At 44.1% G+C, this 114,262-nt stretch overlaps 3 protein-coding genes across 3 annotated transcripts; 1 reads left to right on the top strand and 2 right to left on the bottom strand.

Moving 5' to 3' along the window:
• Positions 1 to 14,590: 14,590 nt before the first annotated feature.
• TRPV5 (transient receptor potential cation channel subfamily V member 5) lies at positions 14,591 to 41,161 on the bottom strand. Its single transcript, XM_046021100.1, has 15 exons — positions 41,034 to 41,161; positions 38,735 to 38,832; positions 38,446 to 38,568; positions 37,834 to 37,971; positions 37,446 to 37,544; positions 37,126 to 37,301; positions 36,593 to 36,739; positions 34,241 to 34,453; positions 21,645 to 21,731; positions 21,470 to 21,546; positions 21,048 to 21,213; positions 20,779 to 20,845; positions 18,665 to 18,933; positions 15,596 to 15,702; positions 14,591 to 14,894 (listed from the first exon to the last, which is right to left on the bottom strand). Exons 1-15 carry the CDS (start codon positions 41,159 to 41,161, stop codon positions 14,591 to 14,593), a joined length of 2,199 nt encoding a protein of 732 aa, XP_045877056.1.
• A 4,221-nt stretch (positions 41,162 to 45,382) lies between these two features.
• Positions 45,383 to 46,296, top strand: LLCFC1 (LLLL and CFNLAS motif containing 1). The gene is made up of 2 exons (XM_046020138.1): positions 45,383 to 45,536; positions 46,118 to 46,296. The coding sequence occupies exons 1-2, from the start codon at positions 45,383 to 45,385 to the stop codon at positions 46,294 to 46,296; spliced, it is 333 nt and encodes a 110-aa protein (XP_045876094.1).
• Positions 46,297 to 47,012: 716 nt separating this feature from the next.
• Positions 47,013 to 65,512, bottom strand: KEL (Kell metallo-endopeptidase (Kell blood group)). The gene is made up of 18 exons (XM_046020987.1): positions 65,434 to 65,512; positions 64,985 to 65,132; positions 64,516 to 64,692; positions 62,889 to 63,013; positions 62,417 to 62,563; positions 59,459 to 59,521; positions 59,171 to 59,359; positions 58,793 to 58,941; positions 57,634 to 57,763; positions 51,245 to 51,355; positions 50,004 to 50,102; positions 49,686 to 49,763; positions 49,149 to 49,249; positions 48,862 to 48,972; positions 48,652 to 48,719; positions 48,271 to 48,440; positions 47,864 to 47,959; positions 47,013 to 47,181 (listed from the first exon to the last, which is right to left on the bottom strand). The coding sequence occupies exons 1-18, from the start codon at positions 65,476 to 65,478 to the stop codon at positions 47,020 to 47,022; spliced, it is 2,169 nt and encodes a 722-aa protein (XP_045876943.1). The 5' UTR covers positions 65,479 to 65,512; the 3' UTR covers positions 47,013 to 47,019.
• Between the last annotated feature and the right edge of the window lie 48,750 nt (positions 65,513 to 114,262).

Raw genomic sequence — 114,262 nt, 5'->3', positions numbered from 1 at the left:
TGCCTTCTAGATTCCCTGGAACCTAGAGGGAAAGCCGCACTCCCATCCCTGCCGTTGGGCCCGAGGCCAGGCCATAGAGCCCTGAACAAACACTGCAGTTCCATTAGCTGCCTTCCCCACCCACCCAAGGGTCAGCGGGTTCGGGGGGTGGGGGGAAGGCGCTGGGACCCAAACCAGGACCTTTGCGCCCATTAAACCAGTGTGTGTCTGCCTGCTGACCCGCCTACCTTCTCTTTACAGCTGGGCTCCAGGAAAAGACCCCAGTTCAGTCCCAGGTGGGAAAGGGAATGAAGCAGGGTGGTATTTGTCCTGTGGAGGATGGAGGCTGCCGGAGGACAGTTATTCCCAACTTTCTTTTCCTTCCACCACTTCCTCCAGCTGGTGCTGCCTTTGCATGGGGCACCCCGACATATGGGAAATTGAGAACAGATTCAACAGGCATGGAGGGCTGGGAGGGGTCGGGGCAAATGGTTGGATTCAAGTTTCTGCCAACAGTGTCCTCCCCGTTCTTGGACCCAATATCGCGTGCTTGGACAATGGGGAAGGCGGGCTTCGGGTTGGGTGATGCTGCCCACACGGGTCCTCTCACACCTGAAAGCCACATTCCTTGTTCCTCTCGGGGCTGGCTGACTCTGAGGAGGCAGGAGGATGCCCCGGTGCTCCTCTTGTCTTGAGGAGCCTTGCATGGCTCCCCAGCTCCCTCCCAGTCCATGCTGCACAGCACCTCCTCACATGGGAGGTCTCAGTTGCAATCCATGATGAATCTGCAAATACAGGAGGCTACAGGCATTGGGGCTGCGGGGGCAAGAGGAAGACTGGAACTCAGGGGGGTCTGGGCACAGCTGCTGAGGTCCTCAGGAGTCAGCAGAGGGGCAATGGTCAACCAGGGTCTGACTGGCCCCCGGTGAGGGTCATGCTGGTGGGGCTGGAGGTGACCGGCGAGATGATGTGGGTATCAGTTCGTGCAGGACGGGAGGAAAGCCCCGTGGGGCCACAGATCCCGTGTGTGGCTGACTTCTGCATTTCAGGCATGGTTTTCCAGCCTGGGCCTTACTGTGGTTTTGAAACAAGTAAACCTTCCTTGTGTGTGGCTTCATGCCATGTATTGCAGGATGGTTAGCTGCCACTCACTGGGGGACAGTAACATCCCCTTTCTCCAGTTGTGATGACCAAAAATGTCTTCAGACATTGCCAGATGTTCCCTGGGGGACAAAATCACCCTCCACTGAGAACCACTGATCTAGGGCAAAAAGTGTGTACATTTCTTTTTTTCTGGTTTTGTCCCTCTTTGTCTGTTCTATGTCTATATTTCCCTCTGTTTTCCCTCTCTCACTGGTTCTCTTTGCAATTGTATCTGCTCCCTTGGTCTTAGACTGTGTGCTAGCATGTGTGGGGTTTGTGCATGCGTGTGTATGCATGTGTGTGTGGTGCAGGACGTGTGTGTGTTTGCGTGTGTAGTATGTGTACATGATACGGGGGGTGTGTGTGGTTATGGTGTATGATGTGCTGGGTGAGATGTGCGTGTGCACGTGTGGTGTGTGTGTGTGTGTGTGTGTGTGTGTGTGGTAGTCTGTAATGCACGATACGTGTGTATCTGCGTCCATGACTCTGAGCGATCTCTCTGGAACCCTGGGTTTCTTTCCCTTATTTTGATCTCTGCTCTTTGTTTCCTTGTCCAGCTGACTGCGTCACCTCATTCCCTGCTCCCCACGCCCTTCGGGAGGGCGTTTCCTTTCCTCTGCTGGTGTGGTGTGCGGTGTGCGCAGGGCTGCCTACAAAGGAAAAACAGGTGAGAGGCTGGGAGGATGGAGCCAGCACAGGGCAGGGAGGTCAAAACCGCTGCTCACTCAGCTTGGAGTTTGTTCCAGTCACTGGGTTCACGAGCCCTGTATGCCAGCTCATAAAGCCTGCAGGGGAGCGGGTGGTGGGTCAGCAGGTGAACATGGGTGCGCATGTGCGTACACACACACACACACACACACAGGCATGCACTGAGCACTGCCCAGGGACGCTGTGAAGGGTGGACTGCCGAGCCACCTGACAGGGAGCCAGGCGCGCTGGGCTCTCTCCGGTGCCAGATCAGGGGCTACCTGGGGGGGCAGTTTGTGCTTGGAAAGCCTCCAAGGTCCTTTTCAGCTCAAACATCCTGTGATTCCAAACAAAGAGGAGTCACCTGAGTTCCTTCAGCTTTCATAGGTCAGGAGGTCTACATTGTGCAGAATGGTCACATACTTTCACCCAAAATGTGACCTTCATCCCCAGCCCCCTTTCCTGTCCTTGTTGCTAACTGTGGCCCTATCCCTTTGCCCTCATTTCCTGCACCCTCCAGTCTGTGCCGGCGTACGTGGGCACACCATGGAGGACGCTGTGCAGGAGCTCCGGCTTCTCTCTGCTTGCTCGAAGACATCTGGTCAAGGCCCAGAGGGACACGATTGGGGCACTGAGCTGATGGTAGAAATGGGGCCTGGGAGGAAGGGCAGAGGCTGCGGCAAACAGCACGTTGCCTCTGGTCCCACCTCCTCGGATAGGCACATACACGGTATTCGACATGTGTTTATGCATGGAATATTTATGTCCGATGGACCAATATGTCATAGCAGGATTTTAAGCAGCTGTGCTGTGTGTGTGTCTGTGCATATGAGTCTGTGTTACTAGTCTATAGATTTTCAAATTCACAGGCATTGGTTCTCCTGGACCCTGACCCCTTTGCAGAATCTGCCTGAAGAGCATAGATGTGGGATGTAGGGGAGCATCCTTCTTGACCCATGCCCATGTCCCTCCACTGTCAGCCATTCTCCCGTCCCCTCCCATGCCCCTCCAAATGGAAGACTTTTTGAGTCAGCCTTGAGAGGTCTCCCTGGGCTGGCAGCCCCTCCTTCACCTCCTCAGAGTATCTTGTCTCCTATACCCCCCATCTGGAAGGTGGAAGCTCTCCCTCTGCTCAGCCACCTGCCCTACCCTCTTTCGCCCCACCTTACCTGGAACCTAGAGGTTCCTCTCCAGCAGGTGCTACAGCCAACCACGCAAGAAGCTGAAGGGTATGCAGCCCCCAAAGACCTTTCCAAATGTGTCCAATGTGCCATGAGGCTGGTTTCTGGAAGAGGTGAAAGAGAGCAAGATGTGTAACCAGGATGGCTGCATTCCAACCCTAGTTGGACCAGAAATTACTATGGGACCCTGGCCAAGTCACTTACCTTTGAGTTTCCCAATCTGCAAAAATAAGGACTCTTCAGTTCTCAAGTTTTCCTGTTCCCTTCCACACTCCACTCCCCCAGACAGCCCTCCTTGGCTTTGAGGTGCAGATAGGATGGAGCTCAGAGCAACCGCCTACCCTTCAGGTGGAATGTGTCTGTCCTTGTCTCTGCATCACTGAGGCAGATGCTCTGCCAAGCAGAGGAGAGAGAGAGAAGGTTGGCAGGCAGGACTTGGGGCCACACAGCTTCTGATCACCCTCTAGCCTTATAAAGGGCAGGGTCCCGTGACCTCCAAAGTTCTAAGTGGGGAGAGGTGAAAGCTCTCCGACCAGGACAATTCCTAGAGGGCTGACAGCTAGAGATGAGGCTGCGGTCATCTGTCAAGGCAGGAGAGGGCTGGGTCTCCACTCCACTCCACTGCACTGTGGGCAGTGTTCCTCACGCTGGGCTCAGGGTGTGTGCAGAGGGAGCTGTGGGTCCTCTAGGCCTGGAGTAAAGAGCACTGGTTTGGGGCTCAGGAGAAAGGGTCTAGCCATTATCCCAAATTCGACCAGAGTGAATATCATTCTCAATGGGGAAAAGCTGACGGCCTTCCCTTTGAGATCAGGAACAGGACAAGGAAGCCCACTCTCACCACTCTTGTTCAACATAGTACTGAAAGTCCTAGCAACAGCAATCAGACAACAAAAAGAAATAAAAGATATTCAAATTGGCAAAGAAGAAGTCAAACTCTCTTCGCAGATGACATGATACTTTATATGGAAAACCCAAAAGACTCCACCCCCAAACTACTAGAACTCATTCAGCAATTCAGTAATGTGGCAGGATACAAAGTCAATGTACAGAAATCAGTTGCTTTCTTATACACTAACAATGAAAATATAGAAAGGGAAATTAGAGAATCAATTCCATTTACTATAGCACCAAGAACCATAAGATACCGGGGAATAAACCTAACCAAAGAGGTAAAGGATCTGTCCTCGAAGAACTACAGAACACTCATGAAAGAAATTGAAGAAGACACAAAAAGATGGAAAAGCATTCCATGCTCATGGATTGGAAGAATACACATTGTTAAAATATCTATACTGCCTAGAGCAATCTATACTTTCAATGCCATTCTGATCAAAATTCCATTGGCATTTTTCAAAGAGCTGGAACAAATAATCCTAAAATTTGTATGGAACCAGAAGAGACCCCGAATTGCTAAGGAAATGTTGAAAAACAAAAATAAAACTGGTGGTATCACGTTGCCTGATTTCAAGCTTTACTACAAAGCTATGATCACCAAGTCAGCATGGTACTGGCATAAAAACAGACACATAGACCAGTGGAACAGAGTGGAGAGCCCAGATATGGACCCTCAACTCTATGGTCAAATAATCTTCGACAAAGCAGGAAAAAATATCCAGTGGGAAAAAGACAGTCTTTTCAATAAATGGTGCTGGGAAAATTGGGCAGTCATATATAGAAGAATGGAACTCGACCATTCTCTTACACCACACACAATGATAAACTCAAAATGGACAAAAGACCTCAACATGAGGCAGCAATCTATCAGAATCCTAGAGGAGAACATAGGCAGTAACCTCTTCGACATCAGCCACAGCAACTTCTTTCAAGACATGTCTCCAAAGGCCAAGGAAACAAAAGTGAAAATGAACTTTTGGGACTACATCAAGATCAAAAGCTTCTGCACGGCAAAGGAAACAGTCCACAAAACGAGGCAAACCACGGAATGGGAGAAGATGTTTGCAAAGGACAGTACAGACAAAGGGCTGATATCCAAGATCTATAAAGAACTCCTCAAACTCAACACACACAAAACAGATAATCACATCCAAAAAAAAACAGGTGGATCATTGTTATTTAAAACCCAAACCAAAAGCCTGTGCTCAGGCTGGAAGCCATAGCCTTGCCCACGGCAGCGCTCGGTGGCTGCCCTTTATCAGCGATATGCCCCTGGATTTGTCCCCATCTGCATTTCTTACTCTTCCTCTGTCCCACCCCAACAACCTCAGTGAAAGGGCAACAGGCCATGATAAGAACTCTTTCAAATTCTATTGATTTAGCTCAAGCACTCACGCAGGCACCCAGCGCCTTGGTCATAAAAAAACAAGCAAAATGCCAGCTTGTTCTCCATCAGGGCAATTGTTCAGTGTATACATACAGGCACGTGCCCACCGGGAGGGGAAGGTGGGAGCAAGCAGTCTGCTTGCTCCGGAGAGCCCTGGGAGAGGACTCAAGGAGCCGCTGGGAAGGAGCAGAACAAGGGAGGCAGAAATGGGCTGGGGTTCGGGGGCAGGACACTGGGAGGCAGACCTGGGCATGAGCTGGGGCCTCTCGTCCCAGCGTTGGGTTTGGACGGACTGCAGCGAGGAGAAGGGGAGGCCTCCCCACGTGGCAAGGCATGTTCTGGGGCAGATACCTGAGCAGGGTGTGGTGGGAGGCTGAGAGCTACGTGGAAAGGCAGGGGCTAGGGAGCCAGCAGGTACAAGGAAGGGGGTGAAGCCAAACAGAGCATTCTCAGAAGGCTGTTGGGCAATTCTGGACCTACCTAGCTAGGCACCAAGGACCTGAGGTCATTGGTCAGGCACTACAACAAGAGACGCTAAGAAATTAGGAAATACAAAGATCTTCACTGCGGTGCCCCTCCCCCACCACCTGTGCCCACAGGGCATGGGCTTCCCACCCCACCCCCAATGGTGCCTGCAGTGTGTGGGACCCTGTGCCCCCGGCAGTATGGCTGGTACTGGTACGTGCATGGGAGCCCTTGGCGAACACTCCTGAGAAGCATCTGCTTGCTCACAGGCCCTGGGAAATCAGCACCGCCATTCACATGCTGTGCCCTGGGGAAAGTTCACAGGCTTCCCGATCCCCTCCCTCATCCCTCCCCCTTCTCCTGGCCTTGCTGAGGGTCCAACTCCAAGAGCTGACTTTGATGTGTCCCCAGTCTACAGGGAAGTCCAGGACCCATGACGCAGTCAGGGCTGGGCCTAAATCCTGACACACAGACCAGAGTACAGGAGGCGTCAGAGCACGGGGCTGCTTGTGGGAGTCTACGTGGACAGTGTTAGCGTGTGATTCGAGGGTGTCAAGGGGAGCTGATGCATGTATGAAAATGCTTACTGACATAGGTTGCAAGTGCCACGAGCTGGCTTCACACCTGGGTGCCTCTTTGTTCTACCCTCGGAGTCCGCCCTTGCTGCAGGCCAGGTGCAGTGTGGCTCCCCTTCTACCTGGGTTGGATTTGTCTGTCTGTCCACACAGGTGAGCAAGGAAGCCATGGCGGGGTCCAGAAGCCCGGATTATTGTTCTGCTCTGCGTTGGTGAAATCCGTGACCTCAGTCCTACAATCTCTCAAGAATCAGCTTCCTTATCTGTAAAATGAGGATAGAAATCGTGCCCTATTTACTCTACAGCATTGCTCTCCCGGTTAGAGAAGATAATGGGCGCAGATGACTCTATGTGCCCCACAGTGTCGCTTGAATGCAAGTCACTTGTTTTAACATCTTTGCTTGGGTGGGAGTATTTGAAATTGAAACATCCAGGAAGTAACTCTCCAGTAGAAACTTTAGACTCTCTTGTTTTAGGGGCCCTGAATCTTGTAGGGGAAGGAGCACGGGCCTTGAGACCAAATACATTTGGGTTCAAAGTCAGACTCTGCTAATTACTGGTTGAGCTTGGGCAAATTAGGCCACCCCTCTGAGCTTCAGTCTTCCGTCCACAAATGAGCACAATCATACTCTTGTGACTTTAGGCAAGGAGCTGCCCCTCTCTGGGCCCTAGCAGCCTGTCTGTAAGAGGCTGACAGCAGCTGGCGGACAGGCTCCTTGTGAGGAGGTAAGCCTGCTTGAGCTCCTGGTCCACAGCAAAGGCACAATAAGAGCCTCTGTTCCTGTCCTCCCTCCCTCTCTTCTGTTGCTGTTTTTGTGTCCTGAGTCCTTTCAGTAACCAGCTTACCCTCCCATGGCAAATCCCACTCCCCCCATGGGACCAGCTCAGCCCCAACCTCAGGCTGTTGCCCCCTGCACACTGGGTTTCTGTACCGTCCCTCCCATAGACCTCACCCCTTGTCCCTCCCAGAGACAGCTCCATTGAACTCCCTTGATGACTGCTGAACTGAGTAGGGATGAAGTAGGGTCTGTGCCATTTCCTTTATACCAGCCCTTGGAACCATGTCAACCCTGCCCCATTTCAGCAAGAGGCCTCACGTCATCTGGCTCAGACTCCAGCTCATCCCTTGATGCTTAACTCAAAATCACATGGTCTCTTGTCTTCCCTCTGCACCCCTCCTCCCTCTGCCAGGGCTGGTCCCGCCTCCTCGGTGCTCTAGCTCCCTTCTTCATGCCCTGTGTGAAGGATAGGACTGCATTAACATTGTCCCCTTACCTGCTTGTCTGCCCCATCGGCAGGTCCTCACAGGAAGAAGTTAAAGCCTATCATGTCTTCTTTCTCCCCAGCAGAACACCTGGTGTAGAGTATAGTTTGAATTGTGTTTATGAAGAATGATCTGTGCAGAAAAAACTGCAAGGAATTTAGTGGGTGCATTTTCTTTCCTAGGCCACAGAGGCAAAGGTGGGTCAGTGTGCAAGAAGTCCGGTGTCCAGAGGTGACAGGAGAACAAGGGGAGGTGGCAGAGGACACTTCGTGTGTGTGTGTGTGTGTGTGTGTGTGTGTGTGTGTGTGTGTGTCCTGGGAGGAGGGGGTTGTTTGTCAATCCCCAGCCCAGACACAGAGAAAATGACTTCCACCCTTGGAGGACCCATTAGCTGGGGAAAGAGGAGCCGCTGGGATGAAGGGGAGGGTGTGGTTGTGGTGTGTGAGCCAAGCACCTGGGGCTACAGCCACTCCCTCGAGCCCACCCTTCTATCCTGAGCAAGACCCCCCCGCCACCCCAGCTGTCCAGGACCCCGGGGAGGCCGTGACCCCTGACCTAAGACCTGGAGGCTGCTGGGACAGAGACCACGAAGCCCGGGAGATGTCTTCTTGTCCATCAAGTTCACAGGAGGAAGGAGAGAGAAGGCAAAGAGGCAGACACTTCCTCGAGCCTGGGCCAAGGAGGAACAATTTGCCACTGTCCTCTCTGGACCCGGTTTCTGTGGGGTGAGCGGGTGTCGGAGGCTGGGAGTTCTTGGGAGGAGAGACTAGCCCCCATGCATCTAGGAGAGATGCTCTCTGACCCAGGGTGGAGACGGTCTCTAAGGACTGGGGCAGGGGTCACCTGGAGGAGCCGCAGTCACTGATTTCTCTCTCTCTCCCCTACCTTCTTGTCTCTGAATCGGAAGGAGGCGCTCCGTTAGGGCTGAGGAACAGCAGAGGGAGCGAGAGCACCGGAGAAGCGGACTAGAGGAAGGCAGCGATACTGCCATGACAACTGGTGACATCAGTAAGATCTTGGTGACCCACGTGCTGTCCTGTGTGCTGCTATTACTGCCACAACCGTGGCAGGCGGACAAGGCAGAAGTCATCAGCCAACACATCAACCCAACACTGGGTTTTACCTGCACCTGTCATCCCTAAAGGGCTCCACAGCCTGGTCAGGAAGCAGTTAGGGAAGCACGTCCAGCAGCAGGAAGAGAATGGGCCAAAGCACGGCTGGAGGGAGAGCGGCCCTTTGAGAACCATCCCCGGGCATGCGCGCATGCGCAGATCCCCTGTGACGGGAGCCCTGCCCTGCCTGGGTGAGCGGGGACCCACGCTTGGTCCCTCCAGCTGCAGCCTGGCCTTGCACAAGCCTCGCCCCCTCGGGCCCCATGGCCATAACTGCCGCCTCCTCAGTGCCAGGTTAACAAAGAAGTGGCACAAACAAAGGCAGGTGTGTCCAGTCCTGCCCCAGGTGGCTCCTGCTTGGCTGCACCCCCCCGCCCCCACCCCAGCCGAGACAGGGGGTCAAGTTACCCAGCTTCTCCTGTTGGTGTGACACCCGTCAAGGTGTTTCTTTTCTTGCACATTTGTCATTTTTCCTTCACTAGCCTTTAAGAATGGGTTTGGCTGGGAGAAGTAAATGATTATTGACACCCCGTCAAGGCACTTTCTCAGCCGTCCATTGAGTGATCGCGGGTGCATAAGGGCCTGGTGGATGCCACAGTCCCCCCTTCCCCCAGCTCCATTTCTCGGCCTGTCTCTGCCTTGCCTTGTGCATAAGCTGGGAAGCAGGGTGGGCGTGAGGGGTGGACGTCCAGAGCCAGCACTTACTTCCCTCATCTACTCCCTTCTGTCCTCCCCACTTTCTCTGTCTCAGCGCCCCAGACTTTATCTCGCATTTCTCCAGCGCAGTGCTCAGTTCGAGGGAGGGACACTGACCTCTGCCCTTGCTTCCCAAGGCCGCAGGCAGGCCATTCCTCAAGGGCTACCGTACCATTCTTGCCAGAACCCAGAAACGTGCCAGGAAAATACTTCGTCGACAGCTAGGAGGGGACAGATTTTCCAAGTCCAGTGATGCCTGTGGGAGCAAAACCTCCTGTGCCTTCCTGCTGCTGGTCTATGAGGCCCCCAGGAGCAAGGGTTTTCTGCATTCTGTATTTTGAAGTAACCGGGGAGGGTGGAGACAGGAAGGGAGAATGGTATTCTTTGGGGTACCCAAAGAATTCTTGAGACAGGAACATCGGCATTTCTTTTGCCCCGTTTCCTGTCCCTGCCTGGAGTCCCATAAATAAGCCTGGCATCTGCCGGGGAGCACAAAACGTCTGCCAACTATTTTAACCCATTAGCACACGGTTCACATGCTGCAACCACTGTGCGCTGCAGCAATGACATCTGTACGTGCTGCTTCTCCTTCCTTACCTGGGCTCGGGGGGGGGGGGGGGGGGGGGGGCAGGTGCAGAATCTTGTATATTGCCCTGAATGCTGCTTTCAGAGGGTGCCGCATACCAGAGTTTCAGGAAGATCTGTTTCAGAGCTTTGCTGTTGGGGTTCTTCCCTCCTTTCCCTCTTCCTTATGATATTCCACACATCCTCCTCTTCCTCAGCCGCCTCCTCCTTCCCTCTCTCTTCTCTCTCTCTCTCTCTCTCTCACACACACACAGAAGTATATTTAACCTGAAAAAAATTCCCAATAATCACTAACATTTGCACTGGTTTTTATCCTTTCCAAAGTCTTTCTACCCATACTATGTGCTTATCTTTGATGGCTACTACTGCATTCAAAGGCAGGTATTTCTTTCTTTCTTTCTTTTTTTTTTTTTTTTTTTTTTTGGTACCACCTTTGACAGGTGGAAAAAAACTCAAGTATGGCCAGTGAGAGAGCTTAGAATAAAAACCGGTCAATCATTCATAGATCTAGTTAATGAATATTTATTGCACACTACATTGTACCAGGAATTATGCCAGACACTGGGAACACAGCAATGAATAAGATAGGTACTATCTCTGTCTTTCAGTCTACTAAAGAAGACAGACACTGAAACAAGTAAGTACAATAAGGTGCGGGATGTATGATAAAAAAGAAAATCTAGGTAGCCTGGGAACATAGTGCAGGTGGACTTGGACCTAGCCTATAGGTCAGCACCCCCACACATGCACACAACCACCAATGTGAGACCATGAGACTGAGACAAATAAAATGACTAGAAGTCACCAAAATGGAAGGGAGAATGGGTGCAGGGAGGTAGAAAGTTCCAGAAATTGTGAGGGCCAAGAAGAAGAAGAACCCAGCACCATCCAGGAACTATGAGAAATCAAGCTTGGTGAAATAGAGCTTGAAAGAAGAGAGGAGTAGGGAGGCTGGAGGGTTGCCTGGGGTCAGCTTGAGGAGGGCTTCTAGAAGACCACACTTGGGGGAAGGACTTGTGTGTTACAAAGACCCTTCTGGCCACAGTGTGAATGATGGATTGAAGACCAAGACTGCAGGCAAAGAGCAGTTAGGAACCTACTCCTGGAATGCAGTGGGTTCAGAGGCAGAGACAAATGGAAGATTTTATATTGGTATGGAAGGGTCTTCAAAATGTATAAAGTAAGGGGCGCCTGGGTGGCTCAGTGGGTTAAAGCCTCTGCCTTCAGCTCAGGTCATGATCCCAGGGTCCTGGGATTGAGCCCCACATTGGGCTCTCTGCTCAGCAGGGAGCCTGCTTCCTCCTCTCTTTCTCTGCCTGCCTCTCCGCCTACTTGTAATTTCTGTCTTGCAAATAAATAAATAAAATCTTTAAAAAAAATGTATAAAGTAAAAAAAGCAAAAACTTTTTCTAACAAGTTGTACCATTATAAACTTTCATACATATGCTTGGATATATACAGAGTATTTTTGGAAGGATTATTAAACTTTTATTAATGAATGTCCCTGGAGAGAACACCAGAAGTGGATTTTTTCCCCTGTATACCTTGTGTGCTTGTTGAATTCTGTGCTATGTCGTGTATGATCTAATCAAAATTAATTCTTTTCAAAGCAGATGTTTTAGGGAACACAATCTACAAGATTCGAGATTTACTGGCTTTGAGAGTTGACAGAAATATGTTTAAGATGGCGCCCAGTTTCTGGCTTAGGCAACTTTGCCCATTATTTGATAGGGAACTCTGGTGGAGGAGCAGGTTTGGTGAGGAAAAAAAGCTGTTCAGTTTGGGACATGTTGAGTTTGAGGTGTTTGTAAAATATCCAGGCTCAGCTGTCTAATAGATAGGCATCCAAGCTGTTCATGCCTGGAGCTTAGGAGACAGATCTGAACCAAGATAGGGAGTGGGGAGTCATGAACATGTGCGTGTTAATACAATCTACAGAAGCGGGTGAGACTGCCCAGGTGGTGAGAAAAACAGAGAGACTTGTGAAGTGCGGTAGGAGTGTGTGGTTCTAATGGGCTGCGAGGTGGTGAGTGGTCGACTATAGTCGGAAGGCTACCAAGAGTTCAAGCAAGATTGAGACTGTTCAGTGAGCTTACCCAGAGGTAGATAACATGAGAGATCTCGGTAGCCTGAAGAGGCAAGGTCAAATCACAATGGGTTGAGAACTCAGTGTGAGGTCAGTAGACAGTGGAGCCTTCTCTAAGAAGTCTGGCCCTGAATCCGGAATAGAAAAGATAGGGCAGTAGCTGGAAGGAGGGAGAAGGGTTGAGGGAGGGTGCTTGCCATTTCTTTGAAGATGGGAAAGAATAGAGCATGGTTATTTGCTGACCTCCAGAGCTAGTGGAGAGGGAGGGGGTGAGATACACAAATGAGAAGACACACAAAATAGGACAGTGACAGACACAGCAGTCTGAAGAGACAGAAAGAAAACTGAATCTGGAACTCAGATGGGAGTTTAGCTTTGCACAAGAGAGGAGGTGCTTCCATTGTAAGAAAAATAAGAGGCATCATAACGACTGAGCACTTTTGGGAACCCTGCCACCTGTGGCCCAGTGTGTAGGACTCTGTGCCTGGACATTCATGTGATCCCTCACTGTTCCACACTCACCTGGGCTTTGTATGAGTATCTCGATGAACCTGCCAGTGGTTTCACAAATCCCACTTACCTCTTTGCTCTTCCAGACCACAGTCCTCCTAAAAGATATTATGGCTTTTGGGTGAAGGTGGTGAGAGGACTTGGGTGAGGTGCAAAGGACTAGAGACAAGTGGGAGGCTCTCTTGAGCCTGGTACTGGGTGCACTGAACACTATCCCCCAGTTTCCTCCCTGGAGAGGGATGGCCCACCCTGCGTTGTTGTTCCCACACCACAACTCAGCACAGGGGCAGAGGGAGGTGGGGGTGGAGGATGGCTGCTACAAGAAACGTAGCCAGGAGCCTGCTACCTCCATGCACAAGGATGATTAGCTTCTAATGAACCACCTGACAGACAGACTGGGTACAGTCCCATAAAAGAAATGATTGAGCTGTTCAAGCACAGAAAGGCATAATTTACCACACTTACTTAAACATACACCTGCACACAAAGAAGATACAAACACTTTAAACTGGGAGCCTCAAAAAGCAAGGGTAAGACAATCAAAAACAACAAAAAAAGCAACACAATTCAAACACAGATGAAGGACTGGAATAGATATTTCTCAAAAAATAAATATAGAAAGGGCCAAAAAGCTTATGAAAAGATGTTCATTGTCTTTAGTCATTGGGGAAATACAAATCATAACCACAATGAGATACCAGTTCATAGCCACTAGGATAGCTACAAGAAGAAGGAGGAGGAGGAAAAGGAGGAGGAGGAGGAAAAGGAGGAGGAGGAGGGGGAGGGAAAGGGGAGGAGGAGGGGGAGGGAAAGGGGAGGAGGAGGGGGGGGAAGGGACAGAGAAGGAGGAGAAGGAGAAGAAGAAGAACGGTTTGGGGGGAGGAGGAGGAGGGAAAGAAGAAAAAAGAAAAACAACAAACAGTGTGGCAATTCCTCAAAAAATTAAATTATAATTACCATAAGATGCAGCAATTCCACATCTAGCAATATACCCAAAGGAACTGCAAGCAAGGACTTGAAGAGAATTATACACCAATGTTTGTAGCAGTATTACTCACAATAGCCAGAAGGTGGAAACAACCTGAATGTCCACCAGTGGATGAATGAATAAATAAAATGTGGTCTATCCATACAATGAAATATTATTTGGCCTTTAAAAGGAATAAAATTCTGATGCCTGCTACAACATGGATGAGTCTTGAAAATACTATGCTAAGTGAAATAAACCGGGCACAGTAGGACTAACCATGCATGATTCCACTTGCATGAGGTACCTAGAGTAGGCAAATTCATAGACACAAAGTAGAATATTGATTATCAGGGGCTGGGCAGAGGGGATGGTGGGGAGCTCATGTTTAAGGAATACAAGAATTCCAGTTCGGGGTGATGAAATCGTCCTGTGATGCAGAGCTGTAATGGTGAGGCAGCAATGTAAGTGGACTTAGTACCACTGAATTGTGTCCCTGAAAGTTGGTTAAAATAGTCAATTTTATGTTGTGTGTGTCTTCCCACAATAACATTATTAAAACTAAGACAAGAATAAAGGACATTTCTCCTTGCCATTTTCTAGTTGCGGTTTGGTTGCTGCCTAAGGAGAAAGTCCTACAGGGGATAAGAAAAAGGGAGGGGCCAGAACCTCAGTGCCAAGCCTGGTTCTCCCCATGGTAAGCTTGTGGAATCAGGCAGGCTTCACAGCTGACTACGTTCTAGGTCCTGCGTGAGGCAGAAAGAAAGATAATCCACATGTTAGTCTAGCATCCCTACCTCATATCTTTGACGGCCAAATCCAACTTTGCTTGAAGAGATACCATTTTTCCTCGAGACATGGAACTTCTAGAAACCCAGGAGGTATGTGGGGCAGCAGGTGCCCATTGCCTATCTCCAGAAATGCTGATGTGAAGGGTGAGATATGGACTTTAAGAATTATTCTGTTCACCTCCTCCCCATGATTAACAGGCATGAAAATTAGGCACTGCCCCCAATTAGGCCCACCCGTTTGTTGGACCAACAGTCACAAGGATCCTAATCATAAATGATAGATATTGTCCTCTCCATCCCCCTCACCAAGGTCCAGCCCAAGATTCACATGTCCCAGGGTGTTGCGACGAAGGATCTCCCAGCCCCGGTGGCTGCTGCTGTGAGATGTGGTCCGGGACAGGGAGGGGGTGGGCGGTGCCAGAGAGGCTCTGGCTAGGGTCCCACTTTCAGTTGCAGAAACAGAGGGTTGTTTCTCAGAAAGCTGCTCTTGTCCATCCTCCTTGTCTGAGCCCTTGAAAGCTTCCACGTAACGAAGCACTCGCAATGGATTTTGATCGTGGTGGTTCTCAACTCTGAGGAGGGCAAAGGGAAGGGACTCAGTTGAGGTGAAGAGAAAAGGACTGTGATGAGAAGAAGAGGTAGAAAGAATGCACGGAGGAAACAGGACCAAGAGGACAGGGAAGGAAAGGACCAGAGTCCCAGGATCAAATGAATGGAAGTGCAGTAGAATGGAGTGTAAAGTGGGATAGAGTGCAAAGAGGTAAGCAGTCAGGATTTGGAAAGTAGTGGGACGTGTGTGTGTGTGTGTGTGTGTGTGTGTGTGTGTGTGTGTGTGTTTAGTAGTGAACATGAAAGAGAAAAAGGAGAGCATGGGAAGAACCATGGTCAGGAGCTGAAGGTCAAATATGGAGAAGGTCAGCTTCAAGGCAAGAATATACTAGAAATGGGGGTCAGGTAGGAACAAAAATAGAATGAGTTGGATAGCCCATGCCCACATCTGAGCATGGACACATACACAGCCCCACACACTTTACTGCCCTGATGTACTCACAGCCTGGCATCAGCTATTAGCGGTCTTGTCACCCTCCTCATCAGCTCCACCCACTTCCCCCAAACAGACTAATGCAGTCTCACTTTATAGAGTGATGACATCTCCTTTTGGTCCGACTGGGGATCTCAGTAATGAAAAGATGTGGGACAAATGTGGAACTGGTCACCCTACTCCCACGGCCTCACACTTGTTGGCACTTTACATATATACACTGTCACTCACCGCAGGAACCAGCGGTCTCCCAGCCCATACTGGTACCCGCAGATCCCAGAGCGAGGCCACAGGAAGCGAGGCAGCTTCCTCTCCAGCATCACCGTGGTAGCCACCACCTGGGAGGAGTAAGAGGTAGAGGAAACTCAGAAAGAGTCATAAGGTTTCAGGGGACAGTGGAGGCCACTGACATAGGTACCAAAGAAGAACCTGTCAGATGAGGATACCAGAGATTAGAGAGATGGAAGTCATTTAGCCATGCCCTAGCCTGTGCCAGGCATCATGCTACCTGCTTTACTCATCATCCATCATAAAAGGAGAGAGAGAATATTTTATGAGCATTTTCAATAAAACCATGACCCCTACATTACTATTCACATTCATATAAAATGAGCCACTCCAAACTAATTTCATCTGCTTTTTCATAGGAAAGACATAGGCTAGCTATCTTGATCTAAATGAAATGATTAAATAGAATCTCTATGATGGTAGAGATGAAACAATGCTGCTAATGTTCAGGGAATTTACAGCAAATTGAATACCTATACCCATATCCTACAAAGAAAAAGAGTGGGTTAATGACTAAACTTGGCAGGGAAAATTCTAGTGGCATATCACATATTCTGTCCTTTGACCAGCCCTCATTAATTACTTAGATGACACATAGAAGACAAGCTTATCAAATATGCCCGTGACACAAAACTGGGAGGGATATATAATATGTGAGGTGATAGAAGCAATATAAAAATGATCTCATCAGACTGGAATGCTGGTCAAAAATCAAAAACACGAAATTTAAGAGAACCAAATATAAGGTCCTACACATTTATGTTTAAGACCAAAGTATCTGTATAAGTACAGGAAAACGGCAAAGGGGCTTCACTAATTAAGTTGCATAACAAAGATGCAAGAATTCTAGTTGATCATGATCTTGATAAGGGCAAATTGTATATTTGCTAAAACACCTGGCTCAATTTGAGGTTCCATTTATAGTGTCCAAAGCCAGGAAAGGCATGACCCTTTTTTATACTGCATTCCTCCAATCTTTTCAGGACCACTCTAGTTTTGAAAGGACCATGATTTTGGTTAGTTGAAGGCACCAGCAATCATTAAAGTAGCCCAATTCCCCATGTCATGTTCTTCACTTGGTTTTCTTAGTTGGCACCAAGTTTCCTACAACCTCAGGAATTTTAATCATTTTTTCCCTTTCCCTATAGCACTCTTCTCCTTCTTTATCTTGAAAAGGACATTTATGTGTCCTGTTGGGCCATAAGTCAGTCCCTTGTTCTGGTAACAGAACCCCTTTCTCTTAGAGCATGCCCCTTTACCACTCTGTCCATCAGTTGGGATAGACTGGACTACACACAGGCCTGGCTAATTAGTCTATTCTCCCCTAAACTCCAGCACCACCATCACCACTCGCCAGTCCTTGGCCTTAACCTTAAATTCAGGGATGTGCTTATGGAACTTAGACTGCAACTAAGTTGCAGTGAGATGGAGCTTACACTGGATTCCCATGGGAAAGATGCTCTCTGAGGGGTTACATATTGTGCAGCATCAGGAAGCACACAGATTACTGCAGGAAAGGGGCCCTTGGAATTGTGCAGTGCAGAACATCTACTCATTCCTTTGGGAGTTTAGAGCTTCTAGGAGACATCTCACCAACATGATGGAAGAAAGTGACTTAGGAGAGTCTGGATAGGAGAGCAGAACATAGAAACTAATGTCATGTGGGAAATGGAGATACAGCCCTGGCCAGATACGCCTAGAGCTGGTTTAGTACTTTAAACTTTCCAGTTATGAGGACCAACACAGCCTCCTCCCAGTGCCTTTTTTAAAAAATTCTATTTGAGTTTGGTTTTCTGTCCCTGTAGCCAAGAGTCCTGAATGATACAACCCCTAACCTTCATCTCTTTCTCTCATTCTTCTTAACTGGCTAATTCTTACCCAGGTTTAGGGGCTCATCTTAAATGCTACTCCATCAGGAAAGCATTTCCTAACTTTCCCATCAGACTGCTCTGTTGCATCCTGTTCTTAGCATGTTCTACTTCTCTGTGACACTTTTACTACTGTAATTGTACAGGCTTCCAGGAAACCCGTCATTTAATGGCCATCTTCCGAACCAGACTGTAGGCTCCATGAAGACAGATGACATCTGTTTTGCTCATGCTGGTGTCCCCAGCTCCTAGACACTTCCCAACACATAACAGGCTCTAAGTAATTATTATTAAGTGAATGGCAAGTCTGAGGGGATAAATGGTGGTTGTATTCAAATGTCTGAATGGTGTTCATACAGAAGAGTATGTTCTCTGTTTTATGAGAAGAAAAGGCTGGGCCCAAAGAATGGAATTGTAGAAAGATAGGTTTAAGCTCAATGCAACATGAACATTTCTAGTAACAAAGACTTTTGAAATAAGACTAAAGCTCTCCTCCTCCCAACCATTATCCAAAACCATATGATAACAAGGTCCTAATCAGCAGTAAAGAATATATGAAATGACCTTTTGACCAATGAATAATTTATCTCTGGTTAGGAGCTCAACCAGAGGATCACAAAAGATACTTCCAACTCTAAAATTGTATTATCCTCAATGATATAAAGAAAAAATCATAGAGAAACAGGGAGAAAAATAGAAGATAAGGTCCAAATTAAAAACTAGAATATATAGGATGCAACTCTTAATCTCAGCGTTGTGAGTTTAAGCCCCAAGTTGGGTATAGAGATTGCTAAAAACAAAACAAAACAAAACAAAAACCTTTAAAAAATAACTAAATTTTAAAAAATTAAAAACTAGAATATATAAGAATAAGACATTTTCTAGTTCTTACTAGACCCAAGGTTGACTATTAGACCTACTTTTCCCCTGTGACCAATACGTCAGCTCTTGGGTATTGAACCTACTCCTATCATACTATTTTACCCTCCTTTTGCCTCTTCCTCTACCAAATATGTCTTTGTTGAGGTGACAACCCCACTGGATTATTCTGTGACTCTCCTAAGAGTCAACTACCATAACATATCCCACTTTGATTTTTCTCTCCATACTCTTCCCCTAGTAAGAGTAACACTAATAAACTCACCTGGGCCCTCCAGAGCTCGTCCCGCTCATGGGCTACCCGCCAGTGTGTGTCACCCATCATGGCGATGAATAGGTTGAGCATAAGCAGCGTGGCGATGATGGTGAAGGCAAAGTAGACAATGCCAAACATGAAGGGCAAGTTCACTTCGTAGTTGGCAGGCCCATCAATGACGGTGAGGAAAAGCTCAAAGGTGCTGAACAGTGCCATGGGATAGTCATAGAATTGCCCCAGATTGGCTGGGTCTTCTGTCTGGAAAATGACATAGAACGCTGCTCCGCCCAGGAAGTGGGCATGGAGGTGGGGAAACAGGGGGTTATCACAATAAGTATGGGCCTAGTCATATCTCCACATATTTACACAGACACACAGATAAGCCCATAAATGTACATATGTGACTGTATACATGTAAGTCATATTCTACATGTGGATCTGGCAAACCCTGAGATGTCAGATGACCAAGTTCATCACTCTGGACAATGGTAATACTCAGTCATTTAGCAAAATGTGTATATAAAGTATGTGTGCATATTATAAATATATATATATATATATATAGATATAGATGTAGTGAAAAGCAGTTAGGTGACTTACTACACACACAAAGTAAGTCACTTAACTGCTTTTCACATCTTAGAAAATAGAATATTTAAAAGATGATTTGTTACAAGAATGCATGGAATCTCCAACAATTTCAAAGAATTGACATATGAAATGACTAAAAGAAAATTGCCTATAAAAAACTCAGTGACCTCTGGATAACCATCCATCACTCTGAGAGTCCCTGGGTGATCTTGGACACTCATGGAGAAGGTTTCCCTGCTCAGGGTGTAGCCTGCTGGATAATACTGCACATCCTGTACTACGGCATTAGAACCTTTAAAAGACTCCTGTCTGTATGGGGAACTGAAATAGAAACTAAGGGATCTCAAGAATGGAAATAGGGTCTACGACAAATCATCAAAAAGCAAGCACAACAACCAAGAAGAGATGGTCTAGGAGATTCTGGGTATAGGACATCTACAGAAAGCCATATGCATACTATGTAGCTACACACACATGTTGTGAGCAGTAATTTATGATGTGTGCAGATGGGGTGGAGAGTGGGGAGAAGGAATACAGAAGGAATACTCCAAACAGGCAGACTACCAGTTTTACCCATTCATAGATCATCAGATCTTGGGGTATTTTTTTAGTCTACTATTTGGTGGGAATCCCTGTTAAATGGGAATTCTTAGGATAAGAATAGTACCCTTTGTACTAAAAGCCAGGGTCTTTTAAAATTGTGTGTGGGAGGATGTCTTCAAACACTGCCTAGGACATCCTCTTGTCTCATGGATGTTTAGTTGTAGATATTAGAGACCGGATTTGAGTTGCCAATCTTACTGTTCTCCCATCCTCTTAGCACCTTTCCCTAAGAATTTTCTCCTACTTGTTCACCACGCTCACCCTCCCTCTGAAGCTGGCTGTTATTTTCTGACTATGCTCCTCTCTCTAACCTGATGCTGCCCCTCTCTCCCCACCAGTGGCTTGGGCTGAGACTGACACCCAGCTCCTTCTTTCCTCAAACTCTCTTTACAGCTTTTTTTCTTCTGCTGTCCTCCCTCATTCTCAAACTTTCTAGAATATCTTTTGGTACCTCCTCCTTGGATTCTTTCTTTTTCTCTCAACTTCAATCACACATAGGAAGAAAAAAGTATGTTTTGTGTTATTGAATTCTCTATTTCTTCTTCTGAAGTATAAACATAGAGGAGTTAAATATTGCACTGTCTCTGTTTGCCCACATAGTTTTCTGAGATCCACAACTGGCCAGTCTTTCCTGTTTAAGGGCCCTTTCTCTCCAAAGCCTTTTTTCTATTGTTTCTTTAAAGATCTTGCAGGGCAGTTAGTCAACATGAATGTTATTGGTCCATAAATTCAGAGCACATGGTTTCCCTTCTAAGCCAACCTGAGTGACCCTGATCCTATGGATATGAGTGTACTTTTTTAGTCAGTTTCTACCGGGGGGTGGGGAGCGGCAATCAAAACAGAGTACAAATGAGAACTGAGCAACAGTGAGCCAACTTTCTGAAGAACTGGACCCCATGACCTAGTAGAAGAGGGGAGAGTGCTCTTACCTGAGGCAAATCCCAGAATAACCACAGCCATTAGCCAGCAGAAACGCATGAGGTCTCCAAAAATCATCTACAGGAAAGGGAAGGAAAGGGAAGGTGGAGCGACCCTTCTCCACCTGTCTCTCTGCAGACATCCTCCTAGATTGGAGTCCCCCTAGCTCCACCAGAATCACTCAGAGCAGTATTTTGTTTTCCTGTTTGCTCTGACTTCCTCCCTCTGTCTAGAAATGTCCTACGGCTGAAGCCAGAGGAAGTTTTGGGAAAGCACTGACCTTCTGGATCATGATGCTGAAGGGACCAAGCATCTGGAATCCTCGAGCGAAGTACATAACACTGCACCAGCCCAGCACCAGGGCAATGGACATGGGCACCATCTCTCCATTCATGTTGGAGAGCCGCATCACCATGGTCACCAGTACCATGCAGGCATAGATGATGCTGGGGGGGGGGGGAGGCGGGGGGCAGAGAACAATGAGCGAGAGAGGAAAAATTCTTGGTCCCCTCTAGCATGGTGAAAACTTGGGGTAGTACCTCCGCAGGCTTAGTCCTTACACCCAAAACACACATACGAGCCCACTGGAGAGAAATCCCTGAAGGTGAGAGTCAACTGAGCTCTAGATCCCAGAGAGTAAATGGGAGACCTGGAACAATTCTGGCAAGGGAAGGCAGGAGACCAAAAGGAAAGGACACTTACATGATGACATGGAATGGTCCCCCAAGGATAGTCTGTCCAAAATATCGAGAAGCACCAACCCTAAAGATGTCTGGGATCTAGGAAGAGGCCAGTAAAACAAAAGGACAATGTGGACTGCAGCTCAGTCTGGGACCCCAGATGGATGGCCTCAGCTTGGACCTTGATGGTACCTCACCTCTAGGAGCAAGATGATCACAGCCCCCATGACGGTCACCAACTCCCCCACCAGACGGATTTTATCCTGCTGAGTCACATAGGCCTCCTGTGGGGGTAGTTCAGGGTAAGCACTTTTTGATGGATTAAGAGTCAAATCTTTTTCGGGCAAGTGGTCTAAAGCAACTGAAGTCCATCTCAGATAAAGAAAAGCTCCCATTACCACCATCACACCTCCCAGCCCCCACTATTGTATTTGTTATTGTGGCTAACTCTGTGATCAGGGCATTAGTTTATGTATCCAAGGCTTAATATGTGTTGTACATGCTAGTGAGCTATCCCCTAGTGAATCATTATAATATATATGATGAGCGGTAATTTATGATGTGTGTCCAAGGGGCTGAGATCACATTTCAGAGCATTGAGTCACGAAAGCTAAACCAACAGGAAGAAGTATTAGTGGTCTGGGATGGTTTCAACTATGCTGAAAGTCCAGCTTTTCCAATCTCATTGTGGTCCTTGGAAGATTGACTAGACTATAAACATATCACAGAATTCAGATTCCAGAATGGACCCAACACCAACTAATTTTAGCAAAACCTTGAATAAGCCACCAAATCTCTCTGTGTCTGAGGTTTATCATCTGTAAAATGGAAACTTGAATGCTTCACCTTCCAGTGTTATTGTGGAGATCATATTAGGTGATGTATCTGGCTGTAGTTTATAAACCAGAAAGCACCATAGATATATTAATTGTAGTTCCATTATGATTTGGCAACAGAAAAAATGTCAGAAAAAAGGGTTAGAGATACTGGATGGGTTTTAGTTTTGGAAGGGTCGAAAACTTAACTTTAGTTAAGTTTTATCCTTATCCCTATCCTTTATCCTAGCCTTATCCTAAGCAGTGGGTATAGAAGATAAAGCCCTAAGGTCAAGGTAAAAGAAGACCATCCTCCTATGTGCATGTGATTTCACGGTGAAAGTCTTACAACATTACACATATGCAGTGATAGAATTCTACAATAATGATCCTTCACTTTTTTTGGAGTTATGAGTCCATTGGAGAGTATCATTAAGACTGTGGACAATTTTACCACAAAAATGTGTTCGTATAGGGGCGCCTGGGTGGCTCAGTGGGTTAAAGCCTCTGCTTTCGGCTCAGGTCATGATCTCAGGGTTCTGGGATCGAGCCCCGCATTGGGTTCTCTGCTCTGCAGGGAGCCTGCTTCCTCCTCTCTCTCTCTCTGCCTGCCTCTCTGCCTACTTGTGATCTCTGTCTGTCAAATAAGTAAAAATAAAACCTTTAAAAAAATGTGTTCGTCTATATGTAATCCCCCCCATGAAATTGTACAAATAACTTCAACACATTCAGGTATGCTTTACACTTTGAGGAACTCCCTTCTCTAAGGTCACCTCTCTGAGTGGTGCACCCAAGAAGAGTTGAGAGTCCCTGGCTCCAGTGGGAAAGTTGATGACCTAAGCTAGGAAGGATGTGATCCCTCATTAGGTGTAAGGAATGCTAATCATCTCTGCTCTGCTGATAAACTGGAACCTCTAAGCATCCCTCAGCAGGGTGCTTGGAGAAGGTACTCACTGGTCCAGTGAGAGGCACAGCTTTGAAATAGGAAGTGATGCTATGTGGTAGGAGGTGATCAATGATATAAAAAAGGTACCCAAGGAGCCCCATGGTTGCTCCGAAAGTGACAGTTCCAAAGCAGCCAAGGATATAGCTTTCATGGAAGAGTAGGACCAGACTTACCAGCAGAGGGTGGAAATGTTTCAGGTAAATCCAAGGCACCAAGAGAAATCAGAAAAAGAGCTGGTGTATGTGTTCCTGGTAAACAATGGGATCTAACCACCTGTGGCTAGACTTCAGTGACTTTGTTGTTGTTGTTTAAAGGATTGATATTCTCTTGACAAACTGGTCAATTTTATGTTATCATCTAATGGACAATTTCCCTCTTGCCTTGCTTCCAAGGAGGCTCCGAGGTTGCTCGTTTGTTCTGTTCTGTTTTGGTTTTGTTTTTAAAACTCAGGTCTAACTGAATTCCTTCACCTCTGTCCTGAAATTCAATTCATAAGTCTTATTCTTTTTCTTCATTTTAATGTTCCTATAGCATCTCTCTTTAGTTGTAAAACATTCCAACTCCTTTTGAGGTCAGGTAGTGAGTAGGATAAGTAATAAGTACATTAACTATAAAAATAAAATAACAGCATCTGTGCCAAATATATGTCTGTACAAAAATTTTGAATTCTTTTTACAAGTTTGTATCTTGGTTAAATATGTCTGGAAAACTGCCACCAACCTTTCTTTCTTGGCTCAACTAAGTAAAGGAACTGCACAAGTTGGCTCCGCGCATTTTGGGGGAATCACAGCGCCCCTAGAGGACAGTGGGAGAGGGGCATCGACTAGTCCCTCAGGAGATGAAAAGGTGAAACTCCGAACCCACGGAGATGGTTGGGGACAGTTTTGGTCACCACGCTCTTCTTCTGGGGCTTCCCCTCACCTCCACACCTCTGCTTGGTTAACAGATTCCTTAACAAGTAGGAGTTCTGGGGCGCCTGACTTAGATGGCTAAGAGACAAACTTTTGGTTTTAGCTCAGGTCCTGATTTCAGGATGGGAAGATCAAACCCCACTATGGGGCTTCTGTGCTCAGCAGGGAATCTGTTTGAGATTCTCTCTTTCCCTCTCCCTCTGTCCCCCACCCCAACCCTGCATTCTCTCTCTCTCTCAAATAAAACAAAAACAAACCAAGTGGGAGTTCTGCACAAGTTCACCAGTGAGTAACAGGTGTCCCAAGCTTTGTCACAGCTCCAGCTGGGATCTGACTGCCCTAAAGTAGCTGCCTCACAACTCTGTCCCCAAAGTCCTCTCTCCTAAACCAGGCCAGACAGTGCCACAGTCTCCTGTGGGACCCCTTCCTCACCGCTGTCCAAGGCCACCACACAAGACCTTCACATAGGGGTTTTATTTGTCTTGAATTGCTCTCTCTAGAAAGTAAAAAGTAATATATATGTGTGAAAATTGCAATAAAAATAATGGCAATTCATATAACTCAAGAGCCCAAAATAACAAACAATCTAATTAAAAACTGGTCAGAGGAACTTAATAAATATTTTTCCAAAAGATATATAGAGTGGCTCGACATCACCAATGACCAGGGAAATGCTAATCAAAACCAAAATGATATTATCACCTCACATCTGATAGAATGTCATAAAAACAAAACAGGAGATAACAATTTGGTGAAGATGTAGAGAAAGGGAACTCTTACGCACTGTAGGAATGCAAATTGGTACAGCCACCATGGAAAACAGTATGGAGATTCCTCACAAAATTAAAAACATAACAGCTATGTGATCCAGAAATTCCACTTCAAGGCATACACCCAGAAAAAATAAAAACAGAATCTTGAAGAGATATCTGCACGCTCATATTCATTATAGCAGTATTCATAATAGCCAAGATATGGAAACAACCTAAGTGTCCATCAATGGATGAATGGATTAAAAAAACATGGTAAACATATACACAATAAAATATTATTCAGCCACAAGAAAAGAAGGAAATGCTGCCATTTGTGACAACATAATGGATCTTAAGGGCATTATCTTAAGTAAAATAAGCCCAACATAGAAAGACAAGTACTGCATGTGGTATCACTTATATGTGGAACCAAAAAAAAAAAAAAAGTCAAAATCCTAGAAACAGAGAATAGAAGAGGGGTTGGCAGGGACTGTGGAGTGTAAGAAATAAGGAGAAGTTGTAAAAACTTATATACTTTTAAAGCTATAAGATGAATAAGACTTAAGAACCTAACATACAACATGACTACAGTTGATTACTACACTGTATTATACACCTGAAATTGTGCCTGGGTGGCTCAGACAATTTAGAGTCTGACTTTTGGTTCTGGCTCAGGGTCATGAGATCAAGCCCTGCATGGGGCTCTGCCTTCAGCGGGGAGTTTGCATGAGGTTCTCTCTCTCCCTCTGCCCTCCTTCCTGCTTGCACTCTCTCTCTCTAAAATAAATAAATAAATCTTTAAACAAATTTGCTAAGAGAGTAGAATTTAATTGCTCTCATCAAAAACTAACAAAGAAAATAAATAAGTGAGGTGGTGAATGTGTTAATGAACTAGATGGTGGGAACCCTTTCACATTGTACACGTACTCCAAGTCACTGCAATGTATATCTAGGGATCATGCAATTTTCTTAGTCAGTCATACCTCAATAAAGATGAAAAAATGATGGAACCATTGGCTTTTAGAACACTTTGCTTTTCTTTTGGTTTTAAGGAGGAATTCTAGTGTTTCACACATATATATAAGGCCGGCTCTCAATTTGGAATAGATAACTTTTCGAAGTTGAGATTTACATGTTTAAAAAATGGACAGGAGCACTGAATTTTGATGAATGACTTATTGATGTCTATTGAACTGATAATAAGAATTCTCCCTTCATTAACCACCTCCATTAGTTAAGCCCTAAACTCAAGCTGGGAATGAGCTTTCCTTTGAATTTCTGAGAATTTTATTCTCTGGAGATTGAATTCAAAATTTTCTGTCTAACATGAAAAAGTGCTCAATAGCACTCAGCATCAGGGAAATACAAATCAAAACCACAGTGAGATACCACCTCACACCAGTCAGAATGGCTAAAATTAATAAGTCATGAAATGACAGATGTTGGCAAGGATGCAGAGAAAGGGGAACCCTCCTACATTTTTGGTGGGAATGCAAGCTGGTGCAGCCACTCCGGAAAACAGTATGGAGGTTCCTCAGAAAGTTGAAAAGAGGGCTACCCTATGACCCAGCAATCACACTACTGGGTATTTACCATAAAGATACAAATGTAGTGGGGCGCCTGGGTGGCTCAGTGAGTTAAGCCGCTGCCTTCTGCTCAGGTCATGATTGGGATTGAGTCCCGTATCAGGCTCCTTGCTCAGCAGGGAGCCTGCTTCTCTCTCTGCCTCTCCCTGCCACTCTGCCTGCTTGTGATCTCTCTCTCTCTGACAAATAAATAAATAAAATCTTTTTTTAAAAAGATATAAATGTAGTGATCCGAAGGGGCACATGCACCCGAATGTTTATAGCAGCAATGTCCACAATAGCCAAACTATGGAAAGAGCCTAAATGTTCATCAACAGATGAATGGATAAAGAAGAAGTGGTATATATACACAATGGAATACTATGCAGCCATAAAAAAGTTGGAATCTTGCCATTTGCAACACCATGGATGGAACTAGAGGGTATTATGTTAAGCGAAATAAGTCAATCAGAAAAAGACAATTATCATATGCTCTCTCTCATATAAGGAATTTCAGAGGCAGGGCAGGGGTTCATGGAGGGAAGGGAGAGAAAAATGAAACAAGGTGGGACCAGGGAGGGAGACAAGCCAAAAGAGACTCTTAATCTCAGGAAACAAGCTGAAGTTTCCTGGAGGGGAGGGCAGGGGGAGAGATAAGATGGCGGGTGATGGACCCTGCGGAGGGTATGTGCTATGGTGAGTGCTGTGAATTGTGTAAGACTGATGATTCACAGACCTGTACCCTGGAAACAAATAATACATTATGTGTTAATTTTTTAAAAAAAGATTTTCTGTCTATATTGAGAGGCTGATCCACAGCTTTCGAGATTTGTGGTCTTAATAAAATGGTTTTGGGATCAGGTCGTGTTTGACAAAGTAAAGTAGAAGACACACTCATTCTTGAGGCCCTGTTCATTCAGTTTCCCAGTTCTCTCTCAAACGCTACCCTTTCCCTCAATTCACAGCACTTCTCCCTTAATGCAAACCCGTGGCATCTGTCATCTGGTTTACCATGAAGCCATTTCCCTCATTTGGCCCACTCCCCACCACGTTTCCGGACTGGTCTTTCTAAAATGCACATGTCATGACACGGCATCCCTGTTCACTACATTTCCTTGTTGCCTTAAGTCTTCAGAACAGAAGTGAAAGGGAGAGGGGTACCGGGGTTACTCAGTCAGTGAAGCACCGACTTTTGGTGTGGGCTCAGATCATGATCTCGGGGCTGTGGGCTCAAGCCCCACGTTGGGCTCTGCACTGAACTGAAAGTCTGCGGGAGATTCTCTTTCCCTCTGCCCTTCCCCTTGCTTGTATGCTCTCTCTCTTTCTCTCTCTCAGATAGAGAGATAAATAATTAAATAAATAAATTCTTTTAAAAAAAGAAATAGAGGGAAGATGTGAATGGAGGGTGCTCTAAGGTCTTTATCATAGCAGAAATTCCATTGATAATATCTAAATTTAATTAATGAATAAAGACAGAAGCATATTATTCAGCAGGGTGGCGATAACAACAAGAATGAAAAGCTTAAAGAGGTAAAACCTGGTTGCCTTCAGGGAATAAGACATATGTCAGGAGGGGCCGGCCCCCACGCTCATCATTATGCCTTCCCTCTGATTTTTAAATCATGTGCCTATATTCTTTTAATTAGAAGTGTCACTGGGAGATGAGAATTTAAAAAAATAAGATCTGGACTACCATACGTTGTGATGTACAGAACCTTTGCTGGTCTGGTTCCTCCTCTGTGTCCCCATGCTCTGTGTGACGCTCCAGCCACACTGAACTATGGGGGTTCTTGGGTGTTAATCCAGAGCTTTTTGTGGACTATGCCCTCTTCTTCAAATGCCCTCCTTCATTATAGTTCCTGGCTCACCTTAATCCTTAAAAGTCAGGTGAAGCATTCCTCCTAGGGCTCCTCTCCTGCTACTCCACCCCAGCTCAGGGGTTCTCCCTAGAGGCACCTGGCACCACTCTGCTTACAGACCTTACCCAGCACACTATAATTATCAGGGTACTCCATGCCTCACCTGTAATCTCAGAGCTCCCTAAGAGCAGGAGCATCTCACTCCTTTTCAGCCACAATGCACAGCGCACGGTGTAGAGGATGCTCTATTCGTTTGAAAGAAGGAAGGAGGGAAAGGATGGGGTAAGCAGGCCGGTGCGAGCTGAGCATGATCTGAGAGTTGCAGAAGGGAGATATAGACGGAATCAGGAAGCGGGACTGGGGAAACCCATCTGGAAGCAAATGGGGAAAAGGTCACAAAGAATTGGGCTTTTCCAGGATTTTGAGATTTGTAGCTCAAGGTCACCTAAGAGGGCCTGGCTAATAATGCACTGAGAAAATACTCTACCCCGCTCCTCTAAAAATAAATGTCTTTCATTAATGACTGGAATTCTTTACATCATCATATGCTTGGAATTTCAGTTGTCAACAACCAAATCCCCTGAGGAGGCTGATCATTCATACTTCATGGAAGTGAGCCTAATGACCTTGCTCTCATTTACCAGCTGGCTGAGCTCACTGCCTTGAAGGAAATGTCCAGAGTGGGTGGGCATAGCAGAGTCAGAGTCACCTGCACCATGCGGAGAAGGGCAGAGAGCGTGAGCAATCCAGAAGAAGTGGGAAGACAGAGCAACAGTGCTCAATTTCCAGTCCTAGACCTTCTTTTCCTGCCCAAGACCCCAACTTGCAAAGGAGGTTCCCAGAAAAAGTCCTGCTGGGTCGTAATGAGGGGCTACTCTGACCCTCTAGAGTGTGCAGGGGTTCCTAACCAGAGCTGCCCTAACCCTCCCCCATCCAGACAGTGAGAGATGAGGTATAGCTAGACGAAGTGGCACATGTGGCAGGCCCCAGGGGGCCCTCAAGGCCTGGAGACATGAGTTTCTCACGCAATGGGACCACAGAGAAAGAACACCGGGACCCAGCACATCACTCCAGAGAGACAAATGGCTTAGCTCGGTGGTTAAAGGCGAAGTTCTTAAGTGAAGCAGACCAAAATCCTGATCCCAGGGCTGCCCTTACCAGCTGAGTGTCTTTGCCAAAGTACTTAACCTCTCTTGACCTCAGATTCATTGTCTTTTAAATGGTGATACTTTTCCTTAGTAATTAGGGTATCTATGTGGATTAAATGATACAAGGCTTTGTCATCCAAAATGTGGCCCACGGAATCACAACATCAGCATCCCCTGTAGCTAGTTGGAAATCTCGGGTCCCACTGGAGCTTTATTGTCAGAATCTGCATTTTAATCAGCTCCCACAAGCACTGGTAAATGCGTGTCAAGTGCACAAAGCAAGCACTTAGCACATGTTATTTTTACCTACCAGCCACCCTACTTCTGGTCGTCTCTTTTCCTCTTTAATTTGCTGTGCTTGTCCCCAATAAGGTGCTTAGGATTCCTGAACCATGTTGTGCAGAGCTGGCTATCAGTTGGGTTTTCAAACAGCTGCGGTGTTTTGGGTTGTTCAGAGCTTGTGAGGAATAATGATGTGTAGACAAATCAATCCCACTGACCATGACAGTGGGAGGACAACATTTTTTTTTTTTTTTTTGCCCAAAGCAAATATTTAATAAATGATTCCTGAATTATTCAGTTTGTTTGCTACATTCGTAATTATTCTTAGGACAGTGTTCTTTCTGTTCCTTTTTAAAATTTTAATTTTAAAAATTAAAAAATTAAAAAATAACTATAGTTAATATACGGTGTTAAGTTAGTTTCAGGAGTACAATACAGTGATTCGACAATTCCACACATCACCCAGTGTCCACTGAGATAAGTAAGGGTACTCTGTATCCCTCTCACGTACTTCACCCATCCTCTCTGATAATCGTGTTTGTTTTCCATTGTTAAGAGTGGGGTTTTGTTTGTTGTTGTTTGTCTCTTTTCTTTGCTTTGTTTGTTTTGTTTCTTAAATTCCACATGTAAGTGAAGTCCTATGGTATTTGTCTCTCTAACCGACTTATTTCACTTAGCATTATACTCTCTAGCTCCATCCATGTCCTTGCAAATGGCAAGATTTCATTCGTTTAAATGAATGGAAACCTATGAGTCATTCCCGCCACAGTCCCCTCACTTCCCTGCTGATCTAATCCATTGTGCTTAGTGATGCCAAACCCCTCCCCCAGCACATCCCTAGGCCAACCCACCATTATCTCTTGCTTGCTGAACCACAACAGCCTCTTAACTATTCTCCCCACATCCACCCATGTGTCCTCAAATCTGTTCTCCACCTTACAGAGACATTTTTCTAAATCAAAGGTCTTGTTAAGTCCCTCCCCTATTTAAAATCCTTCTGAGCTTCCCATTACCTTTGGCATAGAAAGTAAAATCTTCAAGATGGCCTGCAAGGCCCTTCATGGTTTGAGCAGGGTCTGCCTGGACAACCTCATTTGGCAGCTCCTGCCCTGCCCAGCTCCTGTGCTCTAGCTCTTTTTTTTGGTTCTCAGATATTGGCAGAGTTCTTCCTAAGGCAGGGTTTTTTTGGGTGCATGCTTACTGTCTAGGACTAACTCTGCACCTTTAACTGGTGTGCAGCTCTCGGCTTAGGTATATCCCTCAGGGAAGCTGCCTCTGGCTTTTCAGCATGTCTAGGCCTCTCTTTAAACTCTCATAATATCCTGTTCTTTTTCTTGTCATACAACACCATAATGTGAATTGTAACAATCACTGGTCGTGATGAAATTTCTATTCATTTACTTAACATCAACCAGTCTGTAGACTCCAAGAGGGCAGAGATCATGTGTGTTTTGCTCAGACCGTGATAAATTCCTAATGCCTACAACAATGTCCAGGCTCTCCATGATTATTTGCTTAATGAACAAATTAGTGAAATGCTTTTGGGAAAAGGGCAGGAGAGAGATCGAAGAAGTCTTCAGGAGCCAAAGAGGAATTTCAATGAGAGAGCAATGCCCTCTTGCTGAAGAGCACATCAGGAAACTAAAAGATCAGAAGGATTGACTTAAGACTGGAAAGTTGTAGATGAATAGGTCTCAGAAACAGAAGCCAGTAGTTCTCAGCCCCAGGTGAATATTAGGATCACTCAAAGAGTTCTTAAAAATACCATTGACGGGGGGCCACATCTTCACGTATCCTGATTTATTAGAAACCAATATTGTTACCATCTTCCCATCTTGGTTAAAAGCCACTGATCTAGTAAGAGGTAGGATCTATGCAAGGTCCAACAACTACTTCAGAGTTAAGACTGAAACCCAAGCCGCTCGACTCCCATACTTGGTGCTTCCGCTCGCCTGGAAACCCAATAGAACTAGCATTACAGTATATGACGTTCTGCCTAAACCAAGTAGACAATGAATGGAGGTAGGAAATCAACTCAATTAATAGAGTTCTTAGGAAACTCTGGAAATGCACAACTTTTATAGCTGAACAATGAGGCATCTTAGAGTGCAGTAACCCCCACAGATATCTCGAAAACTGGACAGAGACATTCACTCCGTCCTCATTTCTGTCTGCTTTTGTGTCATTTGCACCACCACATATAGGGAGATGAGTTTTTCCTCTCATTTCAACTGTCCTGAGAAGGTGATGCTGAGCTGCTCTCGTGGATCCCATGAGATCCACAGGGGAAATCCTTCAGTGACTGAGAGCCCTGCGTGCACAGATTTATTAGTATAATTGGATAGTAAAGTATTCATTTATCTAAGATAAAACTCCATGGACTAACCAACATGTCAACAATTACATTAATCAAATCAAGACACTATTGGTGCATTTTCATTTTTCTAAGACCCTTAAGTAATGGAAAGCAAAAAAAAAAAAAAAAAAAAAGAGAGAGAGAGAGGGAGGAAGGGAGAGAGTGAGAGAGAGAGAGAAAATTTTCTATTATTAATAAGCCTGGTACATTGAGAAAGCAGGATCTTTCAGACCATGATGATAAATTTAGGAGTCCCTGATATTATCCAGATGGGCTTACTAATGAGTAAGAGGACACACATAAACCAGAAACTCAGGACACCCATCAAGTAGGAACACGAAACAATAGGGACCTTCCATTGTTGGTCTTCACTACCTGAACCCCTTACAGAAGCATTCATAATCTCTGAGCCCCTCTCTCCCACCAAGAAAGGAACATTTGGAAGTTAAGAGTCTTCTATTTGGCCTAAAGAATCTATTATCTAGGTGGAAGACAAAAGGGTAAAGATGATAAGAATGGGGGAGGAAAGAAAAAAAGAGGGAATGGGAGGTGTTCTCAGCTATAATTATGCTCCACTTAGTCCTGCCACAAGGGGAGAGGGATCTTCTAACTAGAGACCATCTGGATCAAAGGAAGAGATTAATCCTGTGCCAAAGAGAAAGGGGGCACATAGAGAAGACTCCAAGTAATCAATTGTTCAGCATCACACAACTCTTAGGCCAGAATGCTATCTACATTCTAAACCCAGAAAAATCCCCAGGTAAGTTTGGGACTAAGGAGGACTAGGAAAAACAAGTCATCTGAGAAATAGGGTCTAGAATGTTGGGAAAGCCCAGCTGCCCTCAACTCATTCATGTATATACGTTTTCCCCACTTCCAGTCCCTCGCCTCCCCACTGGGCCATGTCTTCAACATCCTTATTTCCCCCTCTGTGGGTTCCATGTTGGGGCCAACCCTCATGCCCACTTTGAGATACATGGGACACAGCCTCCCCCAGCGCATGGGTGCCCACTCTAACAAGGCAGCCCCACCACACTCAGGATTGTCCTCTCCAGGTAGCACACTTGACTTGGTCAGAGACTGACTCTGGATCCATGAGCACACTGAATATATACTGAGAGGTGATTAAGAAGCAAGAGAGATGGAGTGTCTTGCCCAGTGAGGATTTACACTGCTGCTTCTCTGTGCCTCCCACTAACTTGACTCAGAGTTTTTTCTCGTTGACTGGGCTAATGGCTTATGTTCTCCTTCTGACCCAAATGACTCCTCTTCCTAGCTTAGACTGCATCATACCTGTGGCTGGCCCAGCCTGCGTACAACATAAACCTCTAGTCACCTAGCTCTTACTTACCCGGAAAAATTCTTTCTTCCTCTGTCTTTTGCTTTCTGCCCATATACGTGCACACACTTTTGGCTATTTCAGGTCAGCAGGACAATTCTGGTTACCCATGAACAGGAAACCAATCCAATGCAGCCATACTTGCTGACTGCATATGCTTGGGAGCACTCATTAGAGTCTACTCCTTCTGTCACCCATGAAGGAGAGTGTGCTCCCTACAACAGCCGACTCTCAGAGCTCCTCTAGAACTCTACTGAGCCATCCTCACCTCCCTGGGTCTCTGAAGGACACTACAGAATGGCAAGCCCACAGGTGTCAACAGAACCTCAAAAATTATTTACTGCAACCTGCTACTTAATCCAGCACCCTTCTTCAGCAGATCGGGCAGGTGGTCAGACAGAGAACACATTAGTGTCAACACCCTTATATTGACAGCATACAGAAGAGAACGTAGACCAGGGGGGATGTCTGTGTTGCCTTCGCACACCAGAAATCAACTCAGAAATATACCTGGAGCCCAGTTTTCCTCCTTTTAGAACAACAGGCTTTGCAAATTATAAGAAGTTGACAAATGTACGGTGTTTGCAATACCAAGTGTTCTTTCAGGGTTAGTGAGAAAAACTACGACTCCTTGGACAAGTGAGCTTTTGCTTATTAGGTCACTTTTTGGTCTCCTATCTCATGCCTAATTTGTGTCTGGGTGATCAGGAGCCTGCAGCTGCTGGAGCCCATGCCTAGTGCCTTTCCCAGGTTCCCCTCTGCTCTCCAGCACCAGCATCCCCTGCTACACTCCCTTCCATCCCCTTCCAAGAGGCGTCACCTGCAGTAGTTTCTGTTGGAGGACGGTATTATCCCGGGGGTCTGTGCGGTTGCCCATGCGGAACTTGAGGGGGCGGTAGATGCAGCAGGTGGTGAAGCAGATCATATACAGTGTGTACAAGGCACCCAGAATGTAGAAGTACCGCCGCCCGTATTTCTTCCACTTGAAGCTCACCAGCTGCTTCACCGGGGTCTGCTCCAGGATCTGGCGAGCCTGGCATGGAAGCAGAGTACAGATGGGGGTGGCCAGCCCAGTGAGGCAGGCAGGATTTCCCACCGGGTCCCAGAGGGCCGGGCACTAACGGCACTATCATCTTTCATTCGGTTAGCCAGCCATTTCATTTTCAGACAACTAGTGAATTTCCACTCTATGCTGAGCCTCATGTGAGTGCTGCAGGGAAACTATCATAGGAGTAAAACAAGGCACTCGAGCACCAGTGAGTTTTGAGGGATGAGCAGTACTTAGTGGAATGAAGATGGGGAGCTTGAGAAGATCCTTCCATGAAGTAGCAGCAGTTGCCAGGACAGGGAGGTGAGAGAGGTCATCTGCAAATGAAAGCCAGGGGTGTCTGAGGACATGAGAGCACCCGTGAGGTGTGGCGGGCAGAAGTTATAAGGGGCGATATAGATAAGAGGCAGACCATTGCACATTGGGAATGCCGTAGTCAGGAGTTTGAATGATCTTTCTGAATGCAATGGGGAGCATTCCAAACAAGGAAGCAGTCACATTTGCTCTGGAAGTGTTGTGGACCAGAGAGGCGCAATAGAGGCACAGGGGTTGGATGTGGCAATAATCTAAGCTCCCAGGGTGAGCTGGGACTCTGATGTTAGTCCATGGTAAGGGGTTAAGCACAAATGAGAGAGAGGGACAGAAGGGATAAGGCATCTGAGAAAGTCAGAAAAGTTGAATTCAAAGCAGAGCTGGAGGAATTAACCATTAGCAAAAAGAATATCTTTTCCACTGAACCCAGAGGGAAGGAGAGTAGGTGGGTATTTTCTGACAAGTTTGCCAGCTCAGGGCAGGAAGCGGAAGCAGCTCCAGAAAGAAAGTCTATTTTGCCATAATGTGGGCTTCTGGTGGAGCTAAAGGAGAGAGCTGGGAGGGATGTAAACGGGGCTCGGAATTTTGAGGAAAGGGAAAAGTAGTGATCAAGGCAAGAATAAAACTTGGAAAACACAGAGCTCACTGAAACTGGGGACCTGGGATTTCTGTTGGCACAGTTCACGCAGGGAGATTGGGGTTCTTTTTTTAAAATTTATTTTCTTACTTACTTATTTATTTGATGTAGTGAGAGACAGAGAGAGAGAGCAAGAACATAAGTAGAGGAGTGGCAGGCAGAGGCAGACGGAGGAACAGACTCCCCACTGAGCAGAGAGCCCAATGCGGGGCTCGATGCCAGGACCCTGGGATCATGACTTGAGCCAAAGCCAGATGCTTAACCGACTGAGCCACCCAGGCTCCACAGAGAGATTGGGGTTCTAATTCCCAAGAAATCCTGCTTCAAGTTTATTTGTTTCCAGGAATATTCTGCAAGCAAAATCACACAAACAGGCCTTTCAGGTTTTCTTCTATCTGTCACTACTAACAACTATCCAAGATTTACAGTCCTAGAGGGGTCTTAGGATTGTCATGTCACAGGTAAACAACAGAAATTATATCTTGTCACCATTTTCGAGGTTCCTGAGGGCTTGAAGCATCTTCTCCTCTCTACAAGAGTCTTCAACAAATTTTCCTTGCCCACCTATTAACTCAATTCAGTCCTATCTGAATGGTATCGGTATTTCCCCCTCTCTGGAAAGCTCTCTTTTTCTTCACCTTTCTGGTGATTTCAAATTCCCCCTTGAAGACTCAGCTCGAGCCCGTCCTCTGTGACATCTTCTGTGGCCCATCCAGGACAAGTTACTTGACATCCATTTTGCTACCACTGTGCATAATCCAGACCCCTCTAATGGCATAAGTGGTACCCACTGCAGTTACTGAGGACAGTGACCAGAATTTGAGGAGTACACTGACAGGAACTGTGATTTATTTCTGTAGTCTCAGTTCCTTCCACAGCAGCTGGGACTCAGAAGGTGCTCAGTGTAGAATGAATGAATGAATGAATGATAGGAAGTGACTTCCATTTGGAGAGGTCCTCAGTTAAAACAATAGTATGACAAATGTAAGCAGAAGGGCTGGAGATGGGCAGAGGGAAAATGCAGTCAGACTGGACTTTTCTCCCAAAGGCCCCATGGTTCTGTTCCCATGCCCAACTGTTAAAAGGCAGGAAAGTATCTGGAGCTCAGGGTCTAAGGAAATGGACCGGCTTTGTTTGGATATTTGACAGCCCCAGGTCCACTGTGGCATCCGTACCTCTCGCTTCTTAGAAGAAACCACGAGCTCAAGGAAGGACACATCCTCCCCCCAGGAGTCGATCTCCGTGAGGTCATAGAGAGTGGAGGTCAGCGGCCCGTACGTCCACTGGATGTGCTTGCGCTTCTGCATCAGGTGCTGGAACATCTGGGGGGACACGGCGGTGAGTCAGAGGGTCAGCGTGAGGAGCGGCCACGGGAACCACACCTCCCAGAGGGCTGCGGCGGGCTCCTGGGCACTAACGGGCAGTCAGTGAGCCCCATGCCTCTTCTGCATGAACCTCTTTCGGTTTCTGCTCCTCCCTCTTTCCCACCAACCCTCTCAAGATCGGAAAGAAGAGGACAGGCCAAGGGAACAGTATTTGGGGTCACCAGAGCAGATATTCCAGAGTGCCCTTCTCCAAGCTCCGGATCAGGGAAGCCTGGGGCCGAGCATTTAGCCACAGAGTTGGGGGTAAGGGACTGGGCCCTATGGGGAGCTTGGGAAGATGGGTCTTTAGAAGAAGGTCACAGGGCCCAGGAAGCGTCCCTCACCACAGTGTTGCCCTCCACGCCGGCCAGCTTGAAGGGGGTGAGGCCCTGGTGATTGGGCACGAGGTCCAGGGACTGCAGGTGGTCCCTGCGCCCATCGTAGGACAGCAGCAGGTTGTACATTTGGCAGGCAAAGGTCTTGTTGGGCTGGAGGATGAGGATGTGCAACACCGTGTTTCCTGCGGGGGACACAGGTGTCGCATGGCCAAGGCACCGAAGGCCCTCCTGTCCCTCCGCCCACCCCGAGACAGGCCTGGGGGCTGTCCAGGTCCCTGCCCTCACAGCCCTAGCATCCCAGCGCCCCTCCTCACCCCAGCTCTTACCCAGGGAGTCCTGGGCCCGGATGTCAGCTCCATGCTCAATGAGCAGCCGCACGATCTCCTCACTGCCCACACAGGCAGCAAAAGACAAAGGGTGCTCCCCTGTGGACACAGAGGGCTCCGTGGCATGAATGCCCGAAGGGATGGGCAGTGTCCCTAAGCGACTGCCTCCTTCCCCCCACATCTGAGCTCTGGGCTTGGTGACACTTGTCAGCAGAACCAGAGGCAGGGATGGAGCAAGCATCATGGGGAGAACTGGCTCTGGCCTTAAGCCCTGTAAGGCCTGACCCCTTCCAGCTTTCCCAGGGCTGGAGCCCTCCTCAGCCCCCCTCCCTTGGCTCTTGCCCACCTCCCCATGCCCCTTTCTTCCCAGCCCTGGCCCTGCTCCCACCAAAGTAGATGAGGTTGTGGGGGCTGCGGTGGAAAGCTGTGCCTGTCGCTCTTGCAGAGACGCTGGCCCCATGGGCAAGCAGGGTTCGCACCAAGTTCACGTTCTGGTTCACGATGGCTATGTGCAGTGCAGTCTGACCTGGCCAGAGAGAGCTCTCAGTCATGGGGTCTGTCCCCAGGATCAGACACAGCATCCCACCGGCAGACAGGAGGTCCCTGACAGGTGCCGGCATAGATTTCTGTCCTTGGCTCAGCATGGTGGCCTGGGACTGCAGGCGATTAGTCCCACAGGCTGTCTACCTCACTGTCCTCACCTCTTGACTATTGTGGGTAGGGTGTACATATGGCCACTCTAATGTTGCTATGAGAAAAAGAAACAGAGTTTTGTCCTTCAGGGAACGTGAGAGGCGTTGAAAGGAAATAAGGAATGGCTGAAGAAAGTCACGGATGCTAGAGGCCAAGGCCAGGACTTCTACATTCTTTCCAACTCAAGATCAACCTTCCTCGACCCTCTGGCTCTCCTTCCCTGCTCCTCCTTCAGAGGCCCAGGTTAAGAGGTGACATTGGTGCCTCCCATCCTGTCTCCAACTTGAATTACTATGCGGCTCCTCACCTACAAATGGCTCACACAAGGTGGGCTCCTTGACCAGCTCCGGGGCAGCCTCTACCAGCACCATGGCGGCTTCGAGATTGTCATAGAGTGCGGCTATATGCAGGGCTGTCTCCCCCAGGGCTCCTGCGGTGGAGTAAGATGGGGTGTCAGGGACTGCTGGGGCCTCTCAAGGAAGGGGCTCCAGCTGGAGGTACTTTCCACCACCCCCTGCAGACCTCCTCAGCATCTGGGGGGTGAGGTGGGCAGGCGCTCCTGGCCCTCCTCCTGTCACACCCAAGCCACGTCCCACCTCTCTGCCGGAAGTCACAGTTTCGGTCCAGCAGAAGCTTCTTCAGGACACATAGGTCATTTTCCTTGGCTGCCTGGAGCAGCGGAAACTCTTGGATCCTGGGAGCAGATGAACGTGGGTCAGGTGGAGGCAGAATCACAGAGAGGCCAAACAGCAGAGAGAGGATCAGAGATGTTTTCTACGTGGAACGGACAGGAGTCAAACAAGGTGTGCAGTGGCACACTGGAAAGAGTTATTTGCTGGAGTCTAGCTGAGGGTCAGACGGGGATGAGCCTGGCTCCGGGCTTCCGCTGTGGTTGCATCATTGCCAGCTTGTCCCCAGTAGGGGGTGGAGGGGGCGTGTTGCTCAAGCCTCAGGTGGGTGGGAAACTCTGTGGGGGGCAGAAGGCCTGAGCTGCTGAGCAGGAGACCGTGGTGACACAGACAGGAAGCCATCAGGCTGAATCCATCTAGGCTGAGTAAATATGTTCACCCCTGCTCCCAGGCCTGCTGAACCGGCTCTCCTTGGGCCAGGGGAACTTTGAGAGACCAGAGGGGCAGAGAGGCCAAGATGGGCCAGTTGTTGGGACTTGGGAAATTTACAAGCTGCCAAAATTCCAAATACCCCTCTGGGCTGCTGCCGGTGGGGAGGGAGAGATCTGGAGAGGTGTGCAGACTGTCTAGTCTTTCTGTGCTTTACCCCATTCCTGATGGAGGAGGAGCATAGCCTCAGGCTTCTCTGGGAACAGAAGCCTGTGGAGATGTCCAACCTAAGGTGCCTCTTGTCAATTAATCTTCGTTTCTCCCCCGCCTCTACGAACCAAACGAGAAATAAAACCGAAGCCCATCCTGCTGGGCAAGCACATGTGGGCTCCCAAGGTGAACACAAGGCAGGTGAGGGTCGTAAGGGAGAGATGAAAGGCAGACAAACAGACTGACCAGTGCTTGCCATGATGTCCCCAAGTCCCCAGATCCTTGCATCCCATTGCCCTGTGAGCCAGAGGAAGAACTTTTTTACTTAAAGAAGAAGCTTTTTATGTTAAGGTAGAGCTCAAGTCTGTCAGGTAGAAAAGTACTCTCAGGAGGGACCAGCAGAGTACTGGCCAGCCCCCCTCCCATCTCACCCAGTGGGAGTCCGCCCAGCTCAGGGCAACCAGGGCTAGGGTTCCAGAGTTCCCCTCTTCTTCTGGGGGCAGCGCACACAGCTCTAGCAGCCAGGCCTCTAGCCCACCACCATCTGCAGAGGGGAGGTCCAGAATGCAGCTCCCTCTCCAAGACTGCCCTACTCTCACCCAGAAGTTTGGAGGGAGGTGGGGAGGCCAAAGTTCCCTCACAGGGGCTGGGGTGGGGGTTGGTGAGCAAGCAGAGAGCCTTTCCCAAATGAGGGCTGAGACTGTCCCCAGGGCCAGCCGCACAATTTGTGAGGCCCAGGGCAAAATGAAAATGCAGGACTCCTATTTCCAAAATGAAGCATTTCGAGTTGACAACAGCAGCTCATTTAACCAAGGGGTCCTGCGTCACCGGCACTGGAGAGACCCCCCGCGCACGACGCCAGCCCTCGCGAGACCACAGACCTGCTACTGCCAGCTCACCGAACCCCTAGGCAGCTCTCTGATGGGCGACCAGTTCCCCAAATGCTCTGAGGCAGAGGCCCACCTGCAGGATGGGTCCCAGCCCTGGCCACTTTCCCATGAAATGATCTGTCCCAGGTGTACCAGCCCCACCTGACCTGAAGGCGTCCCAGGAGCAGGTACAGGCCTCATTCAATCTCTGTGTCCTCGGGATATGGCCTGGACACCATACTCTCTCAAAAGGTAGATAAGCTTGAGTTTCCCTTATCAGTTGGTCAGCTCCAGAAGTAATACAAAACAGAGCTCTCCTCCCCTCGCACACAGTCAACTTTCATTCATATTAATGGGAATTCCTCCCTCTTTCTCCAGGGGACAAGTCTTCCCCAACCTGTAGGATCTCGTGCCCCCCCACCCCCCCAGTAACTTGTTCCCTATCAGCCTGCACCTTCCTGTCTCCCCGGTGGGTCTTTTTTGGTCCGGTCCCTTTCTGTCCCCCGCACCCGTCCTCCACCACCAGGCGGGCAGGTTAGAACTGTGGTGTCATTTTGTCCCTGGCTTGGAATCTATGTTGAGTCTCCTCCCGCCCTGCCCACGAAAAGACGCAGCTGGGGTTTGTAACGAGTGGGCTGGGTACAGCCCAGTGCCTGGCCTTGAGTTCCAGGTTGCTCCAAGGGGTAGATACACCCGAGTGGATCAGAGGGCTCTGAGGTCGGGGAGGGGTGGGAGGCAGCATGACTAGGGCAGCCTACCTCTTCTGTTGCAGCATGTGGGCCTCGTCCACATGCTGATCCCAGTCCGGCTCTCTGACCAGCCAGGAGGCCAGAAGTTTCTGGAGTTGGACCCAGGGTCCCTCTGTCTTAGGTGGAGGAGCCCCCATATCTTCTCCTTTCAGGCACTGGCAGGTTAGGGAATGTGGTAAAAGGAGCCAGTCTGGGACTCCTTAACTGAGGAGGAGGCGGAGTCTGTTTGGGGTTGGGACTGAGAGAGAGTATCTCCAGTGTGACTTGTGTGCAGCGTGCAGCTTGTGGGTGGGGTGTGTGTGTGTGTGTGTGTGTGTGTGTGTGTGTGTGTGTACGCATGCGCACGCCTGCACACACTGAGGGTACTCAGGGGCCTTGTCAGGAGAAAGCAGCTTCACCTGGAGGAGGAGGAGCTCTTTCCCCAGAGCCCCTGGGGGCATGGAACCCAAGAGCTGGGAGGGGAGAAGGGAGGAAACTCCATTCCTGGCAGTGGGCTGAGGCTGAAGCTGAGACAGGGGCAAGTGAGGGAAGGTGAGGCAGTAGAAAATAGAGGGGAAGCAAGGATGGAGCCCAGAAGGTGGGCCCCACAAGCAAGGTGAGTGCTTAGTGGGCTACAGGACAGTAGGAAAGTGAAGCCCTCCAGCTCAGCAATCAGGCAGGTCCTGGTTTGAATTCAGATCAATTAGGCCAGCTTTCTGGGCCTCAGTCTTCCAGTCTGTAGAATTGGGCCAATTATTGTGCAGTCTCATGGAGTCCCTTAAAGTATGATAAGAAGAGCTCAGGGACTGTTGGTTCTCCTTCCCCAGATAGGCTCCAAGCCCCAAGGTGCTGCTTCTCTGTGTTGTGGTTGTCTCTGTCCTCAACCCTACAGCCAGCCTCCCAGGGACTTCTGGCTACCCTCCTTTGTCTTCGCTCACAGCTTCTACCTAGTCAGGGTAGAGCCCAGAGGTAGAGTCATAGGAGCTGAGCCACGGTGGTGGATGGAGAAATCTTGGGACTCTCTCCAGGAATGAGTAGGCAAGAGGATTGAAGGCAGATATCCTCTTTGTGTTGTTTTCTGATAGGATGGGTTCTATTTCTCTTCTGACTGTAAATGCATGTTATCAAATTGGAGTTATTCAAGAGGCCAAGGAGGTACGTGGGGATAGGTTGGGGGCTCTCTTTGTATTCTAATGAGGAGACAGAGCACAGAGAGGGAGGGTGATGGCCCATGGCTAGTAGCAAAACTAGAACTGGCTTTAAAGTTGGAAATTTAGCTCCAAATCACCTGCCACAACTTATTGTTTCTTGGAAACCTTCTGCCTGTACAGATATGGGAGATTTGGGCGGACATGGGCTGGGAACCTCCTCCTTGGGGGTCTTAGGAGCAGGGGACCCCCCCTTCTTTTAGTGTAAGATTGACAGATGGACAAAACAACCCTTAGAGGAGAGTTGAAAGGAAGACAAATAAGGAAAAGAAGAGATGCCGGAAACAGAAGGAAGCACACTCCTACCCAGGGAGTGGGGAGGGGCCAGTCAGGACCAGGGAGGCGGTCACCTTGTAGGGCAGTTTTCTGTTTTGCTGGGGGCTGGAGCAGTGTGGGATGGTAATGGCCTCTGAAGCCTTGAGACTTCCAGTCTAAGGAGATGGACGGCGCGATAAGGTTGAGGTGGGGGTTGTAGATGCGCTGATAAGCAGGGGGCTGGCAGAGAAAGGAGCACCTGCCTGCCGAGGCCACACTCAGCCCATAAAGCTAATCCTGGAGGCCGTGGGGGTGGGGAGGGGCTGGCCCGGCCAGAGCCGCACAGAGCAGGTGCAGGGGGGCTTGCCACCAAGTGCTCTGTCCTTGGGTCTGGGGTGGGGGAAGAGGGGGGAATGGGTCCCCACCTCTGGGTTTCCACCCTCTCACTTGCCCAGGCCCACTGCGTGGTGCCACTTCTATGGGAATAGTTTTTGATAAAGACACTACAATACTGTAAACATATTTTTTCTTCCATATGACTTTCTTAACAATTTTCTCTAGTGTACTTTACTATAAAAATGCAACATATAATATATATAGCATACAAAATATGTGTCAGTTGACAGTTCATGTTTCTGGTAAGGTTTGCAGTCAATATTAGGCTATTAGTAGTTAAGTTTGGGGAAATCCAAAATTGCCCTGGGATTTTTGACTGTGTGGGGGTCAAGTCTACTGCCTAATCTTCGGGGAGTTCCCTGCTTGTCTCTGGCTTCCTCCCTTCATTCCTCCACCCTTGTGATATCCCCCAGCACAGTCCTACTTCTCCCTCCTTCTTCCTCACGCTCCCTCAGCCATCTGTGGACACAAACACCTAGGGCCCCTCTCCCTCAGGTCACAGCTTCCCTGCAGTCTCGGGAGACTCAATGATGGCCCAAGAGCCCCTTGGCCCCAAAGCAGTCAGACCTCATATTCTGATGTGATGAGGAGGAGGAAAAGGAATCATACCTGGATTCTATTTTCTAGGAAATACTCTTCCACTCCACATCTGCTCAGCCATGTAAGGAAAGGACTTAAATCCTACACTTCAAAACACTAATAGTGATTTTCACTGAATGGTGAAGTTATTAGCCCTTTCTGCTTTTCCTGCTTTTTAAATACTTCTGTAATAAAAACAATTAAGTTTCTGCAGGATTTATCTCTTTCAGCCAGGGAATGGGGCTGGTGGGTATTGAGGAAATGCGAAGAGTGGTAGTCAGTACAGCCCAGTTCTTTCCACACCAGCCTACCCCACCCCCAGCTGCCCTCCCCATCAAAACGCACAGAGCCTGAATTGGTTTCTCTTTTTGCTGGGAACCAAGAGGCTCCTCCCCGCAAAGTAACCAGATTAGTGATTTTTTTTTCCACCCAAGCATTGTTTCCTGGACCTGAAGGTCAATGAGTGCAAGGTAGGGGTGAGCAGGGTCACTTGCTTCCTTCAATCTTTCTTCCCCCACCATCAAGTGACCTCCTGTACCACTCCCCAGGCACCATGTCGCCTGGCCTGGATCAGCAGGAAGGTGGGGTCCATCTGTGGAAAGGAGTCTCTACTCACACTCCCATGTCTGTAATTCTCTTTTCCAGAAAGGGCACACATTTCTGTGCATGGCCCAGCCCATGCCGTTGGTGGTTCACTCAGGTATGGGATGCATGGGCCTCAGGAGTGGCTGAGCTGGTTGTGATAGCTCAGGTGTGCCCACAATCTCCTCCCACCTGCCCCAGGACCCCTCCTGTAGCTCATGGCCTTCCCTGATTTCTGGTTGTCCAAGCAGGTCTTCATCCTAACTCCCAAGCTCACCCCACCCCACCCCACCCCATCCCAACCATCTCTGCTCCAGGAAGTGTTTAGCCACAACCCATTACTGCCAACATGTCTGTGCTCTCCAGGTTCATGGGCATGGTGGGCCTGGGGCACTGAGGCAGGTTCCTTGAGATCTGTTATTTGGGATCCTCACCTCTCTGCCACACTGGTTCTTCCCTAAAGACTCTACTTCCATCGAGCAAGGAGTTTAGGGAATGAGCCTCTAACAACTTTTTCTTTGTGTCTGAGAATTATATAAGAGGCTATTAAACTAGAGAAGGGGGGTTTAAGTCTACCAGTACAAGAGGGCAAAGACTCAGGGAGAGGAAAGTCTAGGGGAAATTTAGGAGTGAAGGAATGATTTCTGCTTGGGTACAGGACACCCTATACTGTGTCTCATATACACACACATCCCTCATGTGCATTTTCCTCCCCCTTCATCTGTGCCTCTCCACCTCCCTCATGTTTGATGGGCTTGAGTTTTATGTATGGCCCAGGACTTCAGGATTCAATATTATCACATCTTCTCTGGGCCTCAGCCTCTATAAGCCACTTTCCTTGGAGAAAGGCCACCTGGAAGAGAGGAAGAGGTGATGTCTAGAATGAAAAGAGGTGGTCAAGGGTCCTGCTCTGCCCCTATTGTCTGGGTGATGCTAAGGGCAAGAGTCATGTCTTTTGAACCTCAGTTTCCTCATCTGTACAATGGGTATGATGATTCTATGACTCTGAGTCTCACTTGTTATGAGGATCTCATGACAAAATGGACATGAAAGTACTTCACAAACTCTTCAGTCATTTGGTTGCTCTCCGCAGAATGGCCCACTATGATCATCCTAGAAGCCTGTGCTGTCTGCTGCTGGCTTCTCACTACTCCCTTGCTTGACAATGGAACTCTCTAATGACCTGAATGAGGGGCAGGCCCATGGCTGTGATGTCACAAAGCTCATGAAGTCAGAGGTCCTATGGAAGGGAAGGGAAGAAAACGGTGCTGGGAAGTGGTAAGGGCTGGGACAGGGACAGGGGAGGGAGGTGGGGGAGCTGGCTGGGAACTGGGGAGTAGGGAAGGCTAAAAGCAGCTGATGGGCAGGCCCATGAATTCCCTGGGCTCCCAGCTCTGCAGGGCAGCATTCCTGGCCACCATCCTGCTGCTGCTGCGGGTCAAGGGGGTGAAGCCTCAGAAAGGCAACTTGGACCCCAACGAGAAGAGTCAGAATGAGGAGATACCCTCTACAGGTAGGTAGAGGAGAGAGGATGGCGTCTGGAGCTAAGGATCAGATCTCTTTGGAGTCAGTCCCCCCACTACTTATCAGGCTGGAATGAAATCTAAGATGGGTTTGGGTTGTGGGAGAGTGGATTCCAGTCCCCTATTATTGTAGTGTGGAAGGGTTGGGTAAAAGGTTTAGAGCAGGGTTCTTGACCAAAGCCATATACAGAGGCACATCACAGGCTAGCCAAAAGTGGATGTGTCTTGTGTGTGTGTGGGCACAGATGCATTTGTCTGGAAAGAGTCTCTGGTCTCTGTCCTTCTCTAAGGTGGTCCCTCCATCTCTGAATGGTGTAACGCAATTTGGAGAAGACAGTTTGAGGTGGAAATGGGATGTGTGTGCTGTGGTTGAATACAGATGGGAAGAGACCTCTAGATGGAGCATCACCTCTTTGGTCAAGGACAGGGTCTGCACAACTGGGCTAAAGCTCCAGGCCCTAACCTCTTCCCAGATTCTCTTAACTTTGTCCCATTTCTGGCACAGGTTGGGGTCAGGGTGGGGCAGGTTAGGATTAGCTCCTTCAGTGCTTTCCCTTCTCCGCTGTTCCAGACCAGAATCAAGAGTACTTTGAAGAGCACTTTGTGGCCTCCTCAGTGGGTGAGATGTGGCAGACTGTGGATATGACCCAGCAAGAAGATGACAAGACATCAGACACGGCAGCTTTTCGTGACCACCTATTGGACCTAGCCTTCTGCTTCAATCTGGCCAGCATCATGGTTTTTTTATGAGGGACGTTGAGGCTGAGGTGGTGGCCTGGTTCCTGGATGAGGACCTGGATATCTACCTCCGCTTCATGATAGCTTACTGACCCTCTCTCCCCACTGGGCTCCAGGTCACTGCTCCCAAGGGAGGCATATGCATGGTTTCCTGCCTCTGGCCCGTGGCTCTTCACTTCAGGATGCAGCACCTGAGAAAGCCTGTCACTGGCCTTCCAACTACCCATCGCCACAGCCTGACCGCCTCCCCACTCTCTGAGCTCCATCTCCCAGAGCCTGAGACACCAGACCCATGCCCTTCTCTCTCCCGCACCTCTCCTGATTCTGCTTGGGACAGCACATTAGGGGAAGGGGGTAGCAACAATAAAAGTAATAACAATAAAATCCTGAAAACACTGTGGGACAGCTTTCTGAGACTTAGCTGAAGCCCTTTTGTCTCTTACTGGTCCGTTTAATTGCTGGACCTGTGGCCCACTGAACTTCAGACCCACTAGTTCAGCAAGCATTGGTTCTCTCCTTTTCTTGTGTCTGTGGAACTCTCTTGGCCTTTTCTCCTCTTATTTTTTCTGACTTCTAGGCATAGAACATATCAAGAAAGAGTCATTGAGAGATAGGCAGATGCCAAGTGCCAGCTTTTATTTTTGGAAGGGAAAGAGAAAGGCGATTGTCGCCTGATTCTATGGATGGAGCAGGGAGATGTTGTGACACCTGATTGAAGTCTCTGTGGTAGCCAGGCTACCAGAGTTGGCAGTGGCTAGAGGGGTTCAAGAGGGTACCGTGTGGACAGTGGAAATGTCTGCCAAAAGCTGGGGTGTTGCTGAGTGGCCCGTGGACTCGAAGGGTGGGTGGGCTATGAGGATCCTTGGGCTGCTGGGTGCCAGGCTCCCTACACATCACCTGTGGAGAAAGAGAGGTATGGGGGGGTAAGGAACATGGCAGTATCATAGGGTAGATCAGGGTCAGTAGGATGAGGCAGACCAGTGCCAAGGTGGTGACTAGGGATGGCAAAGATGAGAGCAGGGATCAAGCCACACAGTTGTTGGTCTCTCGATCTGGCAAGAGGCATATGAGAGGGGGCCTGGGCTGTGCAGTCAGATCATCTGTCAGTGACTGAGAGGTGGGGTTTATTGGAAAACCTCTGTGAGAGGGTCTTTCAGAATATTGAGGAATTGGGTGTAGTGTCTTGTTGAGAGAGCACCTGGTACTTAGGGAGTGCTGTCAGATGTGGACCACACCTGGGCTGAGGTCTCCAAATAGGACTGGGGTCTATAGACAGTCTGTTGGAGGCTCATTTTTGAGGAGAAATGAGAGAAGAAAAAGTTGAGCTCATCTCAGAGGGATTTGGCAGTAGAGTTTTTTCTTTATTGAAAGGGGTGCCGAATTTGGTAGAAGAATTTATAGTAAAATGAAAAGATGGCCCCAAGTGGTATGCATAAAAGATGACAGTGGGGACTTCTATGGAAGAGGGTTGGGGCTGTTTGGGAGAAGGCATTTCAGGGAGGAGCTGTTCTTTAAGCATTAGCAGTAAGGTACTTCTCTGACATGGAGCGAGCCGTGGGGGGAGATGGCAGCTGTCTACCTGGGCATAGCTTCGGAAGAAGAGTTGCTGAGGACTGAGGTCCAGGTTCGGCAGGGTGGTCTCCCCATGGTGCCATAACAGCCTCTTGCTGTATGCCTGCATATGGGGGTGGGATGGGGAGTAGCCCTTAGTTAGACTCCAGAACCATGGCCATTTGGAAGTCTGATGCCATACATACAAAACCTAAAACCAGTTTGTGGTTTTTGCCCAAGTTCTTCACAGACACACTGGTCTAAACAAGGAAAAAAAAATATGGATATCCTAGGAAAGAGGGATTTGTGGGGTAGGAAGGGATCACCATCTCTTCAATGGGGATATGAAGAGTAAAAGACTTTACAGCTATGTTTGCATGAGGGATGGTAGAGGAATGGCTATTAACAGATCCTGGCTCCTGGGATGGGAGTTACCTGCAGTGCAATGGCCAGCCCCCCAATGTCTGCAGCATTCTCCAGGAATGTCCGAGATCCATTGAAGGAGGTTCCATTGGGTAAGGGAATGGTCTCATAGTGGTGTTTCATGCACCGTAGCGCCCCCTGTAGGGTACGGGTGTCACAGGCTGGGCAGCCCCCAGGGAGTACTGTTGAAAATGCCGCCAGGTAAAGAAATAGTGAGGCACCATGTAAGGATGAGTACAAGGGGGCTACCACAGACTGGGCTGGCCCCCAGAAGCATTGCAAAGGGTTCAGAACTGTCCCACCAGGAGCCCACCCTTTCTCCTCACAGCCTCTTTTGGGGCCTTCACCTGGGTTCCCAATGGCCCCACCTCCCAATGGCCCACTGTTACCCACAGAGCTGGTAGAAGATGTGCAACAGCTCATGGGCCATAATGCTGCCAGCAGCGCCAAAGTTCACGGCTCTGGGGAGACAGAGGTTTGTCTTACTCCCAGAGTCCTTCCAAGTTTTTGACCCCAATTCTCTGACCACAAGTCCCATCCATCATAACATCTGTCCATCACGCTTGGGAAATCCCTTGCCCACCCTCAGGGAATAGCCCCTACCTGGGGTAGCCAGGGTGGAAGAATGGCGGTTGGAGGAGTCCAGCTGGGAAGACCACCACATGGTCAGGTATTGAATAATAAGCATTGACCCCCCAGGGGGATACCTGCCACCTATGGGAAGAGCACATATGAACACCATCTCCATCATTTATGGTCCCTCCCACCAGACATGAAGTCCCTCTCAACTACTGTCACACTGTTCCTGTTTCCCCAAGCCCCCATCTTTCCTGCTAATCTTGAATGGGTATCTCTGAGATGCAGGGTCTATGTCTCCCTTGCTCTTATACCTGTGGTAGGGGAAAGACTGCAAGAAGCTCTGGACAATTCTAGCTTGGAGGGATCGGACACAGCTCAGGAAGGACTGCAGGTAGCTGGGTCCAAGCTGTATCTGGGAGGAGGCAGGAAGTGACTCGGATACACAGAGACAAATACAGATGCACACTGACATACCCTGATGGGTACATCTGAACACAGATGGATAAGCCCCGGCATATAGACATCCATAGCACAGTGGAAGGCAGCACAATGACACCGCCACATGTCGGTGCAGACAGGCTTTACACAAATCAGAGCACAGATAAACATGCTCAGGCAAGTCACAAGAATGCATGTATATATGCCTGCACACACACTCAGTGTGACCTGAAAAGGTTCTGTTGTTCTGCTGGCAAGACCCACAGTGTGGATATTCACCCATAAAACCCAGCCATCACCAGGGCAAGGAAGGGGTCAGTTAGGATTGCCCAGGATAAACCGATTATCTGCCACTCAGGTGGGTCAGGGGGTTGAGGACTAATGAGGAGCTGGCAAGGGCAGGGACCCACATCGTTGTATTCCTGTCTGGCCAGTGATGGCTCCAGGGCCCATTCTGGGGCCCCCATCTTCACCTGCAGTTGGGTCACCTGGGGAGAAACACAAAAGATAGAAGAAACCTAGCTACCCCAAGTCGATCAGAGAGAATATCTTGTGCTCACTGCCCTGGTCCCAACATTTGTGTTGTCACCAGGGTATGTGTGCAGCATATTGGTGTTTACACGTGCCATATGTCCTTGTGCCTTTGCACTCTCCTCCCACCTGTGTGATCTCTGGGTCCAATACTGAATTCCACCCCTTCTGACTCTGGTATTTCACTATGAGCTCACCCTGTTCTGGGCCTCTTTCTGGGTCTTCTCATCCATCCAGGGAATCCTTCTGAGGCGGCTGATGAGGGCATTCTTGATTGCAGTAAATAACTCCATAGCCTGTGAAGGGGCCAGGATAGAGAAACAGAATCAGGGTCAGCTTCAGTCTGGGGTCCTGCCTGCTGGGCCTCTAAGAAGGGCCTTGGCTCCAAGGAGCTACCAGAGAAGGGGGAAGATCTCTGAGACAGGAAGCAGGAAGTAATATTAACTAGGTGAGTGGAAACCCAGAGCACAGAGATCTGGGGGGACAGAAAGGAGGTGCCACACACAGAAAGGAAATCTGAGAGCTGGTCACTCCTGAGCTCAATAGAGGAGAAAGTTCCTTTTCATGGGAGATATCAGCCTTCCAGGGGAGGGAGATACCATCCTTACCCTTGGCCAGGCGATCCACTCAGAAAGCAGAGGGAGGAAGAGGACCATCATTCCCTTCCCTGCTCTTGAAACCCCTTGTCCTCACACTCTCTTAATTATGGCCACATTTCCTTTCTCCATCTTTCTGGGCATTTCAGCTTTCCAACAAGCTGAAGTCTTCCCAGCTTCACAACTGACTGTGGTTACTGCTTTCCCATCCATCTACCTTGTTTGTATCCTTTCTTGATAGAGGTAAATGGATGACGATATCAGAAGCCTGAGCTCAAATCCTGACTCTACTAACTGATACTAGCTGATCTTGGGCAAGTTACTTAACCTCTCTGTACTTCAGTTCTCTCTTCTCTAAAATCAGGATGATATTAGGCATTAAAGTAGTTCATGCAAAGTGCTTACAAGAGTATCAGCCACATGGGAAGCAAAGACTATTCAGTACTCATTCACTGAACTTTTTAAGATTATATCATTCCATTTTCCTGTCGTTTCCTGTGTTGTTAAGAAATCATAGAGAAACAGGGATTCGTTTAGAGGCCATCGAGTTCAATTTTCTCATTTTATGGTTGAAGAAACACAAGTGCAGCAAAGTTAGGTAACTTGTCCAAATTCCGTGCATGTTGTGTGCAATTGCGTCCTGTAGTAAAACTATGCAAACCCTAGGGATGCAGGCTGGCCTCCTTTGACTTCTCTCTCATAGTGTGGTCTCTCTCTCTGGGACTGCCTGACTCCCTGACCATCCCCCAAACATAGAGTAGGGCGCAGTCAATAGAATTAGGAGAGAATGATTGGGTAGAAAGGGGTGGAGGGACATGGGCTGGGGAAGAGCCCTCACATACAGCACTTTGGGTGCTCGGGCTGAAGGCCTCATGGACAAACAAGGCTGCCAGAGTAGGCTTGAAGAAGGTTCCTGTATCCTCCACACACTTCATCCATCGAGGGCGGGAAGGCTGTGGAGACAAATCTGGAATGAATGGTTCCCATCAAGCATTCTTCCTCATCCATCTCCCCGGTCCTAACACATCTAGACCTTTATCCACAGGGGAAGCTCTCTTTCTCTGTCTTTCTGGGTTTGTCTCACTTTGCTCTATCATCCTTTTTGGTGATACACATGGGGCTATTGCCACTTGGTAATAAAAAAGGCTCTATCCTCCAGGATTAGTCTCATGAGCCTGGACTGGGTGAAACATCTTATTTATTGACTACCAAATTTGAAAACAAGTTCTTTCAGAGGCACCCTTATGGAGAACAGAAAGGCTCCTGGATAGGAGAGGACTATACACCAAACCTATCACCTCAGCAGGTCTGTTGGCCACCCAGTCCCTGCCTGCCACATGCACCATGCTGGTAGCCCAGTAAAGGCTGCCACCCTCCCATGTTTCTTTGCTTAAAAGAAATTCCATTCTGCTACCTTCCCCAACTTTCCAAATGGTTATTGTGGACTATAAGAACTTTGTCTTAAAAAGAAGAAAATTATCAGAGTTAAAATGGGTTTTAGACACCATATTGTTTGGTAGGAGAAGGAGACAAAAGAAAAGACTAAACATGAATTCAGAAAACCAAGAAACTTTTGGTCAAATCAGGGAAAAGAGGATGAGATGAAAGACATCGTCAACTTCAAAGGCAGACAGGTGGTTGTACAAAAACTCAGTAGGGGCTTGGCAACTGGGGTGTTCTTAGCATGGGGACAGAGAAATTGACCAACATAAGAGAGAGATGCCGGGAAGGTATTTATGGGGTTGGGGATGGCTTTGAGGAGCCGACCAGGAATTGGGCCTAGAGATGACATGAGACCAACTGAGAAACACGCTCAACAGGTCAAGGGTGAGAGAGTTGGCCTAGGGGAAGGTTTAGCTGGGACTCTGTAAAAACAGCTAATATGTAAATTTGGGGTAAGCAGGGATGAAGTCACAAGACTTCATTCCTGTAACTTATTTACTCCTCTCAGATCTCCTTGCGGGGAAGAGAGTTAGGTTGCCACTATGCCTTCTGGTACCAAGAGAGAGTTTAAGGGGCTTCCCACAAGAGAGGAAACAAAAAGGGAAAGCCAGTATTGTTGTCATTGAAGAAGACACTTTGGGGTCTGCCTATTTTGACCTTCACCATTTTGAAGGTTGCTCCAGACCCAGTTGCCCACATTTGTGTGTTCTTGTCCCCTCTTGTGAGGATAAGGACTCAGCCACTCTCTACAGCATATTGGCTGCAGCTCTAAAACACAAACGTGCACAGTGAAGATGAACTGATGGAGAACCTGTATCTGACAGCCATGACTGGGTCAAGGGCAGGCTCAGATGGCTGCCTTCAGTGACTGTCCATCCCCCACTGGCCTCCTGATGACAGGCCTGGATCTGAGACTGACTTTCATCAGGCTGTTGGGGAGCATGGGGGAGGTAGCGGCCACCCCCAGGATGGCAGCAAGCACATCAGCCTTGAGCTTGGTTGATCTGCCTGCCCTTTCCACACCTCTTCATTCTTGAGTTGTTTCCTGATCCCTTTTGCTAATGCCTGCACATTTTTCCAACAGCTTTTGCCTCCTCCATGCCTGTCCCCATAGCCTAGGCCCCAGCAGGGTCTGACCTGGTTCCTGGAGGGCATAGATGCCACCTAGACTACCTATCATTAACCCCTGCAAAACTCTGGAATTCCTTTGGTCACAGTTGTGCTGGGTCACATCTCCCATGAGCAGCAAAATAACTTCCAGAATCTATAAATAAATGCAGGTCTTGGGGTGGAAGTTGACGGGTTATATATTCATCTACTGGGAGTTCTGAGTATCTGAGCTGTCTCTCAAGACATGGAAAGATAGAGCATACTATATATATTAAAAATAGAGAAAATGAGGGGCACCTGGGTGGCTCAGTCAGTGGTGTCTGACTCTTGATTTCAGCTCAGGTTCATGAGATCAGACTCCACCCTGGATGTGGGGCCTACTTAAAACTCTCTCTCTGTTCCTATCCCTCTTCCCCTCCCCCCACTCTCTCTCATGTGCACTCCCTCTCTCTAAAAGAGAGAGAGAGAAAGAGAGAGAAATATAGTGGGAACAATCATTGCCAAAATATAAAAGATGGAAGAAATACTTCAAGCTCAAGATAATGAAGCCCAGTACATTAATTTTAGGGAACAGAGATAAGCTGCAGATATAACCTTAGAACTACAAATAATAATATTTAAGAAATAATAGAAATCAGAAGAAAATTCTAGGATTCTGAAGGGAAGCATAAATATTCTTAATTTGCCATAGAGGGAGAGTAAATTTTAGAAATTATACACCACCCAGGAATCCTTAATGTTAATTTTGACACCAATTCTAGAATAAGTCATTAAGCCAATCATTTCTGAACACTTGAGAAACAGCATATAACTACTAAGGGATCACTAAAGACAAATAATGCCACAATAATAACAATTTTTCTGGTTAAAACCTCACCAAACTAGTATAACCCAGAGACCAGGAGTCACAGACTCAATAAGGGGCAGTGGTGGGGTAACTGAGAAGAAGCCAGCGTCAGATCCACGGGGCATAGAGGGACTAGGGTCAATGCACAGAGCATACTCAGGCTGAATAGAGCTGCCTTACTCAGCCCCTGTCACTTGTGACCCCTGAGGAACGTAAGCTCAGGGCTGCTTCAGCTTCACGCTTACCAAACGTGCACTCAAAAATGCTGGAGATGTGACCACTATCATGCCATCTCCTAATTTTTGACTGCTGGTGATTAGCTAAAAGATCGTCAAAAGCTTTAAGGCCAAGAAAACACGTTGATTGTCCAGATTCATCTTCAAGGAACCACCACAATACTATCTCTGAACAGAGAAATCAGTATTTACTAAATGTGGATTATTAACCCCTGCACTTTGGTTACAGGAGCCGTCCATGGGAGAGTAATACCTGCCTGCCCACCCCCACCCCCCATTGCTTGGGAGATCAAATGAAGCACCACATCGAAAGCACTTTGTAAACCTTAATGTACCCGCCCCCCCATTGTGTTGCCATTGGTTTCGTGGAGGCCTTTGGGTAAACCATAAACCAAGACCTTGTGAATGAGATGCAGAAATCTGTATTGGAAGATAATATAATAGCGTGGCTTTTTAGCGGGGTGAACCATAATGAAACCTTGGTGACCAATGACTCCAAGTCCACATGAGCTTCCCTGACATCCTACCAAAAACCACAACATGCTCCCCACCTAGTATGCCATTTCGCCCTTTCCTGATTTCTTTCTCTGTAATACTAATTGCCACCGAACATATTTTATTTCCTTAGTTTATTGTCTTTCTTCCTTCATCAGAATATCAGTGTCTGAGGGCAGGGGCTTTGTCTTTTGCCTGTGTGGTATCCCAAGGGTGGAGAGAAGTGTCTGGCACATAGTAGGTGCTCAGTAAATATTTTTGTTGCATAAATTAATGGATGAATTTATAGCTAGGTCCTCAGTGACCTGACCTGCTGCTCTTCCTCCTTCAGTATTTTAATCATAGTCTAGATGAAGATACACTAAATAAAGCTGCAAATGACCAACAATGGGAAGGGAAAGGTAATACAACAGAGGACTGGAACAAAGGCTAAAATCACCTGAGCAAATCAGGATGCTGGGCTGAATATGAAGAGTTCACTCCACAGGTATAAATGTGGCGTTCTGCTTTTACTTCCCCAAATTCAGCTTCTCAAGTTTAATAAGAGGAAGACCTGGTTTAATGGCCATTTCACTGACTGTATATTCAAAATCATTCAACAAAATATGGCCAGTTAATAAGACCTCATATTACTGAATTGGGATTCTATAAATTAGAATTCACTCCAAAGAATATGGTTAGAAATCCGCAATTAATAACCATTGGGTAAAACCATGAATTTTGGTTATATCAAGACCAATGGGTTGGTGGTATCTGACTCCCTCCTCCTCACAGCTCACATCCATCACAGCGCCTGTTGCTTACCTTCTAAATACATTCTCTTGAAACATAAAACAGACCAATCTTTCTGTAGGCCTCCATTTCATGCCAAGAAAAGCCAAATCTTTCCAGTGGCCTACTGGCCCCCCTCCATCCCTCTCTGATTTCCTCCCTTTGGTTTTTTGTGCCAACAACAGCAGGCAGAACCTTCCATGCATGCTTCACCATCTCTTCTCAGCCAGAACCACAGGGGGGTCCCTTATGTGGCCCCAAATCTTAGCCAGCCTGCTCTATCCCTTGTCCAATGAAGTAATGTCCATTTCCTTGCCAGAAAAACCTTTCAACTCTCTAGACAACTGCCTCTGTCCTATGTCTAGCAGGGAGATCCCATTGCCAATCCAACCTTCCCTCAGGTCTCGCTCTTGGGAAATCTGAGGGTTTGTCATGTGACCCAGGGTCTTTCTGGAACGCAGCTACACCCACTCATTTACTCTGCGCACAGCTGCTTTTGTGCTACAAGGGCAGAGCTGGGTGGTTGCAACACAGACTGTATGGGCCACAAAACCAAAAGTATTTACTATCTTGACCTTTGTAGAAAGAATTTTCCAACCCATTTTATGTTTTCCTACCCGCTGATTTCTCAATCCTACATAGTATGTAATTAAAAACATGGCCTCATGAGATGGACAGGTCTGTTTTGGGGTCCATTTCTTCATCTAATGAGCTGTGTGATCTGAGGAAATCTACTTGCCCTTTCTAAGGACCTCAGAGTGTTTGTGAGGGTTAAATAAAATCACCCACGCTAAGTGTTCCAAGCAGTGCCTGACATACAGTAACACTCACTGTTCATTAGCTATTATTCTTACTCTACTTGTTGGTAGAACTTGAGTCAGCTTTCAAGCCCAAGGACAGCTATAATCCTAATGGTATATGAGGATGGACATAATGGATATAAAGGATGTATGTAAGTATATAAAGGATGGCAACTTAAGCAATCTGTAAGCCTTCTAAGTTCTTCAAGTGTAATTTCAGTATTGGCACCCCTACATCCGTCAAGAAGTACCATCATACCATGGTTCTGGGATTGACAGAAAGCTGTTTGTTGCCAGGGACTTTGTAGCAATGTCAACTAAGAGGAGTTGGAGTTCTGTCTGCTTCATCTGTGTCAAGAGAAAGGCTGGATAGAAGCTTCTTGGAGACTTGCCCGTCTGAGAGAAAGTCCTAAAAAGGAGTGTTTTGTTGTTGTTTTTGTTGCTTTGTTTTGTTTTCTTCTTACCACAGTGATCAAGCACAGACCCTCAAGCTAGACTACCAGAGCTCAAATCCTAGCAGGACCAACTTACTAGCTGTAATATCTTGAACAAGTTACTTAGATTTTGTGCCTCAATTTCCCCATCATAAAATAGGCATAAATGATATGCCTACCTCAGGAAATTCTTCAGAGAATTAAATCAGCTCATACATATCTAGAGGGCTTAGAAAAATAGCTTACTCCCAATACTCGATAATGACATCACAGTCCCTATGCATTTCATACATTTCCCCTCTCTGAACTCCACAGATACTTCAGGTCACCAAAGCAGTGAATTTCTCCAAGCCACAGAAATGGTCCACAAATTACTAAGAAAAAGAAACCCCAGAGATTTTCAAGACTACACTGAGGCCTTGATTAAGGTTGGAGCATATCTAATGTTCTAGACACCTTTGCTTGCATTTGGATGTGTCTGACCTAGGGTTCCAAAGTTCTTGGTAAGAGTGTCTCCACATCTTATGTGACATAGGAGACCTGGGTTAGTGTGTTTACGACACAGCCACCACCTCACATATATCAGGATCTGGACCACAAAGCCCATGCTGTGGCCCAGCAGATCCTACTAGTTGTCAGAGATGAAATCTTTGTGAAGCACATTTGAACATCAAACACTGTAACCACCTAGATAGAGGAAAGGCCACTGCTTGCTACTCATGTCTTGCATCCCAGTGAATCCTAAGCTTTAGGTCCATGTCCTCAAATCACAGAGCTCTGGATAACTAGACAAAGAGTTTAAAGATCATGACAAAGGAAAAGCAATTGTTGATCATTTTAGAGTCTTGTATTTGCACCTTAGTACTCTGCCAAAGGCCATGAAAATAGCTAGATGTGTGTAAATGTATGGTACCCAGCATCTCAATCCTCAATATAAGTACGATATGCCCAACCTGTCTGCTTCTATGGAAACACTAGACATTGAAGGGCACTTGTGCCCTCTCCCTGGGAGAGATATGCCAACATTTAACCCTCAAAATGGCAAATGTTCCTTTAGCCCCCATTCTGGGAAAATTCATTCCTTTGTCTCCTCACCATAGGTGGTCTTTCGGTCAGCTCCCCCAGTTTCTGGATCAATGATCTGCGTGCCTCTTGGAATTTACTGTCCAGGGCTGGAGAAAGTGTCCTCACCAGCCCCAAGATCATGTGGCTCTGCAGAAAGTCTCTGAGGAAGGAAAAGAGATGAACATATACACCCATGGCTCTGGGGGTACCTTGAGAACAGCCTCCCTTGTGTAGTCACCTTGATACTCCCGGGGGAAGGCCCTTCTCTTCTGCAGCTATAGAAAATAAAGACTTGACCTTGGAATAAGTCAAGAAAAGCTTTTCTTGGTGTGAGTTGGAGAATGGTAGTAGAAGGAACTAGATGCAGAGGTGACTTCTCAATTTGCAGGGAGGGAAGGGTCTGAGCTAGAGGAAGACTTGATTTAAAGAATCTAACCAACAGATTCATCTACTTTTACAACCAAGAAATCTCAGTTCACTTTACATCTGATTTGTAACCATATATAAACTTGCTCACACCCACAAGAATGGCCCTTGGCTTCCTTCACAAAGAATTTCTAGAATTTGCTGCCACTGAGTTACTATGAAGAAGGGCCTTGAGCCCAAGCCCCCAGAAGGAAGCTACTGTCTTCAGGTAGTGGCCACCCAGGCACTGGGGATGGCAGCCCAACACAGAGCCTTACCCATAAGGGCCTCATAATCCTTCACAGCTGAGAAACAGCTTCTCCCCTAGCTTTTTCCCTAAAGAACCCCCAGCCTTCTCCTCATCCATCCACTGGCCTCATGTGCCTCCACCTCCTGTCCACACCTCCCAGCTGCGAAGACACACATGCCTTCCCTGTTCCTAGTAACCGGTCATCTAGCATCTCCTATAGCTTAGAGGCTCTTCACAGGGTGGGTTCTACTCCCAGTAAACCCTGTATCTTGCTGGGTACCTGTACACCTCATTTCATGTATGTTTTTGCTTACCCGTGCCCCCCAAGCCTCTCATATCTCCTGTTCCCTCCATTCCCTCTTGGGCCATCCACGCCAATTATTCTCTGCCCTTTTGTGTCCAAGGGTCCCTTCCAACTTCCTGGGAGGACCTTACCAGCATGCATTTTCCATAATCTTCTTTGTCCCTGAGGCCTCCTGGCCCTCAGACATTTTCCATTTCCCTTATACTTCCCCAATCCCACCTGAGGCAAACCTGTGATTTGACAGCTGCTCTTCCACCAGTTGAGACATGTTTTTCAAATACTCCAGGTCATGGACCAAGAGAAGCTGGGAGGGGCTCAACGGCATTGGCGTGAATGTTGCTTGCAAGCAAGACAACCAGTCGATGGCAGGAGCCATTTCCTTAGAGGAGGGACACAAAGGCTGAGGGGGATGGGATTGAAGGGGATGGTTCCCCTCCCTCAGGGTTTGACAGGGAGTGGGGAGGGAGATTGTTGGGGGAAGGGGTGGAACCAGGAAATCTAGGGATGAGAAGGAATTAAGGAATGAGGAGAAAGGAGATCGGGAGAACAAGAAAGTTTGGGAGAGAAGCCCTCATGCCCACCCTCCTCTAGTCCCTGGTTCAAGGCACCTGCAGTTGGTCAATAGTGACCATGTGGAAGAGCTTTCCCTGTGCCCGCCGCTGCTCCAGGGGCCTCAGAAACTGAAACAGCTGCGAGGTAATGGAGATGGACAGGTAGGCATGTTCTTGCACTTTGTTTGGTTCTCCTCCCAGCAAGGTTCCCAGCTGGTTCAGGTAAGTCACGTATTCCCGCACAATCTGGGGAAGGGGCAACCTCAGTCACAGCCATCAGAGGCCCCTGCCTTTCTCTGAGCATCAGAGGTCAGGACCTGACCTTTGTCCATGGAGCCATCTTACCTGAGCATAGATCTTCTGTTCCTGCTCTTGCTTGAGGGGAACATCAAACTCTGGCTGGTCTATCTGGACACAAGAGATACTGGAGAGAAGTAGGGAGCATGGAGGAAGGAGAGGACAGGTGTGGGGAGAAGGGGAATATACCACAGAAGATGGCCTCAGGACACAGAGAAGGAGTAGAGAGGACAAAGAAAGGAAGGGGTTTGGGCCAGGAAGCATGGGGGGAAAGAGTCTAGACATAGAAATGTCAAGACAGGGTGGGTATTTCAACCAGTTTAGGGGTGTTCAGCAAGAGAGAAGCATACTGATCCATGTCCTGAAGGAAGCCATCCCCTGTACTAGGGCCAGGTCTAGAGTTAAGTGAGTGAGATTACTCACAAGATTTAAGAGGTACTGAAAATGGTAATCAAGATAAATATTCTAATTGGTATTTTTTAAATAAAAATCAATGCTAAAATCTATGCTGACTAAAAGATCAAATCTTTGTTCATCATAGATTTTTTTCCTGAAAATCTAAAGTGTGTTTTTTTATTCATTTTGAAGAAAAATTAAAGATTTTTTTCTCAGTCTGCAATAAGATTTTTGGTCCATTTTGTGAAGAAATAATCTCTTCAAAAACATCCACAATGAACAAAAATTTGATATTTTGTTTATCATGGATTTTTGCATTGGTTTTAATTATTTTTAATTATTAAAATATTTACTTTGATTGCTGTTTTTGCTAACCTCTTTGATTTTGTGCACAGGTAAGTGCCTCACTTACCTCATCTGTCCTTACCTTAGCCCCGGCATGTCCTTGATTCTGTTCTAAAGACCTTTGCTCCCACACTTTGCCTTTTTTTTTACTCCAACTTCAATATCCCGTTCCCACCTCAAGCTTCCCCCATCTTGAAAAATCTTTCACATGGCTCCTTTATCACATTTTATGTCCACATTTTGAAGAATTAAAGTCATCTCTGTCCCTGCTTCAACTCCCTTACTTTCCTCTTAAACTCTGTACAATCTGTCCATTTCCAAAACTGTTTTGATATTCTCTTCTAGAAGCTTCCCAATGGTGTCTTCTCATTCCTCATTCTCTGAGCTCAGAAATCTCTGGAATCCATGATGATCCATCCATCCTGAGATGCTCCTCCCCTGTCCTCTGTACCTCAGCCATGCTGGTCTGACTTCTCCTCCCTGCCCCCAGGCCCCCATGGGGGTGATCCCTCTGCAGTCAGTTCTACCTATTTTTCCCCCTCAGAGTCCATCCATTCTCCAGTTGATGGTAACCATCCTCCTCCCACTCACAGCACATCAAAACTGTGGGGTCATTTTCCAGTTTCTCCATTTTCTGCATTTACATTCAGTCAGTCACCAAGTCCTCTAGAAGCACCAGGGACCATCACCACTGGGATGAAGTTGCCTAAATCTTCATGCCTGGCCTTTCCTTTCCATTTCAATTCCTCACAATCATCTTAGTTCAGAACCTACAAATTGCTCCTCTAGACTCCTCAACATCTCTAGGTTGACCTCCAAAATCACTGCCTCTGCTTAAGTGCAATGCACAGCCCTGATATTTGAAAGGACCCAGCAGCATTTTTGTTTTGTTTTGTTTTTTCTATTAAGTCAAAGTGATCGCATCCATCTGACTTCTGAGGCCGGGAATCATCAGGCCCAAACTCAAGTCTTCAGTCTTGCTCTTATCTATCTCCCACCACACCTCCCCCCTCTCGCAAACCCTCTGTTCCACAACTCAGCCTCTCACTGACCCCACAGAGGAGTCACACCATTCAGCCTCTTCCCTTAGCTCAGGACTTTCCCGAAGCCCTCCTGATGCCCTTAGCTTCACCTTCACCTATGTGATCATGCTTCAAGTCTCAGCTCACATTCTCCCCTTTTTGAGCCATTCTTTAACTACTGCAGATCTTAACTGCTCCTTAAAGGCCACACAGGTTAAACTCCTGAGCATACCCCTTAGAACAGAAATTTAGAATGCCTCATACTGGTTAACAACAGCTTTTCTTATATATTCATCCTCATATAATTCTGTAGAATTTGTGAGAGCAGGAGTCAAATAGATTGCATTGCCCACCACAATACTGATACCTTCAACATTTTTATTTATTTACTTGTTTAGCAAACACCCGCTGTGGGCCTCTGACTGCCAAGCCGTCTACTAGATTCTGGGGAACAGAAATGAACAAGTTGTGGTCCTGTTCTTCAGGGTCTCATGGTCTTTAACATGGTGTTCAATGATGAGAGTTTGGGAAGTGGAAGGACAAAGGGGGTCTATCTAATTCATAACTAGGGTGTCAGTGAAGTCTGCCTGGAAGAAATAAAGTTCAAATCCCATGTTTTAAAAATACGTGAGTTTTGTAGGCTGAGCTTGAGGGGTTAGGAAGTAGTGTTGCAAGCAAAGGAGTCATGTATTCAAAGAATTGAGGAATAGTCCTGAAGCTGTAAGTTTGCATGGCTTGAGGTTTAAGGGGAACAAGGGATGGGGCAGGAGATAAGGCTGGAGAAGTGTGTAAGGGTCAGATCATAAAAGGACTTGCAAGGCTTTGTTAAGGATTAAGAACTAGATTGTGATGACCTGGTGAGGCATTGGAGGCATGTACACAGAGACAATAGCATAATTAGCTCTTGGTTTAGAAAGATCCCTCTAACAAGAATGAAGAGCAGATACGAGGAGAGTGATGCTGAAGATAATGTGGTTAACTAAGAGGCTGTAGGGGTAATCCAGATAAGCAGTAAGAAGCTAGGAACTACGTCTGTCTTCTCCCAACTGGCCCTACTATTCCTTTCCCTAATTTCACCTAGTGTCCCTGGTGTCCCATCAATAATTTTCCCTCAAGATAGGGATCTTTCCTACATTGCACATTTGTCCTCTCTCTCCAGCCCACAAACTTCCACTAGGAGATGCTAGGCTAGAATACCAAGCGGGCCCAGGTCTTACTGCATTTTTGCCAATGCATCCCTCACCTGGATGACTGGCGAGTATGGAGGGGTGGGATGAGGTTGTAGATAGGCTCTGAAGAATGGAAAATAACCATACTGACTCATCAGAAGTCTCAGAGTTCGGTTAAAGTCTAAGGAAGTCCAATTACCGGAGATTCGCCAGCCTCCAAGCTGGGAAGCAGAGAGACAGGGCTCAGTATAGGGTGATGGCCTGGGAGACCTGCCACCCCCTTCCTCAGACACCTGCTACTTCTCACCACTACTCTGAGCGCTTGGAGCCCTTGAGGCTCCACCTCTATCCTTCTTTCTCTACCACACCCAGGTCCTCATGCTTCCAAAGGGTATTGTATTTCCATCTCCCTCCTGGAACTTGGAGATCCCTAGGAAAGAGACCCCCCCCATCCCTTTCTAGGGAAAAAAAAAGCGGGGGGCAGCCCTGAGCATACATTGGTCCTATGTGTTTTGTATCTAGAAATGTTAACGTCCTGGGTCTCACCTCCTCAATGACTTGTTTGAGGGGGGCAGCCCCAGCAGCTTCGATGGCATCTGTGTCCATGCAGGACCTGTAGAACTGGAAGGCTTTCTCCTCTCCAGAGCCCAGGTGCCAGGAACCTGGGGCTTCTAGAAAGGAAGCATGAGAAAATTAGAGGAGTAGAGAGCTGAGAAGGGGGTCAAGAAAGGGGACTCCCAGGGACATGGAAGGAAGCAGAGGAACATGGGGATGTGGACAGGTGGGACGATAGGAGGGCTGGATCGGCTCGACGGGAGAGCAAGTGCAGGGAGAGGGAGTGTGGGGAAGACTGAGAAAAATAAAGGAGACACTGAAGAGAATCAGGGAGGAAAAGGAAGAGACAAGAACACCTAGGAGCACCTATGGGTACAGGAGAAAGGATGCAAAGGGAAAGCAGGAAGGAGGTGAATGAAGAGATTAGAAAAATTTGGGAAACCAAAGAATGTTGAGGGATTGGAGGGAGGGAAATCATCTGGAAAGTTTTAACAAGGACAGGAAACAGGGTCCAGGCCATCGCTTGGGACCCCAGGAAACAAGCAAACATGTGGCAAAAACCCAAAGACGTATGTTTTGGAATCAGCCACTCTGTAATACCTGCTGCCTGTCCCTCAGCCCCTGATACCCCTCACTCTCTTGTGGGCAATAGCATTCATCCTGAGCGTACATTGTCTTTTCATCTCTGGGCCTTAACTGGAAGCATGGCCCCTCTACCAAGGGAAGGCCAGCCTCCATTATTTCTCCATCAATAGGAAGGCAGAGGGATACATTCATGTGTCCCAAATTCCAGCAGATACAGCCCACGCTCCCTCGGCCACCTTACACTGGAAATGCCTGCCTTTTGCACCCCATTTTATTCCCCATCCTCACCACCATCCCCCAACTTTCAACCTCCCAGATGGCTGCAGCGCCTTTCCCAGATTTCTCCTGTCAGTCTTTTGTCTTCTCCACACATAGCCTCTTCTCCACCCCCCGGGGCTTTAGCGGGGTGTCTCCTCTTCCAGCACACCCTTTGTACCAGTCTGGATCCATTCCCTGACACACAGTCAGATACTACCCCCCCCCCCACACACACACACTTCTCACCCCGCTGGCCACATCATTCCAACCGGCCAGCCCCAGGATCCCCTTTTTTCCAGTCGGGCTTTCACACCAAGGTCCAAGGTTTCCATCGAGAACAGGCGATAATGGTGAGAGGGGGCCAGGAAATGGAAGGAAGGAGGGAAGGAGATGGAAATGCAGGGAAGGAGAGGAAGATACTGACCACTGATGGGGCTCTAGAAGACAGGGTGGGGGGGCTGGTGACTGAGAGTGATGGACACATGAGCTTATGTGCAAAAGGTGGTGAGGGGACACAGGTGGGGAAGGTCCCAGGCATAGGAGAGAAATCGAACATTTAGGGGCAGTAACAAGGGGAGAGCTTGAAGAGAATGCAGTAGTCGTGGGCAAGCAGGAAACAGAAGATGATGGCGAGAGGGACAGGAGAGAAGGGGGGAGGTGCTGAGGAGCAAGCTGCAGTGACAGAGAAGCCAACCAGCTGTCCCACAAGCACACAGGTTTGGGACAACAAGATAGTAATAGGCTCAGAGCCACCCACTTGCCCAAAGGGCCTCACCCAGTATTCTCCGAAGTCGGCTCTTATTCTCCTCTGCAAGAGCCTGGAAAGAATAATCGGTCCCTTTGGCCTGTCCACAGGCAAAGCTGAAGAAATCGGTGCAGGGGGCCACACTAGTGTTTCCAGAGGCCAGGTAACGAGCCACGAGATCCCAACACACAGGAGTCATACAGGGGCCTGCAGGGAAAGGCTCAGAACTGGGAGAGGGAGAGAGAGAGAGAGCGAAAGGGACAGGGCTCCCCCAAGGGGCTAGGTAAAGGAATGTCTGGTGAAGAAAGGGGAGAGGGACCCTGTGAGGAAGCCAAGACCAGGAGCAGATGGGGAGGAAGAAGTCGGGAAGTGGGGAGGGAGGAGTGGATAAGTGGTGAGTAAGTCCAAGGGCATAAAGCCTCGGGGATGCCGGGCAGGCAGAGGCTGCCCCCGATGAGGAGGGGCTGACTAGGTTGGGGGATTCCAGGATCATGCTTACGAGGGCCACAGCTCCGGAAGATGTACACCAAAAGCACAGAGAAACCAAGGAGCACACTGAAAAGCAGGCCAGCCATTAGCACCCGCTTGACCACAGACCACTGTCCACTGGGTTCAGGGGCAGTGGGCAGCCTTTCTTCTGGAGATCTCTGTACAGGCAACCAGGAAGTGAAAACCACAAGATGGAGGGCATTGGGAGAGAGGGGTGAGGAAGAAAGGGGAGAGGAAAGAGAAAGGAAAAGTTAGTGCCAGGGTCCCTTTGTAGAGAGATCATTCTCCTCACTCTCCCTAAACCCAGCCCTATTTGGACCCCTGGGAGATGCACAAAGGAGAAATGCTACCTGTTCTGGGTAAGAACCAAGTAGGCTGTGAAGGGTTAGCGTTTGTGGAATGTCAGAGCTGGAAGGGATGTCATTCATCGGCCCCATAAGGGTCAAGGAGGGCACTTACCTCCTGGTTCCGGGGAGGAGGTCTCATTCCACCTGCCCAGCTCATTCCCCCGGCCCGGGTTCTTCCCCACTCTGGTCTCCACCCTCCTGAACTGAGGAGGATGGAGGGGAGAGAAGCTAGTTCAGGAAGGGGGTGCATTAAAGAGAGTTATATCAGGTCCTTTTGACACTTCCTGTCACACAGGCGCTATCATCCAGGGCAGTGTTCCCAGAAGGGCTTCGGAGTGGGCCCCTCCCCTGGAGGCAACCCTGCTTTCCTCCCTCTCCGGATACCTCCCTCTCCTTTCCAGTTTCTGCTCTCCAAGCCTCACGTTCCCTCCTTTCTCCTGGGGAGTACAGCACTCACACACAGGGCCATCCACCCCCACCCTGGCCATCTGACCCCAGAAGGGAACAGTTTTCTGCAGGGGACTTGCCCTCTCTCAGTCCTCTATGGCTCCCAGAAGCTTCCTGGTTCTGCTCTAAGTGCTGAGTCTGAAAACAGGTTCAGGAAATGGCCTCCCTCCTACCCCCACCCCAGTTCATTTGTCCTGGAGAGGGGGAACTTCTGCCACTTGACTCTTCTGTCCCCATACTCATGCTATTGGCCTCTGGGTGGAGTCTGTTTATCAGCCCAGAGACACCCAGACCTCTCCTCCCCCTTTATCTCAGCTTCTCAGGGGGAGGCGAAGGGAGGGAGTCTTCACTCCCGAAGCAATCTTGCTCTTTGGTGGCTCCTCTTGTCCTGGTCTGTGCCTTTGCTCAAGGAGTATTTTTTTTATTTCTGGAATATTATTTCTTCACTCCTTTCTCCTATGATTGAAATCTCCTGGATCCTTCAATTCTCAGGTAAATGCCACCTTGGCCAGGAGCTCTTACAGCTCCTGGGAATGTTTGATGTCTCTCAGGGTATGTCAGAGCTCTGCTGTTTGCAGGCAGAGCAGTTCACAGCCAGGAGACCCTGATCTGCTAATTATTAGCCCTGTGACAATAAACAAGCCACTTAAATTCTCAAGCAGGTAAGAAAGTTTTATCATCTAGAAAATGAGTCTAATATTTGCATTGTCCACCTCACGGGGACTCATACTGTCTGCAAAGAATGAGGCATTACTGAGTCTTTCATTCTGTGTTGTCTCGCACAGGTGTTTGCATCTTCATCTCCCTAGCTATTGAAAATCTTTAGTGGCAGGGACGGTGTTCCTTTTCTTTCATGTCTACCTAAGATGGTTTATAAATATTTATAGGAATGAATTGCATTCCAAGCCAGAAACTTTGTATCCTACATCACATTGAGGTATTCCCCTGCGGTCATAGTGAGCTCATTTCTGAGAAACGATATTTCACCTCTGTCCCCTGTTTTCCCATCCCAGGCAAGGCAGGATAGTCACACTAACGATACCTCTGCAGTACTTCCTGCCCACATCAGTGTTGTGTTATGGTGCATTGGTTGGGATGGAGGTAAGGCCCCCATCTGTGGTTAGTGAAGTGGAAAAAGCCAGCATGCCGATGGAGTCAGGAAAGTCATGAAGAAAAGTTAGTGCTTTGGACACCACAAAAGGAGAGACTGAAGTCTTCTGAGGACAAATCTAATGTGACAAAAATGGTAGCTGTGTAAAGCTGATGTGGTACTGGGGATCTGGATTGATGAGATGAGAGACAAGAGACACATTGGTACTTGGGTGGTACAAGAATAATGAAGTGAAGGCTTGGCCCAGGTTGATGGTAAAGGGGATGTAAATACATGGACAGAAAAATTTTATGGGAGGGAACAATGTCATGGAAGCTGATGCAGTCAGGGAGGAGGGAGTGGATGTAACGGTCACAGGTGGGCTTCATAATTTGTTTCTGGATGACAAGGAAAACGGCAATGCCAGCAGTAGAGAGTGGAATCGTGGTTAAGGGCTGCTGTAGGAATCATTTTGAGACCAAAATAATGACTTGGGATTTTAGAGATTTTCGGTCTGTTTGGATACAAATCTGTTGTACCTTCTTTTTGTACCTTCTTCTCCCCTTCCCTAGATGATCAACCTTGAACTTCTAGCTTCCCTCACTCCATTCCCCTCCCCATTCCTTTCCTACCCAGTCAAGCCATCTGGGCTGAAGTTTCTCTAGGAAAATGGTCGTAGGGACAATTCAGATTAGATAAGAGCTGGTTGAGGCACAAGTGTGCTGTGTTACAGGAGCCCTGTGACCAGCCACTGTGGCCTGGACTTAGTGTCTCTCCTAGAAAAGCTGAGCCAACCAAGGAGATATGGCAACATGGTTGCCAGCCTGCCCCTCCCCACCCTGCTGCCTCCTGGAGGCAAAGTCGTCTCTGTTCTGGGAGCTGCCTCAGGAGCATAACCCCCTTATCTCCCACGTCCTACTGTGCAGTGAGTCATCACCTCCGCCACCATCACCACCACCACCAGGCCCCGGCACCCCACACACCTCCAGTGCAGCAGACACAATTGCTGTAGGCATCCAGAGAGCCCCAGCTAACAAGGGTAGCAACCACAGGCTCCTGGAGCAGGCATATCTTGGCAGCCACTGCCTCCTGGTTGCCCTCAGTGTTCGGTGAGGTCTATTCAAATTCCAGGATCTTTTGTTTGATACCATAGTAATATCAAATAATAACAATAATAATAGTATCTACTTTTTACTGAGCACTGCCTATGTGTCAGAGGCTCCAATAAATGCTTTTCTCACATACATGTTTTCCATTCAGTCTTTAATTCTATGAGGAAAGTAAGAGCTCTTTTCCTTACTCTACAGATGAGAAGACTGGGATACATGGAAGTATAGTACATTTGCCCCAAGTTATAAAATCAATAACCAGCAGAGCTGGGGCCGAAGCAAAACCTTCACTGTTGAGGTCCTCAGTCATTACATTTGTATTTTTGGAAGCCTCTTTCTCGTCAGGATCTTCTTCTGTCTAAACTCTTTCAACTATTCTTCATGACTTGACCTTGTTATGACTGCATTGGGGCTGCTACTCTCCAGACTCTCAAACATCCATTTCACCTTCTGAAGATCATGTCATTACTGTGGTCCATAACCAGCTCACATCGACAGTGCTAAAAGCATCAAAGTTAAGGATGGGACATTTACATACATATCATAACACTCTCAGGTATGTACATAAGTGACAATTTACCTCTCAGACTACTTGATTTCAGTGATAACAACTAAGAAATTTCTTTCTAAGGAGCAATAAATCCCATCCTGAGTGAACCTGAGTAAGCCTTGATGTCACAGACAATGATGAACAGACTGACCAGAGGAGGGAGAAACTGATCACTGGGTCAGAGTTGAGGACATTCTAACTGCTTTTTCAAAGGGAGCCACATTGAGAGTTAGGGATCACCTTTAGGAAAGAATAATGTATGGTTTTTGAAACAATTTAAGTGACAAGTTAAATTGTCTAGATGGACTGCTTTTAATATTTTAATTTCCATATATACTTTCTCTTTTATAGATCCAAGACTAGAATACATAATGCCTATTGAATTAGGTTATCAAATTAATAAAACATACATATATATATGTATATTTAAAAGATAATCGTTGGGTTGGTGTTGAACATGGCAAAAACTTGAAGGTAATGTAATGCCCCAGAGACTGAAGTTTGCTTGTCAACTGTGTCTCAGAAGGAAGATCCTTGTCCTTTATTTTCTAGTATTTTTCCAAGTCACCACTCCCTTTTTTATATATGTGTAGCAAATCATCCCATTGTATAACTTAAACTTACACAATGTTGTATGCTAATTATATCTCAATGAAGCTCGTGGAGGGTGCTGGGAGAAGATCACCCTTACCAAGGTGGGTGGACATCATCCAATTTGCCATATGCTCAAACAGAACAAAATAAAAAGATAGGGGAAGGACAAATTTGCTGCCTTTGCTTGAGCTGAGATTGGTGCTCCTTGTTCTCAGGCCTTGGACCAAAGGCAGAATCATTAAAAGGAAAAATTAACAAACTGGATTTCATCAAAATTAAAAATTTTCACTGTGCAACAAATCTTGTTAAGGAAACAAAAAAAGAGACTACAGACCAGGAAAAAATATTTGCAAACCGCATATCCAACAAAGGACCAGTATCTAAAACATATATATTTTTAAAAACCTCTCAAAACTCCATATTAAAAAGGCTAACAATCCAACTAGGACATGGGTGGTAGACTGCAAGAGGTACTTGCAAAATGGATATAAAGGTGGCAAATAAACACATTGGAAAATGTTCATCATTAGCCATTAGAGAAATGCAAATTTAAACTTGAATGAGATATCACTACAACATATCAGAATGCGTTAAAAAAATATTGGCAACCAAGTTCTATGGGGGTACGCAGAGAAACTGGATCACTCATACATTGTTTGTGGTAATTAAAATGATACAACTATTCTGGAAACTATTTGGCAGTTTCTTAAAAACTGAATAAGCTACTACTGTATTATCCATCAACTATACTCCTGAGTGTGCATCCCAAAGAAATAGTTATGTTTACATAAAACCATACACAAATATCTGTAGCAGCTTTATTCATAATAAACAAACTGAAAACAACTCAGACGTCCTTCAGAGGGTAGATAGTTAAACCAGGGTAACTGATACCATGGAGTATTACTCAGCAATAAAAAGGAACAAAGTAGCAATACATGTGACAACCTGGATGAATCATATGCTGCGTGGAAAAAAAGCCAATCCCAAAAGATTACATACTTAATTATTCCTTTTATATAACAAAGTTTACGTGCCAAAATTATAGAAATGGAGAACAAATTAGTGGTTGCCAGGGGATAAGAAAGGGTAGAAATAGGATGGAAGTCAGCAGGGCTATAAAAGAGAAACATGAAGGAATCTTGGGGTGGAAATGTTCTGGATGTTAATCATATCAATGTCATTTTAATGCCAATATCCTGAATGTGGGGCACCTGCCTGGCTCAGTTGGAAGAGTATGACTCTTGATCTTGGGGTCATGAGTTTGAACTCCATATTGGGTATAGAGATACCTTAAATAAATATTACAAAAAATATCCTGCTTGTGAATTTGTGCTACAATTTTGCAAGACATTACCATTAGAGGAAACTGAGTAAAGGGTACATAGGTCTCTCGTATTTCTCCTTACAACTGCCTGTGAATCCTCAAGTATCTCAAAACAAAAAAAAATTAAAAATGATTATTAAGTTATAAGATAGGTTCTATAATTGTCCCACAGAATGAACTGGGTAATGTATTAGTCTAATTCTTTATTGCAAGCAACAGGGGTGCCTGGGTGGCTCAGTGGTTTAAGCCTCTGCCTTCGGCTCAGGTCATGATCTCAGGGTCCTGGGATCGAGCCCCGCATCGGGCTCTCTGCTCAGGGGGGAGCCTGCTTCCTCCTCTTTCTCTGCCTGCCTCTCTGCCTACTTGTGATCTCTCTCTGTCAAATAAATAAGTAAAAATTTAAAAAAAAATAACTTTAAAAAAAATTCTTTATTGCAAGCAACAGAATCTATTCTGGATAGTTTACTCAGTAAGGGAATCTCTTCAATGATACTTGGAATTTCACAGATTCCAATGGGATGGGCCGAGAGACAGAATCAAAGGCTTTGCAGCAAAACAAAAACAAAAACAAAATAGAACGACACCGTGCTCTGGCCAACGTATGCCTCTGGCAGCCACTGCTGTGCAGACCCTGTGGCTCCTGTTGACGATGCTGGCGAACGGACAACAGAAGCTCTGGCACTACATTTGCCCCAGGTAGATCTGCACTATTTCTCCTATTTTTCACTTTGCAGCTGATGTCTGGTGCAGGTGTTTCTGATTAGTAAAACGTAGATCATTGCCAGTGCCAAACTACAGGAGAGTCTAGGAGAGCACCACCTGGCTTCTAGCCTGGAGAAGTGGGATTTATAAAATGGGAAATTCCCCAAATCTGGAAAGGTGTGTTGAAAAGATCTTTTGTCAGCCACAAATATGACGAATATCCACCATAAGTATAATGGCGTATTTTGCAAACAACAAATCATTTACTTTTTGAAAATTTAAAGAAACATTTCATTTTTTGTTGTTTTTTGTTTTGTTTTGTTTGTTTTAGAGGTGGGGGGAACAGAGGGAGAGAGAGAATCCCGAGCAGGCTAGGCTTCTGCTGAGCCCAGAGACCAGGAGGGGCTCAATCTCATGACCCTGAGACCATGACCTGAGTCGAAATCTAGAGTCAGATGCTTAACGGACTGAGTCACTCAGACACCCTAGGTTCAGTTAGTTAAGCTTCTGATTCTTGGTGTCCATTAGGGTCTTGATCTCAGGGTCATGAGATCGAGCCCTGCCTGGGCTCCCTGCTCAGCATGAGCCTGCTTGGGAGTCTCTCTCTCCCTATACCTCTGCCCCTCCCCCCACTTGCATGCACGCACTCTTGCTCTCTCTCTCTCTAAAGTAAATAGATAAAGTCTTAAAAAATTTTTTCAAATTCTGTTGAATAGAGTAGGTAGAGGAAAGAAGTATGCTTTTTGATGACTTACCCATTTTCCCCCTCAGTTCTTGTGATTTTCTATTTCTTGATCCAATGTTGATATATTGTATTTTTCTTAAAAATCATAAATTTCACTTATCTTTTTGATTGTACTAACTGTGCATAACATTTTAAAATTAGTTTTAACATTTTCCATTGTTATATATTCTTTTTGTTTCTAATTTTTATTTTGCATTCCGTTTTCTTTCTTATTATAAAAAACATGTTCCTTTATAGCAAATTTGAAAATCAAAACAAAAAACAAACAAAAATCATTTGAAATCCAGGAACTAATAATAACTCCAGTGAACTCCCCAATAACCATTTCTACTCATACCCCACTGGAAATGCAGTTTAAGTGGATTGACCCCACCCCCATACTTGGGACAGGCCCCATCTGACCTAAGGCAATCAGAGTCATTTCACACCTCCACTCCCTACTGCCTCACCAGTGCAATTTTCTCAGTTATAATCAATCCGTGCCTGGCATCCTCCTGGCCACAGTGATTGGTTCAAGAGTGTGTACATGACCTAAGTTGGTCTAGTTTTTAAAAAATCCAAGACTCCTCTCTGTTAGAAGAGAAGCTCCCACCCTCACCTCAATCCACGTTTGACTAGTATAAAGGGGAAAAATTTAGCCCCAGAGCTTCTGGAAACCTGTGTGGAAGTAGAGCTTATATTCAAGAGATGGAGTTAACAATGGGGAGAGAAAAACTATGTCTTTATCCCATCATTTGGTTCCTAAAATCAGATTCTCCTAAGTCTAGTCCCCAGTGGTCTTCTTTTCCTCACTGAACAAGATGAGATTTCCAGATTTAAGAAAATGTGGATTTTCCCTCTATCCCTGCTCTAGATCTATTTGTGTAGCTATCTCCATAAGGGGTCTCCAGGACAATTCTCTTTTGAGGACTTGAATTTCCCAAGCAAATCCTATTTTGAAATGATTTTTTTTTACAGTGCTTTCCAGATTGTCTTGTACATTTTCTTAAAACGTGTGGTCCGTAAATATATAACTGGAAGATGTCACTTGATTTTAGTCCAGCAGTTTGAGTTTTGGTGCCAGTGCTGTGTTTGGAATGTAAGGATGTTATTGGGTTTGTACATGTATGTTTGAAAGATTGGTGGGTTAATTGATTCTGGAATGCCTAATCACTCTTGAGAAGGGTCAGAAGGGTTAGAATCACACTTGTGGTTCTCCAAAAAAAAAAAGAGAGAGAGAGAGAGATAGATGATCCAGAGGCTGGCTGACTGTGAATGTCTGAAACTACAGGACAGGAACCCATGACCAGGCTAATAATTTTGAGCTTACTGAAATCCACTTAAAAGTGCTGTTCCCCCTGAATGAACCTGGGGGCAGCCAATTCCCTTGAGGGTTTTCAGACTGTCAAGACACTACCCAACTTCTCTCATAGCATTTCCATGTTCACTATAACTGGAGAAGCCATAAGATAACTCCCTAATTCCTGAAGGGTGCCTGGGTGGCTCAGTGGGTTAAGCCTCTGCTTCGGCTCAGGTCATAATCAAGTCCCGCATCGGTCTCTCTGCTCAGCAGGGAGCCTGTTCCTCCTCCTCTCTCTCTCTCTCTCTGCCTGCCTCTCTGCCTACTTGTGATCTCTCTCTGTCAAATAAATAAATAAAATCTTTTAAAAAAATAAAAATAAGTAAATAAATAAATAAAAGATTCTCCCCTGAGAGGTGGATGAAAAATTAACATGCTTCATTTATATATTGAGACTCACCTGAAAAATAAAGAATCCACTCTGACTCCACCCTGGAATTAGAAAGACAGTCTGAGTAGGGCTCTCTTCAACTTCCATACTCCTATTTATAGATGGCAGGTATTACTTCTAGCCATGTCTATATTTCCAGCAGACATTAATCAGTACAGATGTTCTCTACTGAGGTCATAGCTTCTCTGCTTTGTGTGAAAACTCTAATTCCTAGCATGTATTGAAACTACTATGTTCATGGTACCTGCCTCTGACCATACATGACACATGGGAGCTTCCACAGCCTCAGAAAATGCACCACTTTCTCCAAGACTCCATCCACTTCACCTTCTTGCTTAGATTTTTGCTGTTTTTGAGTAGATCTTTAAAAAAAAAGATAATAGAGGTGGAACAGAACAAGTGTTCTGGCATCTGGAAGGAGAGATAGGCAAAACAAGTATACAAATGAATACTGCAATTTTAGGTGGTGAGAAAAAATAAAGCAGAAACAGGGGTGGAGAGAGATGGAGGGTAGTGGTAATGTAGCACCATTTTTGATAATGTGATCTGACATTTGTACAAAGGAGTGAAGGAGTCAACCAAGTGACGTAAGGAAGACTTTGAACTTTCCTTTATGGGTGGTGAGAAATCATTGGAAATTTTTAAAGTATTAGCCATTCTCCTGGGGAGGTGGGGTTGAAAAGCAGAAAAGCTGGTTAGGGGGCAATTGGAATCATTGCAAAATCCAGACAAGAAATAAAAATATAAATTAAAGCAATAAAATGGAGGTGGTAAGAAGCAGCTGAATTCTAGATATATTCAAAAATAATGCCAATAGAACCAGTTGATGTATTCTATATGAGGTGAGATGAGATCGATGAGAGAGATGTAGCAAGCATAATGCCTAGATTTGATACCTGAAGAACTTTATGAATTCTGGTGCCATTTACTAAGGTAAAGAAAATTCAGGGAGGATGAGTGGGTACATGTAGAGAGTTCTGCCTTAGGTGATTAAAATGAAGGATGCTTTTTAGACATTGAAGTAAAGGTGTTGAGTAAGAAATTAATATGAACTGGGGCGCCTGGGTGGCTCAGTGGGTTAAGCCTCTGCCTTCAGCTCAGGTCATGATCTCGGGGTCTCTGGGATCGAGCCCCGTATCAGGCTCTCTGCTTGGCAGGGAGCCTGCTTCCTCCCCTCTCTGGCTGCTGCTCTGCCTACTTGTAATCTCTCTCTCTCTCTCTCTCTCTCTCTCTATCTGTAAAAAAGAAAAAAAAAATTAAAAAAAAAAGAAATTAATATGAACATCTTAAAATTAACAGAAAGGTCAAAGATAGACATAAAAAACTGAACATTTGAATTTAAATAGATTATCTTTAAAACCAAGGGACCAGAGGAGATCATGTAGGGATGACTCTAAGAGATCAGAACATAGGCCTTTCCAACATTTGATGGCCAGAAAAAGAAGAAGCCAGGAAAAAGATTGATTTGGGGAATGTTAGGAGTGTGTGTGTGTGTGTACTTTGTTGTTTTTTTTTTTCATTGATAAATGTTGCAGATATCCAAGAAATGCATGGGAGATGTATGGGTTTCCCTTCAGATTTCCTTGTGTACTAGAATTATTCTATAGCTATATCTATTAAATTATATTTATCAGAGATTTATCAATTTTATTCTCTTCAAATAACCAGCTCTTATTTTTACATATGATTTATACCAGTTATTTTCTGTTATTAATTTATGCTTTAATATTCTTTCCTATTTTGCTTTAGATTAATACTTTATCTTGTTCCAGCATTTTACAATATAATAGTTTTTACATTAACATCTCTTTTTTATTTCTTCTTATTAAAGATCTTTAAATGAGTTCATTTTCTTCTAAACACTGTCTTGGCCACAACTCAACTCATTTTGTTATGCAGACTTGTGTTTTATTATTACTTAAAAATGTATTTTTATTGCATCCTTAATTTATTCCTAAGCCAATGTTTACTTATAAGAAGGTATTTTTAAAGATTATTTATTTATTTTTTTGAGAGAGAGAGATAGAGAGAGCACAAGAAGCAGGATCCCTGCTGAACAGGGAGCCCAATGCGGTGCTCAATCCCAGGATCCCAGGATCATGACCTGAGCCAAAGACAGATGCTTAATCAACTGAGCCACCCAGCTGCCCCTAAAAAAGTATTTTTAATATCCCAAGAAACTAAGCAATTTACTAATATTTTTATTATTTCTTCTTTAAATGTGTTATGATTAGATATGTGTTGGGAGACTTCTTTTTCTTAGGTTGTGGCTGGTATTTTAAAAATACCTTTATAGCCTTTTTATGATTTTTTTTTTCGGTGACAGCTAAACAGTTATGGATTTTATTTCTCTCATTAAATTTCCCCAAAATTTGTTAAAATTGCCTGAATAAAGCCCAAGGCAGCCCCTGAATGACCAACTAACACCACACAGACCAAACACTGTTCACAACAGGCAAAGAAAGCCACTGCAGATGATTGGACTGAAGTAAAAAGTGGTTCAGCCACAACAGCAGGACACACACAACACCTGAAGATACCCTGAAGCACCAAGTTCCAGGGATCAGAGGACACTGTACTGTGGGGCACTACAGGACCTCTTCTTCATAAGGCCACTACATTCAAAAGCAGGAATTGTAATTTATTTTCATAACACAGAGGAACAGATATTGAGAGTTAGAAGAAATGAGGAGATGGGGTGCCTGGGTGGCACAGTGAGTTAAGCTTCTGCCTTTGGCTCAGGTCATGATCCCAGGGTCCTGGGATCGAGCCCCACATTGGACTCTCTGCTCAGCGGGGAGTCTGCTTCTCCCTCTCTCACTGCCTGCTGCTCTGCCTACTTGTGATCTCTGTCTGTCAAATAAATAAATAAAATCTTTTTTAAAAATGAGGAGACAGAAGAATATGTCCCAAATGAAAGAACAGGACAAAATCACAGCAAGAGACCTAAATGAAATGGAGGTAAGTTATGCCTGATAGACCATTTAAGGTAATGATCAGAAAGATACTCACTGGACTTGAGTGAAGAGTGGAGGACATCAGTGAGACCCTCAACAAAGAGAAAAAAAAATCAGAGATGAAAAACTTAATAAGAAAAATTAAGTATACTCTAGATGGAATAAATAGTAGATTAGAGGAAGCAGAAGAACGAATCAGTAACTGCAGGAAATGGTAATTGAAAGTAATCAAGCCAAGCAGGTGAGAGAAAAAAATATTATGCATAATGAGAATAGACTTAGGGAACTCAGCAACACCATAAAGCACAATTACATTAACATTATAGGGATCTCAGAAGAAGAAAGAGTACAGGGGTCAGAAAATTATCTGAAGAAGTAATAGTTGAAAACTTCCCAAATCTCTGGAAGAAAACAGGGAATTCAGATCAAGGAGGCACAGAAAGCCTCCAACAAAATCAACCCAAGGCAGTCCACACCAAGACACATAGTAATTAAAATGGCAAAGAGTAGTGATAAAGAGAGGGTTTTAAAGCAGCAAGACAAAAGAAAACAGTTATATACAAGGGAAATCCCATGAGTGTATCAGCTGATTTTTCAGCAAAAACCTTGCAGGCCCAAGGGGAGTGGCATGATATATTCCAAGTACTAAAAGGAAAAAAAAATTCTATATCCAAGAGTATTCTATCCAGAAAGAGTATCATTCAGAATAGGAGAGCTAAAGAATTTCACAGCCAAACAAAAGTTAAAGGAATTTATGACCACTAAACCAGCTCTACAAAAAATGTCAAAAAGGACTCTTAGAGTGGAAAGGAAAGACAAAAAGTAAAAGTAAGAAAAGTAGGAAGACCCAAATCAGTAAAAATAATTATATCTATAAAAATCAGACAGGGACTCACAAAATAAAAGGATAAAAAGTATAACATCATATACTTAGAACACTGGGAGGAGAGGAGTAAAGAATGGGTTCAAATTTAAGTGACCATCAAATTAATATAGACCGTTATATGCAGAAAGTGTTATATACAAACCTAATGGTAACCACAAATCAAAAACCTATAAATGCAAAAAATAAAGAGAAAGGAATGCAAGTATATCATGAAAGAAAGCCAACTAATCTTGAGAGAAAAGAGCAAGGGAAGAAAGGAACAGAGAAGAACAGCAAAAACAATAAAAAAAACAAGTAACAAAATGGCAATTAGTACATACATATCCATCAATAATTACTTTGAACGCAAATGGACTATGTGCTCCAATCAAAAGATATATGGTGACAGAATGGATAAAATAACAAGACCGATCTATATGCTGCATACAAGAGATTCATTTCAGACCTAAAAACACATGTACATTGAAAGTAAAGAAATGGAGAAGCATTTACCAGGCAAATGGAAGTGAAAAGAAAACAAGGGTAGCAATACTTTTTAGCAATACTCAGACAAAATAGACTTTGAAACAAAGACTGTAAAGAAAGATAAAGAAGAACACTATATAATCATAAATAGAAAAATACAACAAAAAGATATAACAATTGTAAATATTTATGCTCCTAACATGGGAGCATCCAAGTACATAAAGCAATTAATAACAAACATAAAAGAAGTAATCAATAGTAATACAATAATAGTATGGAACTTTAATACACCACTTACATCGATGGATAGATCATCCACTCAGAAACAATGGCTTTGAATGACATCGGACCAAATGGGTCTAACAGATATATTCAGAACATTCTATTTTCAGAACATATTATTTTCAAGTGCAAATGGAACATTCTTCAGAATAGATCACATTAGACCACAAAAAAGTTTCAACAAATTTAAAAAGACTAAGTATATCATGCATCATTTCCAATCACAATGCTATCAAACTAAAAATCAACCACAAGAAAAACAAATGTGGAAAGACCTCAAATACGTGGAGGCCAAATAACATCCTATTAAACAATGAATATGTCAACCAAGAAATCAAAGAGGAAATTAAAAAATACATGGAGATGGGGCACCTGGGTGGCTCAGTGGGTTAAAGTCTCTGCCTTCGGCTCAGGTCGTGATCTCAGGGTCCTGGGATCAAGCCCAGCATCGGGCTTTCTGCTCAGTGGGGAGCCTACTTCCTCCTCTCTCTTTCTGCCTGCTTCTCTGCCTACTTGTGATCTCTGTCAAATAAATAAATAAAATCTTAAAAAAAAATACATGGAGATAAATGAATAATAAACATTTAAACATATAACAAATAAAAACATAACAGTCCCAAATCTTTGGGATGCAGCAAAAGCTGTTCTAAGAGAGAAGTTTTTAACAATATAGGTTTACCTCAAGAAACAAGAAAAACCTCAAATAAGCAACTTAACCTTACACCTAAAGGAGGTAGGAAAAGAAGAACAAACAAAAACCCAAACCAGGGGCGCCTGGGTGGCTCAGTGGGTTAAAGCCTCTGCCTTCGGCTCAGGTCATGGTCCCAGGGTCCTGGGATCGAGGCCCGCATCGGGCTCTCTGCTTGGCGGGGAGCCTGCTTCCTCCTCTCTCTCTCTCTATGCCTGCCTTTCTCCCTACTTGTGATCTCTATCTGTCAAATAAGTAAATAAAATCTTTAAAAAAAAAAAGACCCAAACCAATAGAAGTAACAAAATAATAAAGATTAAATTAGAAATAAATGAAATGGAAACAAACAAATGCAAACAAAATAACCCAACAGAACAGATCAATGAAATGAGGATCTGGTTCTTTGAAATGATCAATAAAATTGATAAATCTCAAGCCAAACTCATCAAAAGAGAGAGAGAAAGGACTCAAATAAACAAAACCAGAAACGAAAGAAGAGAAATGACAACCAATGCAGGGATTGTAAGATTATGAAAAATTATATGCTAATAAACCAGACAACCTAGAAGAAATGGGTGAACTATTAGAAGTATATAATTCCCCAAAACTGAATCAGGAAGAAACGGAAAATTTGAGCAGACCGACTATCAGCAATGAAATTGAATAGCTCATCAAAAAACTCCCAACTAACCAAAATCCAGAACCAGATGACTTCACAGGGGAATTCTACCAAATATTTAAAGAAGAGTTAAAAACCAATTTCTCTCAAACTATTCCAAAAAGTAGAAGATGATGGAAAACTTCCAAATTCATCCTATGAGGCCAGCATTACCCTGATACTAAAATCAGATAAAGTCACTACCAAAAACAGAGAACTGCAGGCCAGTATCTCTGATACAAAATCCTCCAAAAAAATTAGCAAACTGAATCCAACAATACATTAAAAAAATTATTCACTATGATCAAGTGGGATTTATTCCCAAGATGTAAGAGTTATTGACTGATTACAAATCGATCAACACGACATATCACATCAATAACAGAAAGGATAAAAAACAGCTGATCATTTCAATAGATGCAGAAAAAGCATTTGACAAAGTACAACAACCATTCATGATAAAAACCTTCAACAAAGCAGGTTTAGAGGAAACATACCTCAGCTAGTAATGGCCATATATGAAAACCCAAAGCTAACATCACACTCAATAGTAAAAAACTAAGAGCTTTTCCCCTGTGATAAGGAGCAATCCAGGGATGTCCAGTCTCGCCACGTTTATTCAACATAGTGCTGCAAGTTCTAGCCACAAAAATCAGAGAAGAAAAAGGAATAAAAGACATCCAGATTGGAAAAAAAAAGAAGTAAATCTTTCACTATTTGCAGATAGACTCCACCAAAAAACTACAAGGGCCAATAAACAAATTCAGTAAGGTTGCAAGATACAAAACCAATATACAGAAAATCATTGCATTTCTATACAGTAAAAATGGAGCAGTAGAAAGAGAAATTAAGAAAACAATCTCATTTACAATTGCAAAAGAATAAAATACCTGGGAATAAAGTTAACCAAGGAAGTGAAAGACCTATACTCTCAAAACTATAAAGCCTTGATGAAAGAAATTGAAGATGACACAAATAAATGGAAGGATATTCCATGCTCATGAATTGGGAGAACACATATTGTTAAACTGTCCATGCTATCCAAAGCAATCTACAGATTTAATGCAATCCCTATCAAAATACCAACAGCATTTTTCACAGAACTAGACCAAACAATTCTAAAATTTGTATGGAACCACAAAAGACCCAAAGGAATCTTGAAGAAGAAAAATAAAGCTAGAAATATCACAATTCCAGATTTCAGATTATACTACAAAGCTGTAGTAATCAAAACAGTAATCAAAAATAGACACACAGATCAAGGAAATGGAATAAAAAGCATAGAAATAAACCCATGATTATATGGCCAATTAATCTTCAATAAAGGAAGCAAGAATATGCAATGGGGAAAAGAGCCTCTTCAACAAATGATGTTGGAAAACTGGAGAGCTACATACAAAATAATGACATTAAGCCCCTTTCTTATACCATCCACAAAAATAAACTCAAAATGGAGTAATACCTAAACGTGACACCTGAAACCATAATAATCCTAGAAGAACAGGCAGCCATTTTTCTAACAAGAGCCATAACAACATTTTTACAACAACCAGTTTTTATAACCCAACACCAAAAAAACCAAGTAATCCAATTAAAAATGGGCAAAATATGTGAAGAGATATTTCTCCAAAGACATACAGATGGCCAAGGGACATGTGAACATCACATCACTCATTATCAGGGAAATGTAAATCAAAACCACAATAAAGATATCATCTCATACCTGTCAGAGTGACTATGATCAAAAACACAAGGAACAACAAGTGTTGGTGAGAAGAAAAAGGAACCTTCTGAAACTGTTAGTGGGCATGCAAACTGGTGCAGCCCATCTGGAAAACATTATAAAGGTTCCTCAAAAATTAAAAATAAAACTACCATATGATTCATTAATTGCACTACTGGACATTTGCCCAAAGAATATGAAAACACTAATTCAAAAGGATAGAATGTATCCCTATGTTAATTGCAACATTATTTACCATAACAAAACTATGGTAGCAGCCCAAGTGTCCATTAATAGATGACTGGATAAAAAAAAAAATATGGCATATGTACACAATGGAATATTATTTAGCCATTATAAAAGAATGAAATCTTGCCTATTGCAACAACGTGGATAGATCTAGAGAATATAATGTTAAGCAAAATAAGCCAGTCAGAGAAAGACACAATTTCACTCAATATGTAAAAGAGGCAAACCAATGATCTCCCTGATATGAGGACATGGAGAAGCAACATGGGGGGTAGGGAGATAGGAGAAGAATAAATGAAACAAGATGGGATTGGGAGGGAGACAAACCATAAATGACTCTTAATCTCACAAAACAAACTGGGGGTTGCTGGGGGGAGGTGGGATTGGGAGAGGGGGAGCGGGCTATGGACATTGGGGAGGGGAGGCGAACCATAAGAGACTATGGACTCTGAAAAACAACCTGAGGGTTTTGAAGGGTCAGGGGTGGGAGGTTGGGGCAACCTGAGGGTTTTGAAGGGTCAAGGGTGGGAGGTGGGGGGAACAGGTGGTGGGTAATGGGGAGGGCACGTTTTGCATGGAGCACTGAGTGTTGTGCAAAAAGAATGAATACTGTTATGCTGAAAAAATAAATAAAATGAAAAAAAAAAAAAAGAGGCAAACCAAAAAGTGGAGATCAACCAAAAACCACACTCTTAACTATAGAGCACAAGCTGGTGGTTATCAGAAAGGATGAGTGAAATAGGTAAAGGGATTTAACTGTATGCTTATCTTGATGAGCACTGAGTAATGTATAGAAATGTTGAATCACTATATTGTACACCTGAAACTAATCTAACACTCTATGTTAACTATAATGCAATTAAAAATTTTAAAATGCCCTGAATAGTTGGATTACTTCATTAATTCATTTTATCGTGGTAATGTTGTCAGTCCTTTCCTTTCCCCCACTAAGAATCACCACTATGTTTGAGGCAATCCGGACCAAGCAGAATTACATTAAGGGTCTTAGTACTACAAGTATGAGGAGTCTGTGATGAGTGCAGTTGCCCCTAATGGATTATTTGTGCTGGTTGGAAGAGGGTAGGGGCTCTTAGGTCATTGTTTTCCTACCATGACATCTACACTGACTGATGCCATAGAACCGCTTTGTCCATTTCTGGTCTCGAGCTCCATCAGCACGGCATTTCAACTCCACCTGACTGTCACTGCTGACTGGGAAGCTTGATCCTGCTCCCAGAACTCTCAGCACTGGATGAAAGATGAGTCAGCCATGATTATGCACCCCAGGTTACTCTCTGGTGCTAATGTGTCCTGCGTTTGAGGACCTATCTGGAATCTTCTCAAAGTGCTGAATTCTGCCAAAAAGAAATCCACATTTTTTCCTGGGATCTACCCACCTTGGAAAGTCACAATATTATTAAGTCTAATTCTGACTTCCTTCTGCCACATCTCCAATGTTAAAGTCCTAGCATGCCTGCTACCTGAACTGGCTCAGGTACCTCATATTCTGATAATGTGCCTCTCGTACCACAAATGCAGTATTTTGTCACCTTCTCCAGGTGATCTGGGTTATCGGAGAAGCAGATGCCAAGACCAGATCAACTATGCAAAGGTTTCTTCAAGAAATGCTAGGAAGACAATATGGGGAGGGAGACAGAGAAGGCTGGGAGAGTCATCAGGTACAATGCAAGTCTGACCCGGAGTGGAGGAATGAGGGAGAAAAGGTGGGTGGAAGCATTTTAGACTGTCACAGAGTCTAAGGATGCTTGGAAAATCATTGAGGAGTCTCCAAGCTGAAGTTTCAGTCAGAGGAATCCCTTGTCCCCCCAAAATGGCCAGTAGGTGCAAGAGCTTCCCACAGGGATAGATTCCACAATCCAGCAGCTGGAGCTCTCCTCACTGTACTGGAAGGTCTGCCAGGAGAGTTCTTTTTTTTTTTTAAGATATTTATTTATTTATTTGACACAGAGAGAGAGAGAGAGAGAGGGAGAGAGAGATCACAAGTAGGCAGAGAGACAGGCAGAGAGAGAGGGGGAAGCAGGCTCCCCACTGAGCAGAGAGCCAGATGCGGACCTCGATCCCAGGACCCTGGGATCCTGAGCCGAAATCAGAGGCTTGACCCACTGAGCCACCCAGATGCCCATGCTGGGAGAGTTCTGATGACTGCCCTACTCTCCTTCATTACAAAGTTTTCATTAATATGTTTTAGTACTACATTATTTGATTGAATGTAAAATTGTTAAAGTGTTCTTTCTCATTGTATCTTTTCATTATCTTATGTAGTGACTATTACGATTAATAACTTATGCAGTGTCTCCTAGTATATTGAATATCATTTATACTTCCCTATAATTTAGCAGTATCTTAGCTCTTCTATTTTTAAACTATAAGTTGGTTTTGCTTTCAAATATTGAATGAGACCCTTTTTTTTGAGAGGTGAATTTTATCTTTTTAAGAATGTCTGAAATCTACTCTTCTGAATTTTCTCCCTCCTATACTTGTTCTTCTGTTTTGCTTTAACAATTATGCCTTTTTATATGTAGACTGAATTTGCATGTACTATTCTTCTGAAATGGGTTAGATAGCTTAATTTAACTCAACTCTACAAGGTTAGTGTTTTTATCTGTGTTTATATTAAACATCCAAAATAGAAACTTTGGACTCCTTTCTCCAACACAAAGTTTTACACTAATTGTTCATGTCTGAATGTGTGTTTTGTTCATTCTCTTCCTGATTTCATATATGGCTTTGAGTCCAACATTATATTAATCATGACATCTACCTCATAGTTGTTAGAGTTTTCAGTTAAATCTTTTCAGCATGGTTTTCCCATACAGTAAGCTGTTAAAAATAACTTAAATGATTAACTTAGAGATGAGATATGTGGTCAAAAAATCTCTCTCTGGCCTTTGAACCTATAAAATAACATTCTGCCTTTTTTCCTCAAATGATTGATCACTCAACCAGAAAAAAAAGGCCTTTGGGGGAATAGATATTCTTTGAGAACTTACAAATACTTTCTCATTCAGGATCTTTTGATTTAGGTTCTAAACATTGTAGCCATCCTACTCTGTAATATTTGAATATTATCAGTTCCTTTTTAGATTCATGTATTATCATTTCACTGCCATTGAAATGAAAGGTGGAAGCAAATAAATCATCCATCCTTTTTTCTGTTATTAGCCCCTGTTTTTGGTTGTGAAGGATAGAAACCCAACCTGAACTAACTTGGTAATAAAAGCATGTAACTGCAAGAAAGGAAGCAGGGCAGGAGTATAACAGAGATCATTTTCTCTCCATCTTTCTTCACAGCTTCTTTCTAATATTGGCCTCATGATAATATGCCAGCAGTCCTCTTCCACATCGGTGGTGACAACTCCAGGGATCCATGTTCTTTAATTCCCACCACTGAAGAAGGAATGATTCTCTTTCTCCTCATGTCCAGTTGAAAAATGCCAAGAAAGGGCTGTGATTGGTCTTGCCTGGGTCAGGGAGATACTTACATCATCAGTTACAATTGGGGTGAGTTGGTGGTCTTTAAGTGATTGGCTCTACTTGGGGGCAGTGCTTAACTTTAGGACCATGATTTGTGGTCAGAAGCATAGAGTCGAAAAGAAAATTGCATATCCTTTAAGCCAAATGTATGCAAAAGGGAAAGAAGCATTTTCCAAGAGGGGGTTGCTGTCCCAGAGAAGGGAGGGAGGAGTTTTAGGCAAAGAAAACAATCCCTAATCATTACAATAACTTTTGCTGATTTGAAACTACCTATTCAAGAATTCTCTTGAAACCCAAGGCAGATTATTATACACCATTCTCAAGATCAGTCACTTCATTTTATTCACTTTATTTATTCACTTTATTACTTCATTTTAGTCCAATTAGAATTTGACTACATCAGGTTTCATTTCACAGTCTATCCCATTAACTGAGATTTTCAGGATTAACAATGTTTTTCTTTTAAATATTAAAAAATAATTCTTAAAACAACAAATATGATAGCTAATGTAAAGTAAAATGTGATTTTTCTGGACTTTGCCCATTCCCCCAAACCCATGGTCATATCCTAACACACACAAGTGCATGCACCCCCCATCAACACACAGAAATTCTTTTAAGAAAAATATATAATGATGTTTTGCAACTTGCTTTTTAAATTTATTTTAAAGTACTCAATTTTAGGGGCGCCTGGGTGGCTCAGTGGGTTAAAGCCTCTGCCTTTGGCTCAGGTCACGATCCCAGGGTCCTGGGATCGAGCCCCGCATCGCATCGGGCTCTCTGCTCTGCAGGGAGCCTGCTTCTCCCTCTCTCTCTGCCTGCCTCTCCTCCTACTTGTGATCTCTGTCTGTCAAATAAATAAATAAAATCTTTTAAAAAAATAAAGTACTCAATTTTATACATTACTATATATAACAGTCCCTCCTATTTAATAACAACATAATATTCCATTGTGTGTATATACATAATTTGTTTAATCAATCCCTTTTTAGTTGGCATCAAAGTTTCTTCTAGCTTTGTTGTTTCAAAGCAAAGGATATGTATGTTTCCTACTGGAGTATACATATTCTTGTGTATATATCACTGTACCCTTGTGTATAGTATAACCAGAAAAACAATTCCTAGAAATGGATAGCTGGGTCAAAGAGTACGCCAACAATATTCTTAATTACTCCATTATAGTTAATCATTAAGTTACTGTCTCTTTCATTCTAACCTGTCCTAGATTAACAACTGTTACGATTCCTATCATTTCTTTGACAATAGATCTTTTCCATTCTTTACGTTCTGATCATGATTTTTGAAGTTATTCCATTACAGAGAAATGAGAAATTTTTTCTGGGCTCTTATGAAATTATTTTATTGTGCTAGAATATTTTTCTTGCCCCACTTTTTCATATCTACTATCAGTTTTAGATATTGATGCTTTCATTCATTGAAGTTTTGTGTCAGAATTTTACTGTGTTAGATAAAGGAATCTGTGACCAGTTAGTCTGCCATTTTTAATGATGTCTCCAATTAAGCATTTTAAAAAATATATTCCAAAATACCACCTATCTGAAATATATCATTGTATTTTTCAGGGAACCTAAGTTTTCAATTCTTTATCATCAAAAGTTTTTCTATTTCACTTAAACATTAGGGATAAAAACAAGTCTCAATGGATCCTACTGAGCACACCTGAATGTGATTCTGGTCCCTCGAGACCACTGTTGGGACTTCGTGGTCATCGGGATATAATTTCTGAGAAGATTTGTCCCCTGTGAATGAACCCGTTATCTTGCTGTCTTCTGTCCTTGGATTGGCTCCATGTGCTGCTTCTCCCCAACATGCTTCTCCAATGTGAACTAGCACTGCTCAGTGCTTTCAATGGCCTCCGTATCTACTTTCTGTGAGTTAACCACTTTATTAAGCTTAATGTAATTGCCTTCAATAAACAAATAGATTAAAGGAAGTCTGATGAACTTCCCGCTGAGTAAAATGCCTAGGCTTTATTTTGTACATGGACTTTGGGACATCTATTTTGCCTGCTTGATGGCTTATTTTGCTATTTCCTGACCCTAGCCAGATTCCGGAAAGGTGAAGTGATTCCATAGTTGAATTTTGGATGAACAAGACCTTATGGTGTATATTACTTGGCACACATAGAGAATTAAGATTATAGAGTATCCTAAACACAGCTTTTTTTTAAGTGCCAGAATATTAAAGAAGGATAAAACCTTACTCAAATATTAAAGCATGAAAACATAATACACTCACATGGCTTAACATTTAAAAATACTTTAAAACTTTTTTTCTCCCCATCTGTTCCCAGCCACCTGAGTCCCCACTCCCCAACAGGCAACCCATGTTATCAATGTTCTATTGTAGTTTGTAGAAGTATTTTAAGCATATATATATGCAAATTCTCTCAGACGCATTTTTCTTTTTTGTACAAAAAGCAATGTATTAAACACATGTCCTACACCCGGCAAAATGTCTTGCCCATCATTATATATCCATTCATAAGGGATCACTCTTTTTGCTTTTCCTTTTTCAGTGGCTCCAGATTATTGTACCATATGGATGTGCCATTGTTTATTTTGCTGTTTCCCCACTGATCAATATTTAAGTTGTCTTCAATCTGTTGTTTTTACAACCAGTGATGCACTTTAATAACCAAATACATACATCCTATCTCTGTGCCAGAATATGTGAATGACAGTTCCTAGAGGAGGAATCGCTAAGGCAAAGGGTATAAAATCACTTGTAACTTTGATAGATATTATGAAACTGCCTTATGCAGGTTATTTCATTTTATACTACCTGTTTTCCCATGGGATGTTATAAAACGTTTTGATATTTGTCAATTTAATAAGTGGGAATGGCATTTTAATATCATTTTAAATCACTTTGATCTCATGAGCAAAGATGATGATATTCACATGTTCTTATCTTTTGCCCATCTTCTCTTTTTTATTGATTTGTAGGAGCTCTGTATACACTAGGCAAATCAATCTTTCATCCCAGATATATTTCTCAGGTTGTCATTTGTCTATTTACTTTGTTTTGGGTGGTATTAACCACACTGTTTTTTAAAAAGTTCTTCATAAAGTCAGACTTGTCAGTCTTTTCTTTTTCAACTTCTATGTTTTCATCATACTTAGAAAGATCTTATTCATTCCTATATAACATTCTTTTATTTCCTATTTAAGTTTATGGTTTAAATTAAACCTTTGACCCACTTGAAATTTATCCTGGTGTGATACAGACAGGAATGGATTCAACTTAATTTTTTCCCTAGTTGGTCACCTAGTAGTCTCCCCACATGTTGAATAATCCATTTTTCCCAAAGACAGTACTTGATTATTTTCATTATAGCTATATAATCTGTTTTACAGGGTTAGTTCCTTCTTACTTTTCTCCTTCAGAATGTTTTTGGCTATATTTTCTTGCTTATTTTCCATATACAAACTTTAATCAGCTTGTCTAGCTTAAAAATGATTTATTTTTTTAATTGGAATTGTATCATTTTTATGGATAAACTTAGGGGAGAATTGATATCCTTGTATTTCTGATTCCACCTTTCCATGTGTTCACATTTCTTTTGTGTTTCTCAGGAACATTTTGAAGTTTTCTTTCTTTTTTTTTTTTTTAAAGATTTTATTTATTTATTTGACAGAGAGAAATCACAAGCAGGCAGAGAGGCAGGCAGAGAGAGAGGCAGGGAAGCAGGCTCCCCGCTGAGCGGAGAACCCGATGTGGGGCTCGATCCCAGGACCCTGAGACCATGACCCGAGCCGAAGGCAGAGGTCCAACCCACTGAGCCACCCAGGCGCCCCCATTTTGAAGTTTTCTTTATGTAGATCTTGAACTTCTTAGTTTTATTCTTAGTAATGTGTTATATTTCTTTGTTGTTGTAGCTTTTGTAAATGGGGTCCTTTTCCTCCATTACTTCTTTTAGTTGGATCTTTTTTTTTTAATGTGTGAAGATTTTAATTTCCTTATTTTAATTTCATCAAAAACATTATATGTTTCATTACCCAGCCACATTATTGAGTTATCTTACTGTTTTTTAAGTTTATTTTCTTGAGTTTTCCAGATATACAAATTATTTGAAATTAAAGTTAATTTTGTCTCCTCCTTTCTAATATTTTACACCTGCATTTTTTCTCTTATCTAAGCACATTGGTTAACATGCCAGAAGTTTTAATTCATTTACTCAGTCTTAGAGAAGTATATGCATTTAAACTGAAGATTTGTCATTTCATGAAATACTTAACCTGCAATCCATTCCTTCACCAGAACTACAGAGAAGGCTGAACTCTAGGAAGAGGGTCTGAGCAAAAGGAAAATCTGGACAAGGGAAGCCCTGCATAAACTCTGAGCCAATAAGCAAGAACCCCTTAGAATCAACCACTTTGCCTTTAGGGAGGGCAAAGACATACTGATGTCTTTGCTGACCTCTTCTGGCTAATGTGAAATCAGTCAGAAGATGGTAGATTTGATTGTTTTTCCTAAGGGTTTTCCTGGACTGCCTGCCTGAAAAGATTTTTCAGTATCCTGAAAGAAATTTCATACCTTTCTTTAATCTCCCTGCCTCTTTCTTTTCTTCCCTCTCTATTATAGAACTTCCAAATCCTTAGTCCCCTTTTCCTCCTTCAGATTTTTGGCTGTTTCCACACCCCTGTATCCATAAGTATTATCTGTGACTATTTCTGAACTCCAGACTCATGCAATCCTTGGATGAGGGCAATTGGGAAGTCCATGGTCACCTTGGTTGGAGCAGTTTCTCTAGGCAATGGGGGAGGATAATCCATCTTGCTGTGGGTAAAGAAATGAATGGAAAGTATGGAAGAAACAACAGTGCTCATATAGTTCTATTTCAGGAAACTCGGCAATAAAGGAAAGATAAGATTGAATGGTAACTGGGGTGCCTGGGTGTCTCAGTCATTAAACATCTGCCTTCGCAGAAGATATGAACAGACACTTCTCCAATGAAGACATACAAACGGCTATCAGATACATGGAAAAAATGTTCATCATCACTAGCCATCAGGGAGATTCAAATTAAAACTACATTGAGATACCACCTTACACCAGTTAGAATGGCCAAAATTAGCAAGACAGGAAACAACGTGTGTTGGAGAGGATGTGGAGAAAGGGGAACCCTCTTACACTGTTGGTGGGAATGCAAGTTAGTGCAGCCACTTTGGAGAACAGTATGGAGATTTCTCAAGAAATTAAAAATAGAGCTTCCCTATGACCCTGCAATTGCACTGCTGGGTATTTACCCCAAAGATACAGATGTAGTGAAAAGAAGGGCCATCTGTACCCCAATGTCTATTGCAGCAATGGTCGCCAAACTGTGGAAAGAACCAAGATGCCCTTCAACAGACGAATGGATAAGGAAGATGTGGTACATATACACAATGGAGTATTATGCCTCCATCAGAAAGGATGAATACCCAACTTTTGTAGCAACATGGACGGGACTGGAGGAGATTATGCTGAGCGAAATAAGTCAAGCAGAGAGAGTCAAGTATCATATGGTTTCACTTATTTGTGGAGCATAACAAAGAACACGGTGGACCTGGGGAGATGGAGAGGAGAGGGAGTTGAGGGAAACTGGAAAGGGAGATGAACCATGAGAGACTATGGACTCTGAAAAACAACCAGAGGGTTTTGAAGGGGCGGGGGGGGGCGGGTGGGAGGTTGAGGAACCAGGTGGTGGGTAATAGGGAGGGCACATACTGCATGGAGCACTGGGTGTGGTGCAAAAACAATGAACACTGTTACGCTGAAAATAAAGAAATAAAAAACAAACAAACAAACAAACAAAAAATCTGCCTTCGGCTCAGGTCATGATCCCAGGGTCCCGAGATGAATCCCACATCAGCTCCCTGCTCAGCAGGGAGCCTGTTTCTCCCCTCTCCCACTCCTCCTGCTTTTGTTCCCTCTCTTGCTGTGTCTCTCTCGGTCAAATAAATAAATAAAATATTTTTTAAAAAGATTGAATGGTAACTTAATGATTAAAAAAGAATCAGAAGTATGTTCATTCATTCATTCATTCATTCATTTTCTAGGGTATGACGTGGCCATACAAATGCACCTCACTAATGGTGGGGATTGTAAATGGTGGGCAGCTCCAGCTGCTGTCTCTGAAATGCTTCCCTGTCTACATTGCGACCGTGCATCTCATGGCTATTCCCTGATGATGATTGTGGATGGCAGGGGCACTAAAGCAGGTCTGTTCCTGGAACATTTAGGACAGCTCAGATGGGTGGTTTAGGATCAAGAACAACTCAATGGCCTTGTTGAACTTTGTGAGGGCTGTGCTACAGTGTCAGGCTCTGTCACCCAACCTTCTCGCCTGCCCCCTCTCCTTCACAATGGTCATACCTGCATGACAGTCTGATGGCTCTCCCTGACTCCCCTTTCTTCCTTATAGGCATTTTCCCTAAGAAATCTCTCGGACTTCTAATTCTGCTTAGTGTCTACTTCTTGGAGGACCCAGTCAAACACGGAGTGGAATAGACTTGAGCAGGTTTGAAGGATATAAGCAGAGGAGGAAGAAGAATATTTGATTCCCCATTGTCTTTCCTATAGATTCCTTTCCAGACTTTCTAGGTTTTGTCTCTATGCCAGCCACAATTCTTGCTACTTCATCACAACTTTAGTCTCAATATCTTCATTCTTTCTATGGGATCCCTGACCTTGTCCCAACTCTGAAATTTCCATCTAGCTATCAACCTAAGAAAACAAAATTCATCTAATTGGTGGACTCCAAGGTAGGCAGCATCATACCCTCCCATGGTTTTGCTTCTATTGGGGAAATGCTGCTCATTTTCTGAGGGTCTTTATAATGACATATTGGAAGGGTGCTTTTTATTTTAAAGGGCAAAGCTCAGGAAATAGGTGTTAGGGTACCACAGACTCTAAAGGAGAAGTACCAGACACAACTCTGTAAGGCTTACTAGAAATGGAGTGACTTTCAGGGTGCCAGAGTGGCTCAGTCAGTTAAGCGTCTGACTCTTGGTTTCAGTTCAGGTCGTGATCTCAGGATCAGGTTCTCAGTACCGTGGTATTGAGCTCTGTGTTGGGCTCCTTGCTCAGTGGGGAGTCTACTTCTCTCCCTCTCTCTCCTTATGTCCCTAAACCCGTCTCTAAAATAAATAAATAAACCAACAAATAAATCTTTTATTAAAAAATGAAATGACCTTCATTTCACCACCAAGCCAGGCTGTAAAAACAAAAGACAAAAGTTACTAATGGGAGGAAATTCAAAGGGGTAGAGTTCTGAAGTCCCTGCTCTGCCCACCCCTCTACACCTTAGGCAGATGAAGGAACTCTCCGAGATGAAACCGCCATATAGATTAGAAACGCAGGAGTTACTTATCCCACTCCTTGGTTGGATGCAAAACCCCACAGACCCTTCCTGGTGCCACTAGAGGAGCAGATGGTGACAAAGTTCTAGGAAGAAATGAATACCTATGCTCAGAGTTTGAGAGAGCTTTGCCTCATCAATGATGAGGATGATAATAAGCCTGCACTCCTATCACAGATACAGCAAAAGGGGCAAGTAGATACCACAGAAGGTATGGGCCATCTTGAAGTTTCCTGGTCCAAGAGGGCTACCTCCTTGAATGAAGACACCCTGGCACTGAGAGGCTCTAAGTTAAACAAGCAGAGCACGAATTGGAGGGGGAGTCATTAAATGACATGAAATGCACGTGTTCTTTCAGTATCTCTAAGGATTCCACAAATGTACCCAGTGAGAACCCCTGCCCCATAAAGGGCATCAGCAGGTAAGGAAAAGGATGAACAGCTCCAGGCAAGTAGAAGGATTGCGGTCCCTTTCCCCTAACCTCCTGTTCCTATCCTGACACCAGAAGACTCAGGGCAGGGATGAAGAATTGGAATAGACCAGCAAGGAGGAGAGGGAGAGCAAACCATTCCTGCTCTCCACCTACAGGTCTCCAAGGTTCAAGTCAGACATGACCAGGGGAGAAGAAAACCTTTAAATGAGATGAAACATTGAAGTTCTAACATAGACTAGGATGCACGGTTTACCACCTAATAATAGGTCTTCATGAACAATATGAAGCTGTTTTTGTAAGAAAAGTGACAGGAAAATTGCAGGATCTGCCCTAAATGTCACAAAGAAGAAGGGAAGGGAGATCTTATAGAGTGTGTTGGAAGAAAAGGTTGAAAGAGAAATAAAGCCATTTCTTATTTCTATCACATTAAATTTAGCCCATTTAATAAGTTGGCTACATACATTTTTAGATGTCTTTTATGTTAAACAGCCGCAATTAAAAGGACCACCTTAACCAAGTTAATTTTAGTTGGACCCTATCGAGGGAGTCCTATATACTTATTCCTAAATCATGTCATTCTTTAGGGACAAAGATCTTCTAGTACGGGGCTTCCTCCCATTTTGTGGACAATCTAACTGTGTGACCCTCATAGATCATTGTAACCTCTAAGACCATGGGGCTCAGACAGGGGAATAGGCAAATTCCCTCTTCTTTTAATCTCAAGAAGCATTCTTTGTGACTTGTTTTTGATACTGCAAAACCAACCATACTCATTCAGATATGGCCAAAGCTGTGTATATTCAGGAATATGAAAAGCATACTCTTCTATTTAATCATCACGTATAATTTTAAATATTAACTAGTTACAATAAATTAATGGTTGCTTGGCAACCAAAGAGCTGAGATTTTAAAGGAAGTACTCTATTACTGTTCAAATAAGAACAGCAAGATTTGTGGAAACATCCTGCGTTCTGTTGAGTTCTTTATGATGGAGCCAAAACCTGGGACAAAGGGGAAAACAAGGGAACACTCACATTTTATAGCTTAGTTAATTTTAGGAGAGTAGAGAGGAAGTAAATTGCATCTCATCTCCTAGCTTGGGGTAGAACTGCCCAATTTGAGAACAAGTACTAATTAGCTGAAAGTAAAGCTCAGCTGTGACTTGGCTAAAAATGGGATCTCTTGCAAAAATGTACTGTAAAACTGAGTGCGGTGAATCTGATTCACTTTGCATGTGAAACTGGACTCGTACTGACAAAACAACATGTGGGGAAAGAGTTTTAGAGCATTTTCAAAACTTTAAGTCGTTTGGTTGGAGAAATGACCAGCTAGCTTGCCCATAATATATCCCGAAATAAAATCCAGACTAGATTTTTTGGCTGAGACTCTTGGTGAGTGTGTCTCCAGATAACATTAACTTGCTTGGCTAAGGGTTGAGCTCATAATCAGGAAAAGGATCTGGGAATAAGAACAACATTTTTTAATAAAAGAAAGAAATGGGAAACAGGCTCTGGATAACTTGGAAGCTTTTCAAGAGGGTTTTGGGAATCCATACAAGCTCTGGAGAAAATTTAAGCAATCATTTTAAAGCTTACATTAGTCGTCACTCAAAACTATTCAAATGGCTGAATAGTGAATTAACACATATTTTATTTTGAAAATCCTCTATACTTAACTTTTGACTGAATTGTAAATTCTATTGGAGGAAGCAAGGTAGTTTTGATTATGATGTTTAAATTAATTAACCTCTTGTGACTCTGCATTAGCCATACAAATAAAACTTCCTATAATGTTGGAGGCTTAATAAATTGATGTTAACATTTGGTCATCATGCACATGGGTAATATACTCTGGAAAGACATAGAAGATGCTGGCAAAAGAGATATTCCTTAAAGAGGGAGAACTGGATGGCTGGGGAGGGAGGGAGACTGCTTTTCACTTGCTTTGTGTTTACATTTGATTTTTACTTGCTCTTACAATTCTTTATACCATATGGATTTATTAATAATTCAACAAAGAAATACAGTTTAAAATAAATATTAAAATTAGATTTTAAATGCATGTAGTTCGAAGAAAAACAATATGATGTAGTGGGAAGAATGGGATCTGGGATTATAGTCCTAAATTTGAATTCCATCTTGGCCTTTGGGTACTTACGGCAGCATGGGCAAGTTATTCAGCATCTCTGCCTCTCCTTTTTCCTTAGCCTTAACCTGGGGCAAAAAACTTCATTTACATGGTGGTGATGAAGATGAGGCAGCGAAGTCCCCATGACAGATCTGCTCCAAGCCGTGGACTTCACAGACTGCTGTTACATTATTAATAACACTCAATATGTTGATTTAAAAAATTTAATGTATATCATCCATAATCTCCACAGAGACAATAAACCCAGTTAAATATGTATCTGAGAACTTGGTTTTCTCTGTGATAACAATCTGGGTTTCGTAGTTTTAACTATGGCCCGGATATTCGTCCCCAGGTCCTCAGGTCTTCTGGAAGGATTCAATATAATATTGAACCCCCTTCACTTATTCTACTTTCCTCAGGTCATCGTTCAATTCAGCTTTTAACAATTAGTTCAGTTCTGTTTTCCTATTCATGGAAATAAACTCTGTTATCATTCTCAGGTAGTGAGTCTGTGGATCTTCCGCAATTTTTGAAAATCTAATATGCTTCAGAAATGTCTACTATTTTTAAGTTTTCAAAAAAGTCCCCCAATTTTTCTTTTTCTTTTCTTTTTTCTTTCTATCTCTCCTCCCTCCCTCCCTTCTTTCTTTCACTCTTTCTTCCTTCCCCACTCCGGAAAATGAGCATATGCTCTGTCTGGTTCTCACTTTTTCTTCCCTGGAATACAGATTGTTCCAAGACCGCTCCCAAGTATCACCGCTGAATTATTCAGAGCCACCGCTAGGTGGAGGTGTAGACACGTTTCTGAGAAGGAGCACACCGGTGAGACTGACTGTGGTCTCTGAAGGTTCTGGCTCTGGAATTTGAAAAGGGTGGGTGGTAACAGTAGCTGTTAATAAACATTAATTTACTTAAAACATGAGATAGTGAAGATACCTATAATCAAGATAGAGATTGTGAAGATACCTACAATCAAGCAGAAACTATCTCAACTAAAAGGTTTCCTATATCATCTCTAGTCAACAGCGTTCAGATTCTAGTTAAGCCTCTGAGACTCAGCACATTTGCCTTTCCTTTTCATTTATGCCATAACATGCTCCTCTGGGCACCCCCATACTCACACATCTATATAAAGTACACAGTGCCTTTTTGCACACTGTGAAGGACTTCAGGGTGCACACTTTGAGTGTGTTATTGGGCTGTGGATCACGTGTGGCCTGAGCCAACGTGATGCAGGAGGTGAGCTGCTGGGAGAGCCAGCACGCAGGACCTCAGTTGCAGGACTCTCTTAAACATAACAGATTATGAAAACCCTCTACTTGACACTAGAAAGCATAAAATGGGTTGTTTAAATAGTCCTTAGTAAGAAAATTCATATGAAAATGCAAAATCAGCACTGTTTCTCGGTGGGTGGGCATTTCATTCATCACAGCGGCAACTGCATACATTTAAACCTAGCCCCATCACGGATGCAGAGTGTTGGCCGTGCTTGGTGTGTACACGTATTTGCAAGCACTTTGCAATAACACTGCTTGGGAAGGGAGCACCAGGGTGGTGCTTTGGGACCAAATAGATTCAAGTTCAAATACAGCTTATGTCCATTTCAAACTGTTTCTTAACCTCTGTGGGACTCCTACTCTTCATCTGTAAAGTGGAGAAAATAACCTTTTCTTAGCCAGGCTGCTGTGGTGAGGATTACAAATAATATATGCAGGGTCATCAGCGTGAGACCCGGAGGTGTGTTCTCAGCAATGGTGGTATTTTTTGCTAAACAGTCAATTTCACTCTTACATAGTTTTGCTGTGTCTATGATATTTAGAGACATTCTTTATCCTTTCCTATTGGATCCCATGTTTTCTGTCCTGTTGTCGGCCAGCTGAGCTAGTTGTCCCAGAATTTTGCCTACATTTACTCTCCCCAGCTGCACCAGCCCAGCCTCTGCTCCTCACATCCAGGCTCTGCCTCCACGAGTCTTCCTTTGCTTCTCTATGGAGTCATCCTTTTGAATATCAAGTCATTTCCCTTGTACCCAGTCAAGTCCCCTGCTATCTGTCTCCTTTCCTTTACAAGTTTCATGATGTTGTCTTGATATCTAACCACCATCGACTCCATCTCCTTTATCTCTCCAATTTCCTTTTTGAAATTACACCAACACATACTTTTATTTTAACTCAAGGGAAAAGAATCATGACTATAAACCCCATGTAAGTAAGGGATCGGCCAGTTTATCATATCACTAAATGTGGTCAACCTTTTCCTAATTCTTTTTTTTGTTTGCTTGTTTTTCAGTCTCCCTAAACTTCTTTTTTTTTTAAGATTTTATTTATTTATTTTGACAGGCAGAGATCACAACTAGGCAGAGAGGCAGAGAGAGAGAGAGAGGAGAAAGCAAGCTCCCAGCGGAGCAGAGAGCCAGATGTGGGGCTTGATCCCAGGACCCCGGGATCACGACCCGAGCCGAAGGCAGAGGCTTTAACCCACTGAGCCACCCAGGCGCCCCAGTCTCCTTAAACTTCTAACACCTTACTGGGTACACCAACTTCTTTCAACATGTTTATTTGTATAATTCACCCCATAGTTCATCAAGGTCTACCAGACAGCTTACATGCTGCCTCCCTCTGTCACACACAATATTCTAGAAGCATCACTTCTTCAACACCACCTTCTTCTCTTAAGAGGCCCCAAATTACCACAGCAACATTTTTGGTGTGGTCCCTTTTTTCCTTACTGTGGCTAGGCCCTCCAGTGTTCCACTTATAAAGAAACAGATCACATACACCTAGAAAGAGCAGAACAACCGTCACTAGGCTTGTCAGGTGAGGTTATCTCTGCACTGTGAACCCTAACCTCCCCGGCATCCTGTGCCCATCATGTCAGGCCTGCTCCCTGAGAGAAGTCTCATCCTAATTTGAGTCTGTAGTCCTGCCTATAGATCAATCAACAGACCCCTTTCATCTCCAACAGTCTTCTGTTTGTTTGTTTTCTCTTTCATATTTTAGCTACACTTCTGTTCCCTGGAAAATTCTTTCTAGGATTTGACCATGGATCTTTCTTGATTTCCACTGATTTCTAAGCAACCTAAGCAATTTGCAGTGTCTGTTACCATGAACCTGCCTGTTCAGTATATACTCTACCTTGCGCCTTTTCCTCCTCAGTCCACCTTCTGCCTTATAATCTGGCAGACCCAAGTTTAATTTCTGGCATGAACACTGGCTAACTATGTGAATTTGGACAATTATTATGTAAAAGAAAAGCCTCGATAATCTCAGTTCCACCTTAGGCATTGACTGAGGATTTGATATGTACCTGTTCCTTTAAATATCATATTTTTAATTTTCTCCAACTTCCTCAGTGGTGAATCCTGTAAGATTCAGGGAGGTTGGATATCTCACCTGGGGTCACACAAGTCAGAAATGGTAGAGCAGAAACTTGAACTTAAGTCTGGTTATAAATTTCATGTTTCTCCATTAATCATCTTCCAAAGGCAACAGAGGATTCAGGAAAAGAATCTGGGGTCCTGGGAAGGTTTCTCTTCTGCTTTTATAGCTTCTCTAACTGGAGCAGTTTTCTGCTCACAGCTTGGAGTGTTCCAGGAGGCTCTAGGAAGCTAGCTCATATGTGAAAGAGAACCTGGCAGAAGCCAGTTACTTTCTAGAATCCAAACCTCTGAGGGGGAAGTGTATGTTTACAAGATGGCCTCTGAATGTTCTCATGGTTGATTGAATACCAGCAGTATCTACTCTGAAACATTTAACATGACTAGGAACACATGCCAAGAGATTAACCTTGATGGAAGTCAGGTCCAGTTGAAAACAAGTATAAAAACAAAGAGGGTGGGGGGCGCCTGGGTGGCTCAGCGGGTTAAAGCCTCTGCCTTCGGCTCAGGTCGTGATCCCAGAGTCCTGGGATGGAGCCCCGCATAGGACTCTCTGCTCAGCAGGGAGCCTGCTTCCTCCTCTGTCAAATTAATAAATAAAATCTTTAAAAAAGGGGGGGGGACTTCCCATTTTCTGCCTGATAATGCTCACTTGCTCACTTTTCTTTTCAAGCATGAAATCAAACATGATTGGTTCTGAGAATCATTCCTCTATTTTACACCCTTCTGGCTGGGTTGGAGGCTCTCCCTCTATGCTGACATACTCCCCCATACATGACTCTGTGGAGGGACCCTGTCACAGTGTGCTGCTGCTTGATTCAACCCCTTCTTCCTTGCACTGTGAGCTCCATGATGAAAGAGCCTGGACCTCAGCTCTGACTCTTCAATGCCTAGCATAGAACCTGATGCAGAATGAGAATTCATTTGCAGTGTGTGTGTGTGTGTGTGTGTGTGTGTGTGTGTGAAAGAGGGAGAGAGGGAGGGAAAGGTAGAGATGGAGGAACAGAGAGAGTTTGGAAATTGGAAGGGTGGAAGAGGAGAGGAAAAGAGAATAGAGAAAGAGGGAAAATGGAAAAGAAAACAGATGAGGAAGAAAAGTAAAAAAAAAGAAATGGACAGAAGACATGAACAGACACTTCTCCGATGAAGACATACAAATGGCTATCAGACACATGAAAAAATGTTCATCATCACTAGCCATCAGGGAGATTCAAATTAAAACCACAATGAGATTCCACCTTACACCAGTTAGAATGGCCAAAATTAGCAAGACAGGAAACACCGTGTGTTGGAGAGGATGTGGAGAAAGGGGAACCCTCTTATACTGTTGGTGGGAATGCAAGTTAGTGCAGCCACTTTGGAGAACAGTGTGGAGATTCCTCAAGAAATTAAGAATAGAGCTTCCCTAAGACCCTGCAATTGCACTACTGGATATTTACCCCAAAGATACAGATGTAGTGAAAAGAAGGGCCATCTGTACCCCAATGTTCATAGCAGCAATGGCCACGGTTGCCAGTCTGTGGAAAGAACAAAGATGCCCTTCAATGGACTAATGGATAAGGAAGATGTGGTCCGTATACAGTATAGTATGATGCCTCCATCAGAAAGGATGAGTACCCAACTTTTGTAGCAACATGGACGGGACTGGAAGAGGTTATGCTGAGTGAAATAAGTCAAGCAGAGAGAGTCAATTATCATATGGTTTCACTTATTTGTGGAGCATAACAAATAATATGGAGGACATAGGGAGATGAAGAAGAGAAGGGAGTTGAGGGAAATTGGAAGGGGAGGTGAACCATGAGAGACTATGGACTCTGAAAAACAACCAGAGGGTTTTGCAGGGGCGGGGGAGGGAGGTTGGGGGAGCCAGGGGTTTGTATTATGGAGGGCACGTATTGCATGGAGCACTGGGTGTGCTACAAAAACAATGAATTCTGTTATGCTGAAAAGAAATAAATCAAAAAATATATATATAGATGAATCCAGTGAAACCACTCAGAGATATTTGGACCCAAACTCCATTACTTACCTGGTTCCCACATGTTTCCCTAATAAGGGATGGTGCTTTACATCCCTGAGTATAAGCTTCAATTCATACCATATCCTAAAGCTCTTATCTGAGTATTCCCCTTTCTTTAGGGATGGTTACCCTAAATGGTTACAGGCTTTAGGGGCAAGTATGGGGAAATCACACTGAATATACTTGCTATGGTATTGTAGTGTCCTACCTCTGGTGCTTCACGCTCTGGTGCTTCACATTCTTTTATCCACACCATTTTGTATGATACTGGAGCTGAGAGCTGGTTCAAATCTGGAGACTGGCAAAGGGATCATGACTCCACTGGAGTAGCTGATCTAAGCCTTCACCTTCATTCTTGATTTTTTTCAGATATATACACTAAGCAGTACTCTGGTTGGTTGCCCATGTATCTTATCCTATGAACACTGTGTTCTGTTTGCCGTATCCAAAGATGCAGTTCAAACTTCTTCTGCTTGCCATTTTGACCTTGCTGCTTAATACAAGAAGTAGGTGCACTCTGCATCAGACAGTTAAGTGCTGCCATGTATCATCTCTTATTCTGGTTACCTGTATCCCCTTATCATTAGGAAGTCCAGTTCTATGACTGCATCTCCTAACAACAGCTTTAACTGATGTCCTCCTTAACCATACAGTTTTATCACCATACGAAGTAGAGTGTCCTCCAAGCCTCCCTCCCAAGCCATGTGGCCAACTGGTGGTTTCTCAATCTTATGTAATAGCCCCATGATACATTTCTATTTTTCCAAGCATTTTGATCCCTTCCTTCTGAGTCTTTGGAGTCAATTTTTGGCATTTCTACTTAATTTAATGAAGGGTGTCACTTTTTTCAAAATTCTATGAGTCAGAAAATAGCATATATTAGACCTTTTCCCCAGGACTCTTGGGAAGGTTTTAATCCTGCATGATGGAGGAGTGGCTCCATATCAACAAACTCTCTCTTTATAGATTTAAGCTCCAATCACCCCTTTGATCCACCACCCTCTCTACTTACTCCTGGGCAGGATTTTCTAGTGCCTGCTAGTGCATGTTAGTCAGTTCATGCAGAAACTTTGATGTGTATTGCTCTTCTGTGAGCAGTTTAAGCTCTTCCCTAGTTTATGTGAAGATTAAATCTAATTTATGAATCTGGTGGAAGTAGAAGAGATAGATACAGATCCTGAGGAAGATAGCATTGTCTTGTAAGGCCTGTGCCTTATCTGAGCTCTTATAATCCTAAAGGAAGGGTGGGAACATATCTTCCAACAGAGGAGTGCATCATTTCTACAGATCAAGAGAGTACAGAGGAATCTGGGTGTTCAAAGCTCTCAACTGTATCTACCTCAAAATCATCATACTGAGACTGAGGGGTCCCACTCATTTCCTATCAGGGCCTGATCTTTGGAACAGGAGAGTTGGCAAGGCTGAATGAGCCTTCTTTGAAATGACATTACTTTTTTTTTTTTTTTGCTTTTTTTTTAATTTTTTTTTAATTTCTTTTCAATGTAACAGTATTCATTGTTTCTGCAGCACACCCAGTGCTCCATGCAATACGTGCCCTCCCTAATACCCACCACCTGGTTCCCCCAACCTCCCACTCCCCATCCCTTCAAAACCCTCAGGTTGTTTTTCAGAGTCCATAGTCTCTCATGGTTCACCTCCCCTTCCAATTTCCCTCAACTCCCTTCTCCTCTCCATCTCCCCATGTCCTCCATGTTATTTGTTATGCTCCACAAATAAGTGAAACCATATGATAATTGACTCTCTCTGCTTGACTTATTTCGCTCAGCATAATCTCTTCCAGTCCCGTCCATTTTGCTACAAAAGTTGGGTATTCATCCTTTCTGATGGAGGCATCATACTCCATACTGTATACGAACCACATCTTCCTTATCCATTCATCCACTGAAGGGCATCTTGGTTCTGTCCACAGACTGGCGACCATGGCCATTGCTGCTATAAACATTGGGGTACAGATGGCCCTTCTTTTCACTACATCTGTATCTTTGGGGTAAATACCCAGTAGTGCAATTGCAGGGTCATAGGGAAGCTCTATTTTTAATTTCTTGAGGAATCTCCACACTGTTCTCCAAAGTGGCTGCACCAACTTGCATTCCCACCAACAGTGTAGGAGGGTTCCCCTTTCTCCACATCCTCTCCAACACATGTTGTTTCCTGTCTAATTTTGGCCATTCTAACTGGTGTAAGGTGGTATCTCAATGTGGTTTTAATTTGAATCTCCCTGATGGCTAGTGATGATGAACATTTTTTCATGTGTCTGATAGCCATTTGTATGTCTTCATTGGAGAAGTGTCTGTTCATGTCTTCTGCCCATTTTTTGATATGATTATCTGTTTTGTGTGTGTTGAGTTTGAGGAGTTCTTTATAGATCCTGGATATCCACCTTCTGTCTGTACTGTCATTTGCAAATATCTTCTCCCATTCCGTGGGTTGCCTCTTTGTTTTGTTGACTGTTTCCTTTGCTGTGCAGAAGCTTTTGATCTTGATGAAGTACCCAACGTTCATTTTCGCTCTTGTTTCCTTTGCCTTTGGAGACATATCTTGAAAGAAATTGCTGTGGCTGATTTTATAATTAAATTCTGTATCTGTTCTTCACTCTGTCAGTCCTCTGACTACAGAGAGTGAGTGTTTCTCTAATGTCGCCAGTGAGGGCCCTGGGAGTCTCACACTTAGCTTTAAATAGAGCTGAGTCTGCCATTTTCTCTCCTCAACAATGACACTTCACAAAATATACCAAATTCCATAGTCCATACAGCTACTATTTTCCATGAACCTCTCAGATACTAGTCTACCAGAATGAAAAAATCTTAACAATTGCATTTAATGTATCATTGTAATCCTACTAGCGTCTATGGAAACTGTCAGTGATTGACAACTGACCAACAAGTGATCCATCTCCAGACTCCCCTCATTTGTGTCTGCTTTCAAGACCACTTCCAATGTCAACTGCTTTGGACTGGGTTCCTTAGAAATAGTCTAAGACAGGGATTGCTGAGGAAGTGATTTGTGGTGGGAGTGCTCTCTGGAAAGGAAGAGCAAGAGAAGCAGAACAGAGCAAGGAAAAAGGGCCAATTAAAGATGTGGTCTCAGGGCACCTGGCTGGCTCAGTGGATTAAAGCCTCTGCCTTCAGCTCAGGTCATGATCCCAGGTCCTGGGATCAAGCCCCACATTGGGCTCTCTGCTCAGCAGGGAGCCTGCTTCCTCCTCTCTCTCTGCCTGCCTCTCTGCCTGCTTGTGATCTCTCTCTCTCTCTGTAAAATAAATAAATAAAACCTTTAAAAAAATAAATAGAACCTTTAAAAAAAAAGAAGTTTGTGGTATCAACTGGGGGCTAGTTCAGCCTGGTCCCTTAAGACTTTGACAAAGGAATTGCTCCACAGAGTTGGTCTCATGTTGAGACAAATGTAATGACTTTTTGTATCTCTCTGTCAGTCAGTTTTTCTCTGGAGAAGTGTAGGTTATAAAGTTCCTGCATGAGGGGGCTCCTGTCAAGCCAAGGGTAATTCTCTGAAGTAGGAACAGTTGTCTGCAGGCAATTCTCACAGTAGCTGGGGGACAGGTTCAGTGAGCTGGTAGAGGAGATGCTGAGAAGAGGGTGCCAACACTTCCACAACAACTGCCCAAAAGTCACTTAAGAGAAGACATATTTTTTTAATATCTAGTGAGAGACAGATCTCCTATACAAATGGGATTGTCTTAAGTAACTAGAAAGAAGATTCCAACAACAAGCAAATTTCTAGGAAGTTATAGATAAATTTTTTTTAAGATTTTTATTTATTTATTTGACAGAGAGAGATCACAAGTAGACAGAGAGGCAGGCAGAGAGAGAGAGAGGGAAGCAGACTCCCTGCTGAGCAGAGAGCCCGATGCGGGACTCCATCCCAGGACCCTGAGATCATGACCCGAGCCGAAGGCAGCGGCTTAACCCACTGAGCCACCCAGGCGCCCCTAGATAAATTATTTAATTGCTTGCATGTGTAAGGTTAGAGCCAAGTTAATCTTTATAAAGTTAGAACAGTTTTTGTTGTCTTCAGCACAGTTGTTAACACCCTATTCTTAAAAATGAATAGTAGATAAAAGTAAGTTATTTTTTAAAGTTTAATCCCACTCCCTTAATTCTAGAAAAGAGAAGTCTTTATTTAGTGTTGAAGAAGAGAAAACAGACTTAAAACCTGGTCAGTTTTCAAAGAATGGTATCTGGTGGTAAGCATATGGAAGAAGATGCCTGGGAGTCTAGGGAAATAAAGAGCACATTGGTATAAATGGGTAATTTTGTGGGAAACCTTGCTTTAAAGCACACACACTTGTGGCCTTGAGCTTAACAGAAAATAAATTTGGGGAAAAGGGTACTGAAAAAATGTTTTGCCAAAGCTAGACTGTCTCAGCACACTGAGGACAATGGCCAGGACATAGGGGATTATCCCTCATACAAATATACCTATGGCTAGAGCAAGGAAAGTAAACAATGTCAAAAACAGTTTAACAGTACTGTGAAGATTTTTAAACATTTCACAAATCTAAAGTATCAATTACTGTATTCTTTTAAATCCAATAATGTACATATCCAGTCTAGATACTCTAAGATCAAGACACAGCAGCCCACCACTAAAGGAATTTGAAGCATCTGGTTCACTAAAGGCAACAAAATACCCCCAATCCAGCTCAACTTCCTCATCACATTAACTGAACCCCTCAAACTTACAACTGGACCAAAGAAGAGGGTTGTCTATTTCTAGGCATAAATACTATTCACCTCAAACTCAATTGTTCTACATACAGTGTATAGCATTTAATTTAAAAACATATGAGACACACAGACAGAGGACATATTTTTAAGAGAAAAAGTCACATAACTAAGCTCAGAGCAGATGCATGTATTGGAACTATCAAAAAGAGATCTTAAACTATGATCAACAGGGGAACTCTGCAGTCTGACTGGCTAGTTAAACAAGCACAATTTGTGGGAATTATAATTTAAAAAAACCATGTAAAATCCCTGGAAATTGTACTAAAGGCACATATCAGATAAAGAAATGTTTATTCAAGAATCTGGCCAAAACAGCAAGAGTCTGTGGCACTTGAACCATGACCCAACACCTTCTTTCCCCTTCCCAATTCAGTATGATGTAAACATCACTCCAGGCAGGTATAGTCAAGAACAGTGGGCTCCCTTACCCCCAGCTTCAAGTTAAAGGCTATGACATTTTCCCAAAAGAGGCAGCGGTCTGCCTCTTCTTCCCCCACAACTACATGTTTCAGATACAAATTACTAGGACAGTGCAGAAAATTGGTTGGGATGACCTGATTTATTCAGTATCCATTCATAGAGCAGAGGCTCTACATCAGGAGCAGCACACTGAGAATATGAGGGCTCCAATCACCTTTCCACAGCTCACTCATAAGACAGAGTTTCCAAAGCATGCGAGGGAAGCCAAGAATTCCAACAACTATTGCTATTGCCCAGCACCCTACAACTAAAGCAAGGGTATCACTTAGAAAGGATTGCACCACTGTCCACAATCCCAGTTATACAGTCATGGCTCAGATATTTTTCCCAGGAGAGAGCCAGCTCTGAAGGTATTTGAAACAGTGTGAGGAAGTTCAAGCCTAAGGGTTCTTTCAAAAACAATAAATGTTTTAGTGGTGAGCAAAGGAGGGGTCTGGTAACTTCATAAGGGATACCAAAAAAAAAAAAGTATAGGGAAGTTAGTTTAACAGAGAGAAACAGAGAAAGAGACAGCTAAGGAATATTCCTAGGGTCAGAATAAATGTCAAACTCTGACCTCAAAAGTTACCTGTATAAAGGAATCCTAAGTTAATTGGATCAGACTATGAAGCAATTTATGCCCATTGTCAAAGACAATAGAAGAATTAGCTAGCCATCAGTAAAGCCCTATAACTGGGTGTGATCAGGGAAAGAGACAGACAAAGAGAATACTGTTAAAACCACTGTTTCATCAGGGAAACTGTGTATATGCTTAAGACTGTGGCCTCTAAGGAGTGACACCAGAGGGTACATATTGCCAGGGAAATGGACCTTATTAAAATAGTCCAGCAGAGGAGAAGAGAGTTGAGGGAAATTGGAAGGGGAAGTGAACCATGAGAGACTATGGACTCTGAAAAACAACCTGAGGGTTTTGAAGGGGCGGGGGGTGGAAGGTTGGGGGAGCCAGGTGGTGGGTATTAAGGAGGGCACATATTGCATGGAGCACTGGGTGTGGTGCAAAAACAATGAATACTGTTATGCTGAAAAGAAATTTTAAAAAAATAGTCCAGCAGGACACTAAACAAATCAATAAACAAACTATAGCAACAAGCCCCTGAGATGCAGTACCAGTATCCAGAGTATTACCATATAATATCTAAAATGTCTAGTTTTCAATGAAAAATTACAAGACATGCAAAGAAACAAGAAAGTATGACACATACACTATGGGAAAATCACACAACAGAATCTCTTATAGAGGGGCCAGATATCACATTTAACAGCCATAGACTTCAAAGTAACCATATTTCATATAAATATGAAAGTAGCCATTTAAATATGTTCAAGGAACCAAAGGAAAAAAACGGTTTAAAGAAGTAAAGGAAGATATGTTGACAAAAATCTCTCCACATACAGGATATCAACAAAGAGATCAAAACTTCAAAAAAAATCAAATGAAAATTCAAGAATTGAGAAGTATAAGTGAAACTAAAAACTCAGCAGAAGAGCTCAACAGTAGATTTTTAACTGATAGAAAAAAAATAATGATGAAAAATGAACAAAACCTCAGAGAAATATAGGACTCCATTAAGTTTACCAGCATATATATAATGAGAGCGCTAGAAGCATAGAAGAGATACAAAGGATAGTAAAAATATATATATATATATATATTTAAAGAAATAATAGTTAAATATTTTCTAAATTTAATACCATTAGCATATACATACAAAAAGGTCAATGAAATCCAAGTAAAGTAAATTCAAAGAAATTCACAAACTAAAACATAGTGATACATTTTTCTAAACAAAGAAAAAAAAATTTGAAGCAGCAAGAGAAAAACGTCTCATGTCCAAGAGGACCCAATAAGTTTAACTGCTGACTTCTCCTTGAAACATTTAAGATCAGAAGGCAATGGGATGCTATATTCAGAGTGCTGAATGAAAATATATATATATATATGTATATATGATCAATAGCTATGTTGTACACCTGAAATTAATAGAACATTGTGTGTAAACTATACTTAAATAATGAATAAATAAACAAGCAAATAAATGCTTAGTCAGTCAAGAATCTTATATCCACAAAACTATCCTTCAACAATGAAAGTAAAAGAAAGACACTGCCAGATAAACTAAAACAGATTTTATGGCCAGCAGACCCTTCTTACAAGAAATATTGAAGGGGCGCCTGGGTGGCTCAGTGGGTTAAAGTCTCTGCCTTCAGGTCAGGTCATGATCCCAGGGTCCTGGGATTGAGCCCCACATCAGGCTCTCTGCTCTTTGGGGAGCCTGCTTTCCCCTCTCTCTCTGCCTGCCTCTCTGCCTACTTGTGATCTCTCTCTGTCAAATAAATAAATAAATCTTAAAAAAAAAAAGAAGAAGAAGAAAGAGAAATGTTGAAGAACGGCACCTGGATGACTCAGTTGGTTGAATGACTGACTCTTGATTTTGGCTTAGGATGTGATCTCAGGGTCCTGGGATCAAGCCCTGCCTTGGTCTCCACACTCAGTGGGGAGTCTGCTTGAGATTCTGTCTCTCTCTCTCCCTCTGTCCCTTCCCCTGACATTCTTTAAAATAAATAAAATAAATCTTAAAAAGAAAGAAAGAAATACTGAAGAAACCTCTTACAATCAAAAGTAAATGATCTCATGCAGTAATTAGAATCCATACATATGCAAAGAAACAACACTGGTAAAGATAATTCTGTAATGTGAAAAGATAGTATAAGTGTATATTTCTTCCCCTGCCTTCTACTAACTGATTTAAAAAGCAACTGTATAAAACAATAAGTACATATTTGTACAATTGAATGGATAATATAAAGAAATATAATATATTTGCCAACAACAGCATGAAGGATATGGGCAGAGGCAGAGCTATTTTGGAGAAAGAAAATGACAGCAAATGGCAACTTGAATCAGAGGAAAAAATGAAGAGTACTAGAAAAGGTAAATAAGGTTAATATAACAAATGCTATAAATATATACTACCTCTCCACTTTTCTCCCAGGTTCTTTAAAATATACATATAAAGTAAAACATTTAAAAAATAAAAAAATATATAAAGTAATAATTACAACAACATAGATGCTAAGTTTTCAACTATATAGACTCATGTAATAAAGTGAGAGAAGGAGGAAGGGAAGAGAGCTACATAGGAGTAATATTTCCATAGCTAACTGGCATTGTTAGTATAAATCTGAAGTCAATTCTAAGTTAAGATGAATATGGTGAACCACAGAGCATTGCCTAAAAAACACACAATTTAAAAATTTTTTAAGTTTAAAAAGAAAACAATCAATAAAGATAAAAATAAAAAGCTTTTGCACAGTGAGGAAAACCATCAACAAATTATAAAGGCAACCTAGTTGAAAATGATGTATCTGATCAGGAGCTAATATCTGAAATATATTAAAAAAACATATAACTCAACACCAAAAACCCCAAATAATCTAATTTTAAAATGGACAAAGAACCTGAATAGACATTTTTCCAAAGAAGACATTCAGATGGCCAACAGACACATGAAATAATGCTCCACATCACTAATTATCAGGGAAATGCAAATCAAAACCACAATGAGATATCACCTTATACCTGTCAGCATGACTAAAATAAAAAAATACAAGAAATAACAAGTGTTGGGCACCTGGGTGACTCAGTGGGTTAAGCCGCTGCCTTTGGCTCAGGTCATGATCTCAGGGTCCTGGAATCGAGTCTCGCATCGGGCTCTCTGCTCAGCAGGGAGCCTGCCTCCCCCTCTCTCTCTCTCTCTGCCTGCCTCTCTGCCAACTTGTGATCTCTCTCTGCCAAATAAATAAATAAAATCATTAAAAAAAAAGAAAGAAATAACAAGTGTTGGCAATGACATGAAGAAAAAGGAATGCTTGTGCACAGTTGGTGAGAATGTAAACTGATATAGCCATTGTAAAAAACAGTATGGCGTTTCCTCAAAAATTATAAGTAGAAATACCATATAATCCAGTAATTTAATTACTGGGTATTTACTCAAAGAAAATGAAAACACTAGGGGGCCTGGGTGGCTCAGTTGGTTAAGCGTCTGCCTTCAGCTCAGGTCATGATCTCGGGGTCCTGGGATCAAGTCCCTCATCAGGCTCCCTCCTCACAGGGGAGTCTTCTTCTCCCTCTGATCCTCCCCCCACACAACACATGGTCATGCTCTTGCTCACTTGCTCTCTTTCTCAAATGAATACATTAAGAAATGTTAAAAAAAAAAAAAAAGAAAATGACAACACTAATTAGAAAAGATATATGCATCCTTATATTTATTGCCTCATTATTTATAATAGCCAAGATATAGAAGCAACTCAAGTGTCCACCCATAAATGAATGGATAAAGATGTGGTATATATATAATGGAACATTAGTCATAAAAAATGCATTCTTGAGATTTCAGACAGCATTGATGGATCTAGAAACTAATACACTTCACTAATAAGTGAAGTAAGTCAGACAGAGAAAGACATATGCCATATAATTTTACTTATATGTGGAGTCTAAAATATAAAACAAATGAACAAACAAACAAAAAAGTCAAACAAACCAAAAAAACTCATCACTATAGAACAAATGTGTTTGCCAAAGGAGAGATGTATGGAGGGATGGGTGAAATAGACAAGCAGGATTAAAAAGTACAAACTTTCAGTTATGAAATAAATTAGTCATGGAGATGAAAAGCACAGCATATAGTCAATAATATTGTAATAATATTGTATGGTGACTACACTTAATGTGGTGAGCACTAAGTAATGCATAGAATGGTTGAATCAATACATTGTACATCTGAAACTAATATATCACTGTATGTTAATTATACTTCAATTTAAAAATAAAGCATATTATAATCCAAATACATAAATAAATAAAATGATATACTAATAAAGATTCACTGAATGTAAAAATAATATAACTATGATTAATATGTGAAATAATTTGTGGAAAAGGTGGCCAACATGCATAAATGATGAGAAATTTCAGCAGAGAAATAAAAACTATAAGACAGAACCAAATGAAGGTATAGATTTTAAAAAAAAATCGCAAGAGGGAAAAAGAACTCCTTTCATAAGCTTGTCAGTAGACTCAACAAAGCTAAAGAAAGAATCAACAGACATGAGAATAGGCCATATCATATATGTAAGGTATATTTCCTAAGTGTGGTATCATCTAATTACTTGAGTCATAATATTTTATATTCCCATCAAAAATGTATCGAAGTTCCTATTCTCAAGCATTGATATCAACACTTACTATTCCTAGAGTTTTTCTTTCTTCTAATTAGATGGAAGTGATATGGTTGATGACTGAGTAAATTTTGGCAAATTTTGGTTACTTAAACTCCTTAGGCCTTCATTTTCTTATCTATTAAGTGAATATAATACTACTTACCTCACAGGTTATTGCTAGGATTGAATAAAAATATGCAGAAATTACCAAGTACTTAGTATGCAATCAATACTTCATTCTTTCAATATATATGATTCCAGAGCATTCAACACAGTTTCTTATATAGTATATATTCAATACAGAAAAATCAATCAAATGATATAAAAGTTATATTCTGTGTCTTTATTGAAAGAAGTTCCTCATCTTCATGGAACAAGATAACAAGGAAGTTAAGAACAAAATTATACAAACCTGTGTCATTTTGTTTATTTTTTGAAAACTCTATCAATACCAATAAAACACTGGAGATATTTCAACTTGGAAAAAAGAAACTAAATATTCTGGTGGCTATGCAATAAAAATAAAAGTTTTAATTACATACCACTCCTTTCCCCTTATCTCCTAATAGAAACACTAGTATAAAATAAATTTCATATTTTGATTTATATAATATATACCATTATTTATGCATCATTAATGTTGGCTATAAGGAAATACATGTATGACATAAAACAGAAAAAGGAAATGTCTTCTCAGAGATATGTAATAGACACTAACTGGGTAAACATTTTATTGTCAACAAGGAACTTTTCCAGAAGAGACACTATTAGGACCTTTCCCAGTTGAAAGTAGCATCATCTCTAACTTTCTTTTAGTTTTCACTATGAACATAGAACTAACATCACAAAGCATATGTTATGAGGCCAATGTGTAAGTCAAATAAAACTGTAATACATTGCATTGGACATATATCAAAAGATACATAGGACTTATTTTGAGTATGGATAACTCCATGTAAACAAGAAGTTCAAATAAATGTCTATAATTAATATTTCTTTTTGCATACCTGAACTGATTATATATATACTCAGTTGTGAGGAGTAGAGACAAAAAATAAGTAAGACAAGAGGCTATTGAGGTTCATTGAGTACATAGCAGAGAAGGGGAGGTGTGAGGCATCTGAACACATTTTTTTAAAGATTTTATTTATTTATTTGACAGACAGAGATCACAAGTAGGCATAGAGGCAGGCAGTAGGGGCAGAGGGGTGGGAAGCAGGCTCCCTACTGAGCAGAATACTTGATGAGGGGCTCGATCCCAGGACCCTGGGATCATGACCTGAATCAAAGGCAGAGGCTTTACCCACTTTGCCACCCAGGTGCCCCTGAATTCATTTTTGTGTAGGAGATACCCGCACCTTAGGAAATTAGAGCCTCCAGTGTGAACATGGAGTAGACATCCATGTTGAAAATAAGCTTGGATTACAGAGCAAGGGCACAGTGACAGTGTTCAGAACTAAAGGTCTCTGTTCCCTCAAAATCCATATGTTGAAACCCTGACACCCACTATAGCTGCACTGGGATATGGGGACCCTTAGGAAGTAAATATATTTGAAAAGAGGTCATTAAGTGGGGCCTGATCACATGAGATTTTGTTCCCTATAAGAAAGGACACCAGATCTCACTTGCTCTCTCACCCCAAACACACAAGGAAACACCAGTTAAGGGCATAGAAAGAAGCTGGCCATCTACAAGTCAGAAAGAGAGAACTCACCAGACACTGAATTGTCATGGACCTTAATCTTGGACCTCAGAGTCTCTAAAACTATGAGAAATAAATTTCTCTTGTGTAAGCCACCAAATATATAGTGTTTTTTTTTTATGGAAACCCAAAAAGACTAACACAGATAGTAACTTTCCTTTTACAAAATCAAAGGCCAAGCAGAAGAACATTGTCTTTGGTATAGGAGATGTTTAATGCCCCATCACTAGTTTCTTGACCAGGAACTCTCCTTTTCTTCTCATAGGCAAGGTCATTCAGAGAGGCAGTTTAGAACACCACATCCCTGAGATGCAGGAGGGGAATGGAAATGCTGCTGGAGGAGAAGGGGAAGAAGAGGAAAGCATTACCAGTGGGTGGTCAGAGCTTGATTGGAGGGGGAAGGGAAAGAAGAAGAAAGAACAGAAGAGCTCAAGGACAGGGGAGAGAACAAAAAGAAAGAAGATAGTTGGTAGATGAACAAAGGGTGCTAGGGCAGGGTGCAAGAGGCATGGGGAATGACAGGTTGAAAAAACAAAGAAACCATACCTGAGGACAGTGAAGCTCTTTTCTGTCCTCCTACTTTGCCTCTACCAGCCCAGAGACAGCATATGCTGTGCAAAGCCTTGTGTAGATTAGAAAGGAATCCTCTCTGGAGTACTTAAAAAGAAAACATGGTATTTTCCTAGGGAGAGCAGACCACAGGAAATGAGCCTGGGGTGAAAGATCCCTTTGTGTTCAGTCTTCAGCACGTTCTCCAGCCAATGCCTTCCCATCACAACCCACTGGTTGGCTAGCAGACCTTGGGCTGGATTTTGTGCCCCTATGCAGTGACATCAACTAGATCCTACTTGGTGGTCTTGCCGGTCCTCTCCAAATGGAAGGCATCTTCACATAAGACTCTTTGCCATCCTATGGAACACCATCACCCACTGCTGGAAGGCTCAATATCTCCACCCAATTCAGGGCTGGCAGGAAGTGCTGACTCTTACAATTTCATCAACACCATGCCTCAACGACCTTCCTCTAACCTTACAAACTACCTACAACTGCATTGCCATGAAACCATGCCCTGGAATTCATAAAGAACTGCAAGTTAGGAGGGTAGCTGCTCACTCCTTTGATGCTCCCCACAGAGAAGATCTATGGCAAGGTGCTGAGACACTTGGATTTGGGAGACAAAGAACCAAAGGCATCATGAAGGCTGAAGTCTGGGTCTGGGATCAGTCTCAAAGACGTATTTAAGACATTGATATAAGCAGCTATAAAACACAGGATACTCTCTCTAGACTGAAGTCATTTAATTCTTATTTGTCTCAATCCCCACATACGCCAAAAGATTTCATACCTTCACATCACCAAGACTTACTAAAAGAAAAGTATCCCAATCCCCTTATCACCACTCCACATTGGTGCTGTGGCAAAAGGTATATAACATTGTATTTACTTTGCAGTAGCAATGGGGCCAAGATAACATGATAATCCAGAAGAAGAAAAGGGAAACATAGAATATTTAAAATACATGTGGTGTTCTCCTAAAGAAAATGCACAAAATATATAGAAAGCCCTACACAGCTGACCGAAAAAAAAAAAAAACAAAGTGAGCATCAGTCCCTTGGTACTCTGGTTATTCCAGACTGGCACCCATAGCTTCTTCCATCCCCTTCCTCCCTCAGGAAACACATTTTCTGAAACAGATTATAGGCAAATTAACAGAGTTATAGGATGCTACAAAAATATTACGTGTT

This window comes from Meles meles, chromosome 10 (genome assembly GCF_922984935.1).
Source record: "Meles meles chromosome 10, mMelMel3.1 paternal haplotype, whole genome shotgun sequence".
Lineage (NCBI taxonomy): Eukaryota > Metazoa > Chordata > Mammalia > Carnivora > Mustelidae > Meles > Meles meles.
This window is presented reverse-complemented; position numbering and strand designations above follow the sequence as displayed.

Coding starts and splice junctions, on each gene's coding strand:
- KEL (XM_046020987.1), bottom strand. CDS start 65,478: ATGAGCTGGGCAGGTGGAATGAGACCTCCTCCCCGGAACCAGGAG. Junction 62,564..62,888: donor TCAAACAAGTCATTGAGGAG/GTGAGACCCAGG, acceptor TCTGCTTCCCAG/CTTGGAGGCTGGCGAATCTC. Junction 58,942..59,170: donor TCACTATTGACCAACTGCAG/GTGCCTTGAACC, acceptor CCCTCCTCTAAG/GAAATGGCTCCTGCCATCGA.
- LLCFC1 (XM_046020138.1), top strand. CDS start 45,383: ATGGGCAGGCCCATGAATTCCCTGGGCTCCCAGCTCTGCAGGGCAGCA. Junction 45,537..46,117: donor TGAGGAGATACCCTCTACAG/GTAGGTAGAGGA, acceptor CCGCTGTTCCAG/ACCAGAATCAAGAGTACTTT.
- TRPV5 (XM_046021100.1), bottom strand. CDS start 41,161: ATGGGGGCTCCTCCACCTAAGACAGAGGGACCCTGGGTCCAACTCCAG. Junction 37,545..37,833: donor CCACAACCTCATCTACTTTG/GTGGGAGCAGGG, acceptor CTGTGTCCACAG/GGGAGCACCCTTTGTCTTTT. Junction 34,454..36,592: donor TTTCTTCTAAGAAGCGAGAG/GTACGGATGCCA, acceptor CTTCCATGCCAG/GCTCGCCAGATCCTGGAGCA.